Raw genomic sequence first — 144179 nt, forward strand, 5'->3', positions numbered from 1 at the left:
CACATGCAATGTGAACATTCAGCCAAGAACTGATTCTTCTAAAACCTTACTTAGTAATAATCCATCATAAACGCTCAATAACTCAAAAGCCACAGCTAAAAAACGTGATCACATTTTGATCATGATGTTATGTGACCATGCACGGTAGCAAGAACGGTATTTGCAATCCAGGGCTTGCCTTCTAGTTATTGCCATTATATTCTGAGATGGAATAATTACTCAAATTTTAATCTACTTAATCCACACATTCAACTTTTAATCTACTTAACTGTTGTAGCAGTGCATGCATATCATTTAAATTTCTTAATCAAAATATCAGGTAGCAGAATATCTTATTGGAATTCAAGTATTATGAGACCAGTAATACTGATCTCATAAGAGTGTTGTGTGCGGTTGTCATGTCATGTAATTGAATTCAATTACACAACTTAATCTTATAACAGTTTTGCACAAATTTTATTTTCAAGTGTCCTGTGGAAATTTTTGTTATACTGCCTTGGGCTGTTGTCCTGAAACTCCACAGATCATTCTTCTTATCTTTTTTTTTTTTTTTTTTTTTTTTAAAGCTTGTTAGCATATCAGATTTCTTCAAACCATGTCTATGGAATTTTCTTACTAATCAGTAACTTAACAAGAAATTTTCAATAGATTTTTTGATGAGTATCCTTAAAAAAGAAAAGAAAAAAAAAAAGGCTCTTAGCTAAGCTATGAATTACCAGTCTTTATTTTAAAATACATAATTCTAGCGGTTATTCTAAATATCACCAATCTTTTTTTTTTTCTTTTCTTTTTCTTTTTTCTTTTTTTTTTAAAAAAAAAAAAAAACATCAGCTTGTTTTGGTAAACATAGAAAAAGAAAAGTGTAAAGACCTCAGATCAGCCTTACCATTGTTTTTTGCCCAATTTTATCTAGTAATGAATCAAAAACATTGCATCTTTTTACTTCCTCCATACATGAGATATTCTTTAACTCTTGTCTTAACTGTACAGGCCATAAACGTATGTTAACGTTGCTGCTTTTCTTATGAAATTTGTGTGATTTCTAATTCCCAGTTACCAGTATTCCTTTTTCATTGTCCTGTATTCTTCCAGTTTCTTTCAGTTTACTGAGTTAGACTATAGATACTTAACATTTTTTTCTTTTTTTCTTTTTTCTTTTTTTTAAAAAAGCATAAAGCAACCCAATCTGCACTAAAGAAATCAGAAAACTTTTTGTGTCCTGTTACTCTGTTACTGCTAACCACTAACGGAGACAATAAGGGTGATAAAAGAATGGTGAGTACAAATCTTAGGAATTAGATAAACAACATATTTTGTTTTAAATTAAAATAAAAACAAAATCACTATTTCCTGCAGGAAGATTGTTAGGTTACAAATGTTAATAATTAAAAACCCCAACACTTGGTCTTGCCTGTCTTGAACAGACTGTGTCTGTGCTTGCACACACATCCTGAAAAGGTGTGGGGCAGTCATATTCAGACTTTTTCATATCTCACAAGCCATCCACTAGCAGCCCATGAATCACAGGTTGAGCAAGTGTCCAAAGGGTGGCTGGATTGTGAAGGGCAGCTACTAAACCCGTGTTTTATAGATTAGGATGTCAATCTATGAACATTCACTTTTTTTTTTTTCCTCTGAGCTGTACAACAAAGTGGAAATGGCTATTACTGATTGCCTACTAAGTGAGGTGCATATCCCATTTCTTTCCAGTAAAACAATGGAGCTCAGCATTCAGCAACCCTCCTGCCAGCAGCGCTGGTTAGGCTGAGTTCACATTCACGAACAAGTCATTCCAGTTCCTCTTGTTCAGCACTAAGGCTCTTAAATGCCTGTTGAAAGAATTTTCTCCCATCAAATTGTGTGCTGCCTCAACTCTTTTTAGAAAGATATCATTTCTTAACATCTCCCCAGTCCTTTTGTTGTTAGGCTAACACAAACCAATATAGAAAAACTACCTGCTAAAAAATTGTCTCCCATCCAAACTATACACCTCTCTTAATAACAAAATGAATTGACTTTCCACGCAGACACACAAAAAAGTTTTCTCTACCTTGAATTACTTGCCTAGCTACCCGTTCATTTCCAGTTTCTGCTTTCAAAGGAAGAACCTCTGAAAAGAAATTGCTGATCACTCTTGTTTGGTAACAACCTCCCACATTTTCTAAAATCATTACCCCTTGGTGAGATGTTCTGAAAAGAAGTACAGCACAGATTATAGACATGACCTGTGAGTCTTCATCCATTTTCTTCATAAGCCTATTAATTTCAGAGCTGCCTTTCAAGATTTTAGGACTGAAAAGCAGTTACAGCTCAGGATTGTTACTTTACAAGAAAAGCAAAATGTGGAAAAGGGGAGGTGGGTGCCATATGAAACACCTAGAAGAAGAGGAAATTGAGAACAGTGAAGAAGGCAAACAGGAAGGGAAGAAACTGGTACAATATGTAGAGCCCCTGCCATAGGAAAGCCAAGAGAGGAAAATGTAGAGGAAAGGCATCCAAACAAAGGAGGGTATATGAAGAAACACAATGAGCCCAGGGTGAAGGCAGCACAAACAGCCTACAGCTGCCAAGCATGCTGACTTCCACCAAGTTACATGCATGCCCATCAGTTCTCCACACCTCTGGCTGGCAGGAGAGTCAGAACATCATGGTCCAATTCACCCCCTCAGCAAACTACGTCCAGCATTGGATGTGCAAGAAATGCAAAAAACAGAGAACTGAGTGGAGGGGAAGGATCTCCCACCCCACCATGCCAGTAGTGCTCCTCTTAATGCAGCCCAGGATACTCAGAGACCCAACACGTTGCTAGCTCATGGTCAAGTTGATGGCCAGCAGGACCCCCCCACATCTCTTTCTGCAAAGCTCAAAAAATCAACTTCCAGCTGACTGGCCCCTCAGGGGTACTGGGTTATTCCTTCTAGGCTGCAGGTCGTTGTGTTTCTCTTTATAGATCTGTCCCTTTTATAAAAATGTAACACAAATAAAAAGTTTAACCTGTGTATTTGATTTGCTTTAGGTGGTTGGAATATGGATTATTGCATTTTATCTCCTTGGCTCAGTAACAGGTGAGACACAACATCTATAAAAACAATCACTAAAAGATGAATTCAGACAAAGTAATACAGAGGAGACAGTGACGTATTTTACATTGAAGTCATAGCATGATTTGTGTGTCATTCTGTGGGAAAGTCTATTACTGTGCAGGACCTAATGCTAAAGGCTCCATCTCATTTCAGTTTCATTAAGAATACGAGATACATAACTTTATGCCAAAAATTCAGAGGAGAACTGCAGTCATGTGCCCTAGCTCTATCAAGACGTTGCATAAGCTGTCTCTACCTGTTACTGCTGTTGACAAAGAATGGCTCAGTAATAGGGTACTTAGCACAACAAACAGTGCTAGAACAGAAAAGTTGAGCATGAGAGCAACAGACCTGTTTGATCTGGAAAATGATGATGTATTAAAAGAAATGATCAAATCATTCACTATGCAAGGCTACTGCATATGTATCCATTCCTCCAAAGAGGCATAATGCTTTGATGCAGGAAGAATGTGGGAGCAATTCTAAGAAGTGTTTCTTAAAAGTCTTAAAAAAATAAAATAAAATAAAAATTAAAAAAGCTTTTATATGTTGAGAATATAATGTCAAAAATGTATCTGGATCCCTACTTGGTTTGGTTTATCTTCAAATTATATAGCTCCCCTTGTGCTACCTGCTTCAGGCAATATCCATAAAGAAAACAAGAAGAAATCTGTTTCAAAATCAATCATAGAACAAAATCCTCAGTTTCCTGAGGACAGTCTTCAGACTGTTGCAGTATTAAACATATTATCTAGCTGTAAGAGAGTCCAAAACATAAACCATTTGTTTCTTCTACTCTAGGTAAAGAAATTTGCTTCCCCAGGCTTGGCTGTTTCTCAGATGACCCCCCCTGGTCTGGGGTACCAGGGAGACTTCTGACAGGTTTGCCTGACTCTCCTGAACATATGAACTTGAGCTTCTCTCTCTACACCAGGGAAACAGGAAATAACTCACAGGTGACATTTATTTTTAACATCAAGAACTGACTAAAGCTACCACTGTTTGTTAATTTGTTAAAAAGCCTACATCATTCATCACAGGCAAATGAGTCAAAATAAGACGCTTGTTTCAGTGTTCACTCATTAATGTTCCTTCAAACTGTTTGGGGTAAAGCATAAAAAAAAATGGTGAAGGAACTGTCAGATGGAACAGATTTCCTGGTATTTCCCTGCACAAGAAGTGGGTTATAGCAGACTATCCTTTGCATGTGTTTAGGTCTCTCAGGAAAGCTGGAATCCTGTTCAAATAAGCAGCTTTATGAACACTCAGACAGGAGAACAACTGCTGATGTATTATGGGGAAGCTGTGCCATTGACTTCTAAAAACAGAAGTCTGAAGCAGGCCCTTCTCATACAATTTTTAAGCCACATTCCTCCTTGAAGTCTGGGTGACTGTACATGCTTACCTGCCTCTGTCCATACCAAAATTAAGACAGACCCACCCAAGTTGTTCATGCCCTGAAATTCTGAGCCAAGCAAGGAGAAGGAACTGCAAGATGTGGGGCTGGGACTGCACCAATTCAGTAAATGCACGTGAGGCTGCTAAATCCCTTGCAGGCTCCCAAACCTAGTGTCCCCTGTTCCATACAGGAGCATTTATGAATCTACTGCCATGAAGCACAATGGCAGCGCTGCCAGCACAAACGTCGCAGCTTACAGCAGTCCTGTTTGCCATGCTACGAGTCCAGCTCAGGCTCTGTAAGGATGAGAAGTTAACACCTATAATAAACTTTTACGATCTGCAGAGCAGGGACATGTGAGCTCACGGCATACAGTCAGCATCAGTTACTCAGGCATTTTGGTTGTTGATAAAATAAATCAAAATGCACCTTGCATTACTTCCCAGCCACTGCACCTAAACATCTCCCTGATCTAGTGCACAGCCCTCCACACCAAAACTCCCTGAGCTCACATCACAGGTGCTATATTTGTTTGAAAACAATGCAGATGGTCAGAGATCACACTGAGAGTAAGAGATATATATAATTAAACAGCTTGCGGCAACACATGGTGGGCCAAAATCAGTTTCACCACTATTGCATACAGTTCTTGCATTAAATTCTTTCAGCCTTTGTGGAGTAGTTGGTTACAAAATCAGACAGGAAACATCCCCTGCCCAGAAAGACATGCTGTTTCTTAGATGCAAAGCATCACACAGACGCCAAAGGTCAGGTCAGTAGAAGGGCAAGCTGAATCAGGAGGCATGGAGCTCTCCTTCTCAGGCCAACAGGCATCATGAGGCACTCTGGACTTTATATGGGGAGCTCCTACTGCGTCAAGGAAAATAGACAGGAGCAGCAGAAACCACATTGGCACAACTTTGGAGACAGTGGTAGGACTGGGAAAGATGGGATAGAGAAGTGCCTGGGACTCTGCCCATTAAAAGGAGTTGTGAGAGTCCTACAAAAGGTGATGACTTAGATGACACTTTTAAAAAACTTAAAAGTGTGAGAAGATAAAACAACTTGATTTTTTTGTTTGCTTGTTTACACACAGGTGATCTCAGCAATAAACTCCTCAACAATCCAAAACTCACATTTCTCCTCACGCAGGAAAACCTCCTTCATCATTCATGGATTTGGCAGCACTGGAAAATCAGGCTGGGTGGTAGAAATGTGCTTGGTATGAGACTATATCCTCTGTTTTCCTTCAGCAGTTGTAACTACATTCTGTTCTTATCACTTAGACACCAAGGTTCACCTGCTATTTTGTAATGCATTAAATAGTTGCAGATACCAACCAAGAAGTTCCCAACCAAAACTAAAATATTCCGATTCTGCAAGGTGCTGTGTAGTCACAGCTTCTTGCTCATCTCTGACATTGTGCTTCTCTAGAAGAATTTTCATCCCCAAAACCCTGCAAAGCAGATCAAAGCAACAAACCGAACACAGATGTCCCCAGCCTCTGCACTGGTGTCAGAATATCAGATTAGGCCAACTCACTGTTTCTCCCATCAGGAACTATTGAACCATCCTTCAGCTGAAGGCTTTCCTGAATAGTTCAAGTTTCAACCTACAAATACTCTTCTGTTTCAGAACTATTCAATTTGTAAGGAAAGAAAGAAAAAAAAAGGGAAAAAAAAGAAAAAAAAGACAAAGCTTTCTGTTTGATTAATGAGTGCAAAGAAAAAAAAAAAAAAAAAAAAAGTTACCACAAAACCGAGCTGCTGCCCTCTGGCCAGTGGAGCGTATGGTGGTGGTGTCAGCCTTGGTTCTGGCAAAGCAGAAAAATCTTTTTTCTGCTTCTTTCACAAAGACAGAAAAAGACTGCCACTGAATGCTAAGTCACAGTTCTGCAGCATTATTTTTGTTCGTAAATCTGTGAAAACTTTAAATCTAGAATATTACATATCCAAATTTTCCAGTGGAAAAGAAACAGCAATTCTATCTGCCTAACTAGAAGCCATTTTCATGGTGTACCTAACGCAGAGGATTCAAGCTTCTGCTTTCTTTGGCATTCACCTTCAACTGTTTACCATGCATTATTTTTTGTTTCTATTCCCTGATCCTTCTCAAACCTTACATAAGCTTTAGTCTCAGAAAGCTACCGCTGCAGACTTTAATACATGATTATTCTAGTGGAAAAATCACCGATCTCTGCAAGGCTGTGGCCATTACAGAAGTGACAGATACATTAGGTATATTTGCTGAAACAGGAACTTTCTAGTCTGCTCTGAACCTTTCCAGTCTGACATGACTTTCCCAGTTTTAAAGACACTTGGTAAATAAATCCACTTCCAATACTATTTAGTTAAGCTACAGATGATACTTAAAGAAAGTCGCATAGTGCACGTAACAGCTACTGTGCAGTTGTGTGGCTTTTCCAAACCACATTAAATATGTATTCAAATGTCTTATAGTAAAATATTTTTGATTACAGTCTTTCAAACTTGAGACTTTGATGAATAGTTTGCTGTATTCTGTTTTATAAGAAGATTCATTTTTCTGTGTGGTACAGGCTACAGTGAAGAGTTCGATTCAGTAATGAATGAGAAATTGCATGATTATATTACCATTTATTGTTTATTTTGATTTAAGTTGAATTCCTGTCTGCTATTTAGTTTCCTTAAATGCTTTGCTTTATGTGTTCCCACCTCAGCTCTTACTGGAGGCAGAAAACATGAACTGCATTGCTGTTGATTGGAAAGAAGGTGCAAAAGGCACTTACGTCAGCGCAGTGAACAACATCCGCGTGATTGGAGCCGAGATTGCTTATTTCATAAAAACTTTACAGGTAAAAGATACAGCTCCACAACACACAGCTCTTAAGTAGATGCAGTGGGATTATGATATTTCTTTGATTTTGAACTTCATCTAGTACGGTCAGCTACTGCTTCAGAAAGAGCTGTACAATGCATGCAGTTGAGATACAGCTAATTATACTAATTATCAGCTCTGTAAGGACTTCTCACAGCCACAAAAGACTCCAATTAAGCTAATGTAGTTGAAAAGAGGTGTCAATTAATTAAAGACCAGTAGGTGGCAACATTTCCGTACGATGTTACAGGTAAGAAGGCGTTCAGTGGCAACGAGGCAAGGCACGCGTTCAGTGCTTACAAGAGTCTTTACCTGAATAATTTACTTCTAGCACAAGCATATCAGCACCTCAGGAGCACTGAAGTGATGTGGAGCTAGAAGCACCACAGAGATTCACTTGGTATTTGCTGTCTACAAGCACAATAAATTGTCCCGTTGCCTTCTAGTTGTGAGCTTCATGTTCCTGAAGGCAAGCGTTCACTTTTACTCACATAGCACAGACTGCTCAGCTGCAAAGTTTAAGAGTACCACCACGTCCCACTGACTTCAAAGAGACTTGCAGGTACTTAGGGCTGCTGAAATCAGCCCCTATTTGGCTGCAGACTTGATGCTGGAAACTAGGCAGTCCTTGTGTTTTATAGATATTCCAGAGACCACAAGGCCACATACCAACTTCACGAATACTCAAGTACCAAAAACCACTTCTCTAGAACCAGCTGAGGTACAGTCTGCTGTTTCTACCTAGGAAGGCCTCATATCTAGCCTCACACTATTGTTTTTGCGTCTTTCTTCTTTGTATGCAACTCCCAGGTCATTTGACGATGGTTCAGTTTATTATGTGATCTCTGTCTGCCTCTTTTCATTTAATATCTCTAGACTGCAAATGGTGTGGTAATTAAACTCTTTTTTTTTCCCCATTACAAAACTGCAAAAAGTGATCCTTAATTTTTCTTTTCCACAATTTACAGATTTGGGGAGTTTGGCCTTAAGCAAAATTAAGCTGCACTGTAAATAGAATTACAGTAAAAAGTATTTGAAAGTATCTGTCACTTGATAGGCACAGACAGATCGATAGTAAAGATTTGCCTTTTTTTTTTTTTTTTTTTTGGTATATACATTACAAAAGAAAACTTAGTGTAAAAACCTCAAGCAGTTAGCGATCAATCCTTGTTGACTTTGGACATTACAAACCCAGGATATGCCTGGCTGAAATGTGTCCCCTGCAGGCAGATTACATGCTCATTAATTTCTACTGCTGTCTTCAAAGCATGTATAACAGCTGAGAAGTGCAGGTCCTGTACAGGTGACTCTTGGCAAAGAGAAGAATGGATGCCAAACCCCACAGCCTGTCAGTGAAGGTACTATTGAGTGACATGATCACATTTGCTAAGCAGACCCATGGAGAACAGTTGCATGATGAAAGACGGCTCCATAACAGTGTCAATAAATAAAAAACAAGATCATATTGTTGGAACTTTAAATTAGGGCTTAATCCAAATGAGAAAGAATTTTCATATTTTGTCACCAAGGGTAACTGAATACGGTAACCATATGCTGAGGCTATGATGGTAAATCCATCATCGTGAGGCATTTAAAATTCTAGATTGGGCATTTTTCTTTCAAATCTTAGGTTAATTTAAACAATAATTAACTCAAGCAGCTCACACACTGTTGGCTAATCAAGAAGTCAGCCAACAGGCTCGCAAAGGCCCTCAGTGTAAGGCATCCTTTTTGCTCACTACTGAAAGCCTCTGTTCTTGTCTCCCTCCACAACAATCAGAAACTCTTCAGGTACTCCCCTTGTGAAATCCATCTAATTGGCCACAGCCTGGGCGCACATACAGCGGGAGAGGCGGGAAGGAGGATTCGAGGCATCCGGCGGATCACAGGTAGGCTGCTCACCAAGGGGCAGATCTAGCAGGGACACTTCTAGTGGAAAGAAACTTGCAGCACTCTGGTCTGTAGACTGGAATTAAACCATTGGCAGTGCTGCAGGCACCATGTATGAATAAACAAACTTTAGACTTCTCAGAAACAAGGGTAATTATTAAATCTTTTTTTTTTTTTTTTCTCTAGTTAGGTTTAAAACTATTTAGCAGAAGAGCTCTTTGTTAGTATGTTTGCAACATCACAGTCATCCACTGGGTTGCATCCAGCAGTATACGACGACAAAACAACACATCCAAAAGCCTGTTTTCCTATCCATGATGCTCAACAGTCCAGTAACAAAACCACTGATAATAAAATACCTCCTTCACAGTAATACAATGCTAATATATATCCTATTAGAAAATATTTTGCTTATAATAGAATGAGTCTGTAGAAAGGTTCACAAAACCATGTTGTTTTTGTGCATTGGGTTCAGTCTGGTCATTATTCACCATAACTTGTGCCATATTAAATGTCTGATGTTATAAGTTGGTAAAAGGCATTAACGTGTAACTTTTCCCTCTCCTGAACCCCCCCTTTTTTTTGTTGTTGTTTTTTGTTAAAGGTTTGGACCCTGCTGGGCCCTATTTTGAAGGCACTCCTCCAGAGGTGAGGCTGGATCCTTCAGATGCAAATTTTGTTGATGTTATTCACAGTAATGCTGCCCACTTTCCTGCCATAGGTAAGAGTTCATGTGCAAGCAAGTAGCTGTAGAGATGGGCATGTTGCATATGTACCTTGAGACTGTGACACAATCGTGTATGTATCCTAGGGCTTGGAATGTACAATGCCACTGGTCACCTTGACTTTTACCCAAACGGAGGAACTGTAATGCCTGGATGCACTGATTTAATTCCAGAGATGAAACAAAATGATTTTGAAGCTCTTATTGCAGGTAAGCATACATTCCCAACTAGCTCAGTATTTAATTTTCATTCAATTCTAAACACAAACTGTGAAAGTAACTATTCTTCTGGAAGAAAACAGTAAAATATATATATGTATTTTTGCCTGTTTACTTATAAGCAGAAATATAAAACGAGAAATAAAGGCTAGATCAGAACAGAGCTACTCAGGGAACATTGCAGGAAAAGTAGTAGTCAGAGGCATCAAAATAGACCTTGGTTTTGCTTCTGCAGTTTGAATTGAACCTGCAGAACACAGAGAGGAAAGTTCAGCCCCACAACAGTGGCACTTCCAACAGGACACTTTCTAGGCTGAGGGTAGCTAGTGTCATTGCTAAACCCACAGCACAACGGCACTACACTTGGTCCCTCACAGATGCTGCAAGGAGCATCCAACACCCTGAAGTTACGCAATAGGCAGAAGCACACAGCATTGTCAGGGACTGTGGGCACCTCACATCTCCACCTGAGACTTCTTCAGGCTTTGGAGTGGTTGGCAGAAGGCTGAGGAATTCTCTTTGTTCTACTAAACGTTTTAAAACTGTACTTAATGTCACTTGCTGCAACACCATATATACAGACAGCTATGTATATGTGTGTGTGTATGTATATATTACTAGGCCATGCTGCTGTTATATTCCATGTCTCATGATAAGGCAAGTACAAGTCTTGTACAGGATGACAGGAGGTTATTTCATGGATGCTCACAATTTTTCTCCCAACAGATGCTACTATTTTTGGGGGATGCCATCACTCACGCAGCCATGAGTATTATTTTGAAAGCATCCTCTATCCCACTGGATTCATTGGATATCCCTGTGAATCATACAAATCCTATGAGGCAGTAAGTATGGATGAAGTCTAAAGAAAATAATCCAGACCTCTGCAATCAGGATAGATCACACCATGTGCACAGAGCACTTGGACACCTGTGGTTCTGCTCTCACATCACCTAGCCAGCAGCAGACCTGAGCTCAAAAATCAACTTGGGCAGTGCAAGTTAGTAGGAGGAGGCACAGCACACAGGGGCTCCATCAACTATTTTGCTTTTAAAAAATGAATGCACAGATGAAACCACCAAAATAAAGAGAAAAATAAAAAATAAACCCCATGCAACTCTCACCCTAAGCCTTTATGCAAAGAGCGTATAGGCTCTTGGCATACTAACCCTACTAAGTCCTGGCTGGAAGAAGAGAGATTTGGAGCTTCCAAAAGCCTTTTGGAAAAGGCTGTTCTAGAAAAGAAAAGAAAGAAAAAAAAAAAAGAAAAAAAAAAAAAGCCTGTTCTAATTTACACTGGGCACTGATTAGAGCACCTGAATAAATACGCTTACAAAAGAAACTTAAAGTACATATGATTCTTTTGTCTCCTATATAGTGTTGCAACATGGATACAGGCAGGTTCCCTTCCACTGATAGGGTAAATTGGACTTACATTTCATCCTAAACTCTAGATGAAGAATAGACTCCCCAAAATAGGGAATTTCCGACCATCATGTACACAGGTATCATGTCTGCTTATTCCACATGTGCTTGTGTGCACGAGTACAGAGCCCATTATCAGGTTTTGGTGCTGCAGTGCCCCAGCTTTGCAAGGTTAGAACAGAAGCCTTAACTGAGCCTTAGGTTTGTTCAAGACAGGATGAAAACCATACTCCTCATTAACCGATGCTCATATCTTTCCTAGGGAGAATGTTTCCCATGTCCCCAAGAGGGGTGTCCGATGATGGGGCACTATGCTGACAGATTTCCAGACAAATTTAAGAGAGTAAACCAAAAATATTTTTTAAATACAGGAGCAGATCCACCTTTCACTAGTAAGTGGAGAAGGTTTGTTACAGTTGTTCACGTTTGAAAAGTGATTGCTTTGATACGATTTACAGCCATGCTCTTCTGTTACTTCTATAAACACCTGCTAAGACCTCTGCCAAAAACAATGCTGCATCACATCATCATCTTTCAAGCTCAATGAATCTTTCATTAGCTAGCATGAATGAATTCTGGAAAGGAAAAAAGAATTTTCCAGGATGCTAGCACTTCTAATTCTCTCCTATTGATGACAATCCAGTTTTAATCTGCTGTTCTTACGCAGGTTGGAGACAAAAAGTGTTTATCAAACTGTCTGGTGTAAAGAAAATGAGGGGGGACATAAACCTAATTTTCCATGACACAGAGGGGAACAAAAAAGAATATGAAATTGCCAGGTAAGATAAATTAGCATTGCCCTATAGCATGTAATACTGATAACCTTAATCTACACAGTTTCCAGATATTTGAGCAGTGTAAACCCTTATTCTTTGTTGCTGACAGTCTAGTTAACATTAGCTATGAAAAAAGTTATCCTGTAGTTAAGACCTAAGAGAGCAGAAGGATGGTTGTGCCAAGAAGTAAAAGTCACGTCCTTTTCATGAGTTCTGTGACTTTACAGTGAATTAGGAATGCAGCCTGACGGAAGTGCTGTTTCTCTGAATTGCTCATTAAAGGAAAAAAGATTGCACCTCTTGTATTCACGTAATTCTGACTGCGCTCACCTGTTTCGTACGCACGTTAGCGCGACCTCTCCCATGCCAGCACGGCATCACACACATTAACGCAGTCACCCAGGTGATGATAAGGCTCCCTGCGCTGCCAGTGACTTGCTGTATGCTCTCCTGCAAGGCTATCCTGTGCCTGACCTCGGGTTGCAAATTGGATGTGTGTACTTCCTTCCTAGATACATTAAAATCCATCACTATGATATAAATATCACATTTACATGTATATGGTCTGGACAGTGGCTTTCATTCATAACTTAATCTCTGTTGGCTATCCAAATCACAGCCCTCACTGTCTTCTGTACCTGCTCTGAAACAAGTGCTTCCACGTGCTCTCCCATGCCCCTCTGTGTGTGTGTGCAAAGCAGAGACAGAAGTTCCCAGCTTATCTATATAATCATCCCTGAAAACCTCACCCGGAGCCCTCCCTACTTGCAAAACCCAGTGCTCAGGTGCTGGAGGCACACAAACCCCAGCAGCCATCTCCACCTCACCCTGATCATCTCCTGGTTCTCTCCTGCCACATACCCATTAAAAGTTTTTGGGATTGTTTTCGTCCTCTCCCTGTTCAGCACATGCCTACAGGGTCCCAGTCCAACACCCTATGCTGTTGGAAAGTACAGCAACAAAGGGAAAAGCCTGATCTTGTGGAGAACAAAACTTAGTCCAGTAGCCTCTAAACTATTACATTTATCCTCACTGTCTTCATTCTGTTTCCAGTGGAGCCCTCTCTGAAGACCAGGTTTATACAAAATACCTTGATGTTGAAATTAACCCCAAAAATACTGCGAAAGTTGAATTTCTCTGGAATAAAACCTTATTCACTCTGCTCTGGGCAAGACTGGGAGCAGAAACAGTCAATATAATTCACGGAGAAGATGGTCGTCGGTAAGTATGTCCTTCCAGAAGGTCAGAAGGAATGGGAAAGGAGTGAAAGACTCTGGGAGACAGGATTAAAAAATGGTCTTGATAAACCTGACACACAATGTGCAATCAACAATATGAATTTCAGTTATGACAAGGACAAGGTACTACTCTTGGGATAGAAAAGGAAATGTTCAAATACAGAATGGTGAATAATGGTCTGGAAAAGAATCCAGTAGTAAATAATTTGGGTACTATACTCTGCCACAGCAAAACAATTACAAACCAGCACCACAGTGCTGTTGAGATAAAGCAAGTCTCATTCCCAGGTGCATTACCAGGAGTACTGCATAGATGATCAGGGAGGAATTATTCTAATTTAAATGGCTGGGCTGAGAATGTAGCCAGAAGTAGGGTCATTTTCAAGCTTGGGGTGTATATTTCAGGTACTATGCATGCAGAGTGAAGTCCAGAAAAAAAGCAAGAGTAAGAGATTTAATAGAGATGGTCTGTGTAAGCAGCTGAAGGAAACGTATCTTTAATCTATACAGAGAAGCGTGGAGAGGGGCATAGAGACAGATGGATAAGCTGTTTTTGAAGGACCACAGTTTGCTGTTCCACACATCTGCTGGCTTAGGTCAAGAACTAATTGATATATTTCATAACAGAGAAAATATATGTTAGAGTTTTTTTCTAATATTTCTTATTGTTTGGCATTGTCATGGATTATTTAGACAAGAATTGAAGTTCTTTTACTGTTAGCTCAAAAAAAAAAAAAAGGCTGTGACAGTCTAGTAAAATGGCTGGTGTCAGTGAAGTGTACTTAACAAGATAACTTTCTGGCTTTTTATCTGGAATGCTATCTTTGTGAATCTAGAGATGAATTATATCCATCTTTCAAAACCTAAATTTTACAGCTTTTCCTCATAAGAAGGAAATTTGCCTTGTTACTGCTAATATGTGAATGCCAATGGGCTTTCAGGAAGGTTGAAGTGGGGTTATGGAGCTAACTAAAAACCCTCAAGGTGAGGGTTGATATCTTTTCCTTTGTGTGTGTGTGTGCACGCAGGCGTATAAATAAAACAGATCTTGAATTACGCTGTTTTCCTTCCCAGGTCAACTCTCTGTGGCCGTGGAACTGTGACATATGGAGTTCCCCAGCTCCTTACACCTTGCTAGAGGGCACTGAGTACAACCGTTCTGTGCGCTGCAGCTGTGTAAACAGTCCTGTGTGTGGCAATGCTGGTGCTCAAGGCCATTAAAGGGAATTCTCAAACTGACCTGTTGCTTCCTCTTTTTTTATCTTCAGTATTTCCAAACACATTTGTCAGTATTTTCTCATGTTGAAGGCATATTTATTGCACTCATAACTAGGAAGCAACTGAAAATCTTGTATGGCAAAACCCATCTCTAACACTGGCACATTCCTACTCTAACAGTGCCCCAAGAAAAGCAGGTAAGGACATTTTCCCCACTGTGCTGATGATTTGCCAGGTTTGCTGCCTGCAGAACCCACTCTGGGCAGTAGGAACTGTCTCCAGTGCCTCTGTCCTGAGGCTGATGATATGCTTCAAAATCTTTCAACACCACACGTGAGCACTGCTCCCAAAAGACGTGGTGGAACAAGGCAAGAACAGAAAAAAATGACTTCAGCAAGTCAGAGCCGCCCCTTGTACACCGTACCTGCACGGAGGCACCAGGCAAAACTAAATAAGCTCATCCCCAACACCCAGGGCCACTGAGTAGCCTATCTGCTCAGCTCACTCAAGGAAGCTGTGAGCCAGACACAACTGCTCTCCCCTTCAGTGAGCATCCCTTGAGCTCAGTGTTTCAGGAAGCTTCATTCCCTCCACCCTCACCTTTCATTTCTTTAACTACAGTTGGTAGGACAAGAAAGAGCTCCCCTGTTAAGTTGAGGCTTCAATTTTTATGAGCCTAGGGTCACACCAACCATGTCCATGAACTTCTGCGTCTCCCTCGCAACAAGTAGTTCTTCTCCACTACTCCCAGGTAGCACGTTCTTGCTCCATCTGTGCTGTGAACAACCTGGTATTGCAGTGCCTCCAGGAATGGGGACTGCTTCTCAAACTTTTGCCTAAATGAAGCATGGTATCCATTAATTTGGATTCAGCTTCATGTGATACTGCTTTGTGGTCAAACGTCTGAGAATTATAGATGAGCTAGTTCAGATACCTACATATATTTATATATGTAAATACAGATAGAATATATAATTTCTTCCAGATAATTTAATATTTAGCATGGTAACTTTGATTACACCATTTTTTGCTAGAAAACAACAAGTCCTAAGAAGTGTTTATAATAATTCCATAGGGAATTTGAATAACTCCAGGCTTTGCAGAAGCTGGGATCGACTATTTCACATTAAAGTGAACACTACTGCTCTGCAAAGCATAGCATGAATGAGCCACCTGGAGCTTTAAGAAACCAAGGAAGGATGTACTTTCCCAAGCACAAAACCCAAACTCTCAGTTAGTAAAACTGAGTTTTACTAACTAGTTTTCTAAACTAGTTAACTACTTTTCTAAAACTAGGGTTTTTTTTTTTACTAGTTTTCTTTCCATTCATTCTCTCCCATTTCCCCATGTTTGAGAAACGATGTAGAAGCATTTGAGTAGATAAACCTCCAAGAAATATCAGTAGAAGTATAACATTGAGAGCATTTATGATGATGTCATTAAAACACAACAAGACATCAGCCACTATAGTATTGACTAAACACTAACCAAGCACAATTAAACACAAGGCTGAGGTTCAGCCAGGAGAGCTCTGCAGCCACCAACATTACAAGTCACTTAGGGACCTTACAGGTGGCAAAGGAAGTGTGAACAATGCCAGGAAGCCCGACAGCACATTCCAGAAGCAAGCTGGGGCCTTCCTGTAGCATGTGAAATCCATTCCTCTCATGGGTCTCCTTCAGGCTCTCTTCCTACTTCAGACAGCAATCCCTTTCATTCTAAAACACAGCTGAGTCCTTATTTGACACTTTCTTTCTCAAAAGACATCTTTTTTCCAACAGTCCCTGAATTGGGAGGCCTCCAGGGCCAAAGCAGCTCCTCCAGGCACAGAGAGCAACTTGAGCCATGCATCCCAGCCCCACACCCTCTAACTAAAGGAAAAGCAAGCACCTGAAACCCAGCTGCCCACGGACTACAGATTTGCGTAGTTATTCAGTTTGTCATGTTTTATTATGGTGTTGACAAAGAGAAGCTGAGTAATTATGACAAAAACCTAACTCAAATCTTTTCCACCGGCTCTTAAGTTAAACGGAAAAGACAGTTCCCACCTCACTCTGAACAAGTATTTAGCAAAACTTATCATGCTGCAGGGCATTTGCTGATTCTCCCGTATCACTCACAGATAGGAACATACAAATTAAATTGCTACTTCAGCTAAGGATGGAAGCACTGTGCTCTACATTAGTATCAAAAGTGATGTTTTAGGAAAAACAAAATAAAATTTTGTTATTATTTAAAGAAATAAAACCCGCTAGCATGGATGATAGCAGTGTGATACCCACGCATGCAGCTGGTATCCATTTGGTCATTCCCAAAGGTGAAGATTAGGGAATGTCAAAAAAAAAAAGTGACAAAGCTTTCTAGGTGAAAAGTTAACTGAGGTATTGTTTTTTTTTTTTTTTTTTTTTCCCTTGAGTCTGCTTATGTCATTCTCCTATGGAAGAATAGGACCAAGGGGTTCCCAGGCCTGGCCTCGTTCATTTGCACAGATTTTCTTTCACCTTTTAGCTGATGTCTTTAGGAGAATGAGCTGGTGAACTCTGTAATACTGCTACAAAACACAAAGCAGCCATGTCCCAACATCTGGGGCAATTCCATGTGTAATTGGTATATATTTCAGGCATGTTTGCTCTCAGCACATCACTTAGAGTAACCACTTAGCAGACCCCTAAATGCCACTTACACAACACTAAAAACAAGAGCCTTCCCAGTTAAGACAAGCCCTTAAATGCACTGCCCCCCAAACCCACATATTTCTTTCTAATGTGCTATTCCTAATGAATTGTTGCTTGGGAATTATGCTACTTTTGGAGCTCCAACCCTATTCTGGCCTCCAGCACACCAATTCAAGGGATCAATGTCCAACAGTTTTGGACTTCACGGAGAAAACAGTTATTAAAGCCATTTTACAGCTTAACTATAAACTATAATCTGAAATAAACAAATTTTCCCTATCTTTCCAGGAACATTTCCAAGGATAAGGCAAACTATAAAGTGCATGCAAAGTTCGCTCTGTGCATGGAGTTTCAAGGCTGCACCGTAAGTAGCTCAGGTCTGGGGCAGGGTGGGTGGCTTTTACCATGTCAGGTAAATGGCGTCCTAATACACGACAGTATGGAGGGGAATAGTAGCACATACGGGTGTCCTTATGCTGGTTCTAAAGTAGCTGGTATGCATCCTACTAGCAGAGTAACCCTAACAGAACAAAAATCACTCCGAACTTCAGTCATGTCTTTAGTAGATCTTGCAGTAGATTTTTTTTTAGTAGAATTTCAGTAATTTTGTTAGTATGTTTTTTATTTTATTTTTTAAAGCAGATTTTTAGTAGATTTTGCAGCACCATGATCTCAGCTGGAGCCAGGCAATGCTGACTCACATATGTGGCGGTCAGAGGTACAGGCTGCAGAAAAGACAGACCAGGGCCACTTTCACCATGAGAAAAATCAGCACCAGTATGCTAGATAGGTGTGATAATCAAGCCAGTTAGCAAATCCTAGCTGCTTCTTTTTCTACTGTTCTAGATGTTTGGAATTGGGATATTTGCGTTACTCCTGCTCAACACAGCCAAAGGTAAGTATATAAGCTATTGCCCTTCCTTTCTCTACCGAGCTACATTGCTAAGAAATTATTCGTTGTACTCTTCTTTAGTGGTGTCAGTGGGGAAAAAAGCAAAGCAGTTTAGTGGGTGCACAGCTTTATATTCGGCGGAAGTCACTGGCTTATAAGATTTCTCACGTAGTTAGCTGCTCAGCACAGTCTCCTGTGACTGCTGATTATTTGCATTAGCTTGGTTTGGTGTTAGGAGAAACTCATCAACTGTCTTTGCATTAGGCAAAATGCAGCTGAGGAAAGATGCCCAAGATATGGTACTGGATGCCCCCAGGAGAATCCCACTGAATACTTTTTATGTGAGCAACAGGGTGACTTCTTTCCTTGAGGTAAACTATAGCTTTTGAGAGCTAAGACAGGACATCTGCTGACCTTTGCTTTTCGTAATCTGTAGGATTTTCAACAGACTGAGAGACCTCTAGAGAAAAGTGGCTGTATGTTATGATTAGTCTGCTCTTCCATACTCATTCAGAAATTCACGATCTGATCTACATGTTACAGGATCAGAAGTTTGCTATGAAAGGCTGGGATGTTTCACAGATGATATACCATGGTCTGGGACTGTGGAGAGACCAATCCATAAATTACCCTGGGATCCAAATAAGATAGATACCCAGTTCCTCCTGTACACAAGAGAAAACCCTAATAACTATCAGGTAAGAACTGTTGTGCTTTAAATGTTGGTAAATTACATGAGAAAAAAAAAAAAAAAAAAAAAAAAAAAGGAGTAAACAAATACAGAGTTCAACTAACAGTGTTCCTGAAAAGTGTTAGAAATTGCCTTTTTTTTTCCCCCCTCCAAGAGGGAACCTCTTCCAGCTGCTTGGCAAGCTCTCTGGGGCAAAATTCTCTCTCTCTTTTTTTTTTTTTTTTTTCTCCCTACGGCAATATAGTCCTACCAACCCTTACAGAGCTGCGCACCCTCATATTTTCTATATGCCCACTGAGAAGTACTGCAAAACAATGCATTTTTTAATGTTGGGTGATTTATTATTTTTTTTTTTCTCCACAGATAAGATGAAAACATACTTGAAAGAAAGTTTTGGCTGCTCTGAGATGTGTGTCAGAGCTTGCTCTGAGGGGAGATACAGACCTTAAGCCATAGTCATGTAAAGTTAAGCTCATCTGCAAGGGTTCACTAAACTTTTAAACACCTATACAGAGGAACACAGTTTAGCTCCTCACACTTTTGATAATTTTTTTTACAGAAAAGAGATTTAGAACCTTATTCATGTAATATCTACAACAGGCAATCTCTGCAGTTGACTCCGCAACAATTGGGCACTCAAATTTTAATACAAACAGGATGACAAGATTTATTGTACATGGATTTATAGATAACGGAGAAGAAACCTGGCTGTCAGACATGTGCAAGGTATGTACTGCATGGAAATCCTGTCCCTGGGAAGTTCCTTAGATTGCGTTTAATAATACATTCCTATAAATCGTCTGCTTTCTCTATTTCTAATCATTTTCTTTAGAACTACTTGTAGCAATAAGAAGGGTTAAAACAAAGGCCATGTTTTTTTCAAACTGTTAGCAACTTAGACTTGCAGCTCTGCACCTTGAGGAAAAACATTAGGTAAAATGCATGAAATCCTTCACTTTACTGAAGTGAGTGACAGTGGGATTTGGTTCAATAAGTGTCTTTTTTCTTGGTTAAAACCAACACAAACCCTGGAGCAAGATGTTGCTTAGGAAAGAAGGAGATTCCAGAAATAACTCCAGAATAGACTTGTAACTCTTGCTTCATATTTCTCTAGACAAGAGAGAAGGTTTGCATTTGTGGAAAGTCCATCACAAAGGCATGGACTGGCCACTAACAGGAGCAGTAGGGCTGTACGAGTGTGCAGCCAGAAGGGACCTCAAGGGAATCATTGTGAACCAAGCCCTCAATCTAGGACTTGCTATGAGCACCAAATGAAGTACAAAGCACTCTTTGTACTCTATTGATTTTTGCACTGATTCCCCACTTTCTCAAGCTATTTCTTAACCCTGTTAACACAGGGCTAACGCAGTTGCAATTCCAGCTTGTGGTCTTCTCAAAACTCTAAACGTTGCTTTCTATTGCAGCAGCTAATGAAAGCTACTAGTCATAGAGCACACAGAGCAAAATACCAGTTGATGGCATATGACACTATTTAGATAAGGTTTTTCAGCTAGGTATTCACACCACTCCAATTCTGTGGAAATTACATATATTTCTATTTTATGTAAGAGAACACTATGAGAAATAAAGTCCACTAAAATCAAAGTATTTCAGACTTACTGCATCTGCATTACCTGTTTTTCTTTGTTAGCAGCTCAAAAGAAATTACATTTGACAGGTTTTCTAGATGAAACATATCTAAATTGATTAATACTTTGTGAACGTCTGGGAATGACTGTTGAATTTATTAGTTAATTTGTTCAAAGTATCAGAAGGAGTTTGATCTTCTATAACTCTCAGTCTCTCATTTTCCACTTTTGGTGGTGTTTTTTGTTTTTGTTTTTTCCCTAGAACCTCTCAATCAATAGGACAGCTCACATTTTAAAAACACCAACTAGTCCCTCAAATCTTTTTGGATAATTTTCATTAGGACATTGAAACGTGAGATAAATTTATAAATTCTTTCTTTACTCTGGTGGTCTATGCTTTTATCACAATACTCCAACTGATTAAAAAAAAATAAATTAATAATAGAGGTAAATCTCAATGAACCTTGTTTAGTAAAGAGTAGATCAAGGATTGTGAATATATCAACTCTAGCATATGTATCTGTTATCTATCCTTCTCAATAGAGCTATTACTTATCTGCACATTTATGTTTTACCATTTCTAATATAGTCACAGACTGCTGTTGCTTTTTTTCTATTTGCTAGTTGTACCTTGATTTGTATGCTTCTGTATGCCTGAACATAGTACAAAGGAGAGTAAATATACTAAATCTGCTACACCAAACAATCCAGCTCAAAGGAGAAAAGCAAAGCTTCAGATTCTGTGGCAGACAATGAAGCATCTGCCCATATAAGTACCTTCCAAAATAAAGCCAAAATGAATATTCAGTGACAGCAGCAACTTATGCAACCTCTTATTAGAATACACACTTTTTTTTTTTTATGAATCTGTCTCAGGAAAACACTGATTTTAGTAATGCAAAATTCTACCTGATTTCAAATTAAAGTAGTACCTTTAAATAAATTAAGTACACCAGTACACATGTAGAGCACTTTAGTGTTACATACAAAGTCTGATTGAAATTAAGTGTCAGCACTTGTACTGTTTTGCCCTCTGCACAAAATACTGCTGTGGGTATTTAAAACGATGGAGTGGCCATAACTGCAGCAGACCACCCCATTTCAGGCACGTGCATGCTCACACAATACCGTGTCCAGACATGGCCACAGATATACACTAAGGTTTTGGTTCTTGGAATGTTCTCAAACAAATTAATGCAGCATTTATTAGTTTGGCTGTAATAAGCATTGTGAATCCATTCCAGGTTGTATATACTGTTGAACTGTGTGGTTTTTGCTTTTGTTTTACAAAACAGAGGTTGCTTACAGTGGAAGATGTGAACTGCATCTGCGTAGACTGGAGCAAAGGCTCAAAATGTCAGTACACCCAGGCATCAAACAACGTCCGTGTTGTAGGAGCTGAAATAGCTTATTTTGTAAATGTGCTTATGGTAAGAATTTCACGTTTACATGGCTACAGTTATAATGCTGATTTGGAAAAAAAAAAAAAAAAAAAAAAAAAGTGATTCAGGAACTTTCATGAACGTGAATGTCATCAGTAAAAGCATTTTCTTCTGCTCAGTGATTATTTTAGAAATTCTGCTGGAAACAGATTTATTTTTTAGACAGAACTGTGTGATAACAGCAAGCTTAGTAAACTTACAGGTATGAAGATCTTGAAGACATCCCCATACTACAGCTGAATAGTTGTCCCATAGGCATTAACGGATGTAGAGAGCTGAATAGTTTTAAATATGCAGAAATAATGGACACGGTAAACTGCCTTTCTATGGGGACAAAAATGTATAAAGTAGCTCTTAAGCATGACTGAAAAACAAACAGCGACTGGAGAGCAACTGCTACCAGGTGACCAGAAGTGCCTGGGACCTGCCCAGCTGCCTCCAGGGAAAGCCATCACACAGTGCCTACATCTCCAGGAGGTGCCGCATGTCCCCTTTCTTAGTAAACTTTATGTGGGAATGCTTGGTTTGAAGCCTTCTTTTCATATAAGTGCTTTCAACATGCATTCGCCTTAAAAGAACTCTGAATTACTCGACAAGGCAGTGTGCCTGGGCTTGCAGGGCTTGAACCTGGTGCTTACACTCAACATCTGCATTCCAGCAACTGAATTACTGTCTACAAGGCTGAAGGCATCTCTTCTCTTGCATCATCTTCCAGCTACACATGGTGCCTGACCTGCCAGATGTAACTAACCCTGGTTGAACCCTGCAAGCCAGATAAGTTTCTGTGAGTCTTCAGTAGTCTAGGATGTAAAAAGGATGTTGAGTCTCTCAAGACTCAGTGATGGAGCTGTCTAGAGTTGTAAGAGCATCCAAATGAGGGCAGCAGCTGAATAAGGAGCTTTGAAAAAAATATATATGTTTTGGATATAAGCACCTAAACTGGCAAAAAATGCTGAGAGCCTATAGGAATCCCTTGCAGATTAGGCCCTGAGTCCACAGTCAATTTAAGAGCTGGCTTTTGACCCCTCTTTACTTTTTCCTATTCTTAATAGAAAATGGAAGTAGTAAGGTATTATTTTTAATTGGTGTTTTCTCAGGATCAATATGGATACTCTCCAGCCCAAGTTCACATAATTGGCCACAGCCTGGGAGCACACGTGGCAGGGGAGGCTGGCAAGAGGAGGTCTGGTATTGGAAGAATAACTGGTAAGGCAGGGGATCTAAGTCACAGCTCATACAGGAGATACCACTGCTTAACAGAACACCGCTGTTCATTTTTCCTTCAATCTTATATGACTGGGGGACATAGTTTAGTCAAGAGTAATTTGGGCAATATATAATTTATCTTGTCTCAGGCTGGAGCTGCACCCTGGCATGCCTGGAGGGCAGTCAGCATGACAATTATCTTGTGTGTGTATGCTTACACAGCAATGGGAAGGCTCCCTGCAGCTCACAGAGCCAGAATGCCCCCTGCAATAACATCAGTTGACTTCCTGATGCACATCAATGCATCTCTGCAGAGCTTGCTTTCTGGTGCCTCTGTCCAGCGGTGTCACTGCAGCGTGCCCACAGCTCGCTCCGGTCCAGCTCCAGTCTGCAACAGCACTGGAGCCATGCCATAATACAACAGCTTCCTACTGTCACTGCTAAAAACGAGCTCACAATGATGAATGTACACCCAGAACCAGCTTCAGCTGCTGTGCTTGTGTTTTGTTGTTGTTGTTTTGTTTGTTTTTTGAAACAGCTTTTCCAACACTACTGCGATCATGGAATCACAGAATGGCTTGTGTTGGAAGGGAACTTAAAGACCTTCTAATTCCAACCCCACTGACACCTCCAACTAGGTCAGCTTGCTCAAAGCCCCATCCAGCCTGGCCTTAAAGACTTGGACCAGAAGAGTAGTCCCTACCTCCTTGTCCTGGCAGCTTTTCTCCTGCCTTTTTCGTCTTTCAATAATCTCACCTTTTATATAGCAGCACATCTGATACTCAACATCACAGCCATTGCTTGCAGGTCATTCCAAAGCATACTAGAAGTAGCACAGCAGTGAGAACAATTATTTTGTACTGCAGTTTGGTAACAGTTTTCCAAAACATAATGATCCAAATCTGATGTTTCAGAAGCAGTGGGCTGACTCAATATCACCCACTATCCCCATGATCTATATCTATATAAACCTTTCACCTATAGAACACATTTACAGTAATGAAATTCTGGGGTTTACTCTTTTTTTGCTTGTTTGTTTTTCTTGGTTGGCTTTTTGTTGTTTTTCATTTATTTCCAACAAACTTGCTAAAGTTTAATTTGTTATGTAACTTGATACACTAAATCTCTTGTCTCAGGAACAAAAGTTAAGTTACATAGGAACATATCATCTGCCCAGATTTAACAGGATTTACACTCACGTTCCACAGAGCCTGTTTCTTGTCACTGAAAGAACATCTCATTCACTGCATTTTCCAACTAACTTGACAATTCTTCCCTCCTCTCTAGAAAACATACTTTAAATCTCTGGCGAGCCACAGCCCTGGGTAACTACCCACCTGCCTTGGCAAGTGTCATATAAGGATTTACCTTTTCCACAGCATTGTATTAATAAGATATTAACCCAGCCCTTTTCTGTTGTTGCATTACCTCAGTTATTTCAGACACGGTGAATCTTGGACTAATAGTCTAGAAAATTCGGTCTAAAAGCAAAAGCAAAAGGTTCTACCCAAGGAAAACAAGAGATGCAAGTATAAGATCATAATATTTTGTAATGTGCAGGAATATGCAGGTTCCCAGAATTGCTGCAGCAATTTGAGAGGCAAATTGAATAGTATTTTCTTATAGAATTGAAAGCAAAGATCGTAACTTCAAAACTAGATGCCTTTCCAAAATCTGACTGGAGCCAGAAGTAGGCACGTAGGTTTCAACAATTCCAAGCACATGGCAATAGTGCTTTCAGTATCAATTCCTGTCTGAGTACACTCAGACAAGGTACTTGAGAAACCACACAGATGAGCAATATGGGATGTGGACACAGCAACCTTGATTTGAGCAACACTAACTTCCCTCAAAATAATAACCAGCCTCCAAGTGCTGGGATCCATTATTGAAATAAATCACCGAAATTCAACAGATTTCTCACAAGTAACCTTCTTTCCTACCTAGGATTCAACACTAAGCCCATTTGGTAAGAGAGTGCACGTATCATCATTTTGTTAATGTGTATGCTACTTAGATATAAGGAGGCATAGACAGTGATATATATGGTGCATTAATTATAAACAATCATACTGTTATATAAAATGACACATCTAGATGTCTTCAACTGTACATGACACTAACCTTTTTCTTTCAGGACTGGATCCTGCTCAACCTTATTTTCAAGACACTCCAATTGAAGTCAGACTGGATAAAACTGATGCAGACTTTGTTGACGTTATCCACACGGATTCAGCTCCTACAATCCCCTACTTAGGTGAGCGTTCAGCTTTACTGTATTGGTACCTAATTATTTGTGCTGTGTGGCACTTGAGTGTCCTAACTATTCATCAAGACTCAAGTGTGCTGGATGGTGCTTAGACACTTTAAAAAACAAAAAACAAACAAACAAACAAACAAACAAAAACCAACCAAACAAACAAAAAACCACACACACACACACAATTCTGGTCACTGAGACCTCATATCCTCAAATACCACTGATAAAACTCAAGCCAACAGCTATAGATATGAGATGACATTAATTTAAAATGTACTTACCCCTGCTTTAAATGCTTCAGGTTTTGGAATAAGACCAGCAATAGGACATATCGATTTTTATCCAAATGGAGGAGAAGAAATGCCAGGATGTGGGAAGAATGCTCTTTCACAGATTGTAGACCTTGATGGCATCTGGGAAGGTAAGTATGGTAATGAATGACACTTCATTCAGGTGTTTTGTGTTAGTTTTTAGTGCAATGGCAGCTACAGAGGGCAGTGAAACTGTTAGCATGCTCAAACAGAACACTTTCCAGTAATTATTTCCATATATGAATCAAAAAGGAAACAAGACAAAGGCTTTGGTCTGGAAACCTCCTCTAAAGTACCTAATAGCAGAAACAAATATTACTTAAGCTGTGCCGAAATCTTTGAAGGGTCTATAATAACACATTTAACTTTGGTGGAGTATGGCAATGATTCTCACATCTACATCTGTTATGGGATCTTCAGCTGCAAGTCTTCTGAAAGCTACCTATCACAACTTTGGGTAGCTTTGAAGCAATATAATTTGTCTATTTTTCAGTCAGCTAAAAAAAGATTGGCAAGAGGCTGCTCAATATTTTTTTCTTTGCTGTTTTGCATAGCTTCAATAAAAGCTCTATTTTTTAAACATCTATTAAATATTATAAATTTACATTGCACATAACAGAATATTAAAAAAAAAAGTTTTCTCCTCTAAAGACTTCGGTATACAATTTGAGCTCTTTCTTACACTACTGCAAGCACCTTATAGTCTGGGAATCCATTAATTTATATGTGATAACCAGCCTTTTTGTCTAGGTTTTAATCAATGCAGCTGGAAGCAATACTCCCCCTCACTCCCAAGTAAATTTATTATCAATAATGGGGAATTAAAGCACAAAGAAATAACAGTGTTGTATACCATCTTCTTTTTAATCTAAAGACAGGAAAGGTAATGAAATATAAAGGAAAATAATATATTCATTATTTTAATTTTAAGAGTCTCCCTTCCTTAATCACTCTCCAAATAACAATAATTTTGTTTTGAAGTCTTCATCTGGAATAAATAAGCATTGCCCAGTTCAAACCGAATACTTGGCATTCAGTTTTCTTTTGTTATGGTAATGCAACTATTGCCTACAAAAGACTGCTTGGTGCAGCTCTCCTTTCTATTGCGAAACTCGGTGAGATTACTTGAAAAAGCATTTTGGAGGGGAGGACTAGGGGTGGGCTGGGCTGCGCAGTCAGTCTCCACAAAGCATTTCAAGTTCATGTTTTACACCTGTTGAGCCAATGACATTCCTCAGAGCATCAATTCATTGCAAAAGCAAGGTTCAAACCTCATGTTCACCACTCCAAGAGTAGTGGGGAGGCTTCTAAGTGAGAATAATACATTCTGGTGTCATGACAAGTGCTGTGTTGGTATCTTTTCCTGTTTGTTTACCAAAAAGAACTAACCTGAGAGCATTTTTTTTCACAGGAACTCGTGACTTTGTGGCTTGTAACCATTTGCGGAGTTACAAGTATTACTCGGACAGTATTATCTACCCTGATGGATTTCTGGGTTATTCTTGTACTTCATACGATGCTTTTCAAACAGTGAGTATTTTTTCAGAGCCTCAGGATGAAGCATTTCAAAAGCAATGACTCTTGTCAATACATGTGAAATTTGAAATTCAATTAATTTTTGCTAACTTGCACTCAAATGGCTGCACATGTAAGAGAAGTGACAGACATCTTACAATGTTATAGCTCATGAATGGGGTCAAAGTAGGAAAACGTAACAGCAAAACAGCGATATGCCTGGTACTTCGCTGCTGTGACAGACTTAAGGTACTACTGGAGCTGTCAGGGCTTCCCCAGACCTACCTTGCAGTGTCAAATGGGGACTAGGCAAGCAGGAGAGCCTGTCCCAGTTATCACCAGATGTATTTGTCGAACTGCAGCAAGGAGAATCCCGTACTGTAGCAGATGAGCTTTCAAATGTAGTTTAAACATTTTTTTCAGAACAATAAGAAGTAAAATAATACGTAAAGGTCTGATGGGGTCAGTCCATGGCCAAAATACTTTGGTGAATTAAGACAGCCTCAAGGACAAAGGACAATGGTTTATGGACCAAGGGCAGGAAACCCTTCCCTGTCTCGGACTGGGAGATAATGTACTACAGCCTAATTGTAGCAGGGAGGCAACAGGCTCATCATATCTCACAGGCAGCACAGACAGAAGGGAACAGAGCAAGGAGCAAGAATAAAAGGTATAAAATTGATCTTTATGCATTCTGACCAGGTGATACAGGCTTCTCAGATGACTCTGGGAGAAGGCAACTGCATGCTTTGTCGTCAGGGTAAAAAACTGCTTTTTACCCTGGTGACAAAAAGACAACAATTAGCTTTGTTTTCAACACAAAGATTTTCTTGACCCAACCTGAAGGTATAAGGAGACATCACTCTTTCTCACAAATTGCTGGGAAAGAAATCTACTCCTCCTCCTCCCTGCTCCAGTTCAAGACTACTCAGGGATTTCACTTACACAGCTTCAGAGAGCAAGATGGCATGAGAAAAAACATTGAGCCCTGAAAAATAAGTCTTGCAGAACACTGGCTAGATTATATGATTTTTCTGTAGTTACAGAAAGAGTTACTTAAAACTTATTGCTGTGATTCATGACCAGTTAATAATCAGTTTTGTTTTTTTTTTCTTGGCTGTCTGGATAATTTTATTAACAGATATATTCACATGTATTTTCACCAGGAAAACTGTTTCCCATGCCCAGCAGGGGGATGCCCAAATATGGGTCACTATGCAGATAAATTCAAAGACAGATTTAAAGATTCCAGTTTCGTGAAACTTTACCTGAATACTGGAGAAGCCAAGGATTTTGCTCGTGAGTTTTGATTGCTTCAGTCATTACCTACTTCCTACTCATTGTAAAACTACTTTTTCCCCCCATTTTATGGTTTATTTAAACAGATGAATAGACCTCATAGCAGTGCAAATGGCTCTTCAGTCCTTGTGCCTTTTCCTCTTCTGCTCCAATACTAATGCCCAGCTTTGTGCCCTCCAGTACAAGAAGGACGTTGGACTATATAGCCAACTAAAGTCACGGAGGTGTTCAGTGGGCTACACTGCAAGGTGCATGGAGAAGGGATGATAGGCAAAGTACAGCAGTTATAACAAGGGAAATTCTTACTAAATGTTATAAACGTGTCTGTCACCATGGCAGTGGTTAAAGGCAAAAAGAGAGGCTTGGAGAAGCTGTGGAATCTCCAACTCTGGAGATAGTCAAAATTCTACTTGGCAAAGGCGATGAGCAACTTGATCAAAGCTGATCTTGCTTTGAGAAATTGATGAATTAGATAACTTCCTTTACAACCTAAGTTATAAGCTATCCTAAATGTCAACTTTCAAAAGACAGTTCTCCCTTCATGTTTGTAAGCAAGAATTGGAGGGAGAAGTGCTTTGTCTAATTGCATGCTAAGGGAAATTTCCTACTCATAGAAATGATCACATTGGATATTTTTTTACACTCCTTTTATACTGCTTATATTCGGTATGGGTCAGTATTTTTCTCAGTACTTCCCTCTTTCTAGCTTCACTGTAGGTAAATCCATTTGTGGTAAAAATGCTCAGTTTTATGATGTGTTTGTTGTGTTATGAGATAGGTTTGTCAGTTGGTTGCTTTCAGAAAGCAGTAAAAATGTCTACCCATTTCTCCTGTTGATCTCATTAAGACATAACAACAGATTTGATTCACTGGTGTTTTGTTTATACTGCACAGTTATAACCCAATAAAAAATGGTGAGCACCAAGAGTCCTGCATGACAGCATTGGATTGACTTTGTCCAATCCAGGCAGCCTGGGATGTAGTCTTGAGCTAAAAGTGCAAGGCAGTGATAATTTTTTAGTTTTTATTTTTATTTTTTGCTTTCAGCTACATTACACAGAAAATAAAATAAAAAATGAAAAAGATGGAAAAACAAAACCACGATATTTTGGAAATTGTTTGTCTCTGGGTACGATCTAACTCATTGTATTTCTTCTATGTAGTTTGGAGGTACAAAGTAACCGTGACACTCTCTGGAAGCAAAAAAGTAACAGGATATGCAAATATTGCCCTGTATGGGAGTGATGGGAACACAAGGCAGCATCAGATTATCAAGTGAGTTCAATATTCAAAAGGAAAGAAACTTCTCTTCTAGAACGCATAATTCATTCACATTTCTAATAATATTTCTGTTTAAGTTAGTCCAATTTTGCAGAGCAAATTCTACTCCCAGGTACAGCTTCTTGATGTAAATGCAGAGACAATTCACTCACTCTGGATTTACTTTAGAGCGGGAAAGTCTAGAATGCAGAATTTTAAATTCTTAGAAATTTAAAACATTAGGATTTGGTGCAGTCTCAAACTGCTGCCAGTTAGAGCTCACTCTGTTGATGCAACATGAAATTAGTAGGCAGATTATGAACTATGGTAACCCAAGAGCAGACGCACATTTTACTCAGTCACACTGCTGTAAGTTTGAGAACCTCTGGTAGAGAGCCAGTCAGAGCAGCTCGTGGATAATCCTTTTGGCAATCCCAAACAAATCCAACTTCTGTATCAAATAAATCAATTAACATTAAATAAGATTATTTTTTTAATGTGCAAAACATGATATAAACCCTGCCTACATAAGAAACAGGGAGCAGCTCTACTTTCTCCATATGGATTGTCCACTGAGTCTTCACAGTGAGTTATGACTGAACCACATCAAGCCTATCTGCCTTTGTTTCTTCTGACAAACACTGATTTGGATGAATTATACTGGAAAATGGACTGGCATGCTACTAACTTTCCACTATACTGACATACTACTAATTTTCCATTGACTTGCCACCATAGACAATCAGTTGATGATGGGATTAGTAATTAATGCTAAATGCCAGCCAGCCTTGCATCCATAAAACTTTATTTTTATTTTTTTTTCCCACAGGGGAACCCTCAAACCAGACAACACTTACACAGCTTTCATTGATACAGAAGTTAATATCAGAACAGTTACAAAGGTTAAATTTCTTTGGAACAACAATGTGATAAATCCAATTTTCCCTAAAATAGGAGCCTCTGCTATCACAGTACAATCTGGAGAAAGTGGAGAAGAGTAAGTATACCCACTGTATAAATCATGAAATTTACTTGGGAGGGTAAGTGACAAAAGTATATTTTGGGCAAAAACGTTTCCACAAGAAAAGGTCTTTAAAAGAAATAGACTCTAAAGAACATTTTTAATTTCCTTCCTTTCAAGATACTGTTCATACATAATTTCATTCACTGCTACTTCAACTCTCTAGCTTAAATAACTTCAAAGAAAATTTTAAAATATCTCCAGGCTTCAGAAGGGAAAACTTCCTGCTTAACCCTTTGGGTGAAAAAGATTAGCACTGGCCTGGATTATCAGCATCATTCTTGCCAAGTTCCTACTTGCTGTCTGCAAGAAATAGTTATCTGTGTCTGAGGTTGCATTAGGATGCCTGATTCACTGCCGGTGGGAATCAGCAGAAGATTTCCATTGATATTGATGGTCCCTTAGATCACATTTGACCAGACAGAGTGGAAATAATTATTGTGGCCTCCCAAAAATAGTGGCCTACCATTCCAGAGACTAGTACTTGGAAACTGTGCTTAAATGGCTAAATATAAAGTCTATTGATATAGGCTAAAACTGATTTCTGTAGACTTTGTGGAGGTACAGTGTGGATGCTCAGATTAAAGAAGTATGTTTTACTGATCCAATTTTAACCATCTGATTGGACATTTTAAAAAACCCCTCATTTGCTTGGTCATTTATGTTATTATAACAGCCTGGATGTCTAGAAGAGGGGGTACAGTATACGTTCTATGCCCATATACAAATTCCTTGTTAAAATGTAATCACTTAAAAGACAACACTGCAAGTGGAAACAGTTTCAAGCAAAGGAAAATTATTACAGCCCCAAAGCATTACCTCTCAGCAGAGGTAGACCAGTCGTAGTTCCTGTTCAGCAAACCACATGCTGACAAAGCGTATTCAATGTGCACATGCTCTTCTGCAGACTCATACCCTTGCACAAGGAGTTGAGATCATCTGTCTAGTGATGGTAGCACACAAACTGTAAAAAAAAAAAAAATGCTTTTCAGGTAGCATGGGTTTGTGTGGTGGTCTTACCCAGCTGGGCAGCAGAAGGTCACCACAGCCACTCTCTGACTCCCCCTCCTCAATGGAAAGGGGGAGAAAATACAATGAAAAGGGCTCAAGGGTTGAGATAAGGACAAGATTAATATAATGTATTACCTATTACTAACAAGGTAGAGCACTTCTTCCCCCCGAGTGGCACAGGGGAACGGGGAATGGGGCTGCAGTCAGTCCCTGACACTTCATCTCTGCTGCTCCTGATTGTCCCTCTCTGCCCCTGCTCCACGTGGGGTCCCTCCCACGGGATTCCCGAATGGATCCTGTGTGGGCTTCCCACAGGCAGCAGCTCTTCAAGAACTGCTCCAGCACGGGTCCCCCATGGGTGGCAGCTCCCCCCAGACCCCTGCTCCTGCGTGGGCTCCTCTCCAGGGGCTGCAGCTCCGGCCCGGGGCCTGCTCCTATGGGGGCTTCTCCACGGGCTGCAGCGTGGAGATCTGCTCCATGTGGGACCCATGGGCTGCAGGGGGACAGCCTGCTCCACCAGGGGCCTCTCCATGGGCCGCAGGGGGACTGCCGGTCCATGCCTAGAGCACCTCCTGCCCTCCTGCTGCACTCACCTGGGGGGCTGCAGGGCTGCTTCTCACTCTCCCAGCTGCTGCTACACAGCAGTTGTTTCCCCTTTCTTCAATCTGCTCTCCCAGTGACCCAACCAGTGTCACTCACTGGCTTGGCTCTGGCCAGTGGTGTGTCCCTTTGGAGCTGGCTGAAACTGGCCCTTACCTAACATGGGGAAGCTTCTGGATTCTTCTCACAGAGGCAAACCCTGCAGCCCCCTGCTACCAAAACCCTGCCACATAAACTCAACACAATGTGTCGAATGACAAATCGGGTTGACACGTTAAAACAAATCCACTTGTATAATCTCAGTAAATCTTGACAGTGCAAGACATTCACATATTTTTGTTTCCTTCAGATTCCATTTCTGTGGTTCCGAGACCGTGAGGGAGGAAGTTCTGCAAACTCTTACTGCTTGCTAACAACACCTGTGGATGCCCAAAGCCTTGCTCTCAATAAAAGCTGGTCATGCACGAAAGACTGGAGTCTTCAGTCACTGCAGCTATAATGGAAGCTTTACATACCGAGTAATGAATTGTACCTTTTAGATGCAGACATGCAAGAAGAAACCTTCTCTGCTCTAGCATGCTACAAATAAATAAAAATAAGTAATAATGATTAAGGAATTTTAATGTGTAAGGGATGGGGAGGCTGCAGACGCACGCTTTGTTATTTCTGGGTGGTCGTGTGGGTTTTATGTGGTTTGTTTTGTGGAGTTTTTGCTTTGGTTTATTGTGGGTTTGTTGTTGTTTGATTTTGAGTCTGTGGATCTCTCTCTTTAGGCAGCCTGCAAAATACAGAATTTTTATAGTAGCTTTAGAAGTGAATGAGCCAATGCCCACTGGAAAAAAAAAAAAACTGATTTCAGTGTGTTTCAAAATAGTTTAAAATAATTAAGGGAAAGAAAAGGGGCAGGTAACAGAATCTGGCACATGGCTTCTAGACAGTGCCATGAGAAAGCAGCCATGCTTGTGAGAAGAAAAAGATGAGAGGATTAACGAAGCTGATGTTCTTAACCAAACTGAAGGCTAAACTTGGAATTAGCAAGAGATAAAAATGTGAGCAGAGACAGGAGGTGAGCAGTTTACAAAAGGAGGACAGAAGTTTTTAAATACCAGTGAGAAATGCAATGGTGAATGTGATGAAGAATTGGCTGAACTGATGCTGAACTAAGCTTAACCCACAGGATCCAGACAGAATTAATTTGAGAAATTTACATATCAAATTTCAAATGTTACAGAAATTTCATTAAAATCCTTATAAACAGAACAATCATCAAATTATTCTGAAATTCCATCTGCTGACCCACAGTCTTGAGCAAAACTGCCAGATGATAAATAGTTGAGCTATTAAATGGGCAATGTAATGAGGGATCCACTTCTTTCTTGTCTTTTTGATAAACACTATCAACTAAAGTGTAGTTAGCTTAGAAATTAATTTCTGTCCCTAAGCAATCCTATCTCAGCTCCTTCCTCCTGCTGCTGGAGAAACAGACTGTTTCTCCTCTGCTCTCAGAGGAACCCCATCCTCAATGGAAGAAAATACAGAACTGCTGGGGCCTGGAGACCCACCACTCCATGGGACAATTTCCCTTAAGGGTTTCTCCTGATGTTCTGGATGTTCTCCTGATGTGGCTGGGGCCCTCTGCTCCTTCTGCCTTTCTGCATTATCCTTCCTCCCCAGAAGGTCTAGTCCTGAGAGGACATCAGCCCACTTGCAAGTCTTTAAATTCCCCTTTTGATGGTGGAGTTTGAAAAGTAAGGCTGTAAAGAGTAGAATAAGAAGAGTCAGCACTGAAGACTGGCAACTTACTGGCATGCTCAGAGCTGGAACCAGTTCCTTAGGTTCAGTTTTCAGTTGTTCCTACAAAGGTCTCAGGTCTCTATGCACATCTTCATGACTAACTTTGCAGGAGACAGGATCCAGCCACACTTTCACACACCACTCATGCAGTCCAAGGAGGAAAGAGCACACATCCCCTCTCCAGGGAGGTGAACTGTTATGGGGTTTGCCCAGAGCACACAGCCACAGACACCAGAGCCAGCACCCAATGCCAGATTTCCATGTACCCTGCTTCCTTTGGCCATGGCTATTTGTCTCTTCCAGAATTTGGCTTCCTGATCTCAGTACCTCCTGCCGAGGAATCCTCAACAGGGTTATTAACTTCCTAACACTGCAAAAGAGTTTCTCCTTTGTCTTTTGTTCCTTTATCGTAGTATAAGCAGATTCTTGCCTACACAATTGTTTTGACAGTCATGATATTCTCTGCATTATCCTTTGCCATAGCCACTTCAGCAGCCCATGTAATTTTAACAAACACCTAACAGAATCAAGACGTTAAAGTTGACAATAGCATAATAAAAAATCTCCTTTTAATAATGAACTGCAGCCGCCGTCATCTTGTTTTAGCAGAGTAAAATCTCTCCCCCCTCCCGAACACTTTACAAAGCTATTACATAAAATGCAATGTTAAATGAACAACAAATTACTTTCCCTTTAGCTAGCTTTTAATGCTAATGGTGCTATTTATTCCTGACCTTTTCAAATATTAGATTTTTTAAATGACAACATAAAAAGAATTCTTGTTTGAAAACGCAAGCGACTTTAAACCACATGTTATTACTTGTAAGTATAGCGTGCACATGCATCATTCATTTCAGTGTCCCATTTATGGCTAATTGGTATATATTTCAGTTGACATATATTGTTCTCCTGCAAACGTGTCAAATTCCTTAACGATGTCGGTGACAAAAGCATAGTGCTTGAGATATATAAATTACGCTCTTTACCATATAATCATTCTTATCTATTGGGAATGCTATTTGTGACAAATCATGTTCAAAAATACATGCTAAATTGATTATTTTTTTAAACTTTAATATCACACCATTCATGGCAAGTCTTTGATTGAATCTTTAAATGTAGAAATGTTTTGATTTTTATCTGCATCATTTTGCAGCTTTTGAAAAGCTCACTTTATTTATTAAAGGAAGAGTAGCACAGCACAGATCTTAAAATGTATCTTTTGTTATCAGCATAAGAAAACAAATGGGCTATAATTGTGGTTATGGAATGAGTAATTTGGTGAACAATGCTTTGTACTGTAGTTTAGGTTTTATAATTCCTGCTAGAAATTACTATTATTTTGTTGGTGGGCAGCATTGCAATCAGAATTTTAAATATGGGAGTCAACTTGCGCCATGTATTTTCATTATATTTCAGAATGTGTAATGTATTTCTCTCATACTTTATAAATCATCTAAGAACAATAAAAAAAATGAAGATTTCATGTGACTCTAATTATTACTGAGATATAGCAGCACTCATTGTTGTCTTTAGACAATGCTGCCTATAGTCATTACTTCATTCTATAAATCAGTAGAATAATGAGGTTCTATCTTTCAAGAAATATTTGAGTGTATCTTAATTTGGCATTGATGAATTCTTCTTCCTGGACCTCCCGAGGTTTTTTTAATCTAGTTTGTCATATTAAAGCTTTCTTCACCTAGCCACAGCAGACAGTGCTTATGTACACATATTTATTTTTATACCTTTCTGGCATGTGTCCTCAGAGGCTGCAAATAGGAATTTTATGATGTTATGCCTGAAGGCTATTTTGTTCTTAATTTGAGTGTAAATCACAGGCTGTTTTGCTACACCCTCATGCTTCAGAAATATATACTCTGTATGATTGTATTTAATTGTGGTAAAACAAGACTATACTTGCAAAAAATCTCATTATTTTTTAAAACTGAAAACAGATTATTTGACAAAATAGATATTGACTTGAAGAATATATATATATATATTTATTTTTTGGCAAAAGACAGTAAGTTCTGATATCCATTTTTTTTCATCTGAAACACTCTCAAGTTTGAAGACATTGACAGGGGAAAAATATATCAGCATTTTTAATTGGCCAAAACAGAAGACATCAGTGGGGGGCAGAGGAAGAAGGTCGATGTGATGCTCCCACAGTCCTAAATTAAAAAATACTAATAATGGCCTAAATGCCACTTGCTTCTAAATTGTGCCTGTATACAAACAGAAACAATTTGTAAAGTAGCCTTTAGAATAGTCTAAATGTTGTATTCAATTGCACAGCAACAATTGAGTGGCTACTACACTTGCTAGCATACTAAAGACATTTATTATGTGAGACCCAAAGACAAAAGTTGTATTCAAGTCCCCCTTTGTGCTATGGCCTATGTAATTACTGTTGTGGTACATATCGTATGAAAAATCTTACCTTTAATTGCATTAAGTGGATAATTGCTCCACATCAAACCAATTAGGGAGGTGAAGGGAAAAAACAGGGGATCTAAACCTGCAAAGCAATGCGTTCTTTCACAATGTAATTTTAGATAAACATAGTCTCACATGATCTCATTAAAAACAACAACAATGAACAATTAGTGGCTCAGGTCCCTCAGTTCAGGGTATGCAATTTGAGAGCGTGAACGGAGTTTTGATTTACATGGGAGTGCTGACTGTTTATCCCCTTTGGAAAGGGAGCCTCGTGTGAGAGCACCAGCACTCCTTGCTCGGCAGAGGCAGCAGGTGGAAGCAGCCACCGCTTCTGAAGATGGCCCAGTCTCACGGGCACTGGTGCAGCTCTGCTCAGTCACAGCTTTTGGAATTATTTGGAAAGAAGGAATAAAATCATCACCTCAGTTACATGGTATGCTAAGCACGCTATGAGCATGTACATGTCTTGCCCAAGAGGCTGGGCAGAAGCCTGTGCTTTCCTTCCCTGAGCACTGAGCACTGTGCTTGCTGACCAGTCTCGGTTGGGCTACAAAAACTCCCAGAGTGGCTGTTTAAAAAGAAACACAGACTCTTGTCTTATACTGATGACCTTTTCCTTGATGTCCTTAATTCCTCAGTCGTACAATTCTCATCTCCCATTTGATGAGGGAGTAAAAATTAACAGGAGGAAGCATGAAAGGAGTTCTCCACCACCTTCAACCAAGGATGCTCTCAATTCTTCAGGAAGACCTGTAGCCTCACCTCACACCTCCCTCCAACTTTACTCATTTCTCTTTTGCTGGCAGCTTGGAAACTGGTGCCATCTGACCACTTACATGTATAACCCCTGCCCTTGGGGCATCAGAGAGGAGGGTGGGTTTGCTTCCGCTGCAACCTCACTGCGATAACTGAAGTCCAAACTCTGCACCTCTCACACAAGTCACAGAAGGAGGGTTTGGGAAAAGATGCTTCTCCATCTCACAGAACAGAGGTTACAAATCCTTACACCTTCATTTAATTCAAAATGGAGTCAAAATGTCTTTGCTGGGTGATGAGAATCATCCTCTCTGTTCCTCCCACTGAACCTGAATTGCAAATCCCCTCCCTGACTCTCTGACAAAAAGGACACTGAAGGGCAGCTTATAGCACAGATGTGCCCTTCCTTGCTGTGTCTGAGGGGACACTACAATAGAAAAGAGCATATTTTTGTTGCAAAGGACATTTGTAGAGGTTTAACAACTTCTTTTTAACCAAGGAAAATGTTGAGAGTGAAGAGAAAAGTGACTGCACTAAAGAATAATTCTCCTTTTGACCCCCAGAGAAAGAGGTGCCTAATGAAAATATATGATCACGGACAGTGTGAAGATAACTGTCTGATCAGATAATGGAATTGTTTTCAGTGATAAGAATGAATCCATTACTAATGCAAATAACGATAATAATTATAATTTGCAATACAGTAAAAATCACCTAGTCTACCTCCTCCTCTGACAGGAGACTGTATAATAAATTATAGGCTGAGAAAAAAAAATTCAAAGGGATAAAGGTTAAAAGATTAAAAAAAAAATCTGAAACTTAAATGCTTAACAGGGAAGTCAAGACCTGAAAGCAGAAATTGGTGCTATTAAATAAAGCAATTGTAAAGAATGAGATATTATGGAATTGATTAACTAACCAGAAACCAAACGTTTCCTCGTATCACCTACCTCTTGTCATAGATTTCAATAATTTTGAAAGAATAAAAATTAAGAGTTGGCATATAAAGAGAAAATTAATCATTTAAATATGGGTGAATATGCTAATAGAACTCTGGGAAGATTAACGCAACACACCAAAAGCCCCCAGAAGGGTTCAAGACATTTGGAGAATTTCTCCAATTGTTTTTGGTTTGCTTTGTTGTCCGAAACAGGTCCAGCTGTTCTACCACTCCCAACCAGAACTCCATCAAAGGACATTGGCACACCAAGCATATTTATAGGGTTTGGGGCACATTTTGATTCTCATAACAACTCTGTGGTCTTCTTTGTTCATGTCAGGGCTTATGGGTACGGAAACAAAGTGCAAAATGTTTCATCTTACCTTTGTAAGGGAGTAGAACAAGAGAGATGAAACATCTTCTATTACAGCATTTGCACTATAGTCAGCTCTTTTGTTGTTTACAGCAATTCTGCTTTCTCCATCAGTTAAGCAGAGCTGAAAATAGTGCTATACAGGGCTTACCATACATTGTTGGCATCGTATCAGTCATATTGATTTAGGTGATGGAGCAATGGGAATCTACCAAGACAGCTTGTGATTCTTCCACACCCAGCAATTCTGACTAAAATAGCAATTAAGTGACAGAGTCTAAAGCACTGTCTTCCAACACTCTTCATGTAGATCCCAGTTTTCCAAAGTACAGTATGTCCCATAACAGCCACAGGAGAAATTTAATGACAGGGAGTAGGTAAGGTGGACTTGAGGTGCTGACATTTACTCAAAATTGAGGGTGACTATCAAACGAAAAAGGCTTTCTTTGGTCCAAAAAAAAAAAAAAAAAGGCTACTTTACTGCAATAAACCACAGTTCAAACTGCTAAAGCTCAATGCATCCTGCCTAAACTTCCTCAGCAAGTCAAGTCCTTCAGGAAGTTAGAGATTTCTCACCCTCCTTGAAGTTTTTCATAACAGCATTTTTCACGTACCTGAAAAGCTCAACACACTTCAGTAAAGCACAAGTAGCCTATTGGAAGTTCTGCAGTACAGGAGTTGGAAGAAAATGCTTTAAGCATTTGCTAAAAGCAAAATGAGTGCAAAACTCACAGTATGTTTCATAACCATGACTTGTGGTTTACCACATAAGAACACTTTATCAAAAACACACCCAACTAATATAACCTTAACTACTGCAAGGTGTTCCTAAGGCTTAAACGTGCACCCCTCAGATTGCACACAAGAAGGCCTTTAATCAGCATTTGCAAAAGTCAAGAACACAACATGCCTCAACTACTCACATCACATTTCGTTGTTTGTTGACACTTTGCCAGGGCTTTCTGTTTCTTAATAGGATGTGCACAACAGGAGTCCTCTGTGTGTGCACACACATTGACTGCAGCATACGTTTCCAAATGTCTTTCCAGCAACGAGATGTTTATCTGCAAGAAACCAGCATCCACTGTCTTATCCTCAAAGCTGCCAATGGAACTTTAAAAAAAAAAAAAAAAAAAAAAAAAAAGATCATATGCCTACACAACATGATTGAAAGGTTTAATTAGAGAACTAGATACAAGGAAAGCATGGGGATAGTCTTCAGATGTGTCTGTGTTAAGGCTGTCAGAGGCAGGAAGGGTTGGGAATGCTCCCAGGTTCTCTGCGGGTACGACAACCACAGATACTCAAAGCTGACACTACGCAGAGCTTTATGAAGGTGAATACAGCAAAGGATGAATAAACCGCCTAGGGAGAGAGTAACTTTTCAACCCACCCCCTAGAAAAACAAAATAACTACAAAATTAATATAAATGTGTTTTAGAACAGCCTCAGTCACATTACCCATGTTGCACAATGCAGATTCTTCTGCCGTCTGGGATCTTTCCTTACACAGGGAATATTGGGAGAAAATTATTTGAAGGGAAGGAGGATGCTGAACTGTTGTTTGCGAGACAGCACAGTTAAGTACAGGACCCCCTACAGATGTCATGCAGGACCAGCATGTTTTCTGCTGGATTCAGCTCTGCTCACGGTTAACTTCCTTCAACTCCTCTAAATTTGAGGAGTCAATAGTCTTCTAGAAAAGGTGTGAGGGGGCAATGGGCTGAGAACATAGATTCATTAAGATCATCTAGACCAATACTAGATGATCTGTAAAAGCTCTGTGAACGACACATTACACTGCAACCATGGCCTTGGTATGTGTTAGCAAACCACGATGCCACGTGCAGTATGCAGTGTTTGCGTGGGGGAAGCATGGAGAGGCTGCTCTTTGTAGTACAGAGGAAGAGGATATGTTCAGTTTAGTGTCCACTCTTATCAGCTGATGGCAGAAGGAAGTTCTTAGTAGAGTTGCAGAGATTATTCCTCAGAGGGAAGGAAATGCTCCTTGTTGCTGTTATGAAAACAAGAGTCACCTCTCCAGCTCCTTAGAAGAGCACTGTAGTTCAGCAATTCAAACTCTCTGGTATGCAGAGCTGTCAGCCTCCCCATTGCTTCCCACTTTGAAACCTTCCCCAGTCTTTAGTTACTACTGGAACATATCAATGCCTCTGTCCTTCCACATCCAAATCCTACTTACACACCTCTTAGGTTGAGTCCTTTAGTTTCCTTACACTTAATCCAGGAATGTCCTCTTTGTACATGTTGGCTCTGCTGCAGCATGCAATACTCACAGAATAAGCTCATATTGTAATTTTCACTCCCCTGGCTTCACATCAGCTCACCTGTGGGCACTGATAAAAGGATCACAGTGGCCACAATCTACCACATTCTTAAAATCCTGAAAACAATTTTTGCCATTGCATGGTGAGGAACACCGTGTCCTAGTTTGGTGGCTTCTGCTCTAGGCACAAAGGCAAGTCCAACCTGGGAAGTGAGCATCTGGTAAACTTCTCCCAGTTAGTATAGTCCTCGAAAAAAATGAGAAAACAGAAAATAGATGCTACTTCAATCATAGCCAGCACCTGCGCAGTTATATATTAAACAAAGAAGACAGAATTTCCTGGCTCGCAAAAAAATATTTGTGGTTAATTGACTCTTCATACACAGCACTTAGTCCTTTTTTATCACTGAGGTCTGTGTTCAGTTGCTTTTGATATACATCTTGTTGATGCTGATATAATCTTACTTTTTTTTTTCTATTCAGCTAGCTCCTCAAAATATATTTACTTTTGAATATGTATCTCTCTGACTACAAAGGATTTGAGGGCTTGGCTAACAGCCAGGATGGGCTAGACTCAACGCTCCCCTGAAGTCAGTACAAACCTTTCTATTGAATTTAATGAGATCTGAAGCAGTCCCTAAACAGTGAAAAGGCTCCCTCATGTAAGTGTTCATGTCATTTCCACTGCACTGTCAAAATTCTTACACAGGAAACTGCCTCCTGGCTGCCAAACAGCAGTTTCAACAGGACACAGGTGACGTCCTGTTCCAGACTGCCAGCTTGTATGCTGCGTGCTGTTAAAATAGATGCTCTGTTCAGACACCAGTGGTAGCTGCTGGTAAGGGCTGCATGAAGCAATCTAGGAAGAAAAGTGACAAAGTTAGGAGCTTTATCTAAGGAATATTTTATAGTAGTAAAAGGTTATCAAGCTAGAATAGGTTTCTGGGGCATCCTTTGTAAGACTGAAGTGCAAGGAAAAATGCCAATGCAAGACAACCTTGTGTTAATATGGAGGAAGAAACAAAAGCCTGGATTGCAGTTCAGCTTGAGTTGATGCATTTAAGGGTCAAGGTATTTTTCTATTTGGATTATGTTCCCAAGATAAGATATTCAGTGGTCTGAACTTATTTTGATAGAGGGATCTGAAAACATGTTTGAAAAGAATGAAATTTGAACAGAGAAAATGAGGTCTCAAATTCTGTAGGAGTTCAAGGAGGAAAGCCATAGAAGAATTACAATGTATGATTAATTAAAACACAAGGGACATCGGGTGTTCCTCATTAGCCAATAGTTAAGGTTGCAGTGAAATCTGTTGTAAAGGCAGGAGGTAAACTCCCTTGTAATAAAAATGATGCAATTTACTAGTAGTACTATCTTTACTATTAGACGTGCAATTTAACATTCTGGAGAATTAGAGATAAATGTTTAATGTTTGTTTATATGTTTAACGTGCAGTAAAATTCAAAGAAGATTAAATGTGTATGCTCTGGGAATTTAGACTTCAAGGTTTCCTTTCAATGATTTGTTTGTAAACCAAGAACACAAAATTGAGACCCAAGGAACTGTACAAGAAAAATCTCAAATACAGACTTGATTTTTAAAGCTGGTATCCAACATCAGTACCTAATGAGACTGGCAAATGGCAGGACTGAAAAACAGTTATACAAAGCATCCATAGTTGTCATCAATTTATCCAAACTGCACCTCTTGAAAATCAGGCATCTCTTTGCACTGACTAAAAGGACTCCAAATCAGTTCTACTGGAGAGAGATGTTTGGATGATTTTTAAGGGAGCTATTTAGGAAACTGAAAGGGGATAATCCCTTTGGGGAAGTTAGACGCTGCTATCAGGGAGATTGTTTTATAAGTTGTTTTATTCCGTGGTTATCAGCAGAAGGCGTGAAAACTCTGTACATTTCAGTAAGGATTTCTGTAGCCATGGAAGAACCAATGTAGGATTTATACAAATTCCTTCCTATCAAGGCTGTAATTTTAAATAGAAACACTCTCACATGAGAAAACCTTCAGATTTGGAAAAGTCCGGTGAAAGGCCCAAATTCTACCAGTGAATGCACACACATGAACCTCCCCTGGAAATCAGAGCAATGTGCTCAAACACTGAAAGCAAGATTTGGTTCTTAATGTGTCCCTGAAGACTGTAATTATATTTCCCATTGTACTAGTAACATTAATTGAATGTTTAGCTGAAATCAAGTTCATTACAAGTTAAATACAGTACCTAGCCTATTAGGATGGTGTTTATAATTATAGTTATAGAGCACTTGTAAAACATCTTCATTGCAGCAAATAGGTGGAAGTTGGGGTGTAGTGGCTGCTATGCATCTCAGCTCATTCCCTGCATCTTTGCACCTTTGAGTAGTATTTTAGTGCAAGGTCACATACACCGCTGACTTGTCTCCATAGCTACTGCCAAGACTCCCAAATTTTAGACACATGGCCTGCAACATTTAGCAGAAAAAATATATAATACAAGTTATCATACAAGTTTTTCAGTGCAGCAGGACCTTACTAAACATTCCTAGATCTAGAAACATACAATGAACATGCCCATTCACGCAAATACACCTGGTTATTGGCCAGTTTATTGCCCTGATACTATAATATTAGCAATAAACCAGACTTTGATAAGGCTAAGAGACTACAGTCCTTTATGATATGTCTGTTTTTATGACTTTCTGAGGAATAATCAACTTTTATGAATTTATTTTTAACGAACTGTTAAAGCAGACTCATACCAAGTATTTACCATTTACCAAGTATACCATTTATTTTCATTACCGGTTCACCACAAAACGTCACATTACAGTTCAGCCTTCAGAGTCAGATTCTATAATATGCTAGTGAAATACAGTCCAAAATCCCGTATTCTGCCAGACTAAATGGCAGCTGCTCCTCAGTTCCAAGCAGTATCCTCAACCTGAATGAGTATGGAGCAGAAAAAAATATGGAAATATAAAGCTACCATTTTGGCTCAGCATCTCTGCATGGCACAAACATGGATTGGAGTACTGTAACCCACACTGATATCGTTGGTCCCTCATGTAAAGTGGAGGTGCCTGCATAGGACACTGCCTGTTATAAAGCTGCAAACAGCCCTGTTCACCAAGGGAGTTTCCTGAGCACAGGGACTCAATGATGATGAGTTCTGCTATATTAATGAGAGAAAATAGAACCAAATATATTGTGTACTTGCGTATCCACATATCACAGGATTTTTGGCATGTCTTTAGTAACATCTTAGCTGAAAGAAAAAAAATATATATATATATAAATATACACTGTTGATATATGTATATATTTATATATATAGTATATGTGACATATAGGGAAATGTTCCACTCTGAAAGGGTGTGTACTGGCTGTGCTACCAGAGCTAGTAGCAGTTGCTTTTATTAGTCATGCTTCGGTTGTAACTATTTGTTTTAATTAACACTGGAACTGAGTAACATTTGTCATTAGATAGTATATCTAGAAATAACAGTCTCTATCCAGGCAGTATTTTCACTCTTCCCTCCAAGCAAGCATTCCTGCATCAATGCTCATATGAAAACTTAAATGGTACTCACTGCAACTGAATCTGTTTTCTTAATAATTGATGGGTGACTGGCAGACAACTACCTTGAACACATTCTGGATTATAAGGTGTCTGGAGCCAGAACAGTAATCAGCTCTAATGTGGTGGAAAAATCCTTTCACCTGATAGATTACATCCGTAAGGAAAAATTAAATCACAGAAACAACAGAACAGTAATCTAAAGAAACGAACAAAAACAATTTGCAGAGTCAGCTGCTGCTTCTGGTTGAAAAGATAGAAATGGGTAAATATGATCTTAGAGGGTAGTGGTGTTTGGGAACTAAATCCACACCCACACCCAGGAGATCACTGTGGAATATATAATTATAACATAAGGAGTGAGACCTTCAGGATAACAAGTGAAATAAAAGACCTTGAAGATAGAGAGCAGAAAGGGATTTATTCTGTAGGGAGATGGTAAGTCACTATGTCAAACCTGCCTTTAAAGTATTAGAACAAGGAAGAAAAGGGAACTGAACTCTCACACTTTCAGGAGAGCCGTTGATTTCCCACAAAGGGCTGGGAGCATCAGACCAGTACCTGGCGCAAAGTCCTAGCTCTGAAGGAGAAGGGATGGGAGCAGCCCAGCCCTGCTTCTACCACATTACCTGTTTTGAAGAGTACCTTGTGTCACAGGTCAGGTGCACAACAAAGCAGAAAGGGTGTAATGTAAGCACCACAGGGCTCTGCTACAACCTGGTGGTCACTGACTGGAGGCATCCAAGCCACTATATGGCTGCAGGCACACACGGTGTGGCAGGCCAACAGCACGGCTGGGCTGGGGTACTGGCATGGCTGAGGGCAGGAGCCAGGGCTGAGCTGGAACAGCACGGCTGTCTCCTCCTTGGTGACGGCCTTCCTGGAGAAAGCATGGGCTAATCTCCCCCTCCAGGTCCAGGTGCAAATGCCCAAGAGCTGCAGTGATACTTCAGTGGTGGTGGCAACCTAAAGGTTTGGAAGAGAAACCTATGTACTGGCGTCATCTAACAGTATCTGTTTACTATTTCAGAGGTATTTCCCATCCTTTCACAGGCAATACTTCATGAAAATATTTTAAGTCTGTCCCGTAATAAAAATCTAAACTATTCAACCTTACTTCTGGAAATTTGCTTTTTCCCTGGGTGTGAACACGATCCAGATTTTCACCCTCTACTCAACATTCCTTCATGCTCATCCCCATTGGTTGTAATCAGGGAACCTCCACAGTCCCATGGTGGGTTTTGGTTTACATTTTCTACACTATTATGTTTTTCTAGTTATCATCAAGAAGCTCTATGAGTTTTGTAGAGAATGTCATGAAAGAAATGCCAAGAATGGTGGCTTCAGCCTTGAGCATATTTTATTTCCCAGCTCTCATTCTCATTACAGAAAAGACCTAAACTGTTTTTGATGTTGTCTAAAATCTTACTGTCTTAACTCCCAGACACCCTATTCACAGCTACACAAACTGCAGTGCAATTTGAGTAATCACCAGCAGTGACTGCAACCTCAGGCCTGCATGGGCTCTTGGTGTCCATACATCTAGAACGTTGAAGGGACCTGACATGCAACACAAGCGGTTGGTGGCACTTTTGCTCAGTTATGCATACGAAAGAGTATCGAAATGTAAGTATAACCACTTGGTCTTTCATATCCATTTTTGTCAAAACAGAAACACTCAAAAAGAAAAGTTAGTTTTACTGTATTTTATTTGACATGGTTGAAGACACAAGAACACTCAAGATACAATCCAGACAAGTTGTGAACAGCTCCAAACATCAGTGAAATCTGAATTTATCTTGCACAGAGGTGAACAAGACCACAATGGTTGGTTTTATAATATAGTTTTAAGACTATTTCAAGCAGGTGAGTACTGTGACATTATGCCCAACAACTTTTATACTATTCATCCGCTTAAGCCACTTCGTATTATAAATATGCAGGTTATCTTGGCGATTAAATCTCTGCAATACATAATTAGCCTTCTCATAATAATGCATTAAAACTCCTGTATATATTCATTGGTAAGAATATACCAATGTTAACTGTCCTAACCATCACTGCACATGTATCATATTCTAGCACAATTAATCATTCTATCACAATTAGTTGCTAACTTTCAGCCTAGAGTTAAGCAACTTTGACCCACCCAAACTTGCAAGTTCATGCTTAGAGCAAAACTTCAGTCGGGGCTTTCTGCTTTGCCTAAGGATAGCAGGCCTTGTCTCTCAACGCTAAGTTGCACAATGTCATCTGAAATCCCTACCAAAAAAATTCTCTGCAGGAAATTTCCGGCAAAACTATCAGAACTACTGTTCTAAAAATGACCCATTTCCTAATAAATTTCTTATTAATTTTACAGCCTAACATTCTCTATCAAAATGGGCATCCATTTGCCACTTACAATGTAAAGTTTTTTTTAACTGGGTTATAGACTACAGACCACAGCATAACGCTCTACTTACAATTCTAATTCCTTAGACAAGCTAATTTTCCATTCTCGGATTTAAAGAGGGCAACGAGGACAGTTGGGAATTTGCTTGGTAGTTCAGTGCTTTGCAAGGATAAGCTTGATAGTGCTCTCATCAGACTGAACAAGGAAGTGCAAAAATACGCAATCTCTTCAATATTTTACAGTTACAGCAGAACAATTTTAGCAACAAACCCCTGTTTGGATCCAGACGGAATCTTACAAAAGGTGAACAAAAAAGGGCAAAGAATCGCTACTGTGCGGGGAACTAGCTACACTTTAAAAGAGCTGCAGAAACTATTGTTAGCATTCCCTGCGGACAGGCTGAAAATAGCACAAAACCCATGGATCACAGGATCTTGCAGTTCACCTCCTGTTTGTGGTGGGGGGTTGCAGCACTTTCCTAAACCAAATTCTGCATTAACCTAAGGCCAACGGAAACAAATTCTTGTAGAATTGGACCCATTCAGTTTAACACAGGATGCAAAGACACTGAAGCCTTCTTTTATTTAAGAGTTTTGTGTTTGGTAGGTTGTAGTGGTAGACAATAGACAGGCTTACCTGCATCTACTATAAATCACTGTTACTTGGCTCTAGAAAGTACTTTTTTTAGAAATTAGAGTAGATCCTTAATAAAACTCCAAAACCTAGAGAAGAAGCTGTATATCCAGATCATACAAGCTAAATTTAACTTGGTTTTACAGGAGGATTCATCCATTATTATGATGAACTGCTGGAATGGTCACCATCTGAAACAAAGAAATGAAAATCCCAGCAAAATACAAGTGCATCTGTGTAATATACTTAACTGGTATGACTTGCATTGCAGGAAGAATGTTGTATTCTGTGACACACCAACATTTCTTTCCTATTATTATAAGATCAGCCTTTTACATTTCATATCTTACCATCTTTAAAAGCCTATAATTATGGAAGCTGATTGAGAAACTATGTTATTTAAAATTAACAGCTGAATGAAATCAACAGAGGCAAAGAGCATTTTTATACAAGAAAATAGCACTGTAGAAAGAAAGAGTCTGTACAATATTTAAATATTGTATATACATAAAATTATATTGTTCATAACTCATCTTAAAGTTTCTCTTGTTTGTAAACCATGGAAAGCAACACACAAAAAATCCCAGTATTTAGCTTTTAAAGCATTTAGCAGGCAGCAGGAGACCGAATGCTAGAAAGCACACTTTGTAATTATAGAAAAGTATCCAGCCGGATACTGTGAGTAGCATTCTCCATAGTCCCTTCTTTTTTTCTTTCTTTTCTTTTTTTTTTTTTTTTTTTTAAAGCTGAATGCAGAACAGATTTCACATTCTACTAGGGAATTCTGCAGCAGACACAGAAAACTCAACGACAAAATGCAGTGGACCAGTTCTGCAGCTCTGGACTGTGGCAAAACTTCAGGATAAACACAGAAAGCTTAAGTGCAGGATTGGAATGTAAATTAGTGAAATCATTGATAAAGCTTTCATTACCCAGTAGTTTATGTAACTCATGCTCAACTTATTAAAAAGGAAGTTTTAGTTTAACAGTTAAGATTGCAAAATTTCAAAAATGTAATGAATTCCAGCAGGTAATCAGGCAGCTCTGAATAAATGCTTTGAAAGTGTCAGCATTTTAGGGTAATTCAGGTTAGTTTCAGTCTGCCAATTTGGAGTGGATTTAGATTTGAAACTGAAGTTGTCAGCTCATGGCAGATGCAGATCCTAGGTTTCAGAAATCATCCACCTGTAGCACTTAGCAAAATAAAACCTGTTCCAGTACAGAAGAAATTTTCCAGGTAAACATGCTTAAAATATTTCCAGAATGTCGTTAACTGGAAAACAAGATGCTACCACGACCATCACTGTATTTCACTTGTGTTAGAGTTTCGTGGTCATAGTCATATAAGAAATGCTTTATTTAATGCTTTTTGTAGTTTTGTTCTCTTAGCCTCTGTCTTCCACTTTAATGAACATTAAACTCAACCCAAAAATACATTAATTCATTCAATTAAAATGCTTCCAACTCAAAATATATGATAGTACGCCTTATCTGGACATTTTCTCTCTTTTAAATCATTTAAAACTTTCTGGACAGCTATCATTTAACCGTACTCCCAAACATTAACACAGGGATTAACTAGAAGAGAAATGTAATCACGGGGAGGAGTGCAAAGTCCTGAACTTGGGGAGGAATAACTCCATACACCAGCATATGCTGGGGGCCAACTGGCTGGGAAGCATGAAGGCAGAAAAAGACCTCAGGGTCTTGGTAGACACCAAATCTACATGAGCCAGCAACGTACCCTTGTGGCAAAAAATGCTAACAGCTGGGCAGCATGAGGAAAAGTATGGCCAGCAAGTCAATGAAAGTGGTCATTCCCCTTTATTCAGCCCTGGCAAGACCACATCTGGCATCCAGTCCTGTGCCTCTCAGTACAAGAGGGACATGGACATAATGGTACTGAGTCTGGCAGAGCGTTGTGATGACGATTAAGGGATTGGAGTCTGATGTATGAGGAGAAGCTAAGAGCTGAGACTGCAGACTCCAGAAGAGAAGGCTTGGCAGGGGTATCAGGAATGCATATAAATATCTGACAGAAGACAGTAAAGATGGAGACAGACTTCTCAGTGGTATTTCAGTGACAGAACAAGAAGTAACAGGCACAAGCTGAAACATAAGAAATTCCCCTTAAACATAAGAAAAAATCTTTTTCTACAGTGAGGGTTGTCAAGTACTGAACAGGTTGCCCAGAGAATTTTAGGCATTTCTATCTTTGGAGATATTCAAACCCTGACTGGACAGAGCATCCTGTTCTAGCTGACGCTGCTTAGAGCAGAGGGGTTGGACCAGATAGCATATGGGAGTCCCTTCCAACTTCATTTATTCTCTGATTCAATGATTTCACATGGAAGCTAGTAAATAAAAGTTTGTAAGACATAAAAAAGGGGAATAAATTTGCTCTTAATAATTTTCTGAAGTATAACAAGGGTAATGCTAGCTATTTAATCCAACAGATAGTTCTGTGAGCTTTGACAAGAAAGGTCTTTTTCTCAAACTGGGGCAACCAACAGTAGGCTCCTAAAATACGTATGTTTCCTAAATATAATTTAAGGCTTTCCAAGGATATTCTTTTCAGTGGGATCTCAGAACTGAAGAAGTTCATTTCCCACTTCTTTACAAACCTTATTTTCAGCACTAATTTTTTGACAGTACAGTTCATAATCAAAAGAACAAAAGAAAGCTGTAACCTATTAATTTGTTCCATGTTCAGAGGATGATGCTGTTTAAATAGATACCCCACACATACCCACTACAACAACCACATGGGTTAGCAAATTTTTCTTTGGAGGAAAAGGAAGAAGTACAAGAACAAGGCAAAGAGATTATGATTTTATATTTTTTAACTAATCTTCAGGATGCAATAATAATCAGTATTTACTGAATAAAGGTAGATCTTTAAGCATGCTTGAACAACTAAGGAACTTTTACTACCTCTGGAACTTTTGCTCCCCAAACTTTTTAAGGGTCTTTTAAAAACCAGCCTTCGGTTATCCAAGGGCACAACCATGACATACCCCACCTTACTAGCTGTTCTCATATAGCCTGCTGAAATTCAAGATGATTACATGACACATGAAAGTCAAAAAATGGAATAGTGGACAATCAGTCTCACAAACAGGCCATGGTGGGGAACGTGATCTGTTAGTAGTTTAAGAAATCGATACCGACTTTGACACTTTTCGAGGTGGCAACATCAATGGCCATGGCTTTGATCTCAGTGTCCCCAAACTGCATAAGTGTTTTGATCTCCCGCCTGTTTGGCACGGAAGTATCAGTCCCTGTGAGATCCAGGCGAAGGGTGCCACACTTTTTCACTCCAGATTCAGTGATGAAGCTGACGTTATCTTGTTCTGAGCTATAGATATTGATCACTATTACTAACTGAGAAGGCTTGGCAGGTGTGTAACTGCGTGTCACAGTTTCTCCAAGGGCTACGGATTGGTCAGCTGAGATAAATTTGTCAAAGACATCAGTGCACCAGCGTGTGCCATCTTTGACTAGCAGCTTCTCTGGTGGATGCTTCCCTTCCACAAACCGATTCAGCACACCCACACCGTAGGTGAGAGGCGAACGTCGCACTTTGATGACAGCAGGGTCTAGACCGAAGAGGACGGCTCCTTTGAGGATAGTGAGCCCCACATCCTGAGGAATGATGACTCGACATCTCGAACCAAAAGCACTCTGGACAGCTTGTTGGAGTAAGGGGGATTCAGCGAAGCCACCCACCAGGAACAGAAACTTGACATTGGTCACTTCTGGCTTATCAAACACATCGCCTATACAGAAACAGAGCCCATTCAATAAGGAAAAAATCACTGTGCCAAAGCAAAGCATGCAAAGCTCCTTATGTCTGAGTGCACTGAACGTTCCATGCACATGCACAAGATCTGAAACTGCTACATAATACTTCCACCCTCAGCATGCACTAGTTCCACTTCTGAAGTCTCTTCTATATTCTTTTTCACTGGGACAATAACTGTGAGTGAAAACTTACCTCAAAGCACAAAATATATTTGATGTAGCATTTATGCTTTCTAAACAGAACTTTTATTTAGCTTGTAGCAGTCAAGGGGGACACAGATTTTTTTGCAAAGAAATTCTGCTGGTCAGATTACTGGTGGCAGGGAAACAGACATCAATCATCTTGTCACTGAAAGTATCAGTGAGATATTCCCAAATCTAACGGAACCACATCCCCTTTATAGCATTCCAGACAAGTCACCCCGTTTTAAATTCACTTTTTATTTCTGACTCTACCGTCTTAACTGCAACACGTACCATCTGCAAAATGCCTCCTTACATTTTTACAGATGTTCTCTTAGCTTAAGCCCACATCCCCTACTTTCAAGAAAATCATACAGTTCAGTTGTAGGCTCACCCTTACTCAGTTCATATAACTAATGCTGTATGACTGAGGTATCTGTCACAACAATCATAATTTGAGGCCTCTCCCTCTCTGCTCACATATTAGCTGTTCTGTCTTAGTTGTCTTACTCAGTTGTGGCCTCTCAAATTTACCCAACAATACCTCACACAGACTGAGTAAAGCCGGATATTCTGTTCCAAATTTGATTTGATTAGTTCTTTGTAATGTGTACAACAGCAATATTTCACTCAATACATGTATTATACTCTCTTTGATACAAATCCAATCTTCCATGAGGACAGTTTAAATAATAATTTTCCCAATAACCCTATGTCATATTCTACTGCTGGATAAATAAATCCATTGCTGCTTAAGCCATGCCTGGAAACTCTTATACCATGCTGCATCATTTATTACTTGTGTGTTTACAGATCTCAGTGATTTGAACAGTCATGAAAAATGTGACTTTAAGTTCTTCCACTGGTGAGAAATGAACTAGAGGCCTTAATAACAGTAACAATCATGTAATAGTTATGTCTCTGGCATTGTTTTATTCTTGCCCGAAAAAAGAAAAAGAAAAAGAAAAGTAGGATCTGGGTTCTCAGTGCACTTCAGCCTTCTGAAAGCATGTAGCCCTTTATATATAGAATAATTGAAGCTTAGGCAGCAATGGGACTGAATCACACTCAAAAAACAGCACTAGAACTAGAACTAGGCAGTAAGATGTGTTATGGTGATGTTCCTTACTTGAAATTACTTTCCTAAACACTTTCTAGTAACTCCAGTTACTGGTTTAAAACAGGTAAGCCAAACTTCAGTCTTAGCTCAGCCAGAAAATGGAATTACACACAGATACGTACTAAGGTGTTGAACAATCTGGTCAATTGTGGGTTTGAAGAGCGCATTCATTGCATCTGGGCTCATCCTCAGCATTCCCTGGGAAGACCACTTCACAAAATCCACACTGCAGAAAAACATTTAGAAATGACATTAAAAGAGTATAGAAACGGCCAAGTTATCATAAGACTCACCACATAAATAAACAAATGAGTTTACAGAATCGGCATGTAGCTTGCTTGGAAGAAAGTGTCTCACCTAACCTCAGGCCCATACCAAATGGAGCAATATACAATTTCCACGGATAATTGTTATTTTTGCTTGTTTAATTGTTGTTTTCTTTGCCTGATTGCCTCCTGTACCATTACAAATGCTCAGCTGCCTTCTGAAACAGCTGGCAGTCAACCCTGTGTTTGCTCATCTGAAACAGCACCAATTCATCCCCAGACGGACAACATTTAGATTACAGCAGTAGCAGGCCAAAGCCATTGGAAACAAGCAAGGAAAACAAGCAAGCATAGGAAGTCTCAGGAGACAGAAAGGAGCACAGTATCTGATAAGGAATAATGTTTGTTAAGTGAATACAGGTATTATGTTATTCCACCAATGATGCACATCCATATAGCTTGGTAATTTCCTTTTCATTTGTACATGTTCTATGTCACCTGTTATTCTACTAGTTTCAGTTTATTTGGGGGGAAACATTTGGCATTCTCTCTAAGATTCATTACTAAGACTATTAAAAGAAGCAGACAGTCTTCTGAAGGGTAGTAGTATTTCCAGAAATTGTTACCAACTTCAAAACCTCAGTTTCATTTAGGAAGCGACTCTGATCTAAGTCTTTTAGGCTTGAAGTACATTTACCAATAAGTATAGGAAGAGTTGCGGGAGTTTCAGCCTGAATTCCACATTCAACATTCACTGAAGAAAAACTTTCATAACTTTCCCCAAGCTATAGAAATATTTACGCATCTCACTTAAAATCCTGAATTCCTTCCGGAGCCCAAGCCTCTAAAAATTTAGATTCCAGGTAACTAACTTTTAGACATCAAATTTTCTATTTTTTCTGACCTCCCTAATTAACATGTAAGCATATATGAGTCAAAATATATAGTCGAATTCAGTGAAATGACACACTGGTGGCCAAATAAATGTCATGGAAAACAATACCAGGAGAGTGCAAGTATTGTATCGAAAACTTCTGCAACAGATGGAACTTTGCATTTTGGAAACTGCACTTCAGGCAATCCCATTTTCCCATCATTATATTGCATTTTTATATTATTGTCTTTCAGTCTAAATGCAACTAAGATATTTTCATTACTTGTTTCTGCAAACAGTCGTTAATTCTGCACCCATTTGAGTATAATCATCTACTCACTTGCTTTTCCTCAAGGCATGTTCTACACTGTGGCCTCGAAACTTCTTATAATAGTCAATGAAGGAGAAAGGCAGGGTGATGTTTAGTGGATTGGTCCTGTCTGGAGCTGCTGCCCGTTTACGGGACTCGAATGCTATCATCAGATCTACCCAGGCAGCAGGACGCTTGATTTTAAATTGCTCAATAAAATCTTCTCCAAATATTTTACACAGGAGCTTTTCAAATTCATAGTCCACACCTAGGGAACCATATGGCCCACCTGCATTACAAACAAAACACAGCTTTAATATCCTGAACTTCTTAATAGATTTCAAGTAGACCAAATACACACCAGATTGACACTACCAGGACTGTCATGGAAGAAGGTCCAAAGAAAGAGGTATCTTTTCTAAATATAACAGTTTGTCTAATACAGAACATAATCTTACCTTTGTCTCATTTTTACACCTACACAGTGTAATGCTACCACCATAAAACAGAAACACTTTTATTACAAGCAGAGGAAACTGCCTTCTTATCCATACATGTGAGTTGGACTTATGTTGAGGAGTAGATAGACCTGACGTACTAGATGTACAGTGTCCCCGCTTGCTCTTACTAAGTTGTTTCCTGACATAGTCTTACAGCTACCAAGATCGAGAACACTCAGCGATGAATGATACAGATGAAGACTAACTTGGTACAGAGACACAGCAACAATTAGCAGGCTGTCTCGTGTGGTTAACAGCTTAGCAAAGACAAAGACAGAGGGGATTTGGAGTTCAGGAAGGGAATATCATTAAAGGAATTGCACTTTATTGCAATAAAGTTGCAATGATGCAAGATGGCACTTTCTTATCCTCACAAAATGAGGTTTACCATCCCAAAGTGTCAGAAGCATGAAGTGTTTTACCCCATTCTGCTGACCAACAGTTAGGTCACACTAATTTTGAATGCTGGTCTGATTCCAGGAAAAACTGTTAGTGAACTGTAGTGAATAATAAAGACATGAACTTCCTTCACTGACAGGTCAAAAAACTATATAAATGAAGTGAGCAGTGGAAGTGTCACCTACCTGTTGCCTTGTATAGCTCCTTAAGATGTCCTTCAGGGAGCCTGATCTGATGGACAGTCATATCCACTGTTCCTCCTCCACTGTCAACAACAATGTACCGGTCTCCTGGTTTGACAAAGGAATAGGCAAATGACATTTACATTAATATTATCACAACAACATACTGCAACGAAAACTTCTCAGGGGCATAATAAAAATAAGAGATAATGACTTGTGGAAAGTTATGACTGTCTACACTGAAAACTTGATATTTATTAGCAGCAATTGATAACAAATACAAAATTTGAGTGTCAAAAGCCATTGGCTTAGCACAGATGAAAATTGGATATTAGTGGAATTGCTCGTGCTGCTGATGTACATTCTAGGGGGTTACCAAATTTATACTACAGTGTATTTACAAAATCTATTCTGAGGAAATATTCTTGTTGTATTTTAAAACCTTGGTTACTTTCTGCCATCTCCTGAAAAAAACTCTTTTTTGTTAGAGGATACAGAACTGCAGCTCAGCCTTAGCAACTCAGAGCCACACATGCACTTCTGTTTGCTTCTTTTCCTATTTATAATCATTCATAGAACAATGCAGCACACAGCAGATTTGTGGGAAACACAATGTTTGCCTGCAATATAAAACCCGTGAGAGCAGAGTTTATTCAAGAAAGGACACTACCTTCTTCCAGTTCGGACCAGATCTCTCCTATGACATTTTCCACCAAAAAGGTGCGACTCTGTCGATTACGACGGACGTGTTCCTTAGCTAGTCATTGACAGAGAGAAAATTACTGAGTATAAGAAAGCAGGAAGAAGTTGATATAATATGCTGTAGAAAACAAGTACAAGTATGTTGATAGATCTCTATGTATCACTTCTTAAAACAAACAGAAAAAGAAATACTGCATTAGAATTAGGAACATTAAAGCATTGCTCCTAGAAAGAAGGAAAAAAAAAAAACATTTTTTGGATTTTCTTTTCTTCCTTGATACACATTGGATTAGAAAAAATGACCTAGTATGAAAGCCACAGACAAGCCCTTTTTCATAATCCTTTATTTTACTTGGCATAGGACATGCCAGGCTTGGGCGCACACTCAACCAGCAGGCGGCAGCCCTGCTCCGCCACTAGCTGTTCCTCACAGCAAAAAGCCAGCATTTACAGGGCGACAGATTTGGGGTGCTCCGGCAAAAACGTCTCGGGAGCCTTTCAGGACATCTGCCTGTCTCAAAGCAAGCATCTGAAAACACTGCTTCACAGGTTCAGAACTTCTCACAGTGATCATCAAGCCGGACCCTCCAGTAACTCAGGCAGATGACAGATCAGGAGACCAGTAACTTTCAACCTTTACTTAAAGAAATCCTGGGTTTATGTGACAGCCTGCAAAGCACTGCCATTCTTCTATAAGCAACCCAATTACGTTTTGTCCTAATAACTAAGATTTGGCCTATTATAAACATATACAGGACACTTGCACAGCATTTTTAAAATATATAGCAATTAAAAATAACACATAGTCTGTAATATTATAACAATAAAAAAACTCACAAGACTTAATTTCTACTTAGGCATTTAAAGATGCAAACAACGAGAAAGTGGAATAGTGAGAGCCTTTGCTATTATACTTCTTAAACAACCTGTGCAACTGGATGATCAAAAAAATCATTTCCTGTGTCACTTCCATTCAAAGGCACTTCCATAAAATACTACAGAGGAACCGAGATATCCTGTAATATACGAAGACATCATTCTTTCTGAAAATAACACAGGCAAATCACTGACTGCATTTTGCTTCTAATTTCTACAGTGCCTATCATCAGGAAGAGACCAGCGGCTTCCACCCATGCCCACTTCACGAAGATCCTATGATGCAGGCAAGCTGTTAGCCTCATGGTACTGACTTACCAGCTCACACCAGCAGCTTAAATGACAAAGGATTGAAAGACAGAACAAGCAATATGTCCAAGCAATGGACACAGAGCCCACAGAAGTCAATGGGAGTCCTTTCATTCCCTTCTGTGGGCTAAAAGTGAACACAAGAGCCAGTCTTTAGCTACAACTGAAGTAAAGTTATCCTGGCTACTGTGAACAGTAAAATTTTTGTTTTGGCTTCGCAGCAATAATACAGTCCTTGGAGAACTTCTCTCTGTTTATATTTAAAGGGCTTTTCTCCTTAAGCTGTTCTCAGCTTGTCTTGGGTACCTGCCATGCCTTTATGAAATTTTAATTCTAACCCCAAATTAATTCACTCCAAACTTTGTTTTCATTAATTTTGACACGAAACCTTTCTGATCCCCAATAGCTTTTACCTTACAAAGTCAAGAAAGAGAATGGTACCCATTAGCAGAAACCCACGATCTGCCAGATTCTGTCCAGCTTCAAAACCTTAACCAAACAAGCTTTTTTTTTTTTTTTTTGATTATTTATTTTTTGGAGACAAATCCCCATGTAGCAAGCAAGTTCATGGAACTGGACTAGTTCAGAAGGAGAACAAGGGGGAGAACATGTGGGGCCCCTGAAGGGATTGTGCCCTGTGCCCGGCACAGGCCCCCATAACACTGAACACATCTGACAAGCGCTAGCTGGGAGAGGCAAGGCATGAGAAAACAGGGTAATGACTTGGCCTAAGAAAAAAGGCAATCTGGTAAGTACAGGAATAGGTTTACTGGCACAGTTTTCCATGTATTGTTTTGACCTAGTAAATACGATAAAATGCAAATTATTCTGAAAAATTCCTTCTGGGATAGATTGACACACTGGCATTTGTATCAGTGCAACTGTTACAATTCATGCAGACAGAAAATATGCTATGCTAACACGACACCACATTGTTTCATTATTGTCTTTTTTTTTTCCCCCTTCCAATCTTAGACAGGATACTATGCCCCAAAATCTTTGTAAATCAATCTTCAAACACTGATATGAGTAACAGATCACAGGTCAATAAATCAAAATTTCCGTATCTATTTTCACTTCTACACAAGTAGATAAATTCATTGCTGTATTCCAGTACTGTGTGTTCTGCTGAGTGTTGGAAGTACTTAATGGTATTTCATAAAGATGATATCATAAAGCATCTGCCAAAACTCTGGAAGAACACCTCAGACTAAAAGTCTCAGTGAGATCCAGTAATTTAACATTGCTTCAATAGTGCAGCTAATTGAACACATAATTGTTTCCAACAAAGTTAAATAAAAATAATCCAATGTGAAGTATTACTTTTTATTAAGGCAGAAAATACTGATGTGAAAATGCTACGCCTCTCCTAACCTCCCTCAACATCCCAGTATAGGCAAGGCAGTGAAGCTACCTGCATGCTAAAATCCAAGCATGTGCAAACACGTCTGCTGGATCAATGTCTGAACTTGCCTAATTACCCTAAACAGCAAATTAGCCTATATAAAGCAAAGTGATGCTAGCCTGATACATTTCAAAACAGCAGAGACAACAAGACATGGTTAGAAAACAGCCCTCATGGACAAAGCAAACATAGATGTAAGAAACTAAGAAGTGAGTTAATAGAAGTAGTACCCTGTGTAAATCCAGTTCCAATTGTGTCACTCGGGCTATAGCCATTGACAGGCGCCCTACTACTCAGGTCTATCATCTGGTGAAGGCGAAGCTTTCGGCAGTAGATAGAGGCAGCCTCGGGTTCCAGGGCAATGATCAGCTGCTCGGGGTTTTCAGGAGTTGCCATTCCTGCCTGCGAGAGAGAATTGATCAGAGAAGAGGGCTGGAAATCCCGTAACCTACAGCAAGTGAACAAGCATTTCCCCACTCATGATTTCAGTCAGGTCAGCCCTCCAAGTTCAACGCACAAAGAAGCTGCTGCTGTTCCCTAAAAGTCTTGAGCTGGGACTCGTCCTGCCCACAACGTATAGCCACAACTCACAGGCTCTAACAGGGAAGGAGGCATGCACTTACCATGCTGGCTAACTGAGCAGCTGTGTGCCTGACAGGAAGAAAGGAAGAAAGGCATCCTGAAACCTGGGCTGAAGGGCCTAAAACCTAATCAACACATGAATCTGCCTGCTAAGAGGGGCCCCAGCCTCCTTCAAGAAATAATACCTTTGACCTCTCTTCCCCATGATATTTTAAGTATGTCTTCCTTCATGTCCCAGAAGATTTAAGATATATATAGTCCTTGCCAAAGCAGACACGGACCTTCCCCCCACCATGTAGATTATAGGAATATGTGATATCCTTTGCCAGTAATGCATATATAGGCTTAAAATCATTTTTCTGTTCCAAAACATATTTTAAGTACATTCCTTGTTATAACAGCTCCAAAATGCTGTTTTCAAGGAATCAGAATAGAATAGGGCAAGTTCCCTAAAAAACTAATGAGAAGAAGCCTAAAAGCACTCTTAACTAATGTTTGCCATCCTTTCTGTTTGCTTTCTGGATTTTCAGTCTTCAGACAAAGATTTTCCAAGAAGCCACAGCTTCTCACATAACCACATCACTCCCAGAGCTGTGCTTAGAGAACAGCAGCAAAAAGCAGTTGGCAGAATTGTATTTTCATTTCTTTTCTCCTGCACTTCATATGAATTTCTGTTAAAAGATTATCATATCTTTCAACTCTTTCTGTCCAACTTTTGCTTTGGATGCTGTTGTTTATCAGTTAAATGCCTGATTACTAAAGCAAGCTAGCAAACAAATACACGTATAAGTATTTTTCTGATTCCATCGTCAGTTTTCCAGCAAACCTTCATTTCAACTTATACACATGCACTATGGTTACTTCAGAGCATCCCCAAAGAAGGCAGGATCACATGGGAAGTCTGTTAGCTTGGACTGGACTTCCGTTTCCTTTGTACACCTACACTGGGGGCTCTGCTAATTGCTGGTCGGTTTATACCTGCAGCTAGAAACTCAGAGTAAAGCTTGGTCAAAAAGCAGCACTGAGGTAAAACTTGTAGACATAAAATTGTTCTTCACATGTACTTACTGACTCTTTTTTCCCTTTCCATTCCAATACTAAGAGAGATGCATTTTTATAGAAAGCATCTTCCTCGTTGATAACAAAAGAGAAAAAACTACAATGAATGAATTCAAAAATAAGACAGTAAGGGTTATAACAATGTGTGCTCGTGATTTGAAAAGCACACTCTGTGACTGGGATTATGGTCACTTTACACTCTTTATTGCTGCTAGGTAAAACCTTGTGCTTTGGTTACATCCACTGTAGTCAACAGCAAAAGCTGAAATTAGTGGAACTGCCTAGGAAGGAAAATACTGTGCAAATACAATAGAGTATCAAGCCTTGATATCTATGTGGCAAAACATATTGAAAAAAAATACTATATTGAAAAGAACACTTGCAACCAAACTCTCAAAATTTGGAAAATGCGGGTTTACAGCAGCCAGAGTAATCCTAACAAATATAAAAAGGCTAATAGTCAAGCAGAGGTCCAAGCCAGACTCCCCTGCCATCACACCACTTGAATGCAAGCATGTTTGCAGGCACAGGCTTATAGGTAAAGCTCTGGAGATGTACTGCAGATGAAGATTAAGCTCTTGGATTGTGCCTTGCTACAAGCCCAAGCTTTCCTCCAAGCAGTCCAGATGTACTAGGCACAAGCAGGGCTGGCTACATGCCAGCTCACTTCAACATCAGTTATCTCCAGATGAGCTCCTCTAAGCAAAAAACTTCAATCTGTAGCACTGGAAGGGGCACCACTCAAGATATGAATCAATTCTGGGTCATTCCTGACAGATGTTTATCTAAGCTGTTAAAAACTTCCAAGAATGTGCAGTCTGCTCACACGAACTACCCCAGTCCTTCACTGCTCTTGCCTTTGGAAAGTTTTGCCAGAAGTCTCATCTGAATCTTTCTTGCTGCAATTTTAAGGCCAGCAGTTCTTGCCTTATCCAACATGGGCATGGAGAACAAATAGTTCCTTGCTTCCCTCCTGCGGTTTTCACATATATAAAACCAATTACCATGTCCTGTGAGAGCTCTGAATCTCAGCAGCAAGTGTTTTTTAATAGCCAGCAACGTGGATGAAATCAGCATGCTCAGTGTACTCTGTGTACTGGCCATAGATTAGTAGCACAGACAAAGCAATTTTTAGTCTTGTGTCAAATGTGCAGTAAGAGAGATAACCACATTGTAAGGAAAAAAAATAGTTTGTTGCTAGGGGTATTAAAATCCAAAGGCTGCATCATAAAGCATTTGCAGAAGTGACAAGAACTGAGTTGCACACATCAGAAATGCACTGGTGTTTCCTAACTAAGAAGTAATTATATTAAATGTGAAGCCTTTTCTATGGGGGATTTTGTTATATATTTCTAAGACTGGTTCTGCTAAAAGAAAACAGTTAACTATTAATGATAACATTTGCTTCCTCCCCTCCTTCAGCAGTAGTCTGCACCATGAACTTTTCACATTGCAGCCTGCACGTCAGTAGGGGAAGGCAGTGACCTGCAGCTTGGACTCAGATCCATGTTCTCAGTCCTCCAAGTACAGCAGATGCTATTCTTGCTACTTTTTTTTGTCTAGATATTATTTTAACATATTCCAAGTATCTCCCGAGGAAAACATTCAACAGAAATGACAGTTTTTAACGGTTCAAAGCACAGGTGATCCTAATAGAATTTCATGAAGCCATTTTTTGTTGTAGTTAAAAAGCTTTCCTTACAGAGTCTGATGGGCCAGGTAGAAGTGAAGAATGCGCTATTTCCACTCAAAAAAAGACCATACCAAGATTTGTGTACAGTGCAGGGTACTAGGCATCCTGCATACATATTGTTATATGTAAATAAATATGCATACCCACATATAGAGAGACCAATTCTGATGTTATAAAATACATTGTATACGTGGTTTTTCTACATACATCAGCAGAGATAGCACATCACTGTATATATATATATATATATATATATATATATATACACATACATACACACAGAGCACAGAATGGGGGAAGGAGAGATGAGAAAGAAATGTGCACACACACACACACTGCTAGGGAGGAATGGAGAAATGCAACCACTTGAATACAAGCACCAAGAAGATGAAGGCATATGAGGCTGTATCTGTCTCATCGCTACAGCTGAGGGGAAAGGGATGGGAGGAAAACTGTGCAGAGAAAGAGCACTGAAAACAGCAGGCAGTCAACACAAAGAAATGGTGATGCATTCACTACAAATCTTAACTGTAAAAGTTTGGGAATTTCCTATCTTTTCCTTTTGTTCCTTTCCACCTGCCTCACTGCATGCCCATGCCCACTGCTGTCCAAGTTCTGCTGCAAGTAAGAGCAGATTTATAAGTTAACAGGCTTGATCAGGATAGATCTAAGCAATATCTCAGGATTTAACATTACACAGATTATTCTGGCAGTGGGACTGATGTATTACAAAGTTTTGCCTATGGCAGCTTTCTGTAGGCTCTGTAACAGACCCACGTCCTGCCTGTACTCTGATAAGGAAATCTTCTCCCTCGCTAGCAGTATAAACCCAACCATCACTTATGAAACGTGAAGGAAGCTGACAGCAGTTTTCCCAAAAACAGCAAAAGTGAGAAACCCACCATGGAAATACAAAAATCCTGTTAGCATCAGAAAGTTCTTAAAAATTTTTCCAGAAGGTTGCTGCAATTTATATACATCTGCAAGAAGCAAAGAAGAAGATAAAAAGAAATGGTGCCCCAAGCTCTCTGTCTGAGCACTAGGATTTCATACTTGGACAGAGGGACTTCCAGACTTTTACTTACTCTGGCATAAACAGGTCTCTGAGCTGGTGCTAGTGCACTGCTGTTCATTTGCCAAGATGCATCATCGCCAGCAAACCTCAGAATGCTTCAAAGCCTCAAGTACTGGGGCATGCACAACTCTGCCATCCAGACACAGGTGAATTCCTAACTTGGCACGCTAGCTCTGCTACTGCTGCCAGAGATGTGTCACTGCACGAGAGCCATAGCTGACCACAGAGACATTCTTGATTCTCTGCGCAGAGCAGGGTGCCAAGTGTTAGCCTAGCTCAAATTAGCAAATACTGAGGTCTGGACTGTGACTCAGTATAGCAGTCTGAACATTTCCAGAGAGCGAAATTACATACATTCAGTGTGCAGAATTATCATTACTACAGATTAAAAGATGGTATTTCTAAAACCCAGCCCTGTATGCCATGATGCCCAATGAAAAACAGCAATTCATCATTTTTTATTTTCGTAAATACTGTAATTCGTGTGGCCTTAAAGGCAGTGTTATAGTAGAATATTCCATGTAGTTTGAGCCTTTTTAAAAGGTGCAATGAAAGCCATGAGGTAGGGCTAAATGAAAAGCTCTGAAAGCCACCATAATCAGAAGCATCAACATTTAGTGTTTAATATTTTCTGCCTAGCAGAAGGCTGCTGTTCACTGCACTCTATTAGGCTACACTTACGCAGAGGTGACCATAGAATGAGTATGTAAGGAAACATCTCAGAATGAATCACAGAATGGTTTGGGTTGGAAGGGACCTCACTGACCACTGCAACCCCCCTGCCATGGCAGGGACACCTCCCACCAGACCTGGGTGCTCAAAGCCCCATCCAGCCTGGCCTTCAACACTCCCAGAGATAGGGCATCCACAAATACACGGTCACAGACAAGGTACACAGCACATGTACTATTACTTCTCTTTCACACTACTGAAAATTAGTTAGTTAGATTCTTAGTTAGGTTATAAAGTGAAGATTTTTTTTCCCCTCAAAGGAATATATTAGACATCCTTTTACATTAGATACATTAGGCATCCTTTTACAGGCAAACAAGGAAAAAAAAAGAATATCCGACCATTATGATCCGTAACAAAAAGAATATACCTTACATAAGAGTTCTTAAAAGAACTGACACTAACATCCTAATCAGTGGGGAAAACAAAAAAAAAAAAAACAAAAAACCACTGCGTACAGAAAATAGTACTCCATCTGTTGAGTTTAAGATGCTGATTTATTAATAGAATAATATGTTAACTGGAGTCAGTCCCATCCATTTTGTATTCATCTTTATTGCCTTGAGATTCACCTGCCTGGAAATCCTCTCTCCCTCTCTCTCTCATGTGTATCCATTTCCTCTTTACTCATAAAGCTTTAGAGCCAAACTCTGAATACTAAAACTTCTGAAATGTCACTGCTGACTGATGAGAGGGCTGAGAGGCTCTCAGCTCACACTGCGCCTTTTCCATTGTCAGACAGCGTATAAGCTTGCTTTTCTGTACACACCAGCCCACTTTCAATCATTTCTGAAGCTTCTACCCTTCCGTCGAGTTTGTGTGGTAGCACAGGCAGGCCCACGCACTCACACAGCACGGATGCACGGACCCAGCCTGCCTGGGGAACCAGAGCATCAGAAAGGGCCAAACGTGCAGAACAAAAGCACAGAGCACAACAGCAGTGATAAACATCCTGCACTGTCTTCTGCTGACTTCCCAGAATTTTTTCTTCATCTAAAAGGGATGTATCTGAGTTAAGCTAAACAAAAAGTAGACTTTTTGGTCCCTGATCTGTATGGAGGTTTACAGCACAGCTGTCAAACCCCTCTGAAGCTGGGGTCAGATCCGAGGCTGCTACTCTTGCAGATCTGACACTGGATGGACAAGAATGCATGACCCCAAATTCTAAGCAAGACCTTAAACATTATCCAAAAACTTGGGTTTTGAGCTTTTCTAGACACAGACAGCTGAATACACATTTCTAGAATCCCACCAGTACCACTGTCTTCAGAGCTGGAGTCCCCACTCTGACCAAACTACCTGTCTTTCGAAGCACCAAGCTGCTCAGCCTGGAATATATCTATGGCATTTTAACAACTATAGGTACATTGGAAAAAACATCATGTTAAGGACCAAATTACAGGTCCCAAAGTGGATCCATGCTAGTTTTCACCAGAAGAGTCTTAACTTGTTCATCTCTGAAATGCACAGCACTGCCTTGATTATGTTCTGCAGCATGGGAGGTGGGGGAGATGGAAGTATGAAATGATAAAAATAGAAAGAAAGGATGCATTTTACTGCACACATACAGGACTAGATTTGCATGGTTCTTGAGCCAGAATGGTGAACATATGCAGAAAAGCCTCAAATGGTTGAAATGTGTCCATAGGTAATATAAAATCAGAAGCATCATTATGGCAAAAAGCAGTGCAAACGTGTATTAACCTCAGCAAAGCCTGTGAAAAAAGGCTCAAACTTTAAAAGAGAAATGGTTAAGAGTCTGCATGGCTTGCTCATAGCTTGGCTCTGGCCAGTGGTAGGTCCCTTTTGGAGCAGCTGGAGCTGGCTCTGCTCTGACCCGGGGCAGCTGCTGGGCTCTGCTCACTGTGGCCACCCCTGCAGCCCCCTGATACCAAAGCCTTGCCATATAAACCCAATACAGAGCAAACATTTATTTCTTCATGTGCCAGCTAGCATGTACAAAAGCTGCAGGGACAGGTACATCCCAGCTCCATGGAGGTATGCCTTCAGTGCTGACACTGATTTCAGAAGCTCGTGCTACCCCAGCCTTGGGTCCTTGTTCAGCTTTCAGCCTTCCACCACGTACTTTATTCTAATCACTTTTGAAGCAGCCCTGTAGACTAGATGAGTGTAACAATCAATTCTTCTGGGTGGAAGAAAGAATATTTCCAACCCATTATATCACTAAAGCCATAGTTGTAGGCCTTAGAGACAAATTTTAGAAGTTGGATCCCATGAAATAACTCTGTAAAGATAATGTGGTTCATTAGGCAACGAAGCCCTGCAGGACAACATCATTCAGCCAGAAAAACAGAAGCTGTGAATTAGCATCAACATTTTTGTAGTTTGCAAGATATTTATTATAATTAGTAACAATAGGAAAGCCATGACTGCAAGTTAAGCATCATGCAGCCTGCATGCAGAAAGTACTGTGTGACTGAATCTAGGCAACACAAAACAGCAGTTGGAAATTAAGAGCCCTGTGAAATTTACACTGTTTAAACTAATCAGTTCATTGTGTTAACAGGTTCATGATAAAACCAGCCACTTAGTGCCTCAGTAAGTGAGCTCTTCTCTAATCCTCCTCCTTTTTCACCAGCTAACACTTTTTTCAGTTCTGTAGCATCAAACTGGGATGTCACAAATAAATGACTGAGATCTAATTACACAGGCAGAGCATGCCAGGACAGAAGATGAACAACACTGGAAAAGAGTCTCAGCTTTATCGCTGAGAGGCTTGTACGGGGGAGCTGGGTCAGCAGGCAGTAGGTTAGGGGATGTCACTAAGTTGTGTCAAAAGCACAGTTCATCCAATTTTGCTGGATCTTTAGCCTTTATACATAATAAGCCTTCACCAAAAAAGGGTGTGAAAGTCCCTACACCATCACATACACCAGTGCTCTGCTGTTAGTCTTCAGAACAATGAGAATACAGCAGGACAATAAGTAACTTGTGAATAAACACAGCAGAGCAAGGACATGCAGCCCTAGTAGCTCAGACAACTTATCTGCTCAAAGACAGATTCTTAAAATTGCTCAACAGAGGAAAGAGGATGTTCAAATGCACCCAGATTCCTCTTAGGGACCGCAGCAGAGTGAAGAGACTGAGTTTTCCAAAGGCAGGAGGAAGAGCTGCTGGGGGCTCCGCTCCCTTGGAAAGTTCATCCTCAGGATTTAAGAGCCTAGATGAAAACTGAGAAACAACTTCTTTTTTCCTCTCTCTTTTTTAAATACTGTCGACACTGGTGGTGGTTGATCCTACAAAGATCTGATATTTACAATGTCAGAGATAGTTGATGCTTTACAGAACCAAGACCTTTTTGCTTTCACTTCAACGTCATTTGCTATACATGCATATGTATGTACAAAAATGCATATATTTTCACTCTACTGTCTGTTGACCTAAAACTAGGTTTGTAGAACAGGCTGTCCTTTGTCCTAGTCTAATCTGGTGCCACTGATAATATTTTACAGTTCACAAGTGAAAATATAACGAATAATTATCACGCTACAGAATTCTTTCTGAGTCGGCTTCCCCATCTGCATAGTTAAGTGCCAGGACAGAGATATTAATCTCTTGGTGAGAAAACTGCTTGAGAGAGCATAAGTGAAATCTCAGGTTATGGTGAAAATATTAGAAACTTCACTTTGCAGAAAAAAAGAAGTACAAATTATGACAGATGACAAACCTAAAAGCCAATCAGTTCAATGGAGGGGGCACAAAACTATAAATTAAGAGACTCCTGGAATAGTTTTCATTTATTCACTTTGCACTAGCATAAGTGAGTAAGTAATATGAAAGACACAAAAAGACAAACCTGTGTAATTTGGCCTTTAAATGGTCCTTTGGATTTTGGGATTCTACTGAGACCTCTCTTCCTTTCTGCCTCGATGAAGCAGAAACTGTTACTATATATTTATACAAATTTCCCTTGCTTTTAAAATACCAAAGCGTAGGCTTCTCAGTGCTTTATGCCTTCCTAGTGCCCGCCTATACAAGAAGCTCTTGCACAGCAGCTAATCCACAGAAAATTCACAGCCTTCCTACAGCCTTCACTTCAAGGGTAGAACTCACAAGCTATGAACTCCTGTGAAGGAATTTTTACAGTGAAATCCTCTATTCTGCTGGAAATCAGGGCAGATAAGGTACCTCACACTTGCACACTTAAAACAGGTTTAACACTTATAATGGGTTTGGTGAACATTGCCAAATGATATAAATTAACAAGCTTGTGCATGGGTATGTTTGTTGAAGGGATAAGAGGCTTAGATTAGTGTTTATTTCTGATTACTTAGGTTTGTGATGGAAGACACTCTTGGATAACCAACTTCAAAAAGTTGAGATGAAAATATATAATCACTGTGTGAACTATTATTGTTGTTCTCAATGCCAAAGAAACCACTGGAATCACTTACAGCCCTCAATTAAAACAAACTGAGAAATAACAATGAAGCACGTATTCACAATTACTAATTTCCATGAGTAATGACTACAGAATGAACTCTGTAAAGGTTGTAAAATGAGCACTTTTGGACCCATCAGTTCAAGAGAAACGTGGAGAAGCTGGAGAGGGTTCAAAGAGGGCTCCTAAGAGAACACGTTCTGTAAAGAGAGACTTTAGGAGCTGGGTTTGTTTAGTCTGGTGAAGAGGAGGTCAAGGAGCAGCCTAATAGCTGCCTGCAACTGTTTGAAGGGCATTTAGAGATAGCCTAACAAAACTTTTCTCAACAGCAATATAGTGCAACTTGCAAAGTTCTAACTGCGTATTCCAAAAAGCCCTTTTCACTACGAAGGTGATGCCACGTTGGAACAGTTACCCAGAGAGGCATCTATGTCCGAGGAGATTTTCTAAAACTTGCCTAAACAAAGCAACTGCTGACCTGCTGTTGGCAGTATCCCTGCTTCAAGTGAAAGTCAGACTAGATGATCTCCAAACACTTCCAATGAATGCTTCTATGATTCCAAAATGGTGCAGATATTATGCACTGAGAAAGACCAACACTGCTGGTCTGAGTGTTTCCCAAAGACCTACACCCTTTTTCATTTCTTGTCTTTGTGAATGCTGCATCAAACCCCTGCCCGTATCCCTGAGTGAAAGCCTTCTGGATCTGACAGTACGACAGCAGAATCAGACTCACTGTAACAAGCCCACAATTATTCAGGACCTCACAGAGTTCTGTACGAAGTTCAGTCATCTTTGCAATTAGAGAGTCTCCTGGGATCAAAAGGAAACATTCCTTGCACTATGCTTTTTTTATATGAAGGCTGCACTTTTTATGTCTGAAAACATAAAAAACACAGCTGTCCTAAGAGGTCCTGAAGCCTTAAACCACAGCCATTTTAAGACCATTTTAAAAAATGATTTAATACAGAGAAAACTATCAATTCAATGCATTGAGAATGCAGAAGTTGAGTTTAAAAGACTAATACAATTTAACCCCCCAAAATTCTACCTCAGTCCAGAGTCTTGTCAGGGAGGGAAATTCAATTTCTAATTAATTCATTTTCTTATATTTTGTTGTAGAGGACATATGGTCTTGTTCTTAAAAGCATAAGAAAACAATTGAGCTTCAAGATTTGTATTGTATTCATATTTATATATTTATATATATATATATATCGCTTCACAGAATCACAGAAGCTTCCCATATAGCATTTTACAAATAATTCAGGCCAAATTTGGTGAAACAATCCACTAAAGTAAACATATCAATTTCTGAGTATCCAGCTCAATATTCAAGCACAGGTTTAGAACGGAGCTATTACTGAATTTGTTGGAATGGCAGGTGCTGGGACTCTAAAACATCAAGGCTGGCTATCCATCATACACACACCAGATCATGCTACTTAGCAAGCTGTTTTGGACCAAAGCAGAATCCATCTGATATTTCATTTCTGTTTACTAAATTATTAATAAAGCTAATCCTATGGTAGGAAGTAAAGTACAGCCTGTAATGCTGGTCCCTCATACCAGCTGTTCAGAAACCATGGCATTATCTCACTCTGAAAAGCAAGAAGATAAATGTGGCACCTGGAACTGTAATGAAGCGTGACTTTTACTTTCAGCATGCTCTTTGAATAATGAATTTTGTGAGGTAGTATTGGCTACAGTCAGAACTTCTGAATTTCTGTGGTCACTGATCAGATGCAGCAATTTGCTACAGATGGCTAGGCTGTTTTACTCTGATAGATGCCTTTGCTAAGCATGGTCAGACTGCCTCGATTTATCTTGCTTGGGGTTTTTGTTACCTGGCCATGAGTAGAACTTGTCTGGATGCCTTACCTGTGGATGCCTTACCTATACTTTATATCATATACCTTACTTTTACAGTTTATTACATGTGCAAACTGAACTTGGAATTCTTTGGGCCTGTAAGCACTGTTAGATTCCACTGTCAAAACCCTTACTTATCAGGCCTTCGGAACTTTGCATAATTATTTCCCTTTTTTCACTTATAAAACAATAAAATGCACTAAATATAGGATATAATACAAGCCTTCTCCAAGGAAGAAATTTCACAGATTTCAAGAGATTTTACAGGAGACTAGTCCTTAGGTCTCAGTGTTCTGCTCTGGCAAAGGTGAGAGATGGAAATCAAAGAGATAAAAGCAGAGAGAAGTGTGTATATTGCACCTGTGGGAGGGTCTGGGAAGAGGGCCAGGAGAAACTGCCACTGTTTTACCCCCTCAGTCTTTGACTCCTCTCTTTCCCCACAGCTTTATCTCCTGAAAAATCCTCCAAAGCCTGTATGATTCCCCTACAGCTTTAGGAGGTGAGGAGGTGACTATGCTGCTGCAGCATGTTTACTCAGAGCCAAATCTGCAACAAGCCCAGAGAACACAAATGAGGAACAAGGGAAGGTGGAGAGTCACGAACTTTTACACAAGTTTGCAGACAGACTCTCAACAAGAAACTCTAAGAAACTTTCAGACCCTGTGGGGCTAAAAAGACTGAAGGAGATGAAGCAGTTCTAAGGCCCTGCAGAATTTATGTTTACATCTAGGTATATACGATAAAGGTACTACTTGCTCTACCCTTGCTCTGCCCTTGCTCTTCACCACCTCCAATTCAGTCATTCCACAACAAATGCAACAAAGCTCGACTCTTCTAACATGCACCTACTCCAGCAAACTCATGAGCTTGGGCTCAGATCTGCACCAGCCAGTCACTGGAAGCGTGATTGCTCTCTGAAAGCTCACATCTATTTTCAATAGATTGTGCAGAGATGGCTGCCACACCTCCCAGCAGCACATAAGCGCACTCAAAACTTCAGACATGCTATTCTTAATGCTTTTTGATGCAGCCACAAAGCATGTACCCCTGTCATAAGCCTCCTGCTTTCCTTTTCTTCCACTGCACTGGAATCTGCTTCACTAGAAGGAGGTACAACACCTTCAGTGGGTACAGAGGAAATATTCTGGCTGCCTTTTACCAACTGCTGGGAGTAGCAGCGTGAAAATTCAGGTGCCAGTTTGTACTCCATGGCAGACTGCAGAGTCAATTGCCCCGAATCTCTCCCAATTAAAAAGATTGCACTGTCCTTATTAAGGCAGAAAGTGAGGGCATGCACATTCACAGCAACGGGATCTGTTCTTCACTGCCCTTAGAAATGCCCACTGAAAATGAATTTCTAGAAGCAGCTACTTCCCAGACAGAAATAAAGTTGGAGAAATACTACCTTTTCTTTATGACATGATGACAGGATTACTTCTTTTGCTATCTTAAATCCAAAAACGTCCTCCTGTAATTACACTTTGCTTTTCTAGGAAGGAGCTCAGTAGTTTGTTTAAAGGACACTCAGGGGTTTTAAGTGGGCCAGATGAATCCAAGAGCAGATGTCCAAGTGCAGTGGTTTGGAAATGAATGGGCAGGCTTTGAGGAAGTAAATCACATTTGGTTTCAGAAGTCTAGGCCTGTTCTATACCTGAATTTAGGGTAAGATTCCAATCTGCACATAAATCTACCTCTAAAGTGTCTGTGAAGCGATATTTTAGCAGATTTAAACTCAGATATTTATACTAACCTCAGCACCAGCACCAGCACCTCAGCACCAGCACCAGCACCAGCACGTAATCTATGTAATCCTAGGCAGCAGACACAATTTTCTACATGGAAGAATCCTGGTTTTCTTCCAAAGTAAGGAATGATAGCAAGCCTCTGAAACCAGCCATATATTTCTTTACACAGCAGGCTACACAACCTCTCTGATGTTGTGCCCTTGCCCTTCCATTCCTCCAAAATTTTCACTGGTATCAGGCCAACAAATAAATCCAAATTGGTGTTACTGCAAGTGACCCACACATCACTGAACAACAACTTGCTGAGGTGGGGGCTGCACAAAGGTACATGGGACCATAGTGGCACCATGTCCATACGTCCATACGTCCACCAGGGTGATGCTGCAGCCTGCCCCCAAATGATTGTTGCAAAGACCACATTTATTTATGCCATAAATGAAAGCACACCTCCAAGTGGCATCATCAAGATTTTTTTGCTGCACTACATTGTATTCCCCAAGGTGCAGAGAACATTAGTTGCAAGTTTTATGACTAGCATGCATTAGAAAAATGGAGTCATTAAATTCTCATAAGCTTTTCAAATTTTCATGTTATGTTATTGCAGAAACGCTTTTTGTACCGCAGGCATGCATTGGTTACCACAACAGGGAAACCCAACTCCTCCTGCTTAAGTATCTTTGTAGTGTTTTATGTCGTCTGTCTCCCTTGCTCAAAATAACCTATTTTTAGGTCTTTATGGCTCAGGCTGATTTTATTAAAGAGACACAAATGGCCCTCACTGAGAGCAGTTTTGCCAAGAAATTCTATGCTAACTATAGCTTTCTGTAGTGGCATCTTATTTACCTTGGGCTTTCCGATATTACCTTAGTATTTTTCACCACAGTTTCCACATTCAGCTTCTATTTCTTTTCTCTGTCTTGTAGTGCAATACTGGCACCGAAGATGTCTTTTAGACCGATCACTTATCCTCCTTCACTGTCTTTTCTATGAACTTAGTATAAATAATCCTACCCATTTATTTTAGACCAAGTCCGCACTGATTTACATTTATTTGCAGACTTCGAGCACTCCCCTACTAACCTGCTGATTGTAACTTAAAGCCTTTTGACTGGAAACTCCCATCTAGGACAGCCTTTCCTGCAGATGGAGGAGAGACTCTGGTTTCCCACTATTTCCATCAGTTTCAGTGTCCTTCCAGAAAATTTGTAAGATCCTGAGAAACATGTTCCCCTGCTGTAACATTGACCTTTCTTCACACAGCTGAGGAGATTCTACCTCATAAGGACAACTGCTAGAGGAGAGGGTCTGCATATTATGTATCTCAAGAAAGATACAACTTCATGTGGCAGGCACAGATCCATCTACCCACTTGGACCCAGAGTGCTAGGAAAACCTCCTATTTTACTTGCTTAGCAAAATAAAAAGAAAACCTGCAAAAATTCCAACTTGTGACTCAGAAGTGGCAAAGAAAAAATTTACAGAACTGGATTAGCAGATGGTTTTGTCAACTGCCTGTGCCTTCATGTGGACCTGGCTGGGTAATTAAAATGTGTAAACTGAGATCAATTAGTACACATTTCCCACTGTGCTGAGCTCCCACTGTGTAGATTTGCACTCCTTGATTAATCATAGCTACAAGATGCAGAATCCTTCCAAACATACCCCTTCATAAACATTTTAATCCGTACGATTAAGGAGATCTTAATACTGCAAAAATGAAATCATAGGCTCCAGAGAACTTCAGAAGCTAGAAGGACTCAGGACTTTTGATACATTAGCATACTTCTGCCTCCACTAAATGCTGTTTTAAAGAACTCGCCAGCTTCCCAGTGCTACTTATACCTGTACACCATTGGCTTTTCATGCAGTTTATAGCAAGGATAAACTACAAAAATATATTCTGTCCCTAGACACGGAAACAAACTTCGGATGCAAAAGCTTTACATCCCAAAAACCACAATGCTTAAAGAAGCTTAGCTTAATTTCACGTTGCTTCACAGACACTAAACAGGTTAAGTCCCTCTAGCTGTCTTTTTAGATCAAATGAAGAGGGGAAATGACCGAACTGTGGGAGCACATCCAAGCTCACAGCCTACATTTTAAAGCACCTTTGGGTCACCAGGTTTTTCCCTCAGCATCACTCACTGGTGTCTGTAGGTCGGGCCTACAAGGCAGGCTGCTTCTCTCCATTGCACTGAGGGGCGGTTTAGGTAGCAGATGCTGGCAAGGAGCCCGGTGCTACTTCAGGAATCCGTAAATAGCCCGGCACAGGGCCGTTGCTCCCACTACCATCTCCATATATGGTGGAAATGGGACCTAAACTCATTTTTCTTGCTGTTCGTACAAAAATCCTGACAGGGCAGCTTGGCGCAGCTGCTGCTTCTAGGTCAACATTATCAGAGGTTTCTCAAAGCACAGCACATCTCGCACCACTGGATAAGCAGAACTGCACTAAGTGACAGCAGAGATACCACTAATGCATTTTACTGTCCTTTAATTAACACCACTCATTCCTCAGTTATATTATTACTTTACACCGTTACAGCTCTCATTAAATGCAACTGGACTCCATGGGAAGTGTCTGTATTTGTCCTGACATCTCCATTGTCTGCAGCTTCCTGCCTCTCAGAAAGTCCCTTTCAGAGGACAGCACACACGGCAATACAAGCTAGGAGGGCCATAAGTATTTTAACACCTTTCTTCTCTCCCCCCCCCTAAAATGAAAGAAAAATCAATGCCTTCCAAAAGGTAGCTTCATTTCTGTTAGAAACATTTGACGACAGAAGAAACATGCACATCTGAGACAACAGAGGGAGGAAAAGAAAAAAAAAAAAAAAAAAAAAAGCTTGCTATTTTTATTACAGTCTGCAGAGATTTACAAAACACAGAGCCCGTGTAGGTAGCTCCAAGTGAGCCCTTCTAAGCCAGTCTCATTTCATCTGGAAGACATGGCTTACTTGCTCCTCCTAACTGATTTCAAGACAGATAGAATCTAAAACATCCCTTTTTCAAAAAAATAATACTGTAGATAAGAATAAATGGTAAGCTTCAGTATACAGGAACACTGGGTCACACTGAAGTTTAGCCCAAAACATCACCTTGGAAATATTCCAAATATCCAGAAGTGACATTTCACAGGACAATCTAAAAACTGTTTTCTGCATTAAGGCTTATCAAAGACATTTGGATGTTGGTTAAATTCTAACATTTGAGGACTTTCACCCTTTGCATAAAATGTTGTGACAGGCTGGGATATCCTTCACAGTCCTTTAACTATCAGTTCTTGGAGAAGTGTTCAGCACCCAACCTCTTTTCATTCCTGACAGTGACTTCTACATTCTCATCACTTAGAGGAAAAAATGTTGCCTTTAATAGCACTGGGTTTCCTGCTATTTTTACCAGAAAAAAAAAAAAAAAGTTAGAAGTTGTGTACAGAAACGAATGTTACAGAGAACACTGATTGGAGATTACAACATAAGATGTTTCTGGATAACATCTAGCACGTTTCCTTTTTAAGCTTAATAGCAGCGGTCTTTTCTATAACTGGTTTCTCAGTTCTCACACAGGCTTTCCAGGTGTGCTGTCACATTCATTGTTCTCAATCTATTCTTGTTCAGAATCCTTTTATCCTTTATGTTATCCTTTTGAAGCAACATCAGTCATACGCACACTATCCAAGTGAGGCTGTACTATTTATTTACAGGAAAAAGGCGTTGCAGTATTCTCCATATTGCTCACTGTTCCCATTCTTCATCATAAGATCTTGCTTTGTAGATGGAGGGACAGGTGTTTTTGGAGAGAGAGGGTTTTGTTTGTTTTTCCCCCTGCAACATCTCTTTTTGATACGATACAATTCATTCAAAGCTCTGTAAGGCAACATGGCTATTTAAATGCTACATTCCACAGTACTTCACATTTTTATTGGCAAGGAGTTTCATATGTCATCACGTTACCCTTTTACCAAACATGTTTATTTTTCTCTGAACACTCCTACAGAGCAGACTAGTCCTGATCTCTGCAATGTAAGCCCAGAAAACAATGTATTAAATAATTCTCATCATGCTCATTCCATGATGAAACTAATGTGAAAATATTAATAAATATTCAGTGTAAGAGCCAGTCAAGGAAAATCCCTAGAATTCCAGGCTCACGTGCTTAATCCTATAACTTGGACTTCTGTCTGTTTATTTATACAAGCTTACCATGCAAATATTTTATTTGCTCTTTGTAATTGGAATATAAATCTACGTCTGAGCTCTAGAACTGCATTTCAAAAGCAACAGTTCATATTAAGAGGAAAAAAAAAAAACTATAATATCTCTAAGTAGACCAGCTGACTGATATTTGTAAGGTTACAGGTATTTGAGGCAAGCTTACGAAAAAGCACTCTTTCCCTTTCATTTGGTCTGTCCTGAATGCATTTCGTATATCATGTTTTACTTTCCTACCCTTACAGCTTCTGCATTCACACAGTCCTGTCAAACTCCAAACTCGTCCTTAAAACTTTATTTCTATTGGCATGTTCAAGAAATTCCAGCCTCCATATTCTGCTCCACACTTACTGTGACCAAAGAATTTGTATTGAAACACGAGCTGGAAGAATGCCTTTGCTAAAAAGAAAGGGTCTGCCAAGAATATTGGATCTTGTGTTCCTCTGATAAACAATCTACAGTGCCTGAATTTCATTTGAAAAAGAGACTGAAAGTGCTGCTTATAGCAATACATTAAGACAACGAAGTGCTCTTAAGACAACAAACTACTCACATCTACCAACATTCAATGGGTTTCTACAAAAACAGTACCGAATACTTTCAGTTCCATCTTCCCATAAGTCGGCACTCCTCTCCCCCTCCCCCAGTAATACAAAACTAACACTGAATTTTCTTGTGTCAGTTTGACCTCAGATAACACAGAGGCGGGATCCTGGTTTTGCGTCCACATTCATACACAACTCTGATGAGGCTGTAAGTGCCAGGCCAAATTCATCAGCAGTACATGGGCTTGCCTAAACCATTTAGATTGCCTAAAGCCTCTTTCCATGTTGGCACCTAAACCTCAGGCCCAGTGCAGGTAGGTGCGTTTGGCTGCCTTTCCTTCTGCAAGAACAAGAAAAGGGCAGGTCCCACCCACGTGAGCCGGATGGGATCTGCCCACATGCTGTCCGACTGCACTGTGCTGCCAAAGTCTCCAAAACAAGAAAACACTTCAGCGATTTGAATTAATTACTCACGATGAGAGTTCTTCATGAGAATGGGATTCCTTCTAAGACTGGTAAATACAGCACTTCTGAAAGAACTACACCAAAGCAAAGAATTTGAAACAGAAGAACAAGGATACAGAAATAAGAAAAATTAACACTGTTTATGATGCCTTATACTTCATGGGTAGAGAAAATGGGAAAGCTGACTGATGCAACCTAAGAGTCATTATTCAAGATGTAATGAACACAGATGAACACCCTAATATCTGCAGACGTGCCTTTGGGAAAGTAATTTTAAACCAAAGTGGATCCTACAGAGATGGCACCCTCAGCTCTGCCCACAGAGCTCCCTTCCAATGTGAGCAGACCTCAGCAGGAGTCACAGAGCTTTAGAACTCCCTCTGGATAGTAGCACAGCAAGAAGTGTCTGTGGGCTGTTATTTGTGAAGACAGCAATTTTGAATTACAAAGTGAATTGTAAAGACATGCAGATCTCTACAATCTACCAAATGTAGTCCTTTGGGCGGTCCCAGAGAGCAAGACAAATGAGGATAAACAAATACCAGTTTCAGAGGTAACAACTCAAGTATGGAAAGTAAAAATAAAGAGTTAAGAATAAGAAAAGTACAATAGATGAATACAGATACATGTAGGGCAGGCAGGGTAACAGCAAGAAGCAATAAGGAAGTTTACAAATCTCAGTAGGTCAACCACGGTCAAGTTTTTGTATGCGTGACAAAAAAGACATTTCAGAGAACGTTCCAGAGGAGAAAAATGAGTTAGCATTATAGATGCTTGTGTCCAGGACATGCAGCTTATGTCTGAGATGACACAGATGGAGGCAAACGTAGGCTGATTCCCTATCAAATGTGAAGCAACAAAGCCCTTTGGTAGCAGCATTCTGAAGGGATGCAAAATAGGCCAGATTACAGTCGCAAAAGCCAAGGAAATGATGTTGCAATAACAGAGATGCAAACTCAGTGACAGCTTTGATGAAAGCTCAGCGGTATGAACGGACAAGAAAAGCTGTTGTGCAGACAGAATTAGCAAGATTTTGCTAGGCTGGATGGGAGGTCAGAGGAAGAACTGTGAGCTGAAGGGAACACCCAGATTACTCATTCAAATGACAAAGCCACACAGCAACTGGAAGGGGGAGCCGTGGGAGCCCTCCAACAGATCAACAGTGCCAGGCTAGCAATGGTTTGTTAAAGCAAGACATTGATGAGGAGATGTCAGAGATGCACTGAAATTGGAGGTTGGAAAAGCATCTACAATGCTTTTCACTTGACTTTAGGAATTCCATGCAGTACTTAGATTTGACTAGACAACCCTTTCATAATTCCAGAAAGGCTGGGCTTTACATTGTCAACCAAAGACTGAAATAATCAGTACTTTTATTCTGTTGGAGCTACGTTACTTGCCACAGATTACTTCAGCAAATTTCCACACCTCAACTCACTTCCCGCTAGTTACCTATCAGCTTAGACTAGTGGTTGCACCTGAGCGTGTTTCCAGCAACGAAGTCTCTACCACTGCCTTTTCATACTTCTCTCAATGCTCCAATTACTCCCATGAACACAAGCTCTGCTTTTCATGATGCTTGCACATTTCGATAGCTAGCACCAAGGGCTAAAACTTCTGCTGGATCCAGCAATAGGAATCTGAAAGACTGAATGGCAACACAGAACTCTGTCTTCTGCATTTCTGTCTTCATCCCCATTGCTTTAAATATCACCCGTGTGTGTCAAGTAAACATTCAGTTATTTCCCTAAATGCTTACGTTTTCCTGCAATTGATCACACACCGAGTTAAAAGCCTTGTCAGTCCTTGCTTTTTAACAAGCTTGCCGATAAAAGAACACAATCACAGACAAAACCACAGACACAGACACTACTCAACAACATTCCATTGTGCCACAAATGAGAGATGCCCAGAGATCTACCTTGCCCTGCCCTGCTCCTGTCACAGATCCCGTTTCACGAGCACACATGCACACAAACAGCAGGCAGACAACAATATACAAAGATAATGAATGGGTCTCTAGTGTTTCAGATTTACCTACAACCGTGTCCTTCCATCAGAACTTTAAGAGTGTTTTGCTTCTGGCACTAGCATTAGCAATCCCACAATAAAGACTGTTAAGAAAAATGTTGCTCAACATTAGAGATAGTTAGAAACAGAGTTAGAAAAATCTGGGTGCTTCCCAGGAGCACTCTGCAAATTACGCATGAACTAGTAGATATTTCACAAACTGTGCATCACAGATCTGCTGCCAAGGGGTTACGCAAGTCTGTGACCAAAAATAAATAAAACAAAATGCAAAATGAGTCTCCTGATGAAAAGAAGAATGCGTACATCTAGTATATCACAGACGCAAAGTGAATTTGAAATAAAGGACATGCAATATGGAATGTGTACATTTGGGGGGGGCTAGAGAGGGGAAAGGGTTAAATGCAGATAAACATCTTACTGGTGAAAATAACATTTGAATTTAATTTTATACTCAGACTATCCGGTTCACAGTCTGTTCGTTTCTACTGTGGGAAAATGGGAACAAGAAAAAAAAAGTCCCACTGAGGATGCTCTGTGCTTTCCCTACTTTTCCTTATTTTTTTTTACTATAAAAGCCTGTGATGACCTAAAGAAAATAACAAAACAAAACTGCGCCCACTGTTTTCATTTAGCTTTCCCTTGGGTCTCAAAACTGCATCTGTTCCATGTGCACTGAATTCAGCAGGAATACAGTGTACAAGATGACCAAAACACCAGAGTGTGCAGTGAGGGACACCAATATATAGAAGTAAATCAAAAGAAAAAGCATTTAAAATGTGAACACACATGACTTGAAGCTACAACTTCCTAGAATTACCTTCTCTTTCAACATTTCTAGTTTGATTCTTTTCTAGACTACTTTTATACAGTTTATCCTAGTTCTAATTGTCCCAAATACCATTTTATCATTTACCTTATCATCTAGGGCTTTAAAGGGGGCATTTTTACATTCACCCTGTAACCTTACCTTGTAGGCAGCTTGTCTCATAAACTGCTTTGCAGGCTGCTTCCAAATAGCAGGCACTGTAATGACCCATCTTACTTCAGTGTTTTCAAAATCAGAGCCTGCTTGGTCACTGAGCTCCTAAACAAAAGAAAAAAGATGTGAATACAAAATGATGTGTGGCAACTTCATAAGGAAATATTTTCTGCTGGCTCCAGTAACAAAAACTTTCTCTTTTGATTTTTTTTTTCCTGTTATGCTACTATACCTATGCTATAAATCCAAACATTTAAATTACTGCCAACCTGTCAAGAATGCCTTACCATGCCAAAAGCCAGGATTGGGGTTGACACCTTCTTAAGGAGGCATATAGAAAAGGTTACTGCTTAACATGAAGTAGAAAAGTCAGTTTTTCCAAAAGCAGCTCAGGTACTGCTGAATATTACGGAATGTTTATATACGTTCTTAAGTCATAGTGTGGGATTTGCTGTTAGCCTGAAGAATTCACGCTTACATCTTGATTAATAAACAGAAAAATATTTGAGGTATTGTTGAGCATTATGTTTTACAATCTGGATTTTTCAATGCCTTCTTTATACATCACTCACCTTTAAATCAAACTTTTACATCTCAGTTAACAAGGGGAAATTACAGTTGAAGCCTTAAAAAAATGGATTGGTTGCTCCTTGAAAATTTTGCATTAAGCAAGCATTCAAGAGTAGTTTAGTTCTTTTATTGTCCTTTTTTCCCCCCTTAAAAAGAGGAAAGTCTGTACTGCATTTGCAAATTAGGTGATATACTGACATATTTTGGGAAAGGTTCCAAGTAAAATGTCATTACCATATGTCCTATCTAAATCTCCATCCAAACAGGGAAAGGTTCATAAAGGTGAACAACGGGCCTTTAGAATGTAAAATATGTTTCTGCGTGTGCCGTGCCAAGGTGTTGTGTTTGCTTAGCTATGCTGCAGCTGAAAAATCCACTGTAGAAAAGTAGTACCTTTATACCACACAGGGCACCAGGAACGGACAGATTACAGTCCAGAGGAACATTCACACTGCTTGTCTGATTAGTTTCAGCATGCAGTCACAAGTCACAGGGATGTGTTTTTTAACATCATAAAAGGATGCAGCCCAGAAAAGGCAGCACAGTCACTAAGAATTTCCCCAGGCAATGAATGCACAGGTACAGGTCTGTGACTCAACGTTCAATGCAAGAATCCATCGCATACAGTCCTGGACAAGTAAAAATTTGGAGTTGTAATGATACGGTAATTCCTATGCAACCATAAAGAACAGATTGATATCTTGCAGCAAATAAATTAATCCCATTCAGAAAAGTAGGTTAGCTTTACATCAACAAGGCTTGCTTGATTATGGCTTGGCTTAGCAACTGCTATACATTGGCAATATAATGGTGCATCTGAAACTAATGTGGACTTAATTCTCACCTGACTGTCTACATGAGACCTTAAATATACAAACTGCTTAGTGGAGACATGTATTTCACAAGAGAGGAACAAATAAATACAATCTTGTGACCCAAGAATAATATTAAAAGGTATGAGCATTATAACATTTCAAATTGGAAATAGAAAACAAAATGCATTCACCCTACAAAAAAACAGACACAGTAGTTAAAAATAAAAAGATGGTGTAAATAGAGGCAGTACATCAGAACACAGTATAGATTTACAAATTAAAGCTCTAACAAATGTCTGTCTTACTTTTAGGTTCTCCCTAATGCTTGTTAGATTTTCTGTACAGATTTGCATTCAGGATGAGAGCAACCAACTGACATTTCACAGCGTAACATGAAATTCACCCCTGCGAAGAGTCAGCACATGGCTACAATGCCATAAACCACCTGTGGCTCTTTGGCACACGCGATGCAATTTAGCTGCGTGGAACAGAATAAAGTGTTGTGCAGAGGTACCCGAGATGGTTGGATAACAAATGCTATGGATCTGCACTAATGCAAAATTCCGCACAGGCTAACATACTCTGTTGCTCTGTCAATTCAAGTAGCCTACACAGATCATTGCACTAACATAATTACACTGTTTCCACCGTGTTAGCCAGTTTGTACACCTCAGTAAGTCATCACTGTACAAACGTACAACGAGATTTGAGTCACCCAATTGTACATCAGCTCTTAATAATCTTTCTGTAACAAAGTAAACCCAGATCATCCAGCATCCCTGTGGTCACTGAAGATGATGTCAGATTGGGACAGCAAAGATTGGTAGGTGCCCCCTGTGTTGTGTTTCACAGTGCTGACTCTTTACCATGAGAGAGAACCTCAAGTGAACACAGAACACTGAATAGTTCCAGTGGCTGCAGTGCAAGGGGCAAAGCCAGAATCCAGCCTAAAATTTAATTCTTGGCAAGTTAAATATGCAGACTGAGTGAAATGCTGAAGTTCAGCTCCTACACTTTTAAAGTTTTCTTTTCGAATCAACATTTTTCATGAGAAAGAAAGCAAACAAAATAGTTATCCCAGTAAGAAAATATTCAGAACCGCATCACAGTGATACACTTACTATTGTTGAATCATGCTTCCCCTGTGCAAAGGGAAAGCATGGCAGGCTATTGTGAGCTCCACAGAGTCCACAGACTGCCGAGAGTTTCTACAGCTGCCTTGCTTTGTTTACATCAAATACCACTGAGGTCAAAGCTCAGTAAGGTTAGAAATGTTAGGTTCACGTTTATACTGGTTATAAATATAGAGAATCTAGATAAGGAAGCATTATTCTACCTTTAATGCCTGTTCCTTAAAGAATTGCAGGGCGTAAGCAAATATCTCAAGTGCTTTGACTTTTTTGCCATTTGCAGCTGTCAGGTCTGTCTCCATGGTAAGGTTCTACATGAAAGAAAATAACTGGAAGTTATTCAGAGGAAAAGATAAACATAAAATTAATTCCCAGTGCTTGAGGAAAGGGAATATTTCTTTATCCACCTGGCTAGGAAAAAGTGACAAAACTGTTCTGAAGAGGATCTAACTCATCACTTGAATTTCCTGGAGCATGACATTTAGTGTTTATTTTAGATTTTGTTTTTAAACACCTACCATGTCTACAAAGAACTGCAGGCAGAGAGAGCAATACAGAGCAAAATATTAAGTAATTACAATAAAATATATCTGTAATTAATTGCAACAAAGCTGCATATGCAAGACATTTAATCCAAGTTAAAAGTTAAAAGCATAGATTTTTGACTTCCCACGAACACATGAAACCAGAAAATACCTCAATACAGAAAGTACTGGCCAAGTCCCTAAACTCTACAATGGTTTAGTTGAAAGACCTAAATATAATCAGTAGAATAATGTAAAATTAGCGATATGATTTCCACTTGCAGTTACTACAAAGAACTCTGGACAAATCTGTTCCTTTGCACAAGAGTTCATTATGGCTTTTATATTCTATTTCTGCTCTTTGAATAAATTTTACAGAACAAACTGACCTTTTGCAGACTCCCTGCAAGGCCATCAATTTCACCCAAGAAAATTAGGCCTTAAAGATTTAAGCAAAGCAGATATTGAGCTTCTAAGATCTAGAGAGAATACAGGCAAAATGCACTTGCCAAACACAGCAAGAAGCAAAATGAATCGGAATAAGTTAACTGAATAGTTTCATTTACTTTATTCACTCTCTAAACTTAGAAATAGATCTCCCTCATATCCAGTTCACAATCTTAAGGCAAAATCTAGCACTCGGCATAGGAAGGTGATGTGAGCAGCGAATGCAGAATTATCCAAGAGCATTAGTTATTACTTACACCTGTGGTATGTAGCTTCATCTTAAACTTCTCGAAATACAACCAGTGCTTTGACTCATTGGGATCCAAGTCGTGGTAGAAATCTCTCGCTGCATACCCAAAGCTATGAAACTTTCTTTCTGGTGTTAAGAGGATAGTAGTTGGTGTCTTCTGGTTGGATACACCTGGATCCCCACCTTCCCATCGTCTATCCAACAAGAGAAACAGCTTCAGTAAATGACACTAACACTTAGAGTAGTAAAAAAATAATATTGTTAGAAAACAATCTGGTAGCAGATTGCACACACAGTTTTCACCTCAAATATACTAATATTAAATTCAATCCTTAGAATACCAAAAACAAGTGTTTTTATTCACATTCAGTAAAAGAGGACTGCAAGTTTTGTTTCTGAGAATTCAATACTTTTTACAGTTAGTTGTAGTTTTTAAGGATATAATTATAGTACGTCTTTGATAAGAATACAGGTTTCCTAGAGTAAGCCACACAGCTAAGAAGGGAACAGCGTTATACTTACATTTTCAAACTGAACATATATATGCAATAAACACTATATTGAAAAATCTGCAGATGTTGAGCTCTCATTGTTGTTCTCTCTACTCACCTGAAGTTGATGGAATTTGTTTTTAAAATGTCTAAATGTCTAAAATGTCTAAATGTCTAAGTATAAAGTTTAGAAAAAAATGTCAGTCAAAATTAAAATAGACTCCCTCAACCCCTAAATGTATTAGAGGCACCAAAAATTTTCCCTCACTACTACCCATTAAAACAGCGATTATACCTATCCTATCTTATGAAGATCACAAAGGCATTTTTGGGAAGACCTGATAAGTACAAAGGTATTTTGAGGAAGATCTGATAAGTACAAAGGTATGACAATGAAAGGAACACAACGCTAGTTTCACAGACTGGATAAGGAAATAAATAAGGATAGCGAACATGGGAAGAACCTCCGTACTTTGCATTAAATGAAGCAGGAATTTGGGGGTGGGGGAGTAAAAAGGTCATACAATAAAAACCTGTACCACAGAGCTGTGAGCATTCTGATTTTCTCCTGGCTTCTCCATCACAAAAAAAAGCAGAATGGAAGAACAAGAAACTCATGTTACTGCTCCCCTCGCCCCATATATAAATACTTTCAGCATGGGAAACAAACATTTACCAGACAAGATTTTCTTTAAAAAGCACCAGTGGAAAATCTGCTTTATGCTATCAGCCATAATCATAATGCAGCTCAAAAAGGAACCAAGTTAAGATCACAAGGGCAAGTGCATTCATTACTAAACCACATGTTGATTGCTTTTTTTCTAAAGATAGCAAAACACATTTTCATAATGTCCTCCTGCCAAAGCCCTTGTTCTGAAGTACAAAACGATTGCTTTGTTCTCCGGTTCTTGTTTACGTGACATGGGAAGATCATGTCAAAAAAATATTTATTTTTCCATTTCACTCTCAGAAACAGTTGAACCAATTGAAAATTAATTGACCTCCACATCAAGTCAGACAAATGCTGGAAAAAAAAAAAAAAAGTATCGATCTAAGAGGTTAATACTTGGCCAAGTAATAAGCAGCTAGGATTGGGATCTTCTTAGGATTGGGATCCTGTACACTGTTGGGAACCCTTGAGACCATTCAACCAGATCTAACAGAGCAAAACATGTCCTTTTTTGCAGTAGCAGCAGTGATGGCAGGGAAGCACCACATCCATGAATTTTCTCTAATATAGAGGGTAATTCCACTGACTTGAATGCAGAAACAGTATGATGGGAAGTGGAGTGTTTTTCCACCTTCACCCACTCGGAAAAATCTTTGCTAAACCTCCCTTGTCCTGCTGCTCAGCCCCCCAGCTATTATCAGCCAGCAAGGGCTCTGCTGCAGAGCATTTCCTGCAACCTGCTGCTGGCGATGTACTTGGTGAAGTGCAAACCCTGTGAGCAAGCAGGTCTTACAGCTAACATATGGTTCCAGCACTAAGAAGTAGGGGTCCCACAGCCCACAGGCAGAAAACGCTGCCTCTTCCACCAGAATGTTACATCCCACACATCCGCAGCGAGCAGAGAGGAGACAATCTGGTATCTTTTTCACTTGAAATCATTAATGATTCATTCTGAGTCACTGGTGGGAAATTCCATAAATAGGACGTGTACTTAGCTGCTGGCTAATAACAATGCCTCTTTGTTTTTCTTTATGGCTAGGCACATTTTCTCTTTCTGGAAGAAGCACCCATAACCTGTACTTTAAATGAAAACAAATTGATGCTCCGTAGCACAGGCTGAAATTTTCAAAATCATCTATAGAGAATTAGGTGCTTGCTTCTTGATGAGCTCCTAATGGAAATTAGACACTGCAATTGTTCAGCAAGTGAAGTTCTCAGCCTGTGTTACTGAGAACAGAATGGGAAGTCTGACTTTACCATTTGCTTTTGAAATATTCCTGTGTGACATCTTTTCTAGAAAGAAGCAGCTGCAGTCAGAGGCCCGTGCACGCTAGCTCCTCACTGCACTCTTCTCAGATGGAGCACTAGCCTCGCTCCAGTTAACGGAGGCTTCTTTCAATACCATCAGCACGGCTAGCATTTCAACACTTCTGCTTGCAGTTTTCTTTTGTGGGTTTGATTCAGGCAAAATAATAGTAATAATGCTCTCAGGGAAGAAAAAAAAAAAAAAAAAAAAAAAAAAAAAAAAACACAACAAACATCTGTGAAGAGCATGACATAATACACACCAGCAGCACTCTAAATGCACGTGGGAGGTATCTTCTCAAAGCAGAGTCAGAGCTAAAAATCTATTCAAACAGAACCTAAGTCAGATTTCTGCCTAAATTTAGACATCTGAGACCAGTTCCTAGGCTGACATAAAGTAGAGCAGCTCAACAGAGCAGCACAGACCAGTTTATAGCCACTCAGGATCTGACTGTATATCAAAGGTGAAAAGAGACCAAAGGAAAGCTAGCGTGGAAAGGATCACAAGGGTACGGTAAGGTGAGAGAAATGCCCTTCCTCACACATGAATCTGGCTAACAGAGGAAAAAGAGTGATCCTTGCAGAGTGATGAGAATTTGATCCAGGGCTGCAGTCAAGGAAATAAAGCAGCGGGGTCATCACATGGAGCTGAACGCCTCACACAAGAAAGGCAAGCATGTGTCAGCCAAGAATTCCAATCAAACAGGGAAAAGAAATAAAAAGAAAGACTGAAGATTGAGTTATATTGAAAAAAGACCACATTCTCCCTTCTACCAAATACAGCCTGCAATTTGTTTCAAAAGCATACATGTTTGTCAATTCATTTTTTCTCCATCTGTGAAATACTTAAGTTCAGTTTGTTGCTATTTAACCAGCAGAGAAAATATTTTCAGCTTCACATAAGCACATATAGATCAATAGGAGTTTTTCAAAACTGCAACACCTCACATATTGCCTTCACAGGAGAAGTTATTTGCTAGTTCAACAGCACGGAGCTGTCTTTCATTAGGGCTCTGGCTCTGCCCTGCCTATTGAAGCGCTCACTTAAGTCCTGGCCAGATTGCTCATACACAAGGACTCAGCCTCAATATATGCAGAGAACAGCACTCCCTGTAACGTGTACTTCTACCCTGCAACAAGAACCTGAAGGTAGCCACTACCATCTACATAGAACCTGTGGGGAAGGAGTTGGCAGTCATGAAATATTACCTAAAATTAATAAAACAGCAACTAAAGTCATCCAGGCAAAGACACTCATCAATCATCTAGAGACCCGTGCCCAACTCCAAGCACGTGCTTTAGGCCACTGAACTCAGGGAGGCAATCCACAGGTTTAAAGCTAAGCATATGCCTAAAGATCTTTGTTAGGTCAATGCCTATAAATTCCTCCTTTTAAGTACTGGACACCACAGCAAATTAATTAAAAAAAAAATCATGTTTATGGCTGCGGGTATACTAATTACAGGACCAGACCTGTAACCTCCTAACACTACAGTCTAACTTTGGACTGAAGCCCTGTGTGTTCACTCTTTCACCAAAGCAGGACCTTCTAACTACACCCACCTCGCCCTGCACTGAGACATGTACAGAAAAGCAGCTTTGTTAAAAGGCAGCCAGAAATCAAAATGTCTGGAAAGGATCAACACCAAGGAGGAAAAGGAGAAAAAATGTTAGGAAGCACAGACCATGTATCACTGGTATGCTTTATTTTAATGTAAACATTCTCGAGTACGGGTGGGAAGTTACATTTAGTCTGCAGAAATATTTGTAAGTTACCCTACATGCAGCCATCGTTATGTAGAGAGTTCGAACTTCTTAATACATTGGAAACCACTGAAGCCTTATTCTGACACATACACAATTCTGTTCATTGAACTTCATGATTTCACTTGTATTTACATATATATTTCATAAGTCAATTTCAGCTATATCTCCCCAAAATCCATCCCTGCCAGCAGTATTTTATGAACTTTTTCAGTACTTCACAGACAGAAGCAAGGGCAATGCTTTTTTTTTTTTTTTTAATAAAAATATTTTTGTTATTAAAGTATTTTCCATTGTTTGGAATAACCACTGGAATAACCATTGGTTGTTAACCATTTGGAATAACCATTTCTTCTTTTTAAATTAATTTATTTAACTTCTTTTTAAATCAGGATCTCACATATTATCTATACAGGTCTGCATCACAGTCATGCTGCCTTTCTTGCACGAGAAAAAATATGGTGTTCTGAACCGCAGGAAGTAAAATATCATTTAAGATTTGGAATATACTCTCATCTGGCACCTAGATTTCAATGTATCAGGAATCTACCTCAGGAAGCTTGGAACCCTGGAAGGAGAATCAAGTTTGTAATTAACTGCAGGGGAGTGCAAACCAAATGGCAAAATGAGGTCCAACAGGTAAAATTTTGAATCCTAAAAACAGAAGTAATTATACATAGTGAAAGATCCACAGAAACTATAGGAACAAGAAGATATATAGGACTTATGTACAGCTCAGAGATGTCTTCCCTCACTTCATTCATTTGGTTTAAGAAATCTGATTAATTGTTTGCTGTAAAAGGAGAAAAGGAATTGATAAATATGGGTTCTGATTCCAACAGCCCTGTAACCTGGCAGAAGTAGGTCTAGCAGTAGAAGCATTAGTTAATAACCTGCCACATTTCTGACAGTGATTTCCAGAGATTCATCAAGACTGACAGGTTACCTTCGAAATTTCTTAATGAAGCTGACTGCTACTGCATGGCCTGTCCTTTGACTTCTAGCATCAGGCAGCTTCCCATGCCATTAGCAAAACATTAGATGGATGGGATGCAAAAAAAGTCCTTGAAGCATGTTCCTATTGAACACAGCAAGTACCTTTGCCACTGTATGGCCTACTGTCATTCTAAAACTTACTTCCCTTTAGATAGTATTTTCCATCACCCAGTTCTGCCAGATCTCTCTAAAATACTTTGCAGCCACATACAAGGTGACTGTGCAGGCTGACTGCACAATGAATTCTGTCTGCTGAGATTTAAAGGCCTGCATTCAGCTAGCAACTTTACTTAGAAAAATTACAGTATATCACAGTGGACTTCAGCAAGTTAATCTTTGTGCCCTTTCCTTCTCAGCATTACAGTGTAACAAACAGCACATTACCTACTGCTACAACAGCAGCTTTGTTGAAAGAACTTCTCTGGCCTAAGCTTATACATACTTTCTTTACGCCTTAAATTGCCTATACCTTAGTCTCATTACAATATAGGCATTTTAAAGATACTTTAATAAAAATTACATGAGCTTTTAGTTATTTTTAAAAATCCCCCAAAATATCAAAAACACTACAAAAATGTCTTGTGGTGCAACCCCTTCAGATACCTGCCATAATAGTTTTTGCATTAGACATATACATCAGAATCGTAGAAGGAAAAAAAAAATAGGATTGTTGCTTGAATCGAGAAATAAAAAAAAATAAATAAAATAAATAAATCACATAATAGTACCTGAATTTTGTCCCTTGTTATGTACAATACAGAACAGAATTCACATCAAACCTGAATTTTCCAATGCATGCCTTTTGGTTCCTTATTTTCCAGTATCACTGGTACATTAACAGGGATTTGGCTCATATTTAATGCTAAAAATCAGCCAAATGGACTACCAGTTTGTGGGTGCAAGTAACTAACTGTTGTATAACACAACTGTATACAAGAATGATTCAAGCAGATGGGCAGCTGCAGACAACTTACTTACTCACTTTCCCTGGGCTCCATTTTATTTACTATTGCTATCCTGCTTCTAATGAGCATTTCTCAAGCCAGAAATGCTTGAGAAAATTCCATCAAGTAGCTTGCATGATGCTCTCGGATCCTGCTATGCTGGCAAAAGCAGTTACCACTCCCCTTATTTGTCAGTAGCTGTTTATGCATCTAAATGCTATTAAACATGAAGAAGCCATTAAGATCTTAAGTCTTTTATGAAAACTGGACTTACACATTACTACATGATGACAAGGTAGATGATAAGATTATTTTCTACTAGCACGGATTTGCCGAGTTCTGCATGCACCAGAAAGTCAAACATTTTCTTGAATGTTTTCCTTCAATATCTGCTTCCCCACCCTGGGAAATGCCATGTTTCTTTTTATAAATGTGCAGTTTCTCATAATCTCAGAGCTAAGGCCATCACTGCTCCCTAAACAATTCTAAATATTCACTAACTTCTCCTTTTATTCATATCACCTTACAAACTTAGCAAAATAACAGAGGATATTCTTACATTGTTTATTAAAGCAAATTAGAATATAATAAGATACAACCAAAAATTATAGCCACGTGTACACTGTAGCAATACTAGAGAAATCTAGACACTTCAGGGTACTGCAGGAAATAGCTACAGCTACTGCATAGATAACTATAGCCCACAATCAAAAACTAAATGCTGCATTGCAGCCCTTACCTCATTACATGAATACATTCTGGTTCCTTGGTGAAGCTGTAGGCGTAGCCACTGGATGTTGTGCCAAAATCAATAGCCACAACAACGAGAAATAACTGTTCTACAGCATCCTCTGCATCAGAGTCCTTCTGTTAAATAGCAGAAGCAAAACAAACGCTGAGTCATTGATTAGAATAACTGTAATCTGTTTCATCCTTCAGGATTTCTGCACTGCATACCTCTTCAAAGGAAATAAGGACTATAAGGAAATAAGACCTAAAGCTGCATTTGTGAACAAAGTTGATGCCAAAAAGATCTATATTCCATTCTAAGCAGAAATTTAATATATAATTATAGATTTACTGGAAGATATATCACAGATTTGCTGGAAGATATTTTATGCATTTTTTATTGAATCACAAGTTTGTCATATGCATTTCTTGGAATAGCTGCTATCCTCTAGCATTAAAACTTATGGCTAACAGCAAAATGAGTAACCTAGTGTTTTGTTGTTGTTTTTGTTTTTTCTTAAACTGAACAAGTGAAGGATATGTTTATATCCATCAGTGTATTATATCTGGGGCTTACTTAGAAGTTCTCAGAATTATCTAGGTCATAACCTTGACCCTGAGATACTACTACCATTCTGAAGTAGTAGAGGCAGAACCACCCAATATATAGCAATAACCTCTACGTGCCACAATAATTACTTATCAATTAAGAATTTACAAAAAAGCTTCTTTTGGAAACACTATTTCCTCCTGCCTGTGCTTGGATGTGGAGAGTAGTTCAGCTGCTTATAGAAAGGAGGACTCACATTCACTGTCTCTCCTTTTACCTGTAATCTTCCAATCCCTGAAAAGCACAGTCTGAGCCACTGTGGGAGTGTTAACTAGAAAAAGTGAGTGGATCATGGCCCAAATTGTAATGATGTGATACAAAGCATCGTCTCAATTGTGCCACTCCCAGGTGTGCTCTTGTCTATCATAAATCCTACATAAAAAGGCAATAAGTAACAAAAAGTAAGAAACTCTTGTTCAAATGCTGGTAGTGGTTAAAGCACTAACAGCTCGGCATGCCAGGAAGAGAACAAGAAGCTGGAAATACTGGTGAAAGAGCTACGTGCTTAAGGCAGGCAGATGGTGAAGGAGGGTAGTACACCCACCCACACATGTACCATCTTGGCAAAACCACCGTGGAGCAGAACTGCTGACCCATAAGATAGGGGACATGTTTGAATCCCCCACCACTGCTGTTCAGCCTGTACTCTCAGCAGTATTTTGAAGCAATTGGTATTTTTACAGAGGAACTGCCAGATGTCCCCTTTCTGTGAGCAGAGTTCCACCACCTTCCTCACTTATACCCTGTGTCTTTGCAGCTTCATGCCTACTACTTCCAGCACCTTTCTGTTGTACCCCTACATTTTCCACATCCTATAGGCCTGCTATTTAAAATGGAGAAAAGAGCATAATAAGGTTTGGTCTCTAATGATGGAAAAATTGTTTGGACTGTCCTAATAAATCTTTTCAACCAGAGCAATATGCATTTATAGGTCTTCCTCAAAGAGTTCAAGAGGCAAATCTAACTGGAAGAGGATGTCACATCATCAGTATGGTAGAACGATGAGGTGGAAGTTCTACAGTGTATGGAGAAAGAAGGGAAAGGAAACTAGATTTATGAGCAAGAACTCAGGAAATCCCAAAGAAGGATGCTGTACAGTCTGAACATGATTCAGAAAGCTAAGAAAGAAATCTGATAAGGATAGCGATGTGTTCTGTACATGATCTCTTGTGATATTAAGAAATATTCAGTGCATATACTGTGATGATGCAGATGATCTTAAAAACAAATGGGACTCAATTTTAATGGGAGTTTCTCAATGAAATTAACACAACATTTAAGAGATTAAAACACATTAAGTACATGGGATATTTGCTTGTACCTAAAAGCTTACAGAGGTGGCTATTTTCCTTAGTAAATTAGATCAGTTCTATTGTGAGCTTCATTCTCTCTCTGCTGGAAGAGATTCTTTTGTCTGGGAATCCAGATTATACTACTACTGTATTGTATAGATCCTTTTTTCCAAACAAAATGAGTATTTTCAGGTGCTGCCTAAACGAATCAGTGATAAAGACAGGGACAGAATGTGAGAATTATGAGGATCAAGTATCCCCTCACTTTGATGTAAAAGTATACAGGAACAAATCTATTAGGTCAACAAGTAGGCAAAAAAGGCAAAACCAGGACCCCAATGAAATGAACGGGAGCTCCATCACTAGCTCCAGTGGGACCAAAATTTTAAACTATGGATAGCATAGAAGTGATCAGCGTGAGGGGAAATTACAGCCTTCCAGAGCAAATGCTTCCCGTGGAACAGTCAGGAGAAAGTCATGTCAACAGAGAGAATATATTAAAAGCGCATTTCTTACCACAATATGTGATGGAGACAGTGGAGTTATTCCAGGATCTCCCAAACTTTTGGCTGGTGATGAGTAAGTAGATGTGGAAACAGCATCTGAAAGTAAACAAAAATTCTTCAGCGTCCGTAAGCAGAAGAAGTAGGGTAGGATAGTTGGCTTTGCATACCGCTACCCATTTTTCCCATTATATCATATCTACTGAAAAAGAAAGCAAATTCCACAGCCTCCTCATAATTTTATTTTTTTCCCCTTAGAACATGGTAAGAGCAAACTGCTGCTTTGCTTTTCCAATGTTTGGCCTTCCTGACTAACTCCCATTCTTTTGCCTCTTAAATCACCATGTATAATTTCAAAAGCCTTCCTAAATATATTGAGAAGTCAAAGTTGATACAAATGGCTTTAATACCATACACTTACATTAATAGCCTAGGATTTAAACATGTGAATGCAGAAACTAAACACAAGTTGAGATAAAAAAAGACTAATGTGAAGAAAAAAAGAGCAGTTCATATCAGTTTAACAACCCAGTAGGAAGAAGTTGCAATTATTCCTTTATGAACCTTTAGTCTTTAACCTTCCTAATACTGTCTCTGTTTTTATTCCTCAATACGCTCTGCACAGAAACATTTTGCAGCTGTTAGTATTACTGCAGGACAGAACCCAGCTGGGAAAAAGGAAAGTATTATTAACAAATCATCAAAGAAATATTTTTATCCTGCACACAATACTGAAATTTCATTTAAAGGAACACACCAAATAAATGACAAATGTATTTTTCTTTCTTACATTTACCCTATGATGACAGAAGATGAAATAGTTTAGTAAAATAATTAAGCACTGGTGACTCAGATGATTTATATCTAATATAATCTCATGAAAACTGCAAAAACTTATCATCACAATAAATATTAAGCAGCACATTTCAATATATTTTTATCCAACGCAATTCTAGGTTGGAAAGTACACGATGAGATGCGTATTTAAGGATGGCAAGGAATTCCTAGGCACAGGACTGTCAAGTCTGAGCATTAATCTAAGATGACAAAGGAGCTGCCCTGCAGGAAAAGACCTAAGGGCTGCTTCATGAAGAATCCTGTTGTTCCTGGTAATCAAAGATGTGGCTTTCCAGGGCAGATGCAAAAACTTTGCAGTAGGCAACTGCAGGATAATCACTGGAAAAGTTTCCTCCAAATCTTAATATTGCTCTTGAAACAATATTTACTTCTATTCAAGTTCTAACATGTCTGCAGAGTTTGGTATTCAGAATCACTTACAGAAGGAGAACATTCACATTTCCTATGCAAGTTCGTCAAGAGTATAGTACATTACCCCTTTTGTGGTAACGCACAGAAACCCACAGTCAGCACAGAACCCGCCTGTGACAGCACAGAGTCTGCTGGGCTCATTAAGCTCTATTTGGATCAGAAGCTGCTATCAGCTTCCTTATCCATTCGTACAATTTCCTCCTCTTTTCAAAACCAGATTCGCTTCTATACCGTCAACATGGCATTTTTCTTAGAACTGAAGAACAATATTTCAGGAAGGAAAAAAAAAAAGAAAGAAAGAGTAATAAACAGGTTCCTTGCATCCTGCTGTCTTTCCTGACTGGATCCGAACCAATACTTTCTGAGGAGGTCAGGATATTGCAGTGTCAGTGCTGACTCAGCATCTCTGCAACATGAATCTTAGGATTCTGTCTTTAGAGGACAAAAATGTAGATGTCAAATCACTACCTGCATTTTCATTATTCCTCTTTGTTACTAGTTTTTTTTGTTACCTGTTTCAGCGATCTATTTTCCAGCCTGTCTTCAGTTATCAGCCTTCCCTGGGTGTACCTTGCAAAGCTATTTATAGCTCTGTATGACACTCAGAAAATCCATGTGGCAACATACACATTTTTTGGTCTCTAAGAGAGCAGTGATTAAACAACCACTGTGATATTCACATCCAGTCAATGACAGCACACTAAATTGGGTGGAGCTCTGTCAAGAATTTATTTGACCCAATTAACTTGTGATTATCCAGAAGTAGAAAAATGTATACAAAGACACTTGCTGTATCCACAAGTATAAAAATATTTGGCAGCAATGAAAAAGTATTAAGCAGAAACCAGAGGGCTGTCTTTGCTACCCATAGAAAATAACACTTAAAAAAAAGACCCAGATATTTTCATCCAAAATCTTTAAAATAAGTCATTTTGAGTTTCAGAATGCTCTTGAAAATTTATGCATAAGGCTGAATTTGTAAAAAAAAACAAAGTTAGTCTTTCCAATTCTCAACAATTGCTCAACTCTGCTGGAAAGTTAAACTCTTTGTGATTTATTAGTATTTTTTCACCAGAAAAAAAAAAAAAAAGATATTTCCAAGAACATGACCATTCTGCACTAGTATTCACTGTTACACTTCATCTAAGTCATACGCCACTCCCGCAAATAAGAATAATGTCAGCTCCTGCAAAACAAGAATTCTGCAATGAGTCCTACACCTCACCAACCTGGAGCTTTGTTGGATCAGGAGAGGAAAACCATGCTACAACTTCTTAGGCAGCAAACTGGAATTTTAACCAAGACATACTATTACAGTGATTCTGCAGAGTTGCTATCATTTTGGCACAAGCAGCTGTCACATTACGCTGCACCAGTTTAAAATTATTTGATACCATTTCATAGCACCACTAGCTAATCACGTGCAATAACGAGGGCAAAGCTAATTGTTGTAACTCTGCTGTCAGAAGAGGTCCTGACACTACCAGAGCTTGCAGAGCCACCAACTGAATGAACGCAGTTCGAAATACTAGGAAGTTAAAAAGTCATTTACCCAAGTGGTTGGCATTTTCAGAAAATGCTTGCAGGCCAACTACCCTGGATGTAATGCCAAGAGTTCTTCTAACGAGTAGCAAAAAAGTTGTGAAAAGCACATGAAATTAGGAAATGTTTGTACTATCTACCCTATCTAAAGAGAAAGGTGTTAAAATAAACTTGGGCGTGTGGGAGCATGTGGTTAGTTAGCATTTGCTTGGGGGGGGAAGAAATGTGTGTCATAGAAGAGCAGTAATGCAGAAATATTCCAGCAAAAGCTGGATATTTAAAAATCTCTTATTTCTAAAGAGCTGGGATTGGCTAATCTAAAAGAAAGCCAGAGAACAGGTAAAGGGTTGCAAGGAACCTGATTCGAAATCATGCAAGAAAAGGCCTAGTCTCTGGGAGTAAATGCCTCTTCTTGGCATTTAAAAAATAAATAAATAAATAAAATTATGTCCTGGACAGTATCACAGTATTTGGAACAGTCCCTAAAGGCAGAATGACTTATTGAGGCTGATTTAAAGAAAAAAAAAAAAAAAAAAAAAACCACAATCGTGTCCTGCATAGCTCAAGTTCCAGCTTTATCTCCTGTGTTTACCAAGGATCGCTATCTGTGCCAAACTACACGCCATGAAAGGATATATAGCTAAATAACACGTGACAAATAAACATTTAATTCTTGATAATTTGCAGGTTGCAATAAATGGAGGAACCTGATTTAGAATCCAAATTAAGTCTTCAAATACTTACACCACTATTTAAACTGATCTAAGATATGATGCAAACTTTCTGAACAGAAATTCTTTCATTTACTTATGTACAAAAGTATGAGCACATCATTGCTTGTAAACATTACCTTGAAATACAACTGTCTATGTCAGGGGGTTGGATAGCTTAACTAAACATGTATAGAATGAATTTGACCATGTCATGGCATTTTCTGACTTCAGTTCTAAGCAATTGCCTGAGAATGTCTTGTGCATTTTCAAGTTGAACAGCAGAGGAAGGGAAAAAAGCTGTCTTTTTCAGCACTTTTTTTTTTTTTTTTAACCATTCAAAAGGTTCTTTCTTATTTCCAAATCCCCTAACACTTAGAGAACTGGTAAAATTATGGGATTAGCAGATACAGTATTAATAATGAATTATATCCATTATCACATTAGTTGCAATTGCTGGTTTAGCAGATTTAATTTAAAATATTCCTTCTTTTCATCTAAGCACAAGCAAGAGTTTATTTGCTGTGGTTTCCTGCAGCAGCTAATCAGTTTAGATTTTCCTGTTTCTTGGTAAATGATCAGCCACTTTCTAAGTTTTCCAATGCAGCTGATGACAACACGCAACAAAGGACTAATCTTCAGGTACCACAGAATATAGTCAGTAAGAGCAAATTTGACAAAATTAATAAAAACTTAGCTGAACATTTCCACTGGTAACATGTCCAGCTGAGTCTGATTTACTAACAGATCTAGAGATCTAATAGATCTAGAGGACCAAGCTCATTGTTTCATTAGAAAAACCAGTTAATGGCAGGTGGTCTCCTCTGGAAGACTATCAGTCTATCCTGCCTATTTTGGATCCCCTTCAATGTGTTCTTGTTCAGAACCAGATAGATGAGTTTTAGTAATTCACTCAAACACCACATAGGAGAATTGCTGTGGTCCCAGACAATCAGTTTTAAGGCAGAAAGCTTAAACCTGCTTTAAGAAAAACAGCTGCTAAACATCACAGTCGCAAGGCAATAAGTTGGCACTACAAGTTTTTTCAGCAGCTACACAAAATGTATACTTTCATTAAATTAACTTTTTATTAAATATTCAATTTTGTAAAATTCAGCAATGCCATGCATCAACAAGATTTTCTGCTTCAAATGTTAGGGAAATTGTTGATGGATTCACTGCCAACAGGTGTCCTGCAAGCCAAGTAACATAGTAAAGTTTGGTAAGTGTGCATTCTCTCTAGGTAAGAATTTAAGAAATTAAGAATTTAAGTAAAACCAGCAATTCAGCAATGATATGCTGCTAAACAGCATTAAGCACAGTAATCCAGCCAGGACAGAAGAGAGGGGAAGTATATTTATAAGAGGGGAAATATATTTATTTTTGTTTCCTTTCCATATAATAAACTAGTTTATTATATGGAAAGGAAACAATAAATAAATAAATAAATAAATAAATAAATAAATAAATAAGGTATCAAGCCTCAAGTTTTCCGTCAGAAACCCCAGTGTGGTGGACCTTTCCAGGCATGCTATGCAGTAGAGTTATGGCTACAAAAGAGAAAGCTTGGCTGGGAAGAGAAGTGCACGTGCTGAACACCTTCACAAAGCTCACTTCCAAGGGAGGGTGAAAGCTTCAGCATTCATGGCCTGGATCTCTTACAGGTGTTTTGCTAACCAGAAAATGGGCATTCACTAACCCTAGTGAGTATGCTACATCCCAATCCATGTATCTTAAGGTCACTTATTACCGTGATCCTGCTGGCATGACCACAAGCCCAACACTTGCTAATTAAGCTCTACTTATGCTTTTCTGAATCAATGACAGGATCAATATTATTCCCTGTTTCAGGTGATAATTTCAGCATTTTAGGAAGCATTTCCACAATAATGTTTAAGTAAAAAGGGACATTCCTAAGTCCATTGCTTCACTCCATGACCTACAGTGCAATGAGTTTCATTCCTTGTGTAGGTTGGAGCCTCTGGCTGAGCTCAGGGACTCCACTGGGAAGATCAAGATACCACATCCTTTTCCAGAAGTTCCCGAACTCCTGAGTATTCCTGCACTGCACCAACCTGCCTCAAGCAACAATCCTTCTTCCATTTGTATAACCTGCATCTACAGCTCCATATGCCAAATCCATTCAGCCTCTTCGTTGTCTGTTGGCTGACAAACCAGGTGGACACCGTAAGTCAGGGTGCGTCAGACCTACTACAAATGCCACTGCTGTAGCTGATCTTTATCAATAAATCCAGGTTAACTGAATGCTGAATGAACTGTGCACATGCTGATCATTCTCACAGATCAAACACTTGCACATATCTGATCGCCATTTCTCTGTAATTTCCAGCCATCCCAAGGCTGGTAAGAGTGACTGTCATATGTGGCTCTGATCTCATCGAGTTTGCTGGTCATACCAAAATTTTGACAAAATTCTTCATTTTCCATCTGGGCAACATCTCTGGATTAAACATTTAGAAGAAGGATGCACCAAGCGAAATATGGGGACAGGGTAGACATCGTGCAGTAAGAGAACAGAATTCAAAGCTTTGTTTTTCATTCAAAACATTGTATATCATTTCAAGCATCAATAATCATTTTGCTGCAAGCAAAGCTTGCTAATGATGTTTGCACAACAGGGAAGGAAGGATTTACCATATTGCTATTAGCTGGCAACTGCTGCACTGGTAAAGAAAACCTTATTCAGCTTTTCATATTGCTGAGACTTTGCTTTGCATTAAGCACAAGATGTCACAGCTTCCAAATGTAATGTGACAACCTAGAGCATTTTACTGCAAATACAAAGATGGCCTTTGAAAATAATTATAGAACAACAAAAAAAAAAAAGAGATGAAGAGAAGCAAATACAAAGAAATACTTTAAATATCCTCATGTATAATAAAAAGCTCCCATACTTCATACCAGAAGTAAGAACCTCCTGTTTCCACTGAAACTAATGGCCCTACTGCTATTAACATCAACGGAACCGGAGTTCTTTGTTTCAAAATGCCAGTAGGCATCCAGTCTGTTGAAGACTCCAATGTACTTCCCTTCTATGAATACAGCCGTGGCTAATCCCTGATACAAATCCAAGTTTCCTGATACCCTTTCATAATAATTGGTCAGCCAAAGAGCTGATATCCATCGCAATGATGCCAATTAGAGCACAGTAATTTTCTAAAGAAAAAAACTTCTCCCAGTTCTTTGGATAAAAATAAAAAAAAATAAAGAAATCTAAAAATTTGACATATTTCTCATTACAAGCTATGAACTTCTTCATTTAGGTTTTTACATTCCCTTCCGATCATGGTTACAGTTTGAGTGGAGGAATTACTTTTCCATTATGCTATCAAGCTTTCTAAGATCATTAAAGTCTTTACCATCATTGTTAAGACTATCAGAATACAATCCCAGATTCATCCCGTCCCTCGCTTTAGGGATAACGTTCATTTTCCTGCACCTCACAAGCAAAATGAAACTAAAAGACACCACCTATTTTCTGTTCTATTAAACTTAAGTTAAAAACCACACACAGGAACTTGCAATAACCTTCTGAATATAACAAACACATGCACTAAGTTCACCTCTTCTCTCTCTGACGATATGTAGGCTAAACTATTTTCCCTAGATTTGATCTGACCTCACTAATCCTTGTAAACTGAACCAGAAGAGACCTAGAATGCTTCCATGCTTTCTACATAACTGTCTGTAAACCTCTGCCAGGTTGTTATGAGTCCTGAGATTTTTCCCACTTGATCAGAGCCTGCTCACACAGCAGGGCCTGGAGTGCAGCGAACTCACCAGCAGCAGTCATGCAATGACTGCTCACGTCCTGAACTCTGGCTCTTCTGCACCCACGCCCTACTGCCAGACAAAACTTAACTGACTCTGCTTTATGCAGATGGGGAAGGCAAGCTGCATTAGCAGATGCATGTTGTGGTAAGTGTGTGCTAACAACAAATTCTGAGGCTCAAGGTACTGTAAGACAACTCCCCAGGATCATTCTAAATATTCCACAGACAGTTCTCTTGCAGATACCTTTGGTATGCACTAACTAACCTTCTGTCCCTTCAACAAACTCCTCTGAACCTGCTTCCTTCAGGCTTCCTTGTACTATTAGCCTCTGTGCAAGCAATATTTTCCTGTCCTCCATCTCCTCCCTCCTTGCTTCTACACAGAAAGACCTAAGGAACAGAAAACAACACACACAGATGTTAAGAGAGCCTAGATTCTGTAAAGAAACCTTCTTAGAAAAGGTTTCCTGCTGCCTCTCTGTCACCATCCTGTCTGTCATCATCTACCTCATCAACTTGGTTCACTGCAAGGTTGTCAGGAACGGCACTAATAAGATTACGCTCCAGTTCCCAGGACCACACGCAGAAAACAGAGCATGTGTGAGGCTAGGCACTTTGGGGAATGCACTGCTTACCAGCTGAAGGTGGGCTGCTTGCCTGCTTTTTCTTTTAAATAACAAGACCAAAATATTACAGCATTATAAAATTTCTTATTTTATCATGAGCTCCTACTTAAGAATCTTCTCAAGATGTAACTGTATCCTGAAAAAGCAATCCTAAATTTACCTTTCTAGGTCAAGATACTCAAAGGAACGTTGGCCAAAGACTGAACAAAAATCACTGTTTGGTTTTTCTGGATCTTGTGTCCAGCAGAGAAAATAAACCTCTTCCCCTGCCCCTGCTTCTTACCCAAAGCAAACAAACTAACAACAAGAAAGAAAGAGGGAAACAGTGTAAAAGGACTAGGCAAACTGTAAGAAGCAATAGTTATTCTAGCGGTCAGCATGAGTGATGTGATATATAAATCCCTTAACTTTCTTCAAGGCTAGTATTGCTCAAAAATGGGAAAATAAGGGAACATTAGTTGCACAACTGCAAAAAGTAACGTCAAACTTGACAATTCATTAGAAAAGTGAGTTTATAGTGTATGGGTTTGAGTGACACTTCACAGCTAAATCGAAAATAAGTTTGTGTTTATTCTTTTTATTTTGTGATCCTGAAAAATGGTTAGTAAGCAGGCTTAAAGGAAAATACCTTATGAGGAGAGAAGCTAAGGACAGAAGAGAGAAAACTGATGTTTAGGATTTGTAGAGCAGATCACAAAATCATGCAGTCACTGATCAAAATCGATTTCCAGAGGTTTTTATACTAGCACCTGTCAGGACTCCATTCCAATGCCATGACTGTGCATACACATCACAGCAAGGGGTCCAATGGCAACCAGCAGATGGTCACCAAAAAGGTACACTTGCACGATGACACGCAGACAATACAGCCTGCAGTGGGGTCTCCCACGGCTAAAACCACAAGATGAGCATAGCTGAGGAAGCAAGAGAGCCACTGTGAAAGGATGATTTGTCAATGCAGGCATCCCATCACGACAATGCTGAAAGCGTTTGTAAACGGCATGCCTTACCGCTCTGATTATAGTGTGTGCTCTGCTAAGGTATCCATGGAAACTTAGGAAAAAGATGTTAAATTTGTTAGATCTGTTTGGCACAAGGAACGGGGCCTACCATAACCACAAGTATTTTGATCTTTAAGTACAGAGAAAGCCTCAAGGTCCCTTGAACAAAGATGAAATTTGCAACATTGAATTGTAATGGGAATTTGGGAAATATTTCCCAAACAATGACCAGGAGGTGGCAAAGATGCACTACAGAAACCTGGTTTTATGTTCTCATTATCCCTTACTAGAGAAAAATAGCTGTAAAAAGGAGGGATAGGCTCAAATACCCACTTCAGACTTCATGTGGAACAAGAGGAAAAAAGTATGCACACACATACAAAGAGCCTTGTGGTGAAAGGCCACGCACAACAGGTGAGCATGGAGCACTCTGAACTCTAAAAATACTTAGACTGAGTACACACAGAGGCTGTGCAAACCCCTAGGGAGGGGTCCTGAAAAGCAATACAGATGTAAAATATATCTAGAAAGGGACAAACCAAAGCAGTGCTCACAGATGACTCCCTATGCTGCTTGCTTCTCCCCTAAGGAGAGTAACTTCCCCAAGAAGACTACAGCAGGTTGGGCACATTTCTGCAATACAGAGTTAGTCTTCAGAGACTAGAGTAAATAAACTTCCAAAGATTACATAAAATTGTTACTCTAAAATTGCAGTTACATACACACTACTCTCTAGACTCCAAACGATAAAAATTGTTAGAAATGCCTCTCAAAATTCCTAGGAAACGGCATCTCCAGAGCACAGACTGTAAGCGCCGGTCAAAGCGTTCAAGAACCAGTGTCAGAAGAAACAGATGAAGAAAGACCCTCCCCATGTCTCCTGTACTTGCAAATTGAGATGCTTTGGGAACTGATCTGTGTGCCCAGCACACTGCAAAGCAGTCATGGTAGGGCTACTGGGGCCAGCAAGCCCCAAACGACTCCAGCACACGACCAGATCCCAGCAGCATGCCAGCACCAGGGCAAAGCAATGCCAGAGCGATGCAGTTCCTAAAGCAGTTCTCCCATGTCCTTGACACACCCTTATGCAGCCCTCAGCAAAGGCATTGAGAAAACAAGAACAAAGGCAGTCCAGCCTGAGTGCCGGCCTCCACATTCTGAGCATTTTCCTTTATTTACTTACTTTTTTATTAGAACTGACTGCATTTTCCTTTTCTTTTACATGAAAACCTTTCTCAAACCCCTCTGAGGCAGGCTTTGAAGAAATTTCCTGTTTTAGTACCCACTGCCATCCTAATTTTAAAACACTGCAAAGTTACTGCTTTAATAATAGTTACGACAAAATTTAAAACTTGTATTTGTTTATTTTAAATGCACATCACTATGTTTCTTAACACAACAGCAAATGGGTCATAGCTGACATATTTTGAGTAACGAGAACTGTGGAAAGTTATTTTTAAGACCAAAATGTGCCTGGTGACTGAAGAGAGGCAGTTTTAATTTAATGACCGAGGAGCCAGAACATTTGGTAGAGTTAAGAATGAGAAGTCTTCACGTATGTTACAGGCATTTCACATCACTGAAGCTCGTACTTGACAGAAGCATTCCCTGAGCGCAATCCCGACGTCTTTGGCCTTACATCACAAAACAGCTGCACACTCTTCAGGAAAACATCTGGGAAGCAAGCAGAGCATTTACAATCACGGCCCATGGACTTCAGAGCTCATCCTGAAACAGATTCCAAGCCCTCCTGGTGTCTCTTTCATCGCTGGGGAAGTACAGCTGGGCAGGTCTGCGCCACAGTGTCGTAACCTGGAGTTTTACCCATTTCTATTTTCAACTAGCAAGGCTGTTTAACAGGAAAGTGAAAAGCATCAAATAGAAGCTGAATATGTAAGCAACTGATGGTATTTATGGACACACACAAAGAGAAGCAGCTTAGTGAAATCATTAATGGCAAATCTCCTCTACTTTACATTAAAATAAATAAATAAAAGGAATAGAGCCAAGCTCCCCCCAAAAGTTGCTTCATACCTACTTATGATGCCTACTTATGGTCATGGCTGTTCTTGTTCTTCTCCTTGGAGGACCGGCATTTGAATAGAGTTTTTTATTCTTTACCCATTTTCCATTATTGTTCACTGAGAGCCTGCATAGCTTTTCTTAAAACTCAAATAAACCAAGTTGCTCTTTCACAATATGTACAGACTAAACCTGCCACAGACAGACATTAATAAGGCCGTAAGTGTTGCATGCTTTCAAGTCAAACACTTCTGAAATCCCGCCTTCCACAACATCAAAAGGTAGAACTAATTCAGGTACAGAAAATGGAGGTGATGGGATCCTTTGGTGGTTACTGCTTTAAACTTAAAAATACTTTAAGTTTTTTCTAATAGAGGTATGGTTATTCAGGGCAGTTATCGATAGAATAAGTGACTTCAGAGTAGATGACAGTAAAAAGCATTTGGGAGAAGAGAGTGCAAGGTAAGATTGCAGTCAACGCGCATATTGCCCAAACAACAGTGACAGGGTCAGAGAGCATAGTCAAACCCTAACCTTGCACAGACCAGCTCTTTTGTAGCTGAGGCAGCACTCTGCTCTCCTTGCACAGAGCCAGCCTCCTGAAGGCTGCTCCAACTTCAGCTGGCACCCACAGCCACTGCAGCCTCTTCCTGCTCCTGGTGGCAGCCGTGTTTGAGATGTGCTCCTCATGCCCTCAGGACCCACTTAAAGCCCTGCTAACCCCACACATCTGCCAGACAAAGCAGCCCCTGGACAGGACAGAGCTCCTGGGGCCTCAAGCAGCCCTCGGGGAGCCTTGCAGCCACAGAGCTGGGCAGCACCTCCCCTGCTGCTGGCCCAGCGGGAATAAACTGAACACCCAGACCAAAACCTTACCGGGTGCATGCCATAAGGGAAAACTTGTCAGCTGGCTCAGCACCACCCAGTTCTAAGCCAAAAGCACTGAAAGTCAGTATAATTGGAAGTTTTACATGCAACAGCTCCTGGACACGAGCAGTTTCACCCAGGCTCGCACTCAGCAAGCTGCAGATACCGCAGTGCTGCGCTAAGCGAAGCCGTGCAGTGACTGGCACACAGCGCATGCAACACTTTGCTGCTTCACCTCCAGACATTTCTCCTGCGCATTGCACGCTGCTGCAATAAATGACTGCAGCTTCAGCACTGTCAATGCCCCAACACTCCCTAAATCACGTTTTACCCCCGAAGTCTTTTTTTTTTCTCTGACAGCCTCAGCATTCCAGAGAGTGGAAAGTACATAAAGGTTTCTGGCATAACAAATCATTGATTTACTACCTGGTATTCCACCTCCTCACAAAATCCCTCCTGCACACATTCTCCCTGTGCCACGAGTTACTTGATTTCAGCACTGCACTGCCCTAACCTTGCAACTTGGCAGAAAACAAAGCCCAGGACTCCCTGCCACCCAGCCGCCTAATGAACCTGTCATTCTCCCCTCGCCTTTGTCAGCTGCTCGCCGGAGAACTGCTACAGGCAGCTTCACACACAACAGACAGAAGAGACTTGATTTGGGAAGCACTTAAGGAACACAAACACGAGGGGGGGGAAAGATGCTGTAAGGATCGTCTTGAAGGCTCAACTAGCTTCCAATTATCGTTGTTGTGTTGTTTGCAAGGGACGCCCCGCGCCTCCTTTTACTCCACACGCACTGCGGTTACGCTATGTTACTCCAAACATTCCCCGGATCCCAGCACGATCCGTATAAACTCAACCTTTCAACTTTCCCCCCGCACTGCCACCGCCACCTTAGGCTCAGCAGTAGCTTTCTAGACTCCCTGCAGCGCTGCAGGGAAGAAGGGATGGGGATGTCGGATGCGAGCAGGCTGTGCCTGCATCCCCCTGGGCTTTGGTCACCCACCCAGATCACCGCACCCCCGGGCCCCTCATCCCTCCCCAGCCTCCTCCCCCACCCTGCAGGGGCCGCCTTGATGGGTTTCATCGGGCACAGCACCATCACGAAGGGACCCTTACACCTCGTTTGGGGCCGCCAGGATCCAGCCCCACTATGCCCACGTCCCGAGCCGAGCCCCGCTACCCCCAGGGCCGCCCCCCCGCCGGGGTTTCTTGCACCGCATCGCCCCCCCCAGCTATAAACACCCCCTGCCTTTATCCCTGCCCCCCAGAGGCACCCCATTCCCAGCCCAGACCCCCCTTTTCCCCCCGGGAGCCCCCTAAACCCCCCTCAGGCCGCCGCTTTGTCCCCGCACCCGGCCCCCCCCGCCTGCCGCAGCGCCGACCCCCGGGGACGGGGCGGAACAGCGCTGCCTCAGGGGGATCTCGGAGGGGATCCCTGCGGGTCTGCAGCCCCCCGTTCCCCCAAAACCCCCTCCGGTATCCCCTAAAACCCCCGTGGCGGTGCCCCCCACCCCTCCACCGTGCGGTCCCGGCCGCCTCCCCCCGCCCGGCGCCGCGCTCCTGCATTGCGGCGGCCGCCCTACCTGCCGCGCCGCCCTCGCTCTCCGACATGGCCGGGCACCCTTCCTCCACCTCCTCCTCCTCCTCCTCCTCCTCCTGTCGCTGCCCGGCTCGGCCCGGCTCGGCTCGGCTCCCTCCCGGCCCCACCCCGGCCCTGGCAGGGGCGGCGCGGCCCCTCCCCGCCGCGGCAGGGGCTGATCGCGATACGGGGAGGGGGGGGGGGGGGGGAACGGGGAGCTGCTGGGGGCGGTGGCGGCTCTGCAGGGCTCGAGGTGCCCTTGGCTGGGCTCTGCCACCCCCCCGGGATGAGCTCCGGGAGCGGGCGGCTCGGAGGGGATCACCGGGGGCTGCAGGACCTGGGAGAGAGACGCGGCCGCCGGCGCTCCAGCCGGCAGAGTTTGCCTAAGTGAGAAAAGCCGAGGGTAAAAATGAGGCTGGCATCCTCCCGGCCGCGATCCTGCGGCTGGAGGAAGTGTTTTCCTCTCTCCTTCCCCTGCTTCTGGGGTCTGCGCTTATTTCCCAGCCTCAGCAGCCGTGCGGGCTCTCTGACAGCGCTGCCCGCGGCTCCCACGGAGCAAATAACTGAGGGCAGGAGCTGCGAGCACGGCCTCAGCCCCTCCTGCCTCAGGACACCACCCTGACAGCCGGCACGGGGCTTTGTTAGGGTCACACAAAGCTTGTCCCGAGCCCTCCCATCGAAGCTGTCGCTGTGACGAGGCAGGATCCCGGGAAACCCTGGAGGAGGCGAGAAGCTTGAAGCAAAACCCTCCAGGCAGCAGCTGCTCGCTCAGCACAGCCCTGGTTTTCCCCAGGTTTTGTTCCCTTTGAGGAGCCAAGGTGTGGCACGGAGGTAAAACCCCAGCAAACTGCTTCACACAGCTGACCTGCAGAGGCCTGCAGCAGCCCTAAAAAGAAGATTGCCTCCCCAAACCTGCTGTCATAACCAGAGCCATTGCTCAGCTCCCCAGCTCGCTGCCTCCCAAAAGGATTTGCCAAGCTGCTGAGGAGCAGGGAGGGAAGGAGCACGCCATGAAGGCTCCCAGGACCAGCAGCGATTGAGCAGCTCATGGCACAACGCTCCTCAGCTGCATGCGTGGCTCCCTGGGGAGATCCCTGGCCGCAGGGATCGCTTGCAGGATCTGCCAGGAGCAGGGCCGGCGTGCACTGGAATTGCTGCTGCCTGCACCATGCCATGCAACAAAGGGGAACATCTGGCCAATGGGCTGCTTTAATTACGTATTTATAGTCAGGCTGAATATTTATGCTGCCATTAAATGGCCTCGGAAATAAGAAACCAAACAACCCCAACGCTGGGTTTCCTGACAAGAGACTTAAATAGCAACAAAGTTTTGCTTCGGGTTAAATACGCTTCAATAGCAATTGATCGTAGCCTTTAGAAGGCATTGAGATAATTAACAAAGGAAGGGGGAGAAGCAAAAGAAGCAATCAAGAAAAACAAACACAGACCCGAACCGTATACTCTCAAGTAAAAAAAAAAAAAAAAAAAAAAAAAGCATTATATGCAGGCTAGTCTTCCATGTGATGCTTCGAGCAACAAGACAACACACATAAAAATAGCATTTGCTGGGTACAGACATCTTTCCGAATGTCAAGGCAGTGACTACATTATTCAGTATCAAGCCAGGTTGCCTAAGTTACGCGCTCAGCTGTAGGTGTTTTGAATAATGCAGCAGGAGAATATTTGAACGCATGTGACTGCTGGTTTCAGAAATAAGACCCTTTTCCCAGAGAGCTTAGCATCTCCTTTTCAAATCTAATGAGGAACCAAGTTTAAAAAAAAAAAATTAGACTCTCAATCTAAAATATAAAACATTGGACTAAGACACCCTAAATTGTGTTTTGCTTTATATAGATAAAACTAAATCATGCTGAAAACTACAGAAAAAATAAAACAGTACATTATTCTTTCCCTGTCAACTCTCTCCATTGAAAACAAATTAAAAATATATTTCATATGAAAGAAAAAACACCTTCAGAAAGGGTTACCATAACAAATAAGCCCACTCAGGGGCTGGAAACACTTTATTTTGATTCCTTGGGAAGTTTGTCACTTTTATGGTCATTTTGATATGTTGTTTGGAGTCTGTGGTTTTAATGGTTGAAATTTTATAAGCATAACAGGAAACGAGTCTAAATATAATAAATACAATGTAAGAGTACAGCAGATAGATTTTGAAAAGAACAGCAAAGTAAAGTCATCTGCATTCTCTGAACACCTGCTCTAATGAAGACATAGATGAGCTAATTCGCTTGTCCCCTACACAAGGTTCAGTTTCAGTATGGATCTGGAAAGAATTTTTTCTCCTTCTCAGTGAACCAACATCAGCTGGTTTAGTACATTGCAAGGGAGTAGCAGCACAAAGGAAGAACCTTTCTCTGACACTGAAACGTCACAGTATTTTTGTAAGACTACCAAGGCACCCATCAGCATTAAATTCAAGCACCTGGTCCCGTATTTATTACGGTATTAGTGTGACTATGCAGAGAAATGCAATTACTGTGGACGCTTGGGATAGCCTTCTGCTCAAGTTCCCTCTCAAGCACCTACTCAGGATTGATACCTCTCAAACACAATCAAGAACAGTGATTTAATAGACTGTATTTTGAATCCACAGAGTACTTCTCCTAGGTGATTTCTAGAAAGCTGCAGCCTCAAACCATTCAATCCATCACACAAGGGGCTCAGATATGCCAGCATAAACTGACAGTACAGGAATAATAGCTGTCGAACCTCACTCTGATTTTAACAGAGCTACCACATAGATGTTAGGCATTAGCATCAATGAAAATTTCATGAGAAGGCTGAAGATCACTACAGTGCCCTCTCAGGGCCATATTCACATGTTGTGAGTGCTGCACCAAACTGTGGCCAGACAGTGAAAAGAGCTACGTGCTTCTCACGCATGATGATGAGGGGCTCGACCAGGCGCTGCTGGGTAGCACTGAGAATCAGCAAGCTGTAGACACGAGGCACAGAGACCTGGAAGGAATGCAGGCATCTGGATATTGCTTTTAATGCATCTGACAGCAAGATGGGCAGATCTTGTTACAGACGTGGAGATCAGTGTGCCACATACCCAATACCAGCACCAGGGAAAGTGGGATCTTTAAAAGCCACAAAGCATTTAAAGCAAAAGAAGCGAGGGTAGGTAAGAATTCCTCCTGTACTGGCAGCTCAGGAATCCCTCAAAATGCTATGTCTACCTGGTCAATTAAAATACCTAGGGTAATGGTTGCATACTGCAAAGACTCCTCTGAGGTACTTTCTGGAGCACCATTAAACATATAATACCTGATGTTTTTGTCATCTGCGCAGTTATTGCAATCTCCTCCTTCTTTCCAGCTGTATGGTTTTCCACTTTGCAGCACTTTTACCTCTCTAGCTTTGCATATTGTTTCGCGTACTAATAACTTAGAAATTAACTTCATTACCGAGCCAATTGGCAATCTGTGTTTTCCTAGATGGAGTTGCTACCTTCCCCTTTCCTCTTATTTTAATACTCAAGAAATCTTTGTAAAGACAAGAAGAAAAGCTATTCAGCACTATCACAGCTTTTCAATAGAGAAATATATGAGCACATACAAATATGAAGGGTTTCTTCAAAAGAACGGTTTATGCAGTTTTCATCTCTCTTTTATACATTTCTCGTTCCTGGTATGCCAGCATCAGTTGGAAATGCATCATTCTCAGAACAGAACCTGCACAGGATTCTTCACCGTGTCACAGCAGGAGGTTTCTGCAACAAACCTGCTGTGCTGTAGGTACTGAAAGTGCAGATCTGGTGCCCATGAATCTCTGGCAATACATTACTCATTTGGAGAGTGCTTTCAAACACGGACAGGGAAGCCCAATACTAACCACTGCTTCCACTGTTTTTGTTGTTGTTTTGTTTTTACACCTCTTTTACAAACCATACAATTTAGATATGCTGAATGCTGCACTGTCTCTCCAGTGGGAACACACAGTAAATGTTCAAGAGTTTTATTGTGGATCCCAACGCTAGGAACGTGCACAATGCAAAAGATGGATTGAGACCCAAAAAGTTTCCACTCACATTGTATGTCCTGAACTCAATTCTTCCTTAAATTCACTGTTCTTCTTCTACCTTGGTTGTATAGAAAATAAATTATTTAACTTCATGAGATCACACTGTTCTCATTTCCCAAAAGTAACAAAGCTGCATGTGCATCAACCCGTAAGCCTAGCTTTGTTATCTGGTTCCTGTGAACATAAACAACGATTAAATAAGTAATGAGCACATTGGTCTCTACTGAAGTGAACAGAAGTGGCAGGTGACAAAAAAAAAAAAAAAAAAAAAAAAAAAAGCAGCAGCCACCTGGAAAAACGAGGAACTCCAGTTTGGGCAGGCCAAAATCCTGCATACCCTACTTCTTCTGGCCTCTGCTCAAGGGAATGCATTGGTACCCCTCAGGAGGCATGTCCGGGTGTTATTGTGCACAGCCATACTTTACAGACTGCTTCACTGAATTAAATGGCAATACCAAATTTAAAAATATCCTGTACCAGACTGATTATAATAAATTTGACAGTGTAAAGGAGAGCCAACTCAGAAAATTATCAACCTTGACAAGTCACAGAGGAGCATAATCTCTTGTTGTGCACCGGTGATACATAAAAACGTCATCACAGAAAGATATCAAACATAAGACAGTTACCAGGCTCCTACCTGGTCCAGTTCATGTGGTCCAATTAAATATTAGAAAGAAAAGGCAACATGTTGAAAGATAGGCAGCACAATTGACACGATGCTCCAAATAAACTTTATCCAAGGGGAAAACTTGAAACTAGAAGGATACGCAGCTTCCACAGCTTCGTTACTCATAGGGGAACTGTCACTGAGGTTCCATGTGGGTACATGTCAGGTTGGTTACGGGTGGTTTTTTTCCTAAGCCATTTGAGAAACTGTGTGGCAAGTACATAAATATAAGGATATCAACCTAGATCATCAAGATTAGTACAGAATGGATCAGAAGAGTGGGCACTACAGCACACACTAGATTACATCTATCTCACCCTGTATCTGGGAGGTAGAAGTGGTCGCAGACAGACACATGTAGAGAGGAATAAAGCAAGCTTAAAGGCCAACTGAAGAAATGCAGAAGAAGCGTAACAAAGTCATAGAGCAAACAATAAATGACACAATTGGTTTTACAAGAAACTACTTAAAGTACACAGGGGAATCTATACCTACACCTTAGGCCAAACACATTGATTATTACTGGAGTAAATCTTAATGAATTCACCAACCTCCAATTCAGCAAGGCAGCAGGGCCGCTAAGCATTTTAGATTTTGAAAGAAAATGAAAAATAACCCAAAGCACTCTGACACTCAAAAAAGGTGCCTAGTGAATACTGGAAATATTTTTACTATAATATACATGTTTTCATAGGCTTTACAACCTTTAAAATTTCATGCACATGAACATTATATGATTTGATTTTTGCTTCTAAGTATATTCTCCAAAAAGAAAAAGCTAAACTCTTAAAGGTGTCTTATAAAGACATGCCTTAGAAATGGTCTTGAAATGTAATATTCAAATATAAGTGATGTTAGATTTTTTTCAGAGAATAACTTTAAAAATATATATTTGATAGAAATTATGCTTAGGACTTACAATTGTACTATTTATTCAGTCATTGGTAGATAAAGCATAGTAAATTACACAGATATGAAGAAAAAATAGAAATACTCCAAGATGTAGTGGAAGTGGGTATGTTAGTATGAATCCTCTTGTTGAAATATGTTCTTACAAAACATTTAAGAACATTCCGATAACTAACACATTTGGAAAAATTAAAGAACTAGATCAGTCAGTGACTGAGTAATATATTTACTTTTGCCTAAAATATCTGAGATTAACAGTATCTTGAGTATCACCAACATTTCCTCAAAATCTTTATGTGCCACTAGTTTCTGCACGTTCTTTTTTAACTACCACATACTTCTATTTTTGGAATCCTTAATGAGGGCACACATCCATAAATGAAAGTATCTAATATCCCAAATGAACAGAGTGAGGCTTTCTGCTTGCTATCTTGATATCTATCTCAGCATGAAACAGATGAGACCTCTGATGGTATTTTCTTCCTCATCACTAAAGAGATGACAATTCCATAAGATTATACCACTCTATCACTGGTTGTAAACTCCTTCTGAAGGAAAACATTGACACCAGTTTTTGAAGATTTCTAACCATACAAAAATAAAGGCTGTGAATCTGTAAGTCATACTACTCCTGCAAAGGTGAGGAATTATTTTGAGCAGTAGTAAGTAATTAAAAAGTCAAACTATGTAATAACTAACAACTCAACAATCATATTACAAAGATAGGACTCTTTTTAAGAAAATTAGTTAATCCTATACAAGATTAACATCACTGAAATAGTTTCTATAAACGAATGTTGATTTAATTACTACAATGGGTACATAAAAAATAGAAACAAAAATAAGCTATTTCCTGTATTTACACAAATGTAAACAAGAATACAGTCTGTCCCTGACTTCAGAATTCAATCATAGATAAAGAAAAAGAAAGAAGACAGCAGAGCTCTACTGGCTTACAAATGCAATTGAAATCGGAAGCAGTAATTCAAATCTTGCTTTGATGAAACAAATCAGTGACTTGGAGAATGCTGTTATTTGTCCATTTTCATTTAAATATGACAGTTTGCACAAAAATCTTTCAAGTGGAACATACAATGCAAGAAACATCATTCCTCTTAAAAAAAAAAAAAAAAAAAATCTGTTGATTTTGCTTGTGGTATTTTCAGTAATGATTTATTATTTCAGTCTTCTTTGCCAGCAGAAAAGAATCTTGTTGACATTCCTCTAAGTGTTTAGGCTGAATCATTATTAAAGTGCTTGATCCTGGTAATTGAATAAACCAAGAATTTGTTCAGGAGAAAAACTAACACTTTAAATGTCGCCTCTTTTTAAAACTTAATCACCGTAAAGCTGTTTTAATTCCTTAAAGAAGTATAATCATTTTAATTTGCCTTTTCATTGCAAAAGAACATAATATTGACCCCATTATTTGCAATAAAAATATTGACCCCATCATTTGCAATAAAATCTGTTATTTATTTATTTACTATTAGTGAAAATTATCATTTGGGAAAAGTCAAAAGTAATTATTTTACTATAATATCTCTGCATGTGTATCTTATAAAATGAGAATTTTCGCAGGCCCCAAAAATATGCCCATTCCTTTTCTTATTTAAGACATGATGGCAACTGTGATCACAACTTTTTATAGCTGGATTTGAAGTCTTTTCAAATCAATGGAAATCTCCCATTGGTTTCAATAATTTTAAATTGGTCCATCAAACACTGATGATAGCTGTCCCCATATCTGGTAACTGTATAATAGGGGATGTAACGTTTGGTAATATTTCAAATATTCTTGAGCTCACTCTTCATTAATCATAAACTCATCCACAGCACCATGAAGACTGTCACAAAATTTGGATTGAGATGTTTTTAGAGGTCTGCTACTTAATAGTACTTAATAATAACTTAACTTCATAGTACTTAATAATAGTGCTTAATAATAACTTGTGGGTTTTTTTTTTTGTGGTGTTTTTGTTTTTTGTTTTACTTTTTGTTTGTTTGTTTTAAGAAAACACAAGGACAGAACATGCTGAGAGGGAGACTAGATTGCTTTCAGGATCAGGCAACAACAGCAGGTCTCAGCAAGGACATTTAGAAACCCAAACAGATCAAATGCACAGAGGTTAATGTGTTCACACATCCACGGTGTCCTGTCTTTGAAACAAAGGGCAGTGAAAGTAAATGTAGGTGCTTCTTTAAAATCAGTTCAGCAGAAAGAAAATTGACAGGGAGCAAGCACAACATAAAAGCCATCACTAAAGGAAGCCATACTCAGTTTGTTTAGAAAGGCAGCATAACCTTTCACGTGAAAAGAAGTACTTGACACTGTTTATAAATAGTGAAATGTGTAAAAATAATGTTTAAATCCATTTGACATCTCTCTTTCGGAGGACTATATTTTTGGCTGAGTCCATATTTTCAGTCCTTTGCCTTGAGCTTGCATATGACTGCTCTGTTATTTAGACAGTAGTGACCTTCTTTTACTAATATAAAGAATGGGCAATTTTAAATTTGAATGTACAAAACTACTGCCACTGAAGTATAATTTAACGCAGTGCTCAATATGGGCACAGCCCTCCTCCTGGAAAAGCTTTCTGCCAAAGAAATAGAAAAGAAAAGGAGGAGACAAGCCTACATCAAATCAAATGGTTGGCTAACACAATTCTTGTACCAGCATTAAGTAGGTCTTCAGATTGCATGATTTAAATAAAAACAGGTAGTAAACGACACACAAAAAAAATGAAGGCATTGCTCAGGAAACAGAAGGAACACATGGCAAGGAATGTACCACGAGGAACGACTGCTGAGAGAGAAATAAGCAGGAGGAGGTAAGAAGAGTGTTTTCTAAAACAAGGTTACTGCAGAAAAGGTTTCGGATTCCAGTCTATGTTTATAGCCTTTGGTGTCAAGATGTCCAAGAACAGATCCAGAAAGACTGACGCTGTAAAAGTAAATTTTCTCTGTCATCCTTTCTCTCACCCGAGGTGCTATCCGTCAAGGCCTATAAACTTCACATTGGATATATTATGTTAATAAGACATGAAATACTGTATATAGCTACAGGGAAAATAGCGTGCTTGTATCAAATACATCTTCCTGTTCACTGATGCAAGATCTGAGGGGCATTTTCTGCAGATAAATGGGTCTGGAATAACATTAACTTAAAATTGTATTCCCAGTCGTAAACTGGCTATGCAGACAATGGACATATGAGCAATACAACCATTGCCACGAATGGCTATTTATAGTCAGCCTTCCTGGTTCAAACTTTTCAGCGCTAGATATTAAATTACTACAAAAGCAGCACACTTAACTCTCATCATTTCAATTTTGCACTCGAAGCAACCCAAACAAGAGGTTTTAAAGTCAATTTTTCACAGGCATCCGTAACTCATTTTCCATAGTGCTGCATGGGTGCTGTGAGGACTCGCAATCTCTCACTAAGCTAGGGAAAACAGTTGTTCAGAAGCACTCCAATTCTAAATTTTAGAGTTTCAAAAAGTCTACCTTACTGTTATTTTCTCTGAGATTAAGATGTTCAACGCCTGAAAGAGCAAATGTCTAGTATTCAGAGCACTCGCAGATAGCTAGGTGACCATCTCTATTTTCAAATTCAGCCAGGCACCTAACCTTCACTGAAAAATCATGGGACATAATTGTAAAATTGCTTTGCAAAGCCAGCCGGAAAGCTATCTCCATCTCTGTCTAGGTCCTCTGACAAACTCATTGGCACATTTTCCCCTGTAATGTGTGTTTCTGTGCATGTGTGTGTGTGGAGAGCTTTTGCAAGATTTTATACTCTGCTTGCAATTATAAGGATATTTTCTGCAACAAATACTAAATTTACTTTGAGATAGTTCTCTTAAAACTCTCTTCCTGCAGGTATTTGAAATTTCAAGGACAGTTAAGGACATGCAGCTTTAAGGACATACATTTACTATCAAGAAGGAAATCAGTTGTACTTAAATGTGTATTTTTTTTTGTGGTATGTATGAACAAGTTTTACGTGGTTGCATACCATAACTCCCTCCTGATGTGATATTGTTTACAGGCAAAACAATACTAGATGAGTAGCTGCAATCATAGATCTTTTCAAGTCACTGCCGAATCTCCTTGTTAAAGGCTCTTTGGTTCTAGTGTTTCTGTGTTTGGCTGGCCCTTCTCAAGCAGCACAGCTGAGCAGGGGCACTAATAGCTACGGACCAGCCCCTTTCAAGGCCCTCATTCATCTTTTTGGGATCACTGCTTTCTCGTAGTGCTGCATTGGCATATTTTTAAGCATGCAGGTACCTAAGTTACTGCCAACTGGCAGATGCTGCTACTCCTTCACAGCTAGTAATCTGCCTGCAGCTTCATCTCTAGCTGGTGTCTTGGGTTCAGAAGCAGTATTTTTAGAGTATGAGTTCCCACGTTTTCACTGCTAGCTCCTTCTGATCCTTCCAGATGCTCTGAGCATGCCAAAGCCAAAAGGTGACTCGCTGTAAAGACATACACAGTGGAAAAAAACAGGGCCTATCTTTCCCTGCTTTCAGACAAATGGTTGTTCTGACAAAGAGACAAACTTTCTCTTGCAAAAGGGATATAGAAGCTGAAGACCTTTCCAAGTCATTCTCAGGAGTTATAAGCATTCTGTATGCTCATTTACCATTTTCTTCATGCCTCTTGTTCACACACTCACAGTGCTTATTTAGACAAAAGCCTCTAATTCCAGATGAAATTCCATGTCTGGGAATCCCCCAGGAAGTGTCTGCTTGCCCAGAGACCATCTTAGCCCTATCACAGTTGCTGTTACTGTCTTGGCCTAGTAAGATTATCTCTCCACACAGCTGACATCTGTGAAGACTTTGGTTGCCCAGCTCTTCCCTATAAATTTCTTGGGGGAATGCTGGAGCTGAGGACTCCATCTAGCTGCAAGGCTCATGGGAGACAGGCACTGAGGTGTTCAAATACCTTTAAACATCTGTTGAAAACACTTCTTTAGGGCCAAGACACCCTCTAAAACAGAAAGTCTGTTCAGAATTCAGAAGAGGTTGTTAGTGGCAGCACAAGACAGCTTGAATCTGGAAAGAGGGGGGACAACATAGCATGAACCTACTGAAGGATACAGATCTACTTAGTATTTTTTTTCAGGTAAAGTGCCAGGCTGTCTCACTGCTTGGTTCTGCAGTGTAACATAATCTGAAATACATGCTGCAGTACTGCAGTGATGCCAGATTTAATATACAGATCTATTTTAAATAGGCTTATGATACAAAGCTTAAAGCAAATGTAGATTTATATTTTAAAAGTAACCAATTGGGAACAAGGGCACGTAGTTTTGCAGTACAAGAAAAAAATTGGACCAAAACTTCATACTTGTTTTCATGACAGCCATCCCCACAAACCTGCAGGCAGGAGCTACAAAATTCTGTTAAAAAGGCCCAAATTAAACTCTTTGAAGTTTCATCAATAAAGGCTCCTCACTCCTTCCTACTGAAATCAATCATTTCTTCAGGAAAACCCTTACACGACTAGAAAAATAGGCTGTGATCAAAAGCTCAAATGTGCAAAAGATGGAAGCTATGTCAATGACCCCATGTCAATGGGGTCGAGGATCCCTAACTCCTTGTATCTAACTCCCTTAAGATTTAGGGGAGGGAGGAAGGGTGAGGCTATAATCCTGTGCTCTTGCAGTTACATCAGCTCCTGCAGTTAGGCCTTCCAGACAGGTGATTTCAAAATCATGCTGGATTCAAACTCTTCAGGACTTTGAGCACTTGAATCAACCTCTTCAAATACGGCAGCAACCACTTTCCACAGCAGCCAAAGCTTCCAGTGATTGCGGTGCATTATTCACGATACCGTGTACTACACTAATCTACTCAAGAGGTGACAGAGGCACAGAAAACTGTGTAAGGCCAGCATCTGAAAGGAAAGGTTGCAGACTCTTGGGCAAACACAGATGATAAAAGCATTCCTGGCGGCTCTTGCTATCTAAGCATTCTGAAACAGCCAAGGACATCTTCAGAATGGCACAACATCATCTTCAGAAACTCCACTCTCATTATCTATTTCATTTGTGCAGTGCTTGTTTTGTCCCTTAACAACCTTGCATGACCCTCTTTAAAGCCAATGGAAGTTAAACATACTCAGGCGAGAACAAAATGGAAAACAACTGTACACAGACTTTGACTTGATAGACAAACCTGAACCCGGTAACATTCTTAAACAAATGTTATTTTGATTTGCCCCTTTAGGCCCAAACACATACCACAGATCCAAATAGGATCCAAAACCACAATTGCCAATGTTGGTGATGAACTGGATGCATCTTAAAAAACAGAAACAAAACCCCCCACAAAACCCAAATGCAAGAACAATCAACAGAAATCAAAAATAAAAGCTGAACTGATCGGAGAGAACAAATCCGTGATCACATCCCCACATTTCACAAGGGCAACAAAAAGGCCACACTGCTCAGCCCAAACCCTGTTTGTCCCAAGGCCTGAATTTTATAGCAAAACTGCATCTTTAGCTTACCTTTTATCCCTGTGCATAAGTGAAGTAGCCTCAAGACTTCATTCAGTGCTTTCCACAAAAGTCTATAACCAGTCAATCACTGAGTAAATATTCAGACCTTTTCAGCGTTGATCTCACTATCCCTGTTTTTTCAGCATCCCCATGCATGGTGCTCAACATGTCAAAAAAAATTTAAGATAGGAGCTGCAGAAATACACAGCCAGTGCTTAGTGCATAGCTAATGGCACTGTCCCAGCTGATTAATTTGTGCCCTTTGATATGACCTTTTTCTTTAGCCAAGTTAATGCGCAAGCTTCACTTTGTGGAGGAAATCAATCAAATTCTGCTTGCAATTCCAGGAGTGTAAATCTGAAGCAATTTCATTGCTTTATTCCCAGTGTTATAGAATCACAAAGACAATGTTTCAGACAAACAACACTATGAAATATGATGCATAGCTAAAATCAGGAGACACTCATTAACATATGATGATTACATTTTGGATTAGCAACAGCATCCTACAATGCAAGAGGAAAACAAATGCAAGGTAACTTCAGGGACATGATGTGAATATCCTGTACACACTGCTAAATTCTGAAATGTTCCCAACAAAAAAAAAAAAAAGCATGTTGTCACTGGTAAAGCACATACTGCTCAGCTGCTATCAAGAAATAAATAAAAGGCTAAGATGGATGGAGAACAGAATTAAACACTTACACCTAGATACAAAGCTGTTAAATGTGACACTCTGACCTGGAGAAGTGTTCAGTTCATACTGTCACATAAGTTGTGTAAGAACCGAGTAGGGTTCAAAGTGCATGATAAGAATGACTTAAAGACGTTTTTCCATATGACAAGAAATTCAGGTTGGGATTGGACAGAGCTGACAGACAACTTTAGGAGAATGTTTTGTTGACACACAACTCATCAACTTAATAGTACAACAATAGATTGCAGATCACATTTTTTTCATAAAATTATTTCATATTAATTGAGAACAAATAGTACCTCAGAGTTCAACATTTCTTATTTAAATAAAATAATTTACTATATTCATTCAAACAAAGCACATCCAGGCTACACAATGATCTCTCGGGAAAAAAATAAAAAATAAATGGTAAAAATAGGAAAAATTAAAAATCCCCCAAGTATGGCAGACTAAAAGATTTTCCACTGTGAGATTTGTAACTCTGAGTGCCTGATTTGACTCACCAGATAGTGCTCAAGGGCAGAAGAGAAAACGTTAATTCTGACATCGTCCAAATCACTACTATAACCAGAAGGCATCCTGAAGAGTTACACACAAACTACGTATGGAAGCCAAGAAACTGGAAAAAATGACATGCTACAAGAATATCAAATGTTGAGACCAAACGTTCCCAAGCAGGCAGTGGCTAGTCAACTGCCAAAATGATTCCCTGCCCTGCAATAATATACACACCAGAATCATACTTTGCAGGCATCAGCAGGTTAGTATAGGAAGAGGCTCTGGTATGAATACAAAATCAAGGGTGACACTAATACCTTCTCTATTTCTTGAAGATGCCCTGTGTATTTCTGGAGGCACTTTTGTGCAGACAAGAGACATCTTTACTTAGGCCCCAGCAAGGAACAGCAAACACCCTCCCTCTAACTGGTCCATTTCAGCAGCCGAACAACTCTTACAGAAAGCTTTGAGAACAAAAAGCATCCAGATAAGGGAAGCAAAAATGTCTGGCATTCAGAGGTAGCAATCACTGACAGACAAGCATCTGCCCTGAAATCTTAATTTCTGGATTTTACTCTGTTCTAAAGTTTTCATTTAAAATTATTTAGCTTTTATTACCATTTTTCTTCTTTATTTATTTTCAGTGTTAGAATGTATGGCGGTTATGTGTTGCAGCTGTGTCTAGAGACTAGAATTAGGTTTACCAGCACAAATATATCAGAGAAGACATACGGAAGACATGTCGCAGAAGGTATAATATGCTTGAAACTTATGTCCAAGGGCTACCATAAAATATAGCAGTGCTACCTAGAGACATGCTTTTATTACAGTTAATATTTTATTTTGTATATTGTTTCTTTTGCTAAATATTGATTGTTTTCCTTGCTTATGATAAAAATACAGATTTGAAGTCCTAATTACATACTACAGTAGTTTGGGAAGTAAGGGGAAAAAAAAAAAAAAAAGACAGCTTCACCATGGGGCAGAAACTATTTACCCTCCCACTTGAATAACTTGTGTCAGCTCAGAAATGCACCAGAAGGTGTCTGCTGTTTTTGCCACCTGCAAACTTTTACCACTCAGACAATGAAAAATTCTCAAGTAATGACAGGGAATGAATGGATGAATAGCCTCCAGCTCCACGTGAATGGGAAAAAACCTGACCTTCCCTAAGCCAACACAGAAAATTGCCTGTGTCTAATACATAACTATGTGCATAAACAGATATTGGTAAAAACCTACATCAGCAGCTCCTTGTTGCCTTCTGGTACAGAAAAGATTTTCAGAAGCACAAATTTTCCCCTTTTTTGGAAAACCTCTATTGAAATAAACATCACAGGTTTCTACAGATAAACATATCTTGTTCTTACTTTTAGCAAATACACATTTTGCTTTTCATGTCAATAGTCACATAGATTCAATTTGTTGAAAACTCTAAATGTCTTTTGTTTGCTATGAAGTACATTAGCAGTGCTGTTTTTCCAGGATGTGTCTTAAGCTAAAAGAGCAACTAAAAAAATTATTTCTTACAAACACTTACAGCTTATTCAGAATCATGTTGCTCTTTTAATCTTTTGCTCGACCTGCTATTATCTTCATGTTACTAGTTATTTGTAGAGCTACATTAAAATGACTTGGAAATTGTGAAACAGGATTAAATCCTTGTTGTTAAAGACTGTAACAAAGCCTTTTTGGAGGGCATTCAGAGAGAAGTAAAAATGAGTAAGGTGCTTGAGTAGTACATATCTGATTACTTTCAGAAGGCAATGGCTAACTAACATGGGTGAAACTAGCATTATCTAATCTTTGACAAGAATCTAAAAAATATGGAGTTACATTCAGAGTAGCTTGAGGTAATTTTTACTACAACTAAAAAAGGTGTAACAGGATGAATAGGAATATGCTAAACATCCAAAAATATTTGAAAATTGTCTTAAAGGCAAGCATCAAGAGGCATAACAGACTGGAAATAGCTTTCTGGGCTTAGAGAAGAGCTTCACGGCAACCTCTTCAACTGGTTTAGAAGTGTCCAGTTTTTGCAAGGGAACATATCACATACCTGCTGCCAGAGAATGGTATTTGCTGGGTTCTCCTGGCACATTGTAGCTAACCATAAAGCATGTCTGTGCTTCTTGGAAGCTCTAGTTTCACTGCACCTGCATGGCCTGAAACTGCTTTGTGCCTGTATTTGAGTTCGGGACAAATAGCAGCAGGGCACAGGTGTACTCCCCTAGCAGCTCATGAAACCTGTTTCTGGCTGCTGATTTTGTTTTGTTTTGTTTTCTGGAGGACCCTGAGCTCCTTGCCTGTCATGCATCTTCGGAAACTGTGGGGTGTCACCTAGGAAGGAAGAACAGATGGAAGTTGGCTGCTGCTGTCAGCTATTCACTAGCCTGCAGCCACTCCCTGAGGTGCTATCATGAAAAAACATGGCCTAAGCAGCTCACCAACCTTATGAGATGCCCTGCTTGCACTGGGTAATCAGCAGTCTGTGTTCACTGCAAAATGTCAGACGTACAGCTAATATTGACTTCAACTGTGCAAGTTCTTCAATTAACATCTGTATTTAAAGAATTGTCTGTAAAACCACAAAGCTGGGATTCTTCTGTGGCTCTTAATGAAAGATGAGCTCAATGGGAGATAAACTACAAAAATTTTACACACCTTTGAAACTCTCAGCCAAAATGACCAGCATGGTTACCTCAGAAACAGCCTCTCTCACTTCGCTATGTAGGAGCTAAGACAAAGCATTAAGCTAACAGCCCTTCATTCACAAGGGGGAAGGGAAAGAGTCCCAATTCTGAAATTTGTTTGCCCCTAATCTTCCAGAACTCAGCTGACTGTCAAACCACACTGTGATGCTCATTCTTCACACATTGGAATAAAGGAAAATTTCAACAAATGGGGGGAGATGGGGTGTTTCCCATTCAAAACTGTCATATTTCTTTTTTTTTTTTTTTTTTTTTTTTTTTTTTGGGTGCTGTTGTTTGTTTGTTTTGCAATGACTTTAAATTCATGCTGTGGATTATGGGTAAGATTATTTTTGAAAAGAAAATACATAAATAAGACAGTGCAATTTTGCAGTATCATTCTCTTCCCACCTTCCTTTCTTTGCTTTATAGGAACAGCCAGAACCAATGCAGAGGGTGCTTGACTCAGCAGTTAATGACCAAAGCAAAAGGTCACGCACAAAAACGTAGCTTGCATGAAATGCTCAGTTTAGCAGTTATTAATAGTTGGCACTGAGGAAAGATCAGACTCTAAGCACTCAGACACTATTTCTTCTTATCTGCAGTGAGTTAATTGCTGCTTCTTTCTCCACCTCAAGAGAGGCGCTGGCCTCAGATGAAACTAGAGTGCACACCTTTTGAAAGAGTCACATGCATTGACCCAGACTCTTCCAAGTGACCTTTCAAAGGCTGTTCTGTGGTGCTTCTTACAAAGCACATTAGAAGTGTGATCTTTCTTTGATGTCCCTGATTATAAAACTAATCCAATTCTCACTAAATACAATAACAGTTTTAATATTGGCTTCATCAGGAATGGAAAGAAAAGGAGTTATATTTTATATTCAAAGACGATCTACTGCTCACAAGGTCATAGAATTTGGAATCTAGAAGAAGCTGAAACCTCTTCAATTTACTCTTATGCTCTTGAGTTTATTTGAAAGAAGCTTCTGATGTTTTTAAAAGAGCTTATTTGTGGATATATTTAACCAGATCCTTGGGAAAATCAGTCTTGTGCCAAAATTAGGATTCAGTGACCCCAAAAGAAAAAAGTTTCTGTAACACTAAGCAAAAGTATAATCTACGAGGTTGGTCTTCTGATTAGGTTAGCAGACTCCTACTCTTTATCTAACAATGCACTGCCATCGTGTGGTTCATCACATCAACGACAAGATTTATCAAAATGCACCTAGAATGCATTTACTCCTAGGATGCAATAATCCTAGGATCATTTCATAGATCTTTCATAGCTTTAATTTCTATGAAGTTAATAAAATATAAACTTTAAGTCTTCAGGTTATTTATTGAAAGTTTCACCATTCAATTTTTTTAAAAAAGAAGCACACAAAATGATTCATCCTTCAAATTAAAGTTGATTATTTTTTTTTGCAATAACAATCTTCAATATGTTCTGCATTTTAATTGCTTTATTTTAATAGTGGTCTGATTCTAATGCAGATCACTGCCACCCTTCCATTTTCTTTAATCCAAAAGGGATGAGTTCTTGGAATAATTTTATTTTTAATAATCCTGCTACTCCACTGTGATATCCTTTGCAGGTATGCCAACACTGGATTTACCAGTTCTGCTCATGACTACATCGTTCATTTAGTGATCTTATTGAAAAGAAAGAAAAACTTATACATACCACTGCTAAAACTTAAATATACCACTGCTAATTATAATTAGTTCAAAAATCATCCAGCTGTGACCAGGCAATTTCAAAGTGACTGCCTTTGTGTAATATCCATGTTCAATGTGTTTATACACATAACTTTATCATTCTCGTGTTTGGTTGCTTCTCTGAGTTGAGAAAGAGGAGATGGTCTCCTAGACATGCACTCAATCCTATATCTTCTAGCAGTACCTTTTATCTGAACCCTAAGTATTCTGCTATGGATCCCAATGGTCCAACCCACTGAAAGTCCCTCAGGTACTTCCCTTGCATTGCTGAGCTCTGGGCTTAGACAGAGCTGCACTAGGGAAGGAAAGCTCATGTACGTACTAGTCACGAAGAATATTAAATTTAGGGGAAAGGACTGCAAAGCAAACACTTCTTAGTCCATCTGCTGATTGATCTATCAACATACAGAATGGTGAGACCACACCTCAATTTTTGTATTCCCCTACTGCCACTTCCTCCCTTCGAAATACTCATGCAGAGTTTCTGGCTAATCCAATGATTGGCAAAAATCACTCTATTTCTCGTCCTTCCCTGAAGATTTTTTTTTATTTTTTTTTTTTAAACAGCTAAACATAATAAAAGAAATCCATCTGGCTTCACAGTGTTAGGAAGTCAATTTTGGCCAGGAATGTCAAGAGCCATATGTAGCATTTTATCGAGGATGGTCTTATTTAAGGATTTGACTCTGACATGGGAGGCTGTCACAGGTACAGCCTCATGGCTGTAACTGCACAGTCAGAAGCAGTGGTTTGATTTAAAAGGCTGTTTATTCATGAGGATTGCAGCAGCATCTAAATAATACTCAGTTTTCTACTTTCAAATAAGAAGCAATTTGCTTGTAGAAGACAGAGCTCAAAGGACAGAGCTCAAATGTGGCTCATTTCCACATGCATGGAAAAAGGTCTTCCTGACCCAATCATTAATGTAGTTACATTATGTCTTGGAATGCAGCAATATATCTATTTATGATCTAACGTTCATCAGAAATCAAATCTGTTTTCCTTCTGGCACATATATATACACATAAATGTATATAAACGTGTAAAATTCATGACTTCTATATATTCAGTTTCCTTTCAATTTTACAGTGTAGCCCTTAACTATCATACAGGGAGGACAGATACATTGGAACATCCCACGGGTTGTTCAACATGTTCTGTATTACACACTTCCTAATATTTTCCATAAAACACAGGTTATAAGGAAGCCTTTCAAAGTCCCTCATCCTCCCCACCTCCCTTGGCTTGCTGCTTTCTGTGTCACTTTCTGCACAAAGCCTTGCAGCTGGACACAGCAATCCAGACGAGGGCGTCCTGTTGCTTTGTATAATGACCGACGTCCTGGAACTGGAGCCAGTTATCTGTGGGGAAGGGGTGGCAAAATAGGTCTGTACGACACTAAGATCAGCAGTGCATGTACCACATGCATAAAGGAAGCCAAGTAAACTAAGCCAAGGCACCATACACCCACCAGCTCCTGGGTAAGGCTGGGTGCTCGCTATAACCCATCAAGGTCCCTGTGCTCCCTGAGACCTTCAGCCTGCCTGCAGCCTTGTCCGAGGCCTGTCCACGGGCCTGCCACACTTGGCAGCCCATCACCTTCCCCTGACCTGGCCAAGAAAGTCATCCCACAGCTCTCCAAAGGCTAGGGGAACTTTCTGTAGCCTAAAAGGCCCAGAGGGAGAGGCAAAGATTTTCACCTGAGTCAATTGAGCTGCTAAACACAACTTGCTTCTGAGAATTTGAGGCCTACCATGCTGCAAACCCATGTGCAGTATTGCATCTGAGCCAATTTCTACCAGAGGACAGCTCCGATATCCATTATGAAGAAGGCTGGACAAAACTGGACACCCTACAGTCATATCATCATGAAAAACAGCCCTTTTGTAAAGAGGTATCAAAAGCAGCAAGAAGATACAGCCTAAAATATTATGAAACTTTTGGCTCAGCAAACAACTTTAAAAGCTTATTGGGAAATTTGGAGTCCTAGAGAAAATGCTTGCACCTTCTCAGAAGTTCATGACTAACTTTACCTATCCTGGGTCTGGGAAAACCCTTGATAAATCAGGAATGAAAGAAAAATTACATCTGAATAAAAGTTCATTTAATCAGTACCTTTTATTACAATAAATTGGTTAGTTTAACTTACTTCCTACAGTCAAGCAATAATTTAAAGGGCAAAAGCTAGCCATGAAAAAAAAAAAATCCTCATTAGCCGCTGAGGGAAGCATGCTTGTTGAAAATGCAGCAAAAATATTTCAAATCATTCTGTGATGAAAATAAAAAATACTACAGGAAAGGTGTATTTTAAGAAAATTGTAATGTATATGAATGTTGTATGATTTAAAGTATAAACTACATAGCCATTAATAATATAGCAAATTATTGCATTATACAGAAATAACTATTAGAGGTATTTTTAATACTTAAATTCTAATACATTTCAATGACTTCCTCATTTGTTAAGAATATCCCCAAACTGGGATAAGTTTCATGTCTTATACTGCCTTCTGCTTCTGTTTTACTGAAGTCAAGGGGAGTTACTTTCATTGACTTGAGTAAGAATTGAACTTTACAGCTCTAGTCAAAGGGAAGGATCTTAGATCATCTTGATGAAAGGTAAGTTTTATGAATTGTTAAGCACAATTTTTGAGAATTTTTGGTCAACTGAATGTCTCAAGGCAGTTATCAAATGAGCAGACTATATCACACTCATCACACTTAAAATATACACTCATGTTTGTTTGGTTTATTTCTAAATGAATTTCCTGTCTTAATCTTTGAAATGTTACTGTGCATTGTTAAATAGTTATGATGTTTCATTCCTATGACATTTCATTCCAGATGACCCGCATTTCACCACTAGAGATACTGGTATTGTATCTGCAACATAGCTTGTGAGGTCCTCTGAGTCCCTTTCAAATGAATTATACCACAGATTTAAGACAATTGAAGTGACTGATAAAGCACATAGTAGAGCCAGCATAGCCGGTTATATCTGACCAATGAAAAATCATATTTTTTTCCACAATATTCAGCAGGTTCTGCAATTGTTCTCTCAACGGGAGACAAAATGTTAGGTTACAGAACCCTTAAAATTCCCTGCTGGATCTCACAGAATCTGCAAGTCCCACCCCGCAGGGAATGCCACTTTCCGGCAGTCTCCACACATTCCCTGAAAGAGTTCAAATTCTTTACACCAATTGAACGCATTTCTCGTCTCGTTTGAATGGCAGACTGAATGGAGACACTTGAGAGTTCTTGGTCGCAGACATTCTAATTGATCTCTTGGCTGCAGTATACTGTAATTTGTATGGAAATATGCATTTCTCTGTGTAGGCTGTCCTGCAGTGGACTAAGCATAGTCATGTCACCTAACAAGAGCACTTTATGAACCATAATTTTCTCTGTTCAAATTATATCTCTCAACTTAGGAGGTACATGAAGAACCTTTCCATATACACACACACAGGAGAGAACCTGTCAAAACATGTAGCTTTGATAACATTGACTCAAAAACTGAATGCTTAACAAGAGCTCTCTATGAAACAAATGGGGAAGAGGCAAAAAATCATGTTTTCTTAGACTAAAGTGCTTTCCCTGCTATCTGTAAGACAAATTTAGCTGTGGCATTTGCACTGCAAATCTCATTAGGTAGGCTGGTAAGTTATGCAGGCAGAAACAGACTTCTAAGGATTGTTCTGCAAAGAGGGGGCATTGGCAGCACACAAAGCACTTCCCTTCCCACTCCCTGTGCTGTGGGATCTGGTGAATCCCCAGCTGTGCTATAAAGCAGACCTGTCAAGTCTCATGCACTGACTCATTCTTTTGTATCACACTCTGTCACTGCCGGCATTGCACATTTTTATATGGCACTACCATGGCTCTCTCCCACTTTTGGATCCCACACATCAGATGCAGGTGGTCAGTCTGATCTGTGATTATCTGACCAGCTGCATCTGATGTGTGGGTCAAGGAGCAAAAGAAAGGTCATGGTGCTGGCACTGCAGCTGGGGAATGTGCTGTTTAGCAGGACCCAGTGCTGACAAGAGCCCTGCTAGAAGGCGTGCTCCCCTCTTAAGGCTAAGTGCTGCAGGACTGAGCTTTTTAATGGCTGGACATATGCTCATCACCTAACCTTGCACAGAAATGTGTGCCCCAGCACATGAAATCCAACATGTCTAAGAGCGCTGACTTAGGAGATCTGTATTACAAGTTTAACTTTGTCATGAGATTTTTGCAAGAAAAAGTAATAGGATGAGAACTTGGAGATCTGGTCAATATTTCCTAAAGAAAGATTTTGTTGACCTTACCTTTTCCCTTTTCCTATATGCTATTATTGGTCATCTCTTAAAACCACAGAAACAAGTACATGAATTCTGATTTTTCTTTCCTCAATTTACAGGATCTAAAGGCAATAAGTACTTACGGTGAAGGTAACACTTCTGAAATGATTTATACCTACTTCTGAGTCTCTCTTTGTGGCAATCAAAAATTACATTTCATAAATACATGTTTGTATGCAGTTACTTAAAATGAAAAGGTGACTGAGGTTTTAAATGTCATCCACCCAAAAAAAGCACTGTAAACATTTCAGCCACTCTCAGTGGAGAAGGCTGATGACTGGCATATTAAAAGCCTCAAGGCTGCAGTTATTTACAAACTCTAGTTTGCTAGATTGTTCCATATGTTTAATTCCCTTCCCTTCTCATCATCATTATCCTTCCCACTCCTTTTCATCAACAGGCACGTTAACAACAAGTTTGGTTATTCCTAACATTTCTGTATCTGGTCTGATTTTTCATCACCTGTAGAAAGGAAGATCAGGAACTGAGAAATACCTCTATGCAGAGAGCCTCCATATGGCCATGGATGCAGCAGGCTTCCACCAATGCATGTGATCTTCCATGGGATTCCCGTACAATAACTCTGTATAAACAAAAGTATAAAATATTAGCACCTTTTAAATTTTTTCCTCACAAATATAGACAAAAAGTCCAGCAAAACAAGGCTGAGGAAAAAAAAAATGGATAAGATGTACATTTACAATAATTAGTGTCTTATTGTTTATTTAATTGAAGAACTCCCTTTGGCAGAATCTCCATTGACAAGCAAAATTTGTTTACAGGATCATATCCGTTGGAACACAGATACCTGTTCGTTAAGGCGTTAATGAGTTTATCTTTCACTACAAATGAAAACCACAGTCCTTATATATAAGGAGGATTTCTGATCATAAATATCAGATAGCCATTCCTATTGCACTGCTCGACTATTAGTAATGTGCAATTGCATTTCAGAGAATCATAGAATGGCTTGGGTAGGAAGGGACCTTAAGATCACCTATTGCTTTATGTGCTGATCCCTAAGCAACAGCTAGGCTGGAAAATCTTTAGATGTAATGAAATAAAGAAAATGCACAGAGATGCAAACACAAAAACACGAGGAAAAACATACAGTCCATCTAGTCCAAGTAATCAAATAAAATTAAACTGAAAATGTCATTTTGTGTGTGACAGTGGATAGGACCCAGGCAGACATTCTGTTTAAAACCTGAAGTACTAATTCATGCTAAAACCCTTTAAACAAAATGTAAGTCTTACTATCCATCAGATAATGTATTCAGCACTGGCAATGTGTTGTAGAAAATATAAGAAAATGAGAAGTCAAATGCTTTGAACATTCAACATATATATATATATCAAAGACAGGTAGGTATCAATATCCCCCGCCACGTCTTAGAAAACTGTACAAGAATTCAGACAAGCCATGAATTAGCCCCATGTTGAAGCTTCTGTAGCAGTCATTGGTCACACCGCTGCAGAACAGAACGTGCATCTTCTTTCTGCATGCATTTTTCGTCTCTAGATACAGTGGTTTCAACAAACTGTTGTTGACTGCTATTTCTGGTGAAATAAAAAGGTAACCCCTGCAGATACTGTTCACCCCTTAGTTTTGCCTATGGTCAAATGAACCCATAAGTAAAAACAGCTGTCAGAATTCCCCACCAGGACTGAATCCCTAATTATCTGTTTCCACTAGAGAAGGTGAGCCTTCCTGCTCCCGTTACCTCCTTGATTTTATTTGCCACATTCTGCCCATAATATCCTATTCAGTGCATTTGGAACAATGCAAATACCTTCACACATGCTACCATCAGCTATAAACACTTTTTGCTCCTGTTATTTCACTAACCCTTAAGGAACTGTACTCAGTCTTCAAACTACTAGGGGAGTCTGGGTGCATGCACCTCTCACAGCATGGCTTTGCCAAAAAAAAAAAAAAAAACAGGTAGGAACAAGTTTGGCATCTTGGCTGTAGGTAAAGTTGTACCTTTGTGTGCAAGGAGGGTTAGGAAGCCTTAATGAGATCTCCAGAACAAAATTGCCTTTCTAACATCAGTCCCCCCAGTTTACTTCTCCTTTCTTAGCTTTAGCTCACAGCTCTCAGTGGTGGATCTTACACATCTACTTTAACATCAGTGGAAGTAGAAATGGGAACAACCTTTCCAGTTGACATCAGAGCAATGTATCCACACACTTCTACTTAAAAAAGGAAACTTTTTGGATTTATTTGGCAGATAAACCATCTCAAGCAAAAATCAGTGTTTTGTATAGAACAGTTACCCTTCTGCCCCCCGTTCACACACATTGGAACACCAAATAAAAGCACATCCTCACTTCTCAGCCCTCAACAATCTTCTCTCTTCTCTATTTCTGGTAAATTAAGCAGTTCTCTCACTCCAGCACAGAGAGCAACCATAATAAAATCCCATGGTTACCCTTAGCAGTACATGACAATGATGTTAAAAAGGATAACTTTACTTAGCCTTACCTGGCTTCTAGATTTATAGTCAATAATAACTTAATTTTAAGGAACAGATTATGAGTCTTATTACTGTCCCATCATAACCCAGGATTCAGAGGTTATACTTCTGTCTTTGTAATTGATAGTTTATATCATTTTGGATGTCCATGACTTTATTTACTAATTTTCTCCAAGCAAGAATGACAAGTCTGATCTGTGAAAGCTTTCTATTTTTTTCCCTCCCCAGAATTTATTTGGTTTCATTCTTTCGTTGAATGCAAAACAGCTTGGCAAGAGGGAAAAAAATAGGAGGGAGAGGGCGCTCCAATAGCCAGGATTAATTAACCAAAGCAAGAGGATGTAAATGCCTCCTAGTGGCAGGTTTACAAATCTGTATTTTGCTTCAGTTGATCCTTAGCAAAATCTATATACGCAGGACAGAAAACTGAAAACCAAGAAGGCAGAGGCTGCTCTTTGTTTGGGTTTGATTCTAGCTTCTTCCCATTCTCTCCCTCTGCTCTCTCAAAATAAGGAAAGAAAAGATTCACACCACACGACCCAAATTTATGCTTATTTCCATTTTAAAAGAAGATTCACTGCTATTTTTTTCTTCAGCGCTGTTAAGGCTGAACACTCAACTGACCCACTGTGTTCAGGTTTCCCTGAGTGCTTCACAGAGATTTGTTAAAGATATAAAATAACATAGCAAACAATGAAAGAGCTTGTTTCCCCAGCCATTTTTGTTGAAAGCTACTTTGTATATGTTCCTATGCAACAAAAATTAAGTTTATGTGTAGGTGTTCCATGTTTTTACAAACTCCACACTCCTTAGTTGTTATAAGATTAAAACAATTTTCTCCCTCAGTAAATGCTTCCCTTGAAAACCACTGGAAGCACATAATTCATCTGTCCATTTATAGCTTCTATTTTCTTCTAGGCACTGAGAAACTGCTGATTGTGATTGTTGTTTTCCCTTTTAAGAAGCCAATGTTGAACAAGTGACAGATAAGACAATTTAATGTTTCAGTGACCACACAGATCAATTTTTTCATTTATTCTGAAGTTTAAAATAAAAAAAAAAAAAAGGAAAAAAAAAAAAAAAAAAGATAGGCAACCAAGGTACAATAGCAGGGATTTTGTTTAGCAAATTATTCTTCTATACCCAGAAAATTTAACAGGCACTCTCATTAAACCTGCAGGGAGTTTTAAGGTAGCTTTAGTCCTAATATTTTTCAAAAAATGCATTCAAAGATTTTTCCCCTGAATCATTTTCTTCTCTATGGAATCTATCAGAAAGGTTTGGAGATATAGTACAAGTCTTTAATGGTGAATAATAGAAGAAGAAGAAAGAAAAGAAATGTATTATCACAAGCTAGAGAAGATCTCAATAAAAAGGTAAGTGAACAGGGAACATTGTGTAGTTGCTGTATTGGATAGAGAAATGGAAAAACCACATACATTTGGGAAAGTGTTTATATGGAAAAGGTTCAGGATTGGTATCACCTATTAGCACTTACCCACTCAATACAAGTCATTGTAGGGTGATGGACACCTGATTCACTCCTTCCTTCATTTCTTCCTGGTTTTATTCCCTGTAGATCTCTGCCTTCTGTCCCTGCGGTGTGCCACCTGATGTGCAACCCTATTAGGCAAGCTAGCATTATAGCACTGTATGTGGGCTGGCAAAGTATGTGTACTCAGCCTCCTCATGCCTGGGTGCTAGCAATGTGACGGCTGCACATTGCACCAGCATTCAGTGTGAACCTGTATGAAATATCTTCTACATGCAACAGACCCTTCTGGAGACATTAGGGGGCCTTAGGTACCTGACCTGGCTGTCCTCAGGAAGAGTAAGGACTGAGCATACCTACATCAGAACCTCCCCCTTTTCCAGTTATTCGGAGACTAAACTCAGATGCCGTGGCTGTTTACCACTGTACCTTTTCCTGCTGTCAAGTAAGACAGCACTCAAAGGAAGTTATGCAGTCATCAGGCTGTCATCCCATAAAAACAGAAACTGAGAGACAGCTAATCAACAGTAAATAGTCAACAGTGACATCCAAAATGCTACCCATAATACTCATTGTTTTTAGCTTACTGATCACAGGCAATACATTTATGCCAAGGAATTTACAGGGACATCCCAAGCAATCTTGCAAAAGTCCTGGAGCTAATATGTTGGTTTATGTTCACAATTCTTACTGATTTCACAGTTTGAAGCAACAGGGAATCACTTTAAAAAAATCAGATTCATAAATAAATTCAGGTTCAGATTCATAAACATAAGAAGCAACCCTAGAGATAAACCTGCCCCATCCCACTCCGCCCCCTCCTTTTACTTTTTTATTTATTTCTAAGTATTTTTATATAGTTTGCACTGGAACAGGTTGTCATGAGAGGTTGTGGAGTCTCCTTCTCTACAGATACTCAATACCCACCTGGAAGGGATTATGTGCAACATGCCCCAGGTGACCCTGCTTGAGCATCAGGGTTGGGCTACAAGAACTCCAGAAGTCTCTTGCAGCCTCAACCTTTCTGTGATACATAACATGAACTCTACTGAAAATAGCAGAAAATTTCATCTTTGTTCTCTCTGACACGAAGGTTTTCTACCTTGGAGTGAATTCAGTTCATTTTATTGAGAGGAAGTAGAATTTTAAATCCTGAGCTTGGTTATCTGTGAGGCCAATTGAGAACACAGGTCTGTATGTATTAATTTGGCCCAAATACTAATTACAAGATTTTCTTTCATGAGCTTTACTGTTGTTCTCCTGTTTAAAAACATTACCAAACATCAAACATGTTAACAAATGTGTTTCTGCACGTTTCGCAGTGTAACAGAATGACATCACTGTCAGCTCCCTATAAAGAGACTTTGGTTCTGCTAAATACTAAAAGACTTTATTGCCTCATATACTACTCTTGACCACTTAATTAACTACCACAAAAGCTAATTAATTAGACGACACAGTCTCTAATCATTCTGGAATTTGTTCTATTATGTTCAGCTGGAATATCCTCTTTCCTCAACAGACCCCCTAAAGTTTTGATGAAGCATTCTGGGTTTTTCATTCACATATTTCCAGATACTTAAGATCAGGATGGGAATATTTTAGACTGATTTTATTACAGATTCTCCCCTATTTAACTCTATCTTTGATACAACAGATATCTTTGTGAGTTTGGAAGGCTTCAGCCTGTTCCAATGTTAGCATTCTCATTTTTTAATCTACTGGTCAAATTCACAAGCCATGCCATATTGTACAAATAGGAATTAAAGTGATTTTAAGGTCATAAATTTTATTTATAAAGGAGTGCCAATGGCCAGAAAAATAGTTACACAGTTTTTGTGAGGCAGTGGAATACAAAACCATGCATCCTAGAAAGAAAATAATATCCTCAATCATTAAATTAAGATATAACTGTATCTTTTAAATATATGGTTACAATTAAGCTCAAGGCTTAACTCTTCAGGCATACAGCTGTTACAGCTTTTATAGAGACTTTGTACTGTTATTGTGTAAAATGGGACTCAGGAGCTGGTCCAAAAACTGAACTGTACATGAACAGAGACAGATTTAGAAACTTTTTGGGACAGGAGTGACCTAACTTTGCCAAAAACTCACTCTTAAGAAGTCAAGAATTCCAGAAACTTAATGAATGTCCACTGCCAATGCATCACAACACGTATATCCTATGCACAGGAATTTCATGAAGCACCTTCCCAAATAAACTCAAAAGATGTACGTCCAAAATTTCAAATTGCTTTGGCAACAAGATGCAGCCGGTCTGTAAAGCCAGCCTGTGTGTCGTGATGGAATGAAAGTACCAATGAGAAACAAGCTGATGAATTGGTTTGACTAATCATTAAAACCCATCTAGTATAATCATTTTAGCTGATCTCGTTTAAGTCATTCCGTGAAGCTGCCGGAAGAGTTCAGGGACAGGTCGATCTTCTATTCGCATCATGCAAGGATCAGGCAGATAAAATCCGATCAGTTACCTGAGCATTCTTGCACTTATGTGTAATTATTCCCTGTTGTTTTAAAGCTTCCATCTGGAGGAAAGGAATCTGTTCTGTTCCTGACCTTTTCAGACCTCATGCCACTGTACTTAGCTTTAACAGATGGATTCTACTGATCTGATATGAAGAAAGAAATGAAAGATTGAAAACACGAGAAGAGTGGAAAAATATAGATTCATTAAAGCCTTGACTCATTGCTAACTGCAGGTCACTGGGTGAATCTTCACTGGATTCATGGGTCATTGATCAGGACTCGCAGTTTGTTCCTGCCCTAAACCGCAAATGAATTAAGACGACTTTATTAAGAAGGTGATGGGCACTACCTTCCCCTAATGTGCAAGTCGGTGAGAGCAGGAAGGATTGCCAACACACACTGTATCTCCAAGGTCATGAGTATTTCTAACAGACAGCCACAGTCAAAAATAAGCACTAGTTCTGAGCAATATTGAGATCTAGCTTGCAGAAGCAAGAGCAATTGCTCTGAGCAGCAAAGATTTCTGCAGAACAGCAGAATTTTCCTATTTGTGCCGGGCTTTTCTTCTTCTTCTTGGTCAGAGTGAGTAAATAAAAAACTTTTTGACAGATGCATGTACAAAGCATTTTGGTGAACAGCATTATTCTTCATCTGTGCAAAAACACACTGGAAATCTTAAAACAATAAGAAATAATGAAAGCACTTTTCGGAACAATACACATGAACCAGTTAATCACAAAGAAAGGAAAGAACTGAACTTCTGCAACATCAATATTCAGCTTTGGTGTGCTGTTTCAGCTTAAGGAGCAAACTGGTGAAGATACATTTCTGAATCTCACAAATGGAGAGGAAATTCAGAGCGAAACCTGGTTCTCTGTCCTTTGTTCAGTTCACTTCGTGTATGTTATGAAGATCAACTACAAGGCACTACGCTTGGATTGATAGATGCTGCAGTTTAATACAACCCTGTGTAGTCTGGAGTAGGCTACGACAGCAGGAATTTCTGGGCACGTTCCCAGAACAGTAAAGAGTAGAAGAAATGTATTCGTAGAGAAGGCTTGTCTTCCCCACATATCCATCATAAGATTCATGAAATAGACATGCATTTTAGGCTATTTGGTGTGCTGCAATATGTAGATACAATAAATCAGAGAGACAAAGACAGATTTCAATAACTTCAAAAAAATACCATTACCTTCATGGTGTTCTCCATTTTCTTACTGTTTTCTTCATTTGAACAACTTCTCATAACAGCTTTACCTTTACAGGAACTGCACTTTAAGATGTTAAAAATTTACATCTGATGTGTACTTTTTCAGTTTGTATGTTATCACACAAACAGAAAATATTTTTTTTTCATAGCGCAACAGAAACCAATTCTTTACTTTTAGACATACATGTGCTTCTGAAACCTCCTGAGGATCTGTATACATGTATTATAAGGCAGAAGACATCAAGACAACCTATATAGGAAAACAGAGAACAGAATGCAGAAAATTGGTATTTTTGGTATTTCCAGTGCACATTTGCATAAACATAATGCTCCCATTGGAACTATCTGGCAATACAGACTTATTCACTGTCATTGTTACCAACCTTCCAAAAATACTAAACAATTAAATGTCTAAAATTCTTTTAGAATATTTGGAATTATTAATACAGAAACAGCAAACATTTTGCTTCATGTTCTTTGACTCCAATTATCAATGAAAAATCATAGCAAAAGAAAAAAGAAACATCCTCTCCAGAAATTACCCAGGGGACTGGCTACCTAGCCAACAACTGTCCTGCCTGCCAAGTTCTTCTTATGCTAATATAATGAAATGCATTTCATTGTACAGTGCAGATCCAGAAAGAAGATCAGACAAGATATTGACTAACGCGACTCATTATATTTTCCAGTTAGATTTTCTCCTGAAAAAAACACATGTCCCAACATTACCTCTGTATTTCAATACTAATTTCTTCTGAGGGGTAGGGATACCATCTTAATAAACTACATAAGAAAACTTTTAAGACTCCTGACGTGAAATATTGCACTACTACAATAGTTGTCCCCACTGACAACAAATATTTAATAAAATACTTAATTGTTCAAGCTCTCATAAAGCATAACTGCTTGTCAGCTGTCAGGTCCAATCTCATACTGTTTCATAGCTACAATTTTGCTAAATACAACAGAAAGGTATTTGTTTTCTCCAGAGCTGAATTTCTGTGAGTTGTCTTTGACTTTTGGATCAGAGATAAGGGCAAAGGAAAAAAAAATAGTTTTACATCATTAACAAGAAAGGATGCAATTGTTTCCTGTTATAGTCTTCCTGTTTAAACAAGCAAAACTATCATTACATTATGACTACAGCCATCAAGTGATATGAATTCTGTGATTGTTTCCTGTCCTTAGTATCACTGAGTGTTATTAACCAGTTGGCTGTTACCATCCAAGTGCTACCTTATTCCTCAGCAGTGGTTTCATTCCATAGAAACCAAAGAAATTCCTGCACGTAGTGACTTTTATAGAAGTAGGGACTAGCTCAATTCATCTGCTTAAACTGTGAAGTCTGAAAAAGTCTGAGATCTACTAAGATCTGAAAAACAGAACCTCAACTCAATATTAGATTCATCCTCTCTCTATATATAATATATATATATATATAAACACTTTGAGCTATTACTTGGTAAAGCATTTTAAAAATCCTCACTTATTTATACCATGGTCAGCAATGTGTTTATGCTTTCGAAATAAAGGGCTATTTTCTCAGTTAACATAAACTAGCATAACTCAGCTGAAGTACTATTGATTAACCAAGTGAAGATACCCATTAAAAAAGCCAATTCCCCAATATACTGATGATCTGATTTTACAGTTGTCAGATGTCAAGACACCTAGGACTGGCCAACTATCAAAAGCATGTGGCCCCATGTGAAGATGGTCAGGGTGCTACTAAGAAACAGGTGAGGTCAAAGGAAAACCTTTATATTCTGTGTTTTGTTATTGTCTTTAACAAAATACTGCTGTTAATACAGCAGGGAAAAAAATAGGATTTTGAATATATTCTAGGCTTTCTTTCTGATTGTAGAAACATTTCACATTTTTTAGGGTTATTAGGATGTTTTGATGGAAAATGTTAATACGTGTTAATAATAATGAGGTTTGCAACAGGAAAATAGAAAGGATTTTATTTGTAGAAGGATCTGCATTTATTCCTCCTTATGTCTTCCTACATTTGGACTGCTCAGTGCCCGGTTTATGGAACCAGTGCTGTTTCTGCACCAGTGCCTAAGGTTTATGTGGGGAGGGGAGGGAGAAGGGCTGCTAATGATCGCTCAGAGATAAATGAAATTGCTGATTTAGTCAAGCTCATTCTTGACCTTGACACAAGACGGGACAGGCAAAGGGAAGAGCTCAAAATAGAGCAAGTGAAAGAAGGGAAGATCAAACGAATGCCCAGGTCTGGCCAAGACCCCCCCTACATTCAGCTAACACCTGGCTGAGTTAGAAAACATGACCAGCCCAACCTTCCTGTTGGAGCCGATTGAAGCTGTCAGCTCCCGGCTTGTCACCCACTGCATCAGGAGGCCCCTGGGCTGCCACAAGAGCCCTAATTAGGCAGAAATGGCACTTCGGCAACTGACCCGCCAGGACCTTTGGCAAAGCATTTAACATCATTAGTTAACATTTTTATTAAAAAAAGTGTGAATGTAAATGAACAGCCAATGCATTTCAATAGGGTTTGTCGGTGGCATTGCACGCCCCCCCACTCTCCCAACCACACACACACTTTTTTGCATGAATAGTTCACTTGTTTTCTCCAAAGGGGGATGGGGATGCAGAGAATGTTTTTCCAAGGGAACTAGACATGTTCAAAGCACAGGGAAGGTCTTAAACAATCAGGCCCAAACTCTTGCCTTTTGGGGAGTGTGTTGGGGAGTGAACAAACAACTAAATGTGATCTTACCTGCAACGTGCCTAAAGGGACATCTGAAAGGGAAAGGATGCATAACCCATACTGGGATAAAGAGATGCACAATCACATATTCATCTGATTGTTTTAAGCATGTTCCTTGTATATTTGTTCTTTTCTGCTACATCTAAGAATATGGGCACCTAATCCAGTAAATTTGCAACACTTTGCTGGAGCTATCAAAAGCTACAGCAAGATAAAAGGATGAATGCCTAGGAATATACTGTCCTCTTGTTTCCCTATTATTTCTTTAAAGTACTGCATTTTATCTTTGATAAAACATTATCAAAAATACCACTCAGGCATATTAATGACCTACCTTAAATGAGCCACCACTGGCAGCAACCTGTATATGGAAAGTTATTTATTCATACAGATGAATATGCAGCCTTGGGAGAGTTTATTAGTGTGTTTTTGTTTTTTTTTTTCTGCAGGTTCTTTAATGGAAGAGCTGCCATAATATGTCATTTCTTGACCAAAATTCTGGCACAGTTTTTTGGAGGTAAGGGGCACAAGGAAATGAAATAATCATAAACACACTTTTGAAGAAAGAAATAGACAGGACTTGGAAGGATGTTCAGTCCTCAGATATTTTATGTCTATGTTCCATGAATATGCTACAACCCTTTATTTCCCTTAACCCATTAGACTCCTCCTTCCTCCAATGGATGCTACAAAATATAGCACTGGGGCTGATTTCCCGGGCCAGATAAGGACTATATTACCTCTGGTTTTGGAATTTGTTCCTTCAGTCTGTAACAGCCAAGTTACCAGAAACAGTTGTAGCGGTAAGGACTACTACTTGAACCTTCTAAAACAGATCAAAAAAACAGATCTTCCTAATAAAGTACCTGGGATGAAGATTTTGGTTCAAATCCCAACTCATCAGATTTTCTTTGCAGCCATTGGAAGGTTACCTCCTTTCTCAGTTTCATGTATTAGAAACTGAAATAACAGCCTTATCCTTTTCTCATATATATGTTGGCACACCCTGAGGTTCTGGTCCCTGAGCGTTCCAAGCCACGTCAATGCCATACCAGGAAAAAAAACTTGGCTATGCAAGTTTCTCCTGTATGTTCAGTTTGCTAAATTAATCTGACTCAATCCTCAACACTGACCTGAAACAAAAAGAGAAGCACTACACTCCTACATATCACCTGATAGGGATAACCAGGAGATCATACCTCAGAGTACATCAGATCCCCCACAGATCTTCCCTACTGTGACAGAGCCATAGCAATGCTTGTATTCAAATGCCAGAATAAAGATATACCAGTACATGTGTACCCCACATCTGCACAATGGTGATGGAGATGCAACCAATGCACACAGGCAGAAGATGTATACATGAATATGCTCACACGTACAAGGACTGTCCATTTCCAAAATGGATAAAAAACCCTCCTTTGTAAATGCTTTAGGATCTACAGATTATTCCATATAAATTCTTGCTGTGTCTGTACATAAACAAGTGCAATCATTCTCTGTTTAAACAAGTATGTGTAGGCTTCAAGGCCACTCTAGAAACATTAAACCAACATGGGCTTCTAAATATAAATTTTTAAAGCACAAGACCAAGTCTTGAAATCCCTGTAGGAAGCCTGGTGTGATCTCGACTCACCTGTAAGAGCAAGAGTGGTAACTTTGGCAGTATTCAAATCATTGCTTACCACTCTATTAATGAAAACAAAATCTGTATCTTTCTTTCTAGAGCAGAAATAGGCAGGCATAAACATTAAAAATGTATTTGTTGACAATAATTAGATGGTGGCTTGCCTATCCCCACGATGCAGTTGTTCAGAGGTCATTAGCTTAAAAGCAATATTAGGCACAGGCAATAAATGCTCTTTAGGAAGTGTCAAAAAACCTGAATTGTGCAAGGCACAGAAAGTTGGTAACAGTAAGGTGTCTGTATCTGACCCCTTTTCCCATCACATGGCTGTTTTCCAGTCTAGTTCTCCAGTACGGCTTCTCTTCTCCCGCTGGGAACCAGAGGGGTGGCTGAAGGGAGAGAGAGATGACAGCTTATTGAAAAGCTCCTGCTCCCTGCCTAGTTTTGGCACATTTTCTGCAGGTGCCTCACACTGTAGCCACAATAGGCTCTGGAAGAGAGGATTCAGACCTGTCAACAGCTACAGGAGGCAACTCCACAGCTTTGTCTTACATGCTAAATTCATTGTCTGCTGTTCTGAACCCTGCAGCACAGGCACCCGTTAATGAGATGAGCCCCTTTTTCTTGGTTTGTTCCTCCCTCTGTTTCTCTTGCCTTTCTGTAATGATTTAACTTGATCGTATTGGTTCCTTTCTAGTGGGGATTGCTCCAACGATCAGATAAGATAATTGCCTGTAGAATACTGCTTGGCAACAACTATTACTTCTTTGGCTGAAAATGTCAGAGCAATTGAAAGCTCTTAGTGAAGTTCAAGAACAAGGAGGCAAAAAGAAGCAGCTCCTATATATGGATGTATCTGTGTGTATATATAGCAAGTTTACTGTAGCCAGCTCTCCTGGATGATCGTGCTTTACGAGCACCGCTTTCTGCATAATTTATATTTCTACGACTTTTTAAGGAAGCTAAACAACAAACACACACACAATTCACATAAGGATGTACTTTCTCATTTGCTGTGGATTTACATGTCACTAATTTTACCTTTGGGAGATGATATTACTTAATTGCCTCTTTTGCCTTTTCCCCATTTCCTATTCCATTTCTTAAAAAACAAACTAACACAATTTCTTTGTATTTTTAAAATATTTTCTCTATACACTCTCTATTCACTAAAGGAAAGCTCAGAGTGGCATGAAAAAGTGGATGCAGTTATTGAATAGTGCTATAAATTTAATCACCTTCAGATTAGTCAGGCAAATTCTTTATTCTTTGGTGAGCAACTCTAAGATAGGCAGCTACATGTTGGTTGTTTTATGCAGTATCCCAAGATTACAAGCTCACAAATTACGTGACTGAAGACACCTGGAAAGAGCCAGGCTCTAATCTTGCAATGTAATTGAACGAGACTCACACTAGTTTAATTACATGAAGCAGAGAATAAGATGCATGGGAGGTTTATACATTAAGCATTTCAAAAACAGAACTACTATATTGGAACTAACGTTATGGTTGGGTTTTGTTATCTACAACTCAGCTGATGAGCTGAGTGAATTATAGTGCAGGTATCCAATTTAACTAACTACCTAACTAACTAATTTGTAAAGTCTGCTATGTAACTTATTCAGAATTTTCAGAATTACTTTGTTGGCTGATGTAATGCTTTATAGCAAAACGGATTGAACAGATGTCTGAAATACAGTTTCTTCCTGTTCTTTTTGCAAGTGTTTTTGGAAACTCAGTAATTACAACAGCTTTTTTTTTTCTTTTTTTTTCTTTTTTTTTTTTTTTTCCAAATATACAGTCCCACAAGTTGCCAAAGAGAGTAGAATTTCTATCTAAAACTTCAACATCAAGAACTGTGACACAGGAAATTGAGAATAACTGATTTTCCTTTGCGTCTGAAGCTTAGGCTAGCAGACTGACTCTGGAGCCCTTGACAAAAACTCACACTTCTAGAGAAAGCTGGAAGTGGTAATTGCTACTCATGCTTGTCCTGAAACAACATGGCCTTTGAATGAACTCCCATCACGGGGCAGGCTGGTGCAGTAGCTTCACAAACACTTCATAGCAGTCCTGAAAAATGACTGTGTGTAAGTAGGAAACACAAAAGAAAAGCTCTACTATCTTCTGACAAGTAGCCCAGGAATTTAAGATGTTCCTGTGCTCATTTCCTTGCCTGTTACAGTCAATGCTCACAGAATGCAGGAGAATTAAAACATACAAAATTGTTAATTAAGAGCTATGCTCTTTATTAAGATATTATGCTGCAAGCAGGCAGCAATTATTCTCAAATTAAAACCTAAAACCCTTTAATCTTATAGATCACATGCAAAAAACAACACAGTGCTTGGTATACACAGGAGGTCAAGAGTAAATGATCTGATAGTCCTTTGTGGATTTAAGCTTGTAATAACCCAACTGCTAGGATTTCTTTTAACTTTAAAATAGAATACTAGCATCAGGCACTTCTCAAAATAATTTCACTGCATTGAAACACAGCCTGCGTTGCCAGAGATTGTGTGTGTTGGACTATTTCCCTCCCCATGAATGGAGCAAGTAACTGAGTACCAATTAACTGGCAAAGTCAGAAACCAGAAGTGTTTATTACACGACACTGACAAATAGTTGTGCATGTTTTGCTCTCAGCCTGCTCAAGAGACATCACCAGTTAACAACAAATATACCCTCTTTCTTTGCTGTGGAAAGTGGTGATTTCTATGATGGGTGTTTGGACACATTATGTATACTGATTGCTTTCTGGCTGAAGCCTGATGGGTTTTACATACTGTCCTTTTCATTGCTCTTGATACATTTCACAAAACACACAGCTGCAGATGCAATATCTTCCTCCAGTTCTAGAGGGTTTTCTATCAAACAATTCTATCACTTCCTACCGTCATGTTGCTTTCAGTAACTTTTTGTAAGAAACGGAGACTAGAAAACAGAAGTCTGTATCACAGTTGAAGATAAAATGAATGAGTCTGTAATATTTTCTGGGGGTTACACACATGATTTTTAATACAAATACAAATCATACAAATTATAATACAAATCATACAAATCCTGATAGAAATCTAGAGCCTGACAATGAACTCTATTCCTAAGCAGTGTTCCAGTTACGCTCTATCAAATCATAAACCTTCTTACACTAGCATAATTAAATACTCCATGTCAATAAACTGCAACACAATTTCCATTAGTGCAACTGATGCAAGAACTTACCGGAGCGTGTTCAGCACAGGGCACAAAAATGATTAAAGGACTGGAGCACCCCTCATATTAGTAGAAGCTGAACTTTTCAGCTTGAAGAAGAGAAGGCTCTCTCCTTATTTATCAATCTGTATAAATAGCTGATGGGATGTAATGAAGGGGAGAAAGCCAGCCTCCTTAGCACTCGCTGACACAACAAGAGGCATTTGGCACAAATTAAAAAATGGGACATTCAGTCTGAACACAAGAAAATGCTTTTTGCTGTGAGGG

General features: G+C 39.7%; 3 protein-coding genes across 3 annotated transcripts; 2 read left to right on the plus strand and 1 right to left on the minus strand.

The window, feature by feature from the left end:
- Nucleotides 1-2367: 2367 nt before the first annotated feature.
- Nucleotides 2368-14748, plus strand: LOC116491356 (pancreatic lipase-related protein 2-like). The gene is made up of 13 exons (XM_032191234.1): nucleotides 2368-2433; nucleotides 3017-3065; nucleotides 3885-4039; nucleotides 5579-5704; nucleotides 7181-7315; nucleotides 9119-9227; nucleotides 9833-9949; nucleotides 10040-10162; nucleotides 10898-11016; nucleotides 11859-11988; nucleotides 12264-12375; nucleotides 13426-13593; nucleotides 14685-14748. The coding sequence occupies exons 1-13, from the start codon at nucleotides 2368-2370 to the stop codon at nucleotides 14746-14748; spliced, it is 1473 nt and encodes a 490-aa protein (XP_032047125.1).
- Nucleotides 14749-18349: 3601 nt separating this feature from the next.
- Nucleotides 18350-33013, plus strand: LOC116491449 (inactive pancreatic lipase-related protein 1-like). Its single transcript, XM_032191419.1, has 12 exons — nucleotides 18350-18398; nucleotides 18939-19093; nucleotides 19687-19812; nucleotides 21971-22105; nucleotides 23215-23323; nucleotides 25461-25580; nucleotides 25885-26004; nucleotides 27306-27424; nucleotides 28576-28708; nucleotides 29872-29983; nucleotides 30798-30965; nucleotides 32950-33013. Exons 1-12 carry the CDS (start codon nucleotides 18350-18352, stop codon nucleotides 33011-33013), a joined length of 1410 nt encoding a protein of 469 aa, XP_032047310.1.
- Nucleotides 33014-46457: 13444 nt separating this feature from the next.
- On the minus strand, nucleotides 46458-106658 carry HSPA12A (heat shock protein family A (Hsp70) member 12A). The gene is made up of 12 exons (XM_032191261.1): nucleotides 106576-106658; nucleotides 93169-93254; nucleotides 90761-90888; nucleotides 83859-84045; nucleotides 82837-82941; nucleotides 80104-80220; nucleotides 58955-59126; nucleotides 56103-56189; nucleotides 55436-55540; nucleotides 54382-54640; nucleotides 53024-53127; nucleotides 46458-51573 (listed from the first exon to the last, which is right to left on the minus strand). Exons 1-12 carry the CDS (start codon nucleotides 106601-106603, stop codon nucleotides 50939-50941), a joined length of 2013 nt encoding a protein of 670 aa, XP_032047152.1. The 5' UTR covers nucleotides 106604-106658; the 3' UTR covers nucleotides 46458-50938.
- Nucleotides 106659-144179: the final 37521 nt, after the last annotated feature.

The sequence above is a fragment of the Aythya fuligula genome, chromosome 7, assembly GCF_009819795.1.
Source record: "Aythya fuligula isolate bAytFul2 chromosome 7, bAytFul2.pri, whole genome shotgun sequence".
NCBI lineage: Eukaryota > Metazoa > Chordata > Aves > Anseriformes > Anatidae > Aythya > Aythya fuligula.

Bases quoted from the DNA above. Each gene is read 5' to 3' on its own strand.
- LOC116491356 (XM_032191234.1), top strand. From the start codon at position 2,368: ATGAAACACCTAGAAGAAGAGGAAATTGAGAACAGTGAAGAAGGCAAA. The intron at 5,705-7,180 runs GTATGAGACTAT...TTCCCACCTCAG, and splicing joins GGGTGGTAGAAATGTGCTTG to CTCTTACTGGAGGCAGAAAA. The intron at 9,228-9,832 runs GTAGGCTGCTCA...TTTTTGTTAAAG, and splicing joins AGGCATCCGGCGGATCACAG to GTTTGGACCCTGCTGGGCCC.
- LOC116491449 (XM_032191419.1), top strand. From the start codon at position 18,350: ATGTTTGGAATTGGGATATTTGCGTTACTCCTGCTCAACACAGCCAAA. The intron at 26,005-27,305 runs GTAAGTATGGTA...TTTTTTTCACAG, and splicing joins CCTTGATGGCATCTGGGAAG to GAACTCGTGACTTTGTGGCT. The intron at 27,425-28,575 runs GTGAGTATTTTT...TATTTTCACCAG, and splicing joins CATACGATGCTTTTCAAACA to GAAAACTGTTTCCCATGCCC.
- HSPA12A (XM_032191261.1), bottom strand. From the start codon at position 106,603: ATGTCGGAGAGCGAGGGCGGCGCGGCAG. The intron at 80,221-82,836 runs GTAGAATAATGC...TCTTTTGTTTAG, and splicing joins TTAAGGAACAGGCATTAAAG to GAGCTCAGTGACCAAGCAGG. The intron at 51,574-53,023 runs GTACGTATCTGT...GTTTCTGTATAG, and splicing joins CCAGATTGTTCAACACCTTA to GCGATGTGTTTGATAAGCCA.